This window comes from Girardinichthys multiradiatus, chromosome 4 (genome assembly GCF_021462225.1).
Source record: "Girardinichthys multiradiatus isolate DD_20200921_A chromosome 4, DD_fGirMul_XY1, whole genome shotgun sequence".
Classification (NCBI taxonomy): domain Eukaryota; kingdom Metazoa; phylum Chordata; class Actinopteri; order Cyprinodontiformes; family Goodeidae; genus Girardinichthys; species Girardinichthys multiradiatus.
Genome location: NC_061797.1, coordinates 5,752,857 through 5,897,035, shown reverse-complemented (window position 1 = coordinate 5,897,035; position 144,179 = coordinate 5,752,857). Strand labels below are relative to the sequence as shown.

Here is a 144,179-nt window from a genome sequence, read left to right as displayed (position 1 = left end):
AGCTCCTTAGAACCCCCTCCTGATTAGTCCTCATGAGCAACGCCTGTGGAGCTGCACCTAACAGTAGCACCCTGTAGAGAGTGAGGGAGGGAGAACAACACAGCATACACACACACCAACCTGCACACTACCCAGACGGCATGACAGAGACACAACAAACCAGAAGAAACACAAGGACATTGGATGTCCTGGGATCAATGCAGAGGTACAGACGTAGGAAGCTTCAACTGTATATCCGGAACTATTGCATTCTATAAGGCTATTTGCTGAAATAATTATTTGCTTTGGTATCAATGTTATAGAGAAGTTGTTATTAGCTACCATCGGCTTTACTGTCTGTGTCTGATCTCAGTGGCCCTCTTTGGTAACTAATCCTGATATATATGGCTCTCTATTTCACATTTCCTGTCGCCATCATGCACTCCAGCTGTCAGTAGTTTTCTGAAGCCTGCAGCTCCATATAGGCCTTAACTAGCTTTACTGCTGTGAAATTTTACAGTGGGTATCTCCCAATAACTGGATTTGTTGAAAATGAAAGTCCAAAGTTTCCTACGAGCTAACTGCTTCTTTCTTGGCTATTATTTGTAAAGCTCTCTTTTTTTACACTTCCTGTTTCTGGCAGGTTTTGAGAAATGGTATTTTGACAGTCGATTGCTTATTTGTTCTGTTTAAATCCCGGACAACATTAACAGTTTTTCTTGTTAAACATCTTTCAAAATTTCTCAGCAGCATGGTTCTCACAGAAAAAGTAAAAAAAAAATGTTAAAAGTACACTTAAACATTTAATTTGTTCTTATGTGGGACTTTTTAAAGTTTTTTTTTTTGAAAAAGCCAAATCAAATAAAGTTGTTTCAAAAACTAAAAGTTAATCTCATTACAAAATATGGCTTTAGCTCCATTCCATCCTTGAATTGATGTTTTTGTGTGTGTGTATGTGTGTGTGTTCTTGTACTTTTGCTGAGTGAGAACCATTTTTTTTATTTTTATCGCAAAGTGAGGACATTTTGACAAAGTGAGGACATTTTCCTGGTCCTCACTTTTTCAAATTCCGTTCTTGGGACAGGGGTTAGGTTTAGGACTAGGGTATGAATTGAGTTATTGTTAGGGTTAGTGTTAGGTATTAACTGGTTAGGGTTAGGGTTAGTGTTAGGGTCAGGGTTAGGCACTAAAAATCAAGGAAAATGAATGGAAGTCAATGGAAGTAACTGGAAAGTCCTCATAAAGATAGTAAAACACGGGTGTGTGTGTGTGTGTGTGTGTGTGTGTGTGTGTGTGTGTGCGTGCGTGCGTGCGTGCACGCGCATAGTTTTTATTCCTGTAAGTTTCTATCCATGGTGTACCCCAAGGTGTATTAACTTTTGACATCCACTAACTACAACATGAAGACATCGACATACCTTTCAACTTCAGGTGAGATTTTGATTGCTTATACTGTTTAATACAACTCTATTTAAACATTTGTAAACTATCCCTTTAAGGAGAGTATAGGAATGCACATGAAAAGCCCTACACAATGCAACACTATGCCACTGTTCCTCTCCAAGCTAGATAACAAAGAAACATTTGCTTTTCATTGTGTCTAATCTACCTGCCTGGCTAGCATCATTGATAGAAAGCAGAAGTGGGTGGATGGGGGAGCAGGGTGCAGTCGCTGATATACATGCTGTGCCCTTAAAGAGATGACGGCCCTGTCACAAGGCAGAGGGCCCTGCGACATGCCAGGATATAAATCTACACTGGAGATAAAGAAAGTACATGATGAATTAAGCCGGTGCGTATAAATTCTTAAGAGCCTCCATTTTAATGCTGGTCATTATTCAACAAATTTTTCTAAGAAATGCCACATGAGCAGGGACAAGTAATTAGGTGGAGAAAAGTGAAACTGTCAACTGTAATGGTTTACTCCGCCACCTTACCTTAGTAGGAAAGGGGGGAAAGAGGGACTGAGAGGCACAGGGGAGACCTCCACGGGGCCATACTGTAGCTACCAGCTACGTTTGGGCCAATTCCGAAAACTAAGTGTTAAGGAGTTGGTAATCTGCCCACAGCCTCATTCCTGCTCTGAAAATAGGTGATACTGTTACATACCAAATCCCGTTTCACCCTCTCTTTTTTGCCCCTCTAAAATCAGCTAAGACCTCAAAGGGCCACAAGGGATATTGTTAGCGTTGGCCAAAGTACTATTAAAATAAAGAAAAATTTATGGATGACACTTTGTAACAGTTAATCAGGAAATGTTGATTAATAAGTTAGTTGGATATTCTCTTGAAACCAAAGGAGGCTTCACCATGTTGTCAGGCTGATCATTTTATTCATTATTTTTGATTAATGTACCCAAATACCCTGACTCAAAGAAAAGAGAAAAAGCAGAAAAAAGTGTGCGTATGTGTGTGCGCAAGAGTGTGTGGTGGTGGAGTTAGTGGAGGGGGAGGGGGTGCAGTTATCATCTATGCAAAATCATAAATAGTGAATGAATGTGTGGATGGGTATAACCTTGGCCATGGCAGCAAGATTTGAGGGGAATGTGGGTGGGATGTGGGAGGGAAGTGGGGAGGGAATGTGCACAATCAGCAACTAAACTAAGTGAGGATTAGGATACAAAATAGGCTGAGTGCAGTTGAGGTGGGGGCGGGGGGGTGATGAACATCACCTCTCTGGACCTGTCCGTCTTTGCTGGACGCCCATGATTAATTAGTTTGTTTAGTTACTCAATTAGCCCAGCCATGCAAAAAAAGGCAAGAAAAAGAATGTGTGTGAGAAAGAGGATGAATAGATGAAGGTTTATTTGGGGGTGGGGCGTGAGGGGGTGAGGGTTTTAATGAAATCGAATAAAAATAAAGAAAAAAAGCAGCAAAAGTGGCTAAAAAAGAAAGTATTGAAACCTCAGGGGAATGATTTACAAACTTTAACAAACACAGGATGCTCAAACTGGTTACTTGTCTTGAACCACCAATATAACAGAATAGGTCACCATTGTTACTAGGAAATATTAAGTGTGTAAGACAGTTAATTCTGAAATACAATTATTTCTTTGGACTGCACTTAAAATTCAGAATCCTCTAGTTAACAATAACAGAACCAGTTTCTAATGTTTATGTCTGGATGTTTGAGTTTCAATGAATATGACCCTTGGAAAGCAACATAATAAAGATTTAACTTCAAGTTATCAGAATAATTATAATCGATCATAAACAAATTTAAGCATCATCACCAGATGTATAACTGCCAACGATCATCTCACTGTATGTTTATAAAAGGGTAGTAGTTAAACAGAGAGATTTACCACACTGGCTGCTGATACCATGTTATGAGTTTAATCTTGTAATAAGATGGCTGCTCTAACTAAAACAATTTGACATGTCAAGATAGTGGATCTGGTGGATCACGAGTTTCATGTAAGCCCATGAGATCTGTATCCATTGGTGGTGCAAGGCTTTTGTCCGGTTTCTGTCTTGGTTGACAGCAATTTCCTGACTCACGTGGAAATAACTTTCAGAAAACTTAGACAATGTTTTAAATAAGTTTAATACAATTCCTCAGATGATGTTCGTCTTGATGTGATCTTAGATTCTAAAAGAAAGAAGAAGCATGAGAACAATGTTAACCGGAAATAGTGAACTGTCAGGAGGAGAGCTTAATGGTTTATAATGGCTTATAATTTTAAAAGAGAAGTTCCTTTTGGAGCTGGTAATTGGGGTACCAGGATTGCTGCCAGTCCATGAATTAAGACTGCAGACTCCTAGTGGTGAGGTTTTCGCAGGAGAATTTACAAATAGGTGCAAGGCTGAGAGTTGGAGTGTGGAGTGTGAGATGGTTAGCTGGTTGCTGGAAGGAGCTTCTGAGCAGATGTGGAGGTAGGTTTCCAGTTAGGTTTCTTGGTCTGTCTGCATGGAAGGACATTGACTTATTAGTAGTTTTGTTGAAGTAACTGATACATCCCCTTTCCACACCCTGATGATAACTCCATGCTCTGATGATGCAGATCAAAATTGTACAAATTTTATAAAGGACGTTACAGCTAAAAGACAAGCATGTTATGCTTTTTTACACCGTGTTTTACATAATCGTATGATGCTAGTCTGATGCCTGCTTTTCACTGGCTGGATGGTGCACTTTTCAAAATAAAGTTAACTCATTTTTGAATAACACAATTAACCTGTTCAAGAGTAGTAGCAGAGGGGACAGGGGTGCTCTTCTGCTGAAGCAAAAGGTTTCGATAAAAAAATATTTTGTGAAGAGGCGGCGCATGTTGTAGAGGAGAAGCTTGTGCACAGTGTGCGGAAGCTATGAGTCCTCAGCGCAGCCCTCTGGGGTTCGATTCCTGACCCTGGGACATTTCTTGCATGTCTTTCCCCTTCTCTCTGCCCATTTTCTGTCTGTATGCTGCAAAATAAAGACCACTAGTGCCACAAAATAAAAAATGTGTTTTTTTGGCAGATTATAAAGCATAGCAAAGGCCACACAATTTAAGAAATTACAGTCTAAGAAACCCTAAAAAGATCTTTAAATATCATAAGGCCTTTTTAAACCAGATTTGACCAGTGTTGGTCAAACTTGAACAAAAGTATGGTTAAATATGCTGTTGGTATAGTTAGATTACTGATTAGCAAGGGTTGGTAGGGTGTTGGTACTGTCACAATGTGAAGTACTTTGGGTTTGCGTTGTCTCTTCTGGTTTTGTCAGTTTATATTAGCTTAGTATTTTTATTGACTACTGTGTTTTTGTATTTCCAGTCAATTTGGTTTTTAGTTATGTAGTTTGACTTTATGCCTGGGGTTTACCTTGTGTGAATACCAGGTGTTTTTCACCTGGTATTCACCTTCCCAACTACATGCAGTTAAGGCCATAATTATTCATACCTATGGCAGAATAGGTTTAAAGTAGTTAATTTTTCATTTCTACCATCATGTTTCTTTTGCCTGGAAATAATAATAATGATGTTTTGGAATTTCCTAGCCACAATCCTGACTTGAAACTGACAGAGAATCTTTGGAGTGAGCTAAAGATTAGGGTGATGGCCAGGATGCCTACCAACCTCAAAGCATCAAGCAGTTCACCAAAGAAAAATCATCAAATTACCAGTTGAAACATACAAAAAGGTGGACGGCAATTAGAAGAAGGGTTTGATTACTGTAATGCTATTGGGAAATGAGAAGGCTAACTGCTGACAAGCCCATTTAAGTAAACTGTAAATATAAGCAGAGGTTTTGTGTTTTTAACTGATACTTATTTTACATTCTTTTGTTATCTTTTGTGAAATGCTTGCCTGATTTCCTGTCAGAAACAAACTTCCAGGGTAAATGAAAACCATTTTAAATCTAAATCAGGTTTTATTCATTGTTTGTCAAGAATTCCACTAGCACACCATGTTTTCTCCACTGTTTTTATGCCTGTGTGGTACACCAAATACACCAGCATCAAGTTCGTATTTTTCTTTGAAAATTGGGTTTTCATTTGTATTAAATATTTGGTTACTCTCACTTGCATTTAGGAAAATGTGCACAAGCATACTTGCACATGTAAAAAGAAATATAATTATTTTTAGATTGACAGCAATGCAAATAAAGTCATTAACTCAATCCACAGATGAGTACAGCTTTAAAATTCAACTTTAAAATAATTAATTACACATCTTAAATCGTAAATTATAATCAGGAACGCTGTTAAACATTATTCATGGACTTTGCTTTTCTCTGGCATAACAAGTTGGCCACAAACATGAACAAAGTTGAAATGAACTGAAACAAGTGTTAAGAATTAATACAGTTTAGGTTCTTACAAACCATTCATCACATGCTGCTTCTCTGAATGGCAATGTTACAATAGTTATGCACAAAAGCCTGGGACTGATTAGTTTTTTGTTTTTAACAAACAGTCCTCGTGCACACACCCATGTCCATGGATGATTTCAAGGATATGTTTAGTCAACTGCAATATGGTGCCAAGAAGCCTTCGCTTCTCTTTGTCACATTAAAATTGTTAAAAAACTGTTAAAACACTCCAGTTCTCTCTGATTGTCTCTTTTACTTTTTTTGCCTCTTCGGCTTCCTTCTCATCCACTCACTGCAAGCTGGGACAAATGGCTGCTTTGGGACAGTGTGTGCTCCTGTGTGTGTGTTTTGTAAGAATGATGTCTCATTGTGTTATGTGTGATAAAATGCTGTGACAGCAGAAATGTTTGTGTGACAGGGACTCTGCAGTTAGAGTCCATTAGCTGCCTCTTTTCAGTCTCCTTGCCATGTTATCACTTTCATACAAACATGCTTACACACTCACAAACACACACATACACGGAAACGTTCCTATACACATATACAGTACACTAACAAGACAGCTTGGAACCACATTAAATCTCATGTTCTAACAGAATGTGTCTTAGGCCCATTTGTATTTTTCCTGTGCAGACATGTGTAATAATAAGTTAGTTATTGCAAATGAGAAAGCACCAGCAGCTGTGATATCTGGCAAAGAATTAGTAAAACAATTGCACTCCATATTTCAACAAATAAATAATGGCAACTGTGCTTGGTGCAGAAATGTTCTAGAGAAATTAATGCTCACAGTTACCAGGATGAAGTCTGTACCCCATTTCAAAACAGAAATTGCAAAATAAAGACAATTGTAAATAACTGGGGAAAATATGGGGCAACTGTGATGCTAAAGCTGAATATTTTTCCATAATTATTTCAGAGCATGATAGTAACATAAAAGTAGCAGCAAAAAGTTGTGTTGTGTACAGGTTTAACACATGACTTCCATCTCCTTTATGCTTTGTGTGCCTGGATGGAGCAATTGGGTAAAAAGAAAGAGCCAGGGTCAGGCTAAAATCTCCCAAAACCTTATGGAAAAATGTGGTATGGTCTAAAGAAAGTAAAACCTGAGGCCACAATTTTCAGTCACATTACCAAAAAAGCACCATACAGACAGCCCGGGTTGGCCATTTGGGTGCCCTAAGCGCAAATGCTTTGCGGTAACCCCACCGACAAATCCCAACCACCCACCAAACACCCTCCGTCCCCCACCCCCCACTACCTGACAAATAAACAATAATACAGTATTTTTCAGTGTGTTTCTCTCAATTTCCAAAATACCTTCTCTTCAATATTATGACATCTGGTATTCCAGGTTTGTCCATAGTTAACTTATGATTGAAAATAAATCGCAGATTATTCTCAATTTACCTTAACAGAACATTTTTTGTGTTTATAATATTCATTTAAGCATTAGGGTGGACAAATATACTTCTTTTGTGAAAAAGTATGTTTATTATAATTGCAACAATACCAAGGATGACAATTGTCAAGAATATTATACTGAAAAATCTATAAAATTACCTTCACTAAATCATTTGCCAGAAGTACTTTAATGCATATACTTCCACACAAGATAACTGTTTCTTATCTCTCATGGAAGAAAATGAACAAAAACAACAGATTTTAAAATGAGAAAACAATAAAGTAAAAGGAATGAAATGCAACAATAGGGAGTGTAATACAGAACTAGGACTCATCCTATAAAGTATTGTTAGAATATTGTTAGACTTATTTTTATGCTGTTTTCACATGTTGTATTTGTTTGATTCAAACACCTAAAAACATCAAAAAGGTCTGACTTTACAGAGCAAACTGACCATTATCATCATGACAAGTTTGGTTTTTGTGAGGAAGATTTATTAGAGAAACAGTTGATACAGAAAACGTTTAATCTACAGCGTGATAAGGCCCAAAGAGTACGAAAGTATGTGCATTAATCGCGCATTATAATAAATTAACGGCGACTTTTGGCGTGAGGCATAATGGAACAGACCACTGGGAGGTGGGGGAGGGGTGCATCATGGGAGAGACTGTAGAGAGGTCTATCTTTTTCCTTAGCAAATATTTTTGTTTTGTATAGCTTATATCTAATAGCATGATTTACACATTTTTATTTGAAATATGTCATTATTATTATTACTATAGTTAAGATGATTTTCCCAGGCCTGATATGTTTGGTGCCACCCGGGTACTTGGTGCTCTACACGCACTGCGTGATGATGCACGTGGGCAGAGGGCAAGCACTGCTGAGAGTGAAATATGGTGGTGGCAGCATCATGCTCTGGGGTTACTTTTCCTAAGATGGAACAAAACTCTTTACAAACAACACACTCATCTTATAAATCAAAATTCCTCATGAACAGTAGTTTTAGCTGAAAACTATTCCAGTGCTTTAGTCATAGATTTTAATCTGTCTGATGTTTATTCAAGAGGCTGTTTAAAGCTGTAGGAGAAGTATTTCTTTTATACCTGATTCTCCTCTTTTTGCACTGTCAATCAGTAAGTCCACGTGTCTCTGTATGTAAGCCAATTGGACGTGTCACCTGAGTAACTGGGGGTGGTCGGTGATTGCAAGATTAAAAGTTGAAAAAGTATGTCATTCACTTAAATGAGTTGAATCTACCACTTTCTTTTCCCAAATGATTTAATGCTGATGTGCCCTTTTTCCACATGTAACTACACAGAACACATGTCAAACAGTGATAAAGCAAATGGTTTGGGTCTTTCTCATGAATTGTTCGATCCCAGCAAATTTGTTGGTTAAAGATGGTTTAAAAAGTTAAAAATAAATTCATGTTTTATTGGAATAACATAATCTCAAGCTGAACAATTTTAGTGTCACAGTTGTTGGCATCGCCGTTATCAATACTTTGTACAACCCTGTTTAATTTTGTGTCTGTTGAACCAGTTCTGTGTTCATTCAGCCATGTGTTTTGTACCATTGTCCTGTTCACGATGCCATGCCCTCTATCAAGTTCCCAGAACCTTTAGAAAAGAAACAGACCACCAGCATCACAGATCTTCCACTATATTTAGCTGCGGACTTGAGGTCTTTTTCCAAATATTCATCCTTTGTTTTATAACAGACCTCATTGGAATGTTTGTTGCTGAGGGGTTCAGTCTTAGTCTGATCAGACCACAGCATGAGATTCCAGTGGACATCAAAACACCATTTAGGAAAGCCTACACGTTTGTGATCGTAGGACAGGAAACGATTTGTCCCGGCATGGCTCTTCAACAACCAGTTAGCTAATACGCTATGTTGTCAAAGGTATTTGTCTGTCTACTTTTACATGTTCATTAACTTAAACAGCGGCCACTTAGGGAATCTAAAATATAAAACATATTTAAAGTTTTTTTTTTTTTACAGTTTTTTGTTTGCTACATAATTGCATATGTCATCATTCACTGTTTTGGTGCCTTCAGTGAGAATCTACAGGGGTTGGACAATGAAACTGAAACACCTGTCATTTTAGTGTGGGAGGTTTCATGACTAAATTGGACCAGCCTGGTAGCCAGTCTTCATTGATTGCACATTGCACCAGTAAGAGCAGAGTGTGAAGGTTCAATTATCAGGGTAAGAGCACAGTTTTGCTCAAAATATTGAAATGCACACAACATTAAGGGTGACAAACCAGAGTTCAAAAGAGGAAAAATTGTTGGTGCACGTCTTGCTGACGAATCTGTGACCAAGACAGCAAGTCTTTGTGATGTATCAAGAGCCACGGTATCCAGGGTAATGTCAGCATACCACCAAGAAGGACGAACCACATCCAACAGGATTAACTGTGGACGCAAGAGAAAGCTGTCTGAAAGGGATGTTCGGGTGCTAACCCGGATTGTATCCAAAAAACATAAAACCACGGCTGCCCAAATCACGGAAGAATTAAATGCGCAGCTCAACTCTCTTGTTTCCACCAGAACTGTCCGTCAGGAGCTCCACAGGGTCAATATACACGGCCGGGCTGCTATAGCCAAACCTTTGGTCACTCATGCCAATGCCAAACATCGGTTTCAATGGTGCAAGGAGCGCAAATCTTGGGCTGTGGACATTGTGAAACATGTATTGTTCTCTGATGAGTCCACCTTTACTGTTTTCCCCACATCCGAGAGAGTTATGGTGTGGAGAAGCCCCAAAGAAGCGTACCACCCAGACTGTTGCATGCCCAGAGTGAAGCATGGGGGTGGATCAGTGATGGTTTGAGCTGCCATATCATGGCATTTCCGTGGCCCAATACTTGTGCTAGATGGGCGCGTCACTGCCAAGGACTACCGAACCATTCTTGAGGACCATGTGCATCCAATGGTTCAAACATTGTATCCTGAAGGCGGTGCCGTGTATCAGGATGACAATGCACCAATTCACACAGCAAGACTGGTGAAAGATTGGTTTGATGAACATGAAAGTGAAGTTGAAATATAAAAATGTTAAATGTTAAGACATTACATAGTTTTTTTACAACAATCACTTGGTACTGAGATGTACAGACATGTTTGCACACATTGTGTTGGTAATAATATGCTTTCATTGTCAGAAACAACAGAAAACACTCCATCTTGTTCTGGAGGTTTTGTGTATTTCACAACACAAAAATACTTTTTACACGTTCGAGTACTGACACAATTACAGTATGGAGTAGAGTTAACTGGTAAATGGCCTGCATTGGAATAACACTTTATCAAATCCGAGGACTTAAAGTGCTTTACACTACAATCAGTCATCCACCCATTCATACACACATTCACACACTGACTGTAGTAGGCTACTTTGTAGCCACAGCTGCCCTGGGGCAGACTGACAGAAGTGAGCCTGTCATACAATTAGCGCCACTGGGCCTTCCGATCACTATCAGCAGGCAGGGTGGGTGAAGAGTCTTGCCCAAGGACACAACAGCTGAGATGGATATATCTTGGGTTCAAACCGGTAACCCACCAGTTACAGGTATGGATAGTTGAATTTTGCAAACCCCGTTATGAATGGTGCATAGAAAACCATATTTGTCATGGTAAAGTGCAGATGTAAAGAAGAGTTATTATTATTCCATTTACACAGTAATTGTTATAAACAAGACAAGACCCCAGCTGTTAACCTGCTAGGTAACAGTTCATGAATGAATAAGAGAACAGACTTACCTGTTCTCAGGTTATCAGGTTCTGGAGAAGAGCCCTCAGCTGCAATTTATCTGTGTTGTCCTAACAGCAAACTTGCAGAAGGAAAGCTTTGTCATCCATTACTCTTTTATTAACAAAGTGAACACACATTCCAAGAATCCCCTTTTTTTTAAGAATCACAAAGTTTGGACCTTAATCCTCAGTATTTCTTCATCTCTTGGTCGCTGATGAGAATCAAATGGAGCTCCACAGAAACACAATGCACAATATAGTATACATATACTGTATTTACTAAAATAGGTTTACAAAGATTGGTTTTCTTTCTTAGTGGATAATGCGAAGTCTTTTCACAGAGAACCCTTGTACTAATCAAGGTTAAAGTGGACATGTGCAAAATCCACTTTTTTTAGCCTTTCAATATATTTTGTTGTGTACTTGGAGTCTGTAGGAGTGCAGAAAACTTTAATTTACTCTCTCTAGGTGTTGCATATATATCTTAATATTTTGTTTGGGTCATATTTTTCAGTCCCTTCAGTTTTCTTTATCATCTGTTACATTTTTCCAAATGTTACTTATTTATTTACATAGATTTTGTAGACCAAGCTTAAGTATGCCTACGCTGCAAGAGGATAAGTCTAACTGTTCGGTTGTTGGGTGTATTAACCCACACAATTTATTATACCATCACCCAGCATCAGAATATCTTCAAAGTGCCAGGTTACATTTTATTTTTCATGGAAATGTCCCCACATAAGTGGGGAAATCCCTATTTCCAAACTTCAAGGATGAGTACCTTCATCAACCTCCACCAGTATCAAGAATGAATTGCTGAAAGACTTCATCTGATTAAGGGGTCAGTTCCTTTTGTCTATGGAAATGATGGACACAGCAAAGGGGTAAGCTGCAAATTCAATCTAAAAAGACTCACAAAGAGAGGGTTGGCAATTAGAAAAGTTTTAATGATGTGAAATTACATTATTATATCTTTGGCGCTCGGACCTGGGAGGAAGACATGAATGCTGTGAATGAAATGAGCTAAGATGAACATTTATTATTATTACATAAAAAGTTTTGCATTGTTTTCACAGTTCTTGTCTTGTTTCTGAGGCACTAGATAGTTGTTCAAACTACAAAAATGGCAGAACGGGTCAAAGCAGAGAGCTGTTAGACCTGGAAGGAGGCGGGGTGTGAAGTGCCTTAAGAGTATTTAAAGAGACAGCACCAAAACGAGTTGCTCTCAGATGCACCTCAGAACAAGGGTAAAAGAGGAGCCTGTAGGGCTAATATTACAAGGAATTTAGACCAAAGCACTGCAGTTCCACTTTATAGACCACAACTGAATGATTTAAAAGTGAAAAGGAAGAATTTGACAGACAGACCGACAGACAGAGGCCTAATTCCCGTTGAACCAGTAATATGCTTGTTCTGCTGCTGACTGGTGTTTAGCCAAGCCTCACATTTCCAAAACGGTCTAACCTAAAGGGACCCCACTACATCCCCAACCCCCTACCACCCCCAATGTTTGCCCATGTGCACAAACACATACAGATACAGACATTTCCAAAGCAAGAAGGTTGAATAATTGATGTCTATCCGTTTGATGCATTTGTTAAACTTCACAAGTCAGACAAGGACTGACAGAATGTGTGGCTTGACTGGTCTCTGTGTGTGTATGTGTCAGACATACACACACAGAGACATACACAAAGTGTATGTCTTCCAAAATCCTGCCCCCAATGCCTCTCTTCTATCATCCCTGAAAACAAGTACCATCTCTGACATCCATCACGAATGCGACATGTTGTCCTTCGCCCATTTCTCCGCGTTCTCACCGTCTTTGTCTTTTCAATTTCTCAGAGTCTCAGAGACACAAACCTGACAAACACACAAACTATTTCTGTTGTGAAACTGTAGACCAGAGAAGCTTTTAGACCTCTTGCACTGACAGTTGAGGGAATAGACTGTAGATGTCTGTGGTTGTTGTAGTTAGTGGGGGGAAGGAGGGGCATGCAAGTTTAAACATACAATAAGGAGAGAAGGGTCTTTGTTAAAGAGGGAAAGATGTGTTGACAGATGGAATGGGTAGAATAAAGGCAGAAGAGAGCCTGAGAACCACTGAGTTCACTTTGTGTATTTCCAAGTGAAAAGCTTCAACTGTTTGCCTCTGTGGTGGTAAAACTGTGTTTGTAGCGTGGCGCCATGTCCTTTGTTTCTTCTTTGATGAAGAGGGCTGTCATAGCTCAGAGATATAAATCAGGATTTTTTTAAAAACCGAGCATGTTCTTAAAAATGTGTATTTGCCCTTTAACAGATATTTGAATGAAATAAAATTTGAAGTTTCATTAAAAATAATGTATATCTAGGTAGTCTGTGCTGTGTAAGTGATTATGTGAGATTAATTGTGACCTCAGCTACTTGCTGTGTCTCCTCCAAGAAGCTGGGGAAAGTGACATCAGAAAGACAAGAAGAAGAAAAGGCAATAACAAACATTCATCAAAACTACAGATAGGATGATGCTATTCATTCTAGAGGCAGGAAAGAGAAATATCATCAATATTTGACATTGTTTTATGGAGAAGCCACTTGATTTCGTCCCAGGTCCTGTGCGGGTGACCAGCAGCGATCAATTACCGCTGACAAGATTTGTGTACATGGAAGACCTCGGCACTTTGTTTTGCTCTGGCCTGCCTCTGTGAAGTTGCCTCCTCAGAGATCACAAAGCAAGTCCTTAGTGAGTGCTCCATCTTTCTGACTGCCTGGCATTGTTACTTTCAGCCTACAAGCATAAAGAGAATACTGGTGCTTGGTTAATGGAGTTCAAAATACAACAGGGCCTGGAAATTTTTGTCCCCAAGAAGTACATTCAGGGTAAGGAAATGAATTTAAAATATTTAGAAATATTTAAACAGCATAATCATAATATAGAAAATGCAGAGATATTGAAAGTAAGAAACATACATTAGTCACAATCTGAGTTTCCATTGCTTTTCAAAGGAGCCATGTAATTTTCAAACACACAAATAATGTGCTTTCAGTGATTTAAAGGTATATATGAAAATCAAACCAATTTAGCTGAATTATATTGTATTTTTAATGCTGTTTTTGTTTGGTTAAGTGGAGCCGACAAGGCAGACCAATATGCTGGAATATGTAATCAAAATACTGATATGTGTAACTCATCATTTTCTTCTATTCAAAGATGAAGGGACTGCTAATACTATCTTTCCATTAAGAATGTAAAAGTTGACATTCCTGCTTCTTACCAGTATTTGCTCCACAATAAACTGTTTTTTTTTCATAAAAAAATGCCGGTCTGGAACTTGCCACCAGATTTAATGCAATTCATCACAAGATCTAGAAATAAGGTGGATAAAAGAGGGACAGATACGCTTAAAAAACGAAAATCATTCAGCCATCATCACTTTGCATCAAAATGGCCTCACATGGAACTAAGGATTTTGCAGCTCACAAAACAGTTCTGAGAAGTATCAAGAACTTCAAGGTTGACGGTTGCACAGACAGATGCTGTGTCGGACATGTACCACAACCATCTTCACCAAAGGAATGTGCAACAGACTCATGCTTGCTTGCAGAGCTTGCTGAGTATTACAGCAGGTGAGTGCATCTGCGCATACAGTGCAAAATGTTTGGACAATTTTGGACAATTTGCCCCCATTAATGTTTTTCCGATTGTGTGGGACACTTGGAAAAAACTTATTCAGAGTTAAGTGGAAGATTAGTGTAACGAACAAGACAGAAGAACCCAAAATTTCAGCGTGAGACACAAAGCAGCGTTAAAGGTTTATTCAAAGTTCTGAAGCCGGAACACAGGAGACCACCCACCCGTAACCAGGAATCACTTCTCAGAATCCAAATAGATCAGGGATCCAGTAGTAGTTCCTGAGCCAGGTGATGGTTCAGCAGGAGCCGATCAGGGCTGATAATGCGGCAGGCACCCTTGCAACAGTCGGATTGCCGACAGGGGGAAGATCCAAAACTTGGTGGTCAGGGGGCAGAAACTGAGTCAGAAACCAGGGAGGCAGGCTCAGGCAGACAGATCCAGGGGCAAGGCACAAGGCTTAGGTCGAGAGACAGAAACAAAGTTGTAACCCAGAAGCGAGAGACATCCAATGGGAACCAGGCAAGACAGGGAAATCCAAGAGGCAAAAAGTGGTCAAAAACGTGGTCAGGTAATGAAGGAATGCTGGATATCTATTCACAGTGGGCTTTCAAAAATCTGGCACGGGGCGAGGCACAATGTAAGGCTTGACCCGGGACACGTGGAACGTGGGATGGATCCTCATAGTCCGGGGTAACTGCAGTTGGCATGCCACTGAGTTAACAACTTTGGAAATGGGGAAAGGGCTGATGAAATGGGACACCAACCTCCGGGTCTCGTAGAGGGAGATCCTTTGAGGACAACCAGACCTTCTGGCTCACCTGGTAGTTAGGTACAGGGCGACGATGGCGATTGGCAGCCCTAGACTGTACCTCCGACATCCTGATCATGGATGTCCTGGCCCTTCTCCATACGCGTTGACACCTCAAGGCAGTGGCGTGAGCAGAGGGGACTGTAGCTTCCTTTTCTTGAACCTTGAACACCGGTGGCTGAAAACCATAAACATAGAAGGGGGACAGACCATTAGTACAGGAAGGGAGTGCGTTGATAGCATGTTCCACCCACAGCAGGTTGTGGGACCATTTAGTCGGGTCAGACTCACAAAGAATGTGAAGCTTGGTCTCCACCTCCTAGTTGGCCCTCTCGGTCTGCCCATCTGATTGAGGATGAAATCCAGTGGACAGGCTGACGTTTATGCCCAGCAGGGAACCGAACTCCTTCCAAAACTGGGAGACAAACTGTAGCCCTCTTTCCGAAACAATATCAGCGGGGAGTCCGTGGAGACAAAAAACCTCTTGTGCCAGCACCTCCACCATCTCCTTAGCAGAAGGCAGTTTCTTGAGAGGAACTAGGTGGACCATTTTGGAGAACCTGTCAATAATAGTCAACATGACTGTGAAATTGTTAGAAGAGGGCAAACCTGTGACGAAATCCATGGCTATGTGAGATCAGGGGCGTGAGGGAATAGGAAGAGGTCGCCACCACCCCGAGGGAGGGCAGCGGGACAACTTTGCTTGGCAACATTGCCGACAGGCAGTGACAAAATTCTTTACATCTTTGGTCAGTGATGACCACCAGAACTGAGACTGGACCACCTGAAGCTTTCTGCTGATTCCAGGATGACAAAAAAGACGAGACTTATGGCAAAAATCAAGTACCTTGGGGTAAGTGTGGTCCTTTGACTAAGGACCACACTTACCCCGTGGCTAGAGGCATCGACTTCCACAATGAATTGTGTCTCTGGGTCCAGGGACCGAAGAACTGGCACAGAGGTGAAGAGGGTCTTGAGCTTGGAAAAGGCCTCCTCCACTTGCTCATTCCAGCCAAATCTGACCTTTGGAAGATGTGATAGCATGAAGAGGGGCAGCGACCAAACTGTAATTTTGAATGAAACGACGGTAGAATTTGGCAAACCCCAGAAACCTTTGTAGCTGCTTGCGGTCAGAGGGCATGGGCCATTCCAAAACTGCCTTCACTTTGGAGGGATCCACCATAATCTTATCGGGAGAGATGATAAACCCAAGGAAGGAAGTGTTGGTGGTGAAAATCTCACATTTTTCAGCCTTGACAAAAAGGTGGTTCTGTAGCAGGCGGAAAAGACCAGACCGGACATGGCTTTTATGGGTCTCCAGATCCTGGGAGTAGATCAGGATGTCGTCCAGATATACAAAAACAAAATGTCCCACCATGTCCCTCAGAACGTAATTGACTAGAGCTTGAAACACTGCAGGTGCATTAGTTAAACCAAAAGGCATGACTAGATACTCATAATGACCAGTGGGTGTGTTGAAGACAGTCTTCCACTCGTCACTCTCTCTGATGCGAATCAAGTGATAACCATTCCTCAAATCTAACTTGGTGAACCATTTAGCTCTCTGGATCTGTTCAAAGGCAAAATTCATGAGGGGGAGAGGGTAACGATTCTTGACAGTGATATCATTTAAACCCCTGTAATCGATGCATGGTCTTAGGGAGCCGTCTTTCTTACCCACAAAGAAGAACCTGGCCCCAGCAGGCGAGGAGGATGGTCAATTTATCCCGGCCATAAGGGAATCCTCCACACACTTTTTCATGGCCTGTGACGCCGGCCCAGATAAAGATTACAGACGTCCCCTAGGAGGCGACGTGTACTGGGAGGAGTTCAATAGCAGAATCTTAAGGCCTATGAGGAGGGAGTGCAGTGGCCAGGGACTTATTAAAATAAAAACCTCGTTAAGGTCATGATATTCAGGAGGCACTTTAGATAGGTCCGGATAAGTCTCCTCGATGGCATTGTCAGGAACAGAAACGGTACTGGCAGAGGACAGACAGGCAGCTCAACAGGCCCTAGACCAGCCTAAAATTTCATTGGTCTGCCAGACAATGTGGTGATTATGTTTCCTGAGCCGTGAGGCTCCCAGAACAATGGGTAACTAAGGGAAGTTGATGACAATAAATGAATCCTCCTCCTGATGATTTCCCCCGAGTCAGGCTCACCTTTTCTGTACTAGACGGGAGCTGTTGATTTGGTGTCCATCCAGGTCTAAGACATTATGAGAGTCTTGTGTCGGGAGGAGTTCGATGCAATGACTCTTAGCAAAAGACTGGTTCATAAATTCGGTGTCTGCCCCAGAGTCAATAAAAACGGACACCTGGTGGGAAACAGAGGAAACCAAGATGTTAGCGGGGAATGAAAATGAGGAGATAGACATTGAACTATGGCTAAGTAGAGTTCTCCTCACCTCTACTGAGCCTGGCCTTTTAACGGGCACTTAGCAGCCATGTGACCCTGGCCTCCACAGTAAAAGCATAGATTGAGTTGTCTACGGCGAGAACACTCCAAAGAAATCCTAGTCCTCCCCAACTGCATAGGCTCTGGGTCCGGTGTTTGAAAGACAGGAGGAGGAGAACTTATAGGTTCGGGACGGGATGCAGAGCAAGGCCAAGGCCGTCCGACACTCTCTTTGATGCCTCTCCATCTTTCTTTCACTCAAATGGAGATCACGCGTCGCCAAATCCTCTAATTCCATGAGCGAGGTTGGGTAATCTTGTGTAGTGAGTTCATCTTTTATGTTCTCATTAAGTCCTTGCATAAACGCATTCATTAATGCCTCCTGATTCCAGCAACTGTCAGCAGCGAGCAGATGGAAGTCAATGATGTATGCATTAACACTTATCTCCTTGTTTTAAGGATAACAAGCCTCTGGCCGCCTCCTGATTAGGAAGAACAGGGTCCAACACCCTAATGAGCTCCTTGGAGAAAGCAGAATAGGACGAACAGGACACCGACCGATTCAGCCACTCCGCTAAGCCCCATTGTTTAGTCTTGCCAGCCTAAAGTGAAATAACAAACGCCACCCTGGAGCGTTCTGTGGGGAAGGAGGATGGCTATAATTCAAAATGAATTTCACACTGGGTCATAAAAGCTCGACACTGGTCCGGATCTCCTTTAAATAATTCTGGGGGGGGGGGTTAGCCGAGGTCCCTTTATCATGACAGGCAAGGCAGAAGGGCTTATGGTAGCTCACTGTGTTGGTGCCTGAGTAGAAGCCAGAGACATGATGCATAGCATGGAGATAATTTCATTCATCCCTGAATCAAGGTTATTGAATTATCCACACTGGCACGCCACTGCTGAGCAGGCGAGGGGTCCATTTTTGGCCAGAGTTTTCTGTAACGAACAAGACAGAAGGACCCAAAATTTCAGCCTGAGACACAAAGCAGCATTAAAGGTTTATTCAAAGCTCTGAAGCCGGAACACAGGAGACAACCCTCCGGGAACCAGGAATCACCTTTCAGAATCCGAATAGATCAGGGATCCAGTAGTAGTTCCTGAGCCAGGTGATGGTTCAGCAGGAGCCGATCAGGGTTGATAATGCAGCAGGCACACTTGCAACAGTCGGATTTCCGACAGGGGGAAGATCCAAAACTCGGTGGTCGAGGGGCAGAAACTGAGTCAGAAACCAGGGAGGCAGGCTCAGGCAGACAGATCCAGGGGCAAGGCACAAGGCTTAGGTCGAGAGACAGAAACAAGGTTGTAACCCAGAGGCGAGAGACATCCAATGGGAACCAGGCAAGACAGGGAAATCCAAGAGGCAAAAAGTGGTCAAAAACGTGGTCAGGTAATGAAGGAATGCTGGATATCTACTCACAGTGGGCTTTCAAAAATCTGGCACCTTCTGCATGCCAGAGAGCTGCATATAACTGCTGGGAAACAGGTGAGAGGCATGAAGCTTATGAGCTGCAGGGCAGCAACAAACAGGTGGAGCAGATGAGCTTGATTGCTGGCAGGGAGAGCAGATGAGGAAAACATCATGGAGACGGGCCAGATTTATCACAGATTATTGTGTGCTGCCAACACTATCATGATCCTCACAATTCTGCCCCACAACATTATAATGAATAGAGACAATCTAGGGACAGTTTGGTAAAGATCAGTTAATTTTTCAGCATAATGGAGGAAAAAGTGATAACAAGGAGGATCAAAGATCATACAGTTCAAATCTTAGACTTGAGGCCTGTTATGATTCTGGCACGTCTGCTCTACCCTATTTCTCTGGCTGCAATCAGCAGATTAGATGCACCTGGTGGCTGCTGCAGTGTAGTGCAATCTGTGGCATGCAAAGCACCTGTGTCTTCCCTGATATATACTGACTCTGACGGTGCCAGATTTCTGAAAGCCATCGTGTTAGTAGATATCCAGCGTTCCTTCCTGTCTGATCATTGTTCTTGACCTTGCCTTGCCTTTTGGATTAATGCCTCTGCCTGCTCCCTGTCGGACTATTTGGATTTTGGTTGTCGACCTTGTTTCCTGCATCTGGTTTATGCCTCTGCCTGCCCCTTGCCTGACGCCTCTTGTTCCGATCGTTGACCCTGTTTCTGTCCTTGGATTATTGAGCCTGCCTAGCCCTCGGATTATTCAACCTGGAGTCACTTCTTACCTGTGCTGTGGAGATCACCGCCTGCCGCCCACTGAGGTTTCCCCTCTGGGTTTCAAGTTCCACTCAAGACAAAAGCAGGTTAGTGGCTTTTCTGATCCCTGCAAAATCTGGAGAGACTACAAGTCACTAATCCCTCTTTCTGCCTCAGTGATTCCTGGAAGCTGTGAGGAGTGTTACCTGTGTGACCTTTTCCTGTGGCTGAATAAACCTTTTAAACTTTCAGTACTGTGTCTGGCTGAATCTGGGGTCCGCCTTTTTCTGATTCATAGCAAGGCCAGGATACTCCCCATATCTTAATCCCATTAGTTCAAACCCTTTATTTTATAGATGTTTTAAGGATCATGTACATTTCTCGAATAAATATCCTCTAAACCTTTGCAAAGGTTTTATTTTACCTCATGTAAGTATTAGAAATATATTAAAAATGAATCCAAAAATGTTAAAATACAACATTTGCATCACTTCCAAAACTTTGGTCTGAACTTGAAAGGTGTGTTGTCAATTTTGCTGGAAAATGTGATAAAAACAAAAACTGGGTGTTATTGTTGAAGTGTTGAAGCATGTGATTTCATTTGCATTGACCATTAGCCTGGTCCTGTCAGAGATGTTGAATATTTGAGAGAACTACTGATTTATTTAAATCAGTAGCTGATTCAGTTTAGTGAAAGTCTTACTAATGAATCACCTATGACCTGAATTAGCTAATTGGAAAACTGATTTTCATCCAGGAGAGTTAAAGAGCTTTCCACTGAACTGAAAACAAAACATCTATATGCATGATTTTCAGGTAAATGTTGTTTCACTCTACTACAGTGTGGTGAACACTATTTATAAGTGGGACCAAAAAATTGTTACTTAACATAGCATAAATAAAACGTCTTAGAAGTGAGGCTTGTAGTATTGCTTGATGTAGAGTTTAACTTTGCTCTCTGACTCCATACATTACAAGGTTCCTCAATGATAAGTGCACAAGTATCAGCTTAGTAATATTTCATTATTTTTCATATGTAAATTGCGGAAACAAATTGTGGCGTGCATTTGCATTTACCCTCCTGAGTAAATATTTGTTGAACAGCATATACCGGCAACCAAAACTGCAATTATTTTGGAGTATGTCTTTACCGGCATTCTACATTTTAAGATTAAAATTTTTGCCCATTCTTTACAAAATGGCTCAAGTTCAGACAGACTGCAAGAAGATCTGCTAACAGCAGTTGTCAAGTATCTCCACAAATTCTTTAATAGATTTAGGTCAGAACTTCGATTGGGCGAGTCAAATAAGCATATATGCACTACTACGCATAAAAATAAATTATTGAAATGGCTGTATATACACATAAATGTACATATTTTGTTTTTATCTTTTAATTTATTTCCTCTAAAGTACATATGTATATATATATTTAAAATTTGTACACTGTGCAAACATGAAACCGAGTCAAATTCCTTGTTTGTGCACACAATCTTTGTTAGTAAAGCTGATTCTGATTATAACAGATGAATATGCTTTGACCCAAACCATTTTGTTGAAGCTTTAACTTTATACTTTGCTGTCCCGCTGGAAATTAACCTCTGCTTTAGTCTAAAATCTTTTACTACTTAGTTGACTTTGAAAAGGAATTGAGTTCTCTGGATTTTATTTATGTTATCAGAGTAAAGGAGGGCTCAATGAAAATTAATTGCTTGGTTCTCAGCATTGTAAAGCATTTCTACAACCATTTATAATTTTTCTTCCTCAGCACAGTTATGTGTTATGATCATTTTTTATGTTCTTTTGAGTGTCTGTTTTCATTATTTTCCCTGTTGTTTATTATGTTCTATAAGGTCTTGCCATAGCCTGCAGCTTTGAGAGAATTGAGAATCAATGACCATTCAAATGTTTTGGGGAGATTCACAAGGCCTGGACTGTAGCTGGTGTCAGAGCTTCAAGAGCCATCACACTCAGGCGTAACCAGAATGTGGTCTACAACTGTCATATTCCTTGCATGAAGCTATTTCTGAACAAGAGACAACATCAGATATGTTGTATCTGGTCTAAGGAGAAAAAGTACTGTACTGCTGCTCAGTGGGCCAAAGTCCTCTTTTCAGATGAAAGTCAGTTTTGCATTTGATTTGCAAATCAAGGTCCCAGGGCCTGGAGGAATAAAGGAGAGCCATGGAATCCAAGTTTCCACATTCACTGATGCTAATTTGTACTGTTGCCACTAGAACTTAAAAACATTTAGATATGGCTTTGTAACCCATTCCTGAGAGCAGCCACAATGTGCAGCCGCAGGTCTTCACTGATATCTTTTGTTTTTGTCTTTGCAGCTAGCTTCCCAGCAACCCGCTGGAAAGAGCTCGTGCTTTCTCACCTGTTTAGTGATGAAAACAACCGTTTCCAAAATAATCAGGATACTTTAGAACCTCATGGACGGTAAAAACAATTTCTTCCAAATTGCATTGGCTGTAAGAACTTTTGGACAAGTCAAACAAAGTGTTTTTTTTTTTTATGGTAAATTCTAAAATCATCTATTGACAGATCTATAGCCATATTGATCAGGTTAAACAATTAGGTTAAATTAAGATTTTTTTATATTTAGTTACATAGTTGAATTAGTTTGTCTTTTAAAGTGCTTTCAGGTGACATTTGTTGAGAATTGTCTCAATAGAAATTCACTGAATTGAATACATCTACAACGGCTCCTTGAAGAAACCTTCATAATGAGCTACAACAACATTTAATTTCCCTTTGGGATTAATAAAGTATTTTTCAATTGAATTGAATTGAATATGTACTTTGTACATTAAAGTATTCATTACATAGACATAGCAAAAGTAGATCCCCTTAGATAAATGAAAATAAGATGACGCTACATGGATTGTAATCTCATCAAACAAATTGTGTTTTCTTTATTATTAACATTTATTTTTGGTTGGGTGTTTTTGTATTATAAGTGTGTAGAACAGTGAGTTCATCTCAACGTTTGCTGTGGACCTTCCTTAACCCTCAGACCATGTACTACTCCCATATGTGACATGTGGAAAGTGTGTCATATGTTGGTAGTATCGTTATTATTACTATATAAATCATGTTATAAAATGATGTAATAATCAGAATCAGAATAGCTTTATTGTCATCATACATCTCATAGCAAAATTGCAGCAGCTGCCTCTTAACAGGAATTAAGAGAAAAAAAAACACAGTTATATAAACTAAAAATAGATTTACAAATAGAATAGAAGGAATACAAATATTATTAAGGTAATAGGATATTAACATGTTCATTAACGTAGTAATATACAATAAAAAACAAATATATGCAAGTAAACAATGAGTGTGCATTTGTAAACTGAATGAAACGATGGTTATTACACAGGAGTACCAGATATTGCACAAAATAAATATTTCACCTTAAAAACCAGATTGCACTGAATGTCGTGGTATTGCAAATATAAGCATATATAAACCCTGATGTTTAGTGATGCAGGGCTGGGGCCAGGACTCCAACACCCCACGGATAAAAGCTGTTAGTCAGTCTGTTAATCCTGCTTTTAATAGACCTAAATCGCCTTACCTGATCATAGAAGGTTATGATAAAGATAATGATATAACAGCTTCAAAATAAAAAGTCTTCAAAGCAATAGCAACTAATCTGAAAAACTAAGCTAGCATCCATGTCCTTTTCCTTGATGTATTATGTTGCAGTAACAGCTCATATAAGACTGTTCACTCTAACTAACAGTAATACTGGATGTATAGAAAGCACTTTTGCATTGCTATATAACTCACTCATAATGGCTGCATGAATGGATGGTCACTTTAGTGTGGTAAAATAGCGCGAGTAACACTGGCCCCTCACTGGTAGCAGGTGATTTGTAGCACTGGGAGACTAATGAAGTGGTTGCTCTGCCACCCGGCTTCTTTTGCAAAATCAATTCGGCGTCAGGGCCCGTACGGCGGCCATGCTTTATGAATGATGGAAACCTCCTTAGGCCATCCATATACCTGAATTCTCAGCATCACTATGCACCCCCCTGCTCCCCCTCTTCGGGCTGCCGTGCTCAAGGAGGCAGGGATTCTGCAATCTTTCTTGTTTGGAAAAAAATATATTACTAGTGGCCTCCGCAGTTCGCCGGCCTTTGCCAAGTACTCATGCACACATATCATCAGTTTATACTCCCCAAAGCTTGAATAAGTGGCTGCAAAGGTAAAAGTAAAAAAAACTAATTTACTAGCTGAAGGTACAGTGCTATGAAAAATGATATGCCTTCTTAAAAATGTCTTCTATTTTGGCTTTTTTGGTATGGCTAAATGTTTCAGATAATCTCACAAATTTATCCTGTGTAAATACAGAAAGCAGTTTTTAATGAAAGATGTCAATTATTAAGGGAATAATTTATCCAAACCCATCTAGTGATAAGGAAATCAACCCCTTAACCTAATAAACTGCAAAAAACTGCGGCAGCAACTGCTGCTAATCACTTGTTGTGATAACCTGCAATCAGTCTTTTACATTGCTACAGAAGGACATTTGCCCACTCTTCTTCTGGAAGGTTTTAGAAGATGTTAAGGTCATGCCACAATGTCCCAACTGCATTCAAGTCCAGATTTTAACTGTGCTACCCTTTTTTCAATGTTTAACACTGCCCTTCAGAATTTTCTGTTAGCAGCAAAACTTCATGGTTCCATCAAGCAAGTTGCAGGTTGTCCAGGTTGAGGAGAAGCAAAGCAGTCCCAGACCATCACACTGCCACCACCATGGTTTTGTTCTGAAATGATGTGATAGTTTCATGTCAGATGTTCTGGGAGGCACACCTTCCAAAACGTTCCACTTTGGTCTTGCTACTACACAGAATATTTTCCCAAAAGTCATCAACATGTTTAGGGCAATGTGAGACAGGCTTTAGTGTTATTGTTTGTCGACAATGATTTTGGCCTCGAGACTCTCACTGATACAAAGTTTTCCCAGTTTTTATTTTTGAATGATGAACATAGACCTTGTCTGAAGCAGGTGAGGTCTGTAGTCCTACCTCTAGTCTACTTTATTCTGTCAGGTAGGTTCTGCTTAAATGATTTCTTGATTCTACAGGTCTAGCAGCAATCCTTCAGCAGCATTTTATTCATTTTTTAAGTCAATCATTCAATCTTTCCTGATTGAATAAAGGGGTTGGGTATTTTTAACACGGGTTTGTTCTGAATAGTTGTTTTCTCTCCCTTAAATAAAATTAGCATTTCATTTTTGGATTTACTCAGGTTATTGTTGTTTGATGTTAAAAATACTTTCATAATATGAACCCTTTCAGTGTGACAAATAGCAAAAACAAAAATGTGTAACGGGTAGTTTCTTATAGCACGGTATGAGTATGTTGATTCTCACATGCAAGCATACTTCCCTGCACTTGGAGAGACTCACCTTCTTTTGTCACCAAACTCACTGCCAGGGCTGCTGTCATTAGTGCAAATGATTTCACTGAATCAATTTTAGGCTTTCTGCTTGGCTGTAGTCTCTTTCCCAAAACTAAAAAAATAAAAAATCAAGTGGTCAGGAAAAAAGAAGAGCTTTTAAACTGTTAATGCATGAGACGATAGTGGATGATAATGAAAACGAGGTAAAGCTGTGAGGAAGCGAGCCAGTCGTTCTCTCTCCTCCGCTGGCCTTTAATCCCATCCAGTCTGGCTTTTAAAGCATCTGCTTCTGTAATTAGGGAGAGTTTACCACAGCTGATGCAGATTTAGGAAGCAAATTCTAACGTTAATGGTGTATTTGTCCAGGTGATTAAGAGCTATGCAGTGTTCCTTTGTGACTGTGTTATTACACACCGTGAAACAAGTTGTGTGAAAGGAAGAAAAAAGTATTTATTGTTAGTTATAGCATCCTAAAATAATTAGCTTTTTTCCAAAAATGGTAGCTTAATACTGGGTGTCTCAAAAGAGTGCCGAATTTCTAATTCAACTGTCTAGAAAGTGTTCATATTGGAAGATTACAGTGCAGTGCATCTTTGTGTGTCTGTGGCATATTGCTGAGGACCCCAGAGGAGAAGTTGATAGGGAAAATTAAAGTGACAGTGAATGATTCCAAGGGATTTCTGCGAAAGCAATACAATTTCATTTTTTGCACCAAATTCCTTTTTCTTTTCACCAAATTCAGATTAAAGTGTACAAATATCCCCCTACTGCCGTTCAGTGTAGAATACTCTAAATCATGTCTTCTCACCTCCCAACATCAGTTTAATTCATGATGTATTTCCCTGAAAAAGCATTCCGTAAACATTACCACATTACCACAACTGGTGAAGTTATTCTCCATTTTTGTTGAAGTCAAAGGTCATAGATCTTCATGTGGGGTGATGCACGTGGAAGAGAGGGTGGTGTGTCAGGGTGTATACATAATTGATTTCTAATTACACTGAAGTTTTCTGAATCCCAATTTGATTTATACATCTAAATAAAATCTTTTGCAATATTAATGGGAACATATAATGCTTTCAAATCCTTCCTTTTCATATTTAAATCATTCAGATGTGGTCTTTATAAAGTGGAACTGCAATGCTTTGGTTTGAATTTGTCGTTATTGTAGCTCCTCAGGCGTTCATTTCATTCATGTTTCAAGCTTCCCTTTTGACCGCCACGACATGCTGCGGTCTCTTTAAATGCAAATGAGGCACTTCACACCACTTTATTTGCCCTTGATAAATATCAACAAATGTCTAAAAAACAAGAAGTACATACAAAATCATTGCACCAACAATGTGCTACATTTACTAATGCATGAGAACAACAGCACTAAAACTAATCTTGTAGCTGTAAGCTATCAAATCCAACAAACAACAGCGATGGTTGATTAACTGGCTTTTGCTGAGCTGCAATCATCTAAATCAGGTGTGTTAAAGCAGGGAAACATCAGGACCTCGCGAGGAATGACTTTGAACACCCCTGCCGTAGTAGGCTACATTAAAAATGTAAAGTCTTAAACAATAGCAGAGAAAAGTTAAGGAATTCATAGTAGGAACAAAAGCTGTAATCCCATTACTAATGTTACTGACAATATTTTTACACAAACTACATGTAAAATGTACCTTTTAAATTGTTAATGCTACAACAAATTGAATAAACACAACTTTTAACCAAGATGCCAACACAGTTAACGAGTTAGCTAACGCTAGCATCAAGAACATCACTGAATGCATTTGGATCATGTGTTTCCCAAAGCAAAAAGGACTACCAAACAGATTGCAAAACTGTTTGTTTAACATTGTTATTCAAAACACACAATAAGGTGATGTCCTTAAGGAGCTAAAAGCGAGCGCACAGCGTTAACGTTAGCAGGAGGCACGAAGCTGTGCTATCAGGACAACAGCCAGTAAGTTATATCAGCACCTCAACAATCAAGCTTGTTGTCATTTTATTATTATCTGCAGATTAACTTCTTTGCTCTGTCCGTCGCTTCTATCGACAGAAGGAACTGACCCCTCAGACAGACAGTCTTTTGGCTAATCCTCCTTCATACTGGCCGAGGTTGCTGAAACACTCCTCCCTGAAGTGCTTCGCGCAAACAAAGAGGACTTTCCCCACTGATGTCGGCACGGTTCCATGAAAAATTAAATTTAACCAGGCACTCCGAAGAGGTTCTGATCCTGGGGGACGGTGTAATGACTGGTGTGGGTTCATACACCTGACAACAGAACGTTTAGATTTTTCCGCTTGCTGCTTCGGCATCCTTCAACTTGAACTATAAGAATACTGCGAGAAAAAAATTGTGGATTCGCTGGATTGGTTAGCTGGAAGTCCATGACCATCTTTAGAAGTTCCACAGAAAATACTGTGACGTAACAGAGAACAAAACAAAAATGGAAAAATCTGAACAGACTGACCAAATATGAAATATTTAAATATCTAAATATATCATCGCATGATCTGAAGTGACTAAATTCACATTTTCTAGACTTTCAGAGATTCTCAATACACAAAAAATGTCTTTAAGAACTAGATAAGTGTATTTTGCATGATATGTCCCCTTTAAAGGTCACCTGCAGGGAATTCCAAAATTATTCATATTTCTGACAGATTGAGATTTATAGTTATTTTCATTTGAGCACAAAGTTTTTTTCTGAAACCGCTGACCAGCTTTTTGCAGGTTTCCACTGGTTTATTATCTTGGATAATGAGCTCAAACTCTTTGAGGTTGGAAGGCCTCCTTGCCATCACCCTAATCTTGAGCTCACTCCAAATTCAGATTCAAATCAAGACTCTGCCAAGGCTATGAATAATTTGGGGCTTAACTGTAATTAGTAAATAAAGTACACTTGAGTGTGATTTAATGTCAAAATAAATGCTGCTGTACCTGGAAGGCCTCATGTTAGAGAACATTAGTGAACTTTCTTGTCTGCACACTGAAAACACTACCCACACTGTGAAACAGTAGTGGCAGCATCATGCTGTGGGCATACTGTTTTCAGCAGGGACAAGCTGGTCAGAGCAGACGGGAAGATGACTGGAGTTAAATGTAAGGCAACCATTGACAAAAAGCTGTAAGGAACCCCAAAGACTTGAGTCTAGGGCAGAGGTTACTTTCCAGCAGAACAATGACCCTAAATATATGACCAGAGACACAGAGCATACATGTAACCTCAACATTTAACACTGTTTGCTTTAATTAGAATATACAAATTGAAATTATCCTGATAGCCGGCAGATCCATATATCTCTTAGACATCTTTTACATTTCTCCCATCGCACCCTCTAATCTTACTGAGGACAAGAAGAATGATGAATACTGTAGAATGATTTATAGAGAACTTTACATGTTAAATCTGACAAGAAATTGGCCTTTCCACAAGAGCTACAACTAACAAATGTTATCAGCTTTTTTGCAACTTTTTAATATGACTGAATTTATTTCATCTACCAAATCATCTCATCATTCCAGTCTCCAACCTCTCAGAGAGGAACACATGTTTTCTCTTCATAGATGTTTTTCTCTGTAGTATTGCATTGAAGGTCTTGCAGATCTGGTAGGATTCTCCACCATTAAGAAACAACAGAGCTATTTGTTAACTTAAGTTTGATTTAATTTTCATTTGGAAGATAGGGGCCTTACATGTTGTCAGTAATTATGTTACTAAGTTAAGGTTTGACAAAACCTAAAAACTTGTGCTAGCTTTGCACAACATACATCAAAAAGTTAAAATTTGAGTCTCATCTGACCAGAGGACGTCTTTCCTACATTTTTCAACCTCCTGCAACCAATGGTCTGCATGATGCTGTTTGTCTGTTAATGTCCTCTAACAATCCTTTGAGGCCTTTACAGAACTTTTTACTAAATACTTGATTTCTGAAGGGAATAATTTCCACTTTATTTAGAAGCATGAGAATAAGGGGAGTTGATTTGAAATACATCCCACATTTTTCAGGTTTTTATTGAAAATCTTTTAAACTCTATGTATCATTTTCCTTCTTCACAATTATGCACTACTTTGTCTTAGTCTATCCCATGCGATTCTAAGAAATTACAAATAAAATCTGTGCTTGTAACAAAATGTGTAAAAGGTAAAAAGGTGTAGTTTTAACATCTTCCATAGCCATATAAAAAACTCCATCTGCTGTGACTCTACATAAGGTTTCCTCAGTGAAGATAAACTCACGATCCTCCGGAGTATTTGAGGATAAGATTGACAAGCAGATACAGTATCTGTGTATCAAATGCAGCTGAAGCAACAGCACCGAAGTGCTCCACTTATTTCCCCTGAGTGTTTTACATTTATTTTTCCTTTATATATTATTCAAGTTCAAGTAATTAATTCAGGATATCAAATCAAGATGTAGGAAATCAATCAAAGAGCCTTTTTCAATCTGCCTTTCATTACAGAGAACCCCTGATTCTGGCTGAGCCTGCAGCGGAGCTGGCCTGGACTTCTATGGAGACAGCCTGAAACATTTACGTGGCATCCCGTCTTCTGGAGAAGATGACTGCTCCGCTTCACATGGCCATGTTGAAGTACTTACACTGTATCCGATTGGGTGGTTGGAATTAGTTTTGTTTGGTGCTGATATAAAAATGAACCACATGGCAGGATGAGATCTAATGGTCCGGTCTGATAAGGACATTACTTTTTTTTTTTTGTTACATCCCTTTCCACCCTTTAGTTGTTTTTCTTCTGTTTTTTAAAATACATAATTTGCTACAGAAAATGCTAACATGTCACAAAGAATACTCTTAAAGGTCCTTTAAATGAAACTCACTACTTTTGATTTCAAATTATTTTAAAAACTTGCAGTCAGTGAAAACTAAACACAGCAAATTAAACACATGCTCATTTCTTTTTCTGCCTGGAGTTCCCAACTCTCCCTGTTTTGTTCCAGCTCATATCTTTAAGAATCTTGGACAAGTGACACGAAGGGTTAGCTTCATCTCATTCCCTTTAAGGCAGATCCTGAGGCACACACAATAATATTGTGGTTAAAACGTCACTCAAAGAGCTGCGAGTGTGAGAGAGGACAGCAGCAGGCAGGTAATGAGTCAACTGTGTGAGATTATAGGTGTGTATATGTGTGAGTGGGGCTGTGGAGTGCCAGTGGTTGGTGGGAAGTAATTTATTGAGGGAAATGTATCTATATTCTCGCAGAGCCACTGCAAAAGCCGAGATCTCCATTGCGGTGATAATTTGCGGTTGTTAAAGTGACACACTGTTGGTAGGCTGTTTGGGGCAAGGAATGTGGGGGCCAGACCTGACAATTAGAGCTCCGTATATCACACTGGCTCTCAAAGGAGGGATGGCAGGGAGACGGGCAGTGGAGGTCAAACACATACACACACACACACTCTTAGGAACACAAGCTTCGCAGGACTGCAGTGCAACACGGCTAACGTACTCTAAATACGACACTTAGACTGCAACATATCATGATGCGCATACACTCAGATGACCATACAGGCAAGTGGATAGAACAGGTTTATTTGATTTCCATCAAATGTACATATGTGTGTGTGTATCACACCCATCTGGATGACAAAACGAAATTTTGTCTGGCATGTCTTCACAGTAATATAATGTAAGTGAACAACAGAGGGACAAAAAGCATTGTCCACCTCATAATAAACAGTGCAGGTAAAAATCTATCTACACACACACACACACACACACACACACACACTCCTATTGCTCTCACTTCATTCTTTAATTGAGCCTTTTGGGTGCGTCATCAGACAACCCAAGTAGAGACCAAAAATAAAAAGAAAACAGTCAATATGTGTCCGTGATATGGGCTTGAATAATTGTTATAATTAACGACCTTTGGGTATTAACCGGGACCTTATGATGGACCTCTGAGGCTAATTTTGCAACCACATCTATCTGCTTTTGAAACCATTCTTCATATTAAAAGATCTCATAACATCAGTTGGAAGACGTTTCCTGCACTCGTGTGTGTGGGTGTTTGTTTGCCCCTGTGAATTGTAACCGGTGTCCGCCCCTCGCTCTGCTCCTCTCTGTGAAATAAACTCAAAAGAGTCTGAGCTAAGTCTCTGAAAGAGAGAAAAGCCATTCAAATGCTATAACTTTTACTGCTCTTCTTCTGCAGTCATCAGTGCAAGGTGAGTGTGCACATGTGCAAAAATGGGTGTAAAAGTGTGTGTCTTACTGGAAAGATGAAGAAAAGAAAATCTGCACAAAAGCAACGGCACTTGCAACACGACCGTAGCAAACACAGGCAGATATGCATATTCCATGGGTCTTCTTTTTCTTTTATTTGCTGTAATTGAAAAATAATTCAGGCGACGTCAGGAAGAATCGATAAAGAATTAATGAAAAAGGAGAAGGAGTCATTAAAAGCAATAAAAAGGGAGAGGTTATGATGAAGATGGCATCATGGAGAGACACAGAGGAGACAAGCACTGCTAATGTATTGTGGCAGAGTGTAGGAATGAAATAGGAAGCAAAGGCACAGATTATTATTTTTATATCATGTGATAATTTGCAGTGTCAGTGTTTTGCTGGGAAGAAAAATATTAGCTAAATTAGACCTAAACAGGTTTATTGATTTTCTTTCTTGAAAATGCTTCAGAATGTGAAAAGAGAACACGCCGAAGCCTTTCGCTTTCATTTTAGACATTTTAAAGATACATTTTTTTTTTTTATAAAATACTTGTTTTAAATTTTTAACAAATTTTAGGTCTTTGTTTTCATTTAAGAGCACATAAACATTTTTAATATTCTGTCTTCGAGTTAAACGATTCCCGTTCTACAATTTTACCACCATGCCGAACATTACCGTCAATCATTTAAAAGTGTAATTATGTGACACTTCTCCAGTAAAATACCTGCAGTCTCTTAATAGGATCTGAGCCATCAAGATCCAACCTTAAGCTTCTTCCCGGCCCTACCAGTCATCTGAGTGCCATAAAGCTGCCAGAGGAAACAATACTGCCTCTCGCCTCGCTGCTGAGGTTAATGGCAAATGGGGCTGTGGCTGCCGGTGATATTGTTGGATAAATGATTATTGATTAGGCAAAGGTTGAGCTAATCATTAGGCTTCATCCATTTTACAGACTCTGTCTGTGACCTTTCTGTTCAGCCCTCTTGGATCACCAGGATTTCTCAGCGCGATGTTTTGATCATGGATGTGTTGAGTGGAGGAGGAAAAGTCAGGAAAGACAGCACACAATGGGAGGAATGCATCTTATACCCTTGATAAAAAGTATGGAGACTCTCAACATTGAGAAAAAAGGAATTACCCTGCGATTTGCATTCCTAAAACAAATACCTGGTTCCCAGAAAATTCGGACTTTGCACATGCATCTTAAATGTTTGTGGAACCCAAACAGCTGTTTTTTTGTGGACTGTGAACTACAAATTGTAAACCTAAATTTTAGGACTTTAAATTAAAATCCGTTGGAGGATTCGAACCTCATAGACCTGGAGCTGATCACCAAAGAAAAATATCAGTGGAAAAATGCCAACACCTGGTCAGCAATTATAATACAGTTTGGTTGCTGTAATGCCAATTAGGATCTTTCCACTGATTATTGAGAAGGGTGTAAATAATTTTCAACATGTTATTTTTTGATAAAATGTAAAGAAAAACAGATAAATTGTTTTTCTTAAAATGTATCCTCCCTTTGTTATATTAGCTTGCGAGAGATGCTGTCTCTTGCCTCTTTCCCATTCATTGCTGGAGACGGACGGACGGACGGATGGATGAAAAACATCCAGGTAGACATCGAACATCAAAACATCAGGACAGAAAACAAAAAATTAGAAACAAAAATTTGTATGACTTAAAAATAGAAAATACCCAACAGAAGAAACAAAACACAAACGGACAAAAACCGGAGTCTGTGTTTTTTAGCAAACCTTAAAGTTGGCTGAAGGAAGTGGAACTTAGATACATTTCAGTGATGATATGAACCTGGTCAGGTACATGGCAGGGCAGATGGTTGCAGCACCTCTGTAAAAAATGTTAAACACATTTCTCTTTTTATCAAAGTTGGTCTGATTATGATAAAGTCATTTTCCTGGTTTATGATGTGTCTGTCTAATAAGCAAAACATTTTTAAACATTTTGTTTTAGAAACTGAACCCTGTAATATGGCCAGCAATCGGTACAAATTTCAATCTAATGAAAAGAAAATTGATTGAAATAGGAAAAAAATGGATCATAACAAGGCTCATTCCTTTCAAAGCCGATCTGTCAGCAATTATAGCGGAATGCTGGAACCTGACCGATTAAGAATGTTGTTATTTTTATTTTTTAAGGAGGGGGGGGGGGGGGGGGGGGATAAGCAGCACTGGGGACTAACATCCACCTCACATGGGGCACTATGCCACCATACCACGCCCCAACAATACATCAGTGAAGTCCATGCCTCAGTGATTCAGAACAGCCAGAGAAGCTGCAGCTAAGTTCAAATGTAATATTTTTGGTTCATGATTCCATATTTATTTCCTCTAAATTTAGTAATTCTGTAATTTTTTTCAAGCTTGACCCAAGAAAGACTGCAATTCTTTATAGTAATGTGATAATTTTTTTAAGTATTAGTTTCTAGATTCCAGATTTTTCCATAGATCGCGGTGGCATTTAGGAAACGTGGGCATGTATGAACTGCGATGCCTTTATTCTGCTTTGCTAAATTTATTTAAATGAAAACATTTAAATTTATTCTTATATATAACACAGTTACATTTTCTACATCCATTATCACCTAAATCCAGCAAAGAAATGTAAGCTAAATTCACATAAAGATATAAATAAACATGTTACTGACAACTGGCTTCTTCTCTTTAAAAATCATGTACACAGAACACCAAAATATAAATATTTTTTGAAGCAAAAGTCCAAATTGAATTTCAAAAAACAACTATACAGCACCCACATTTATTTAGAAACCATTTTAAAATATCTTGTCTCTTTTCCAGTTTCTGACTTCGAAGTGAAATCTGTGCATGTGAAACTTCCGATCGGAAACGTTGACATGGTGATGAGGAAATGTCTCGCTTCTAACAGCTCTATTTATTGAAGTGTAGCAAATATTTGTGGCAGTGGGACTTTAACCAAACCCAGACCGGAGCTCACATCTGCTCCCAATCACAGGAGAAAACCTCTCTGTTCCTTCTCTGTTTCATTTATTCCCAAAGCCTGGCGCTGGGAAACACACTGTTTATTTGAAGTAATACCTTTCTCCCTACTACTGGATGGCAGAATTAGTCCATTCAGGCATTAAGTGTTTTGTAGTTGTGCTTATACACTTCTGTGCAAAAGTTTTAAACCAACCCCAGTTTCTTATTTTCATTTTCCTTAGAGGCTACTGTGGGACCTTGATAAATAATTCTGACCATACCGCAAATAAAAAGATGGCGGGCAAGAGGAGAATAAAAAAATTGTGAAAGCAATCTGAGGAAGATGAAAATTTTTTTAATATGATCTCTTAAATACTGAAAAAATAATCCAGCTAAGATCAGACACAGGGCCTGAGAGAAACACCATTTATCTACTGCAACACCATAACCTTTTAGCTTTTAGCCCTTAGAAATCTTGTTGGAGCTGCAGTCCTATTTTCTGACTGCCAAACTGTGTTGTCTTTGCAATTTTGCATAGATTCAGCTAGAGAAATTGGAAAGGAATGATTTTGACAAATAAACTTGATCTAAAAGATCTGCAAGTTGTCTATTATGTGGAGACAGAAAAATGGTTTATCAATTTAGGCATCTTTCTTTAACTTTGGAGTTAAATGAATCAGCAAAAACCTAGTCCCTGCCAAGACACTGCTATTTTTACTCATATTTGTCAAATCTTTTTATGATATTATTTACATTTTATTTTATTCTACTAAATATTTGTGAAAAATTCACACACTTATCATGTGTATTTTAATGTGCTCTACAATTTCCATATGCAGTCATGGCTTACTGTAATTAAATCACAACACATAATCTTTTTTTTTTTTTTTTCTGAGCCCAGTTGTATTAGAAAATAGTTAAGATTTAACTTATTTAGTAAGAAAAATTTAAAAGTGGTTAGAATGTACCAAATTTATTTGAGGTCTTTTAGCTGTTTATTTATACAATTTCTACTCAGAAATATTGGTGATATGTACCCAACTAAAATGTATACAAATTGTTACACCAGTTTGATTGGTTTAATTCTAGCAGTTTGTTTTACAAGTGTGACAACGTGTCATGTGATTGGCTTAAATAAATAGGGTTGTATCAACGTCATTGACATTATATTTCTAATGTGCAACTTAGCACCTGTTAAACCTTTTTTAATTTGATTTACTACATATAAAACATTGATGTTTCCATATGTTTTTGACTAATATTGAATATTTATTTATTCAACTCATTTCCACAGAGTTTTCAAAATGCAAATCTCAAAACAGGACGTGTAAAATGCAACATTGCCAAGAACTAAAATTTATATAGTTTAAAACAATTTGTAAGGATTTTCTAATTTTTTTTTAAAGATATTTTTTCAGCACTAGTGGCCTTTATTTTTCCATTTTTTGACAGCAGGTAGACATGAAAGAGGGGGAGATATTTGGTAAATGTCGCCAGGTCTGGGACTCGAACCCAGACAGCCGCCATTTGAGGACTGCAGCCTCTGTATATGGTCGCGCACTTTCGCCCCTACACCACCAGCACCGCCAGGATTTTCTCAATTTAAAATACCTTAACTTAAAAGAACCTTCCATCCTCTACTCCAGGGTGGGGTATAAGAGATATAAGACAGAACATATTCAAGGGGTAAATCCTTTAATATCAAATATTGTAATGGCATTTTTTTAAAGTGAGGATCTCTGAAGTTATTAATGTTAATAGTTCCTTTACCTGTAGTCTAAAAATGTCATATCACTGTCAGATTGTTGGAATATTAAGTACATCCTTTGAGTTGTGGTGTCAATATGACTCATCAGCTGATTTGATGAATCACCTGAATGTGAGTCTGTTGGGATATTATTTAATTCAAACAACTTTGAGACCTTAAAAACACATGAAAGTGCCATTTTTGATGCTGCTGCACAATTAACATAAAATCCAAATGTTGTCTCTATTCTTTTTAGAGCTACTGTATGTACAGAAAGGCGAGTCCTTTATTTATCAGGCTGATTCAGTTGGCTCACCTGATTCGGTTGGCTCAACCAGGCTAACTCCACATGGAAACAGAGATACTGTTTGGTTAAACAACAACACACCAAAGGCAACAAAGTTCTCTTTTAAAATTGTAGACTGTTCATACCTGCTAACATTACATTAGCAGATCTGAACATTTTCCATTTATCTTAATTCAAATGGCTAAACTAAGATAAAACAGGCGATGTACATATACCTAGCTGTTAGCTTCCACCAATCCAATGAATTATTTATTTTAAAAGGTCACAGTGATATGACATCTTTATACAACAGGTAAGTGTAATAATAACTTTACAGAACCATATTTCAAAAAATCCAAACTAACTCTTAGATTAGAGTTAGGGCTATATTTAGCAGGGGGAATTTACAGCTGATATTTTAGCTTCTCATTATACCAGTGCTACAGTATTTAAAACATATTTTACTGTTAAATGTTAACAAGCAGAAAAATTGCTAATTGCATAAAACATACATGCCAACAAAACTTCAGCCCATAAGTGTGACAGTGTTAGCCTTAGTATGTGCTGTTTCAAGGATAAACTTGTAGAGATACAAATGTTCCCTTGTCATTTAACTTAGAAATTAAAATGTCTGAGTTCCAAGTAGGGCATATAGATTAGAACACCCGCAATTAATGGTCTGTACGTCAATAAATCAGATGCAGATAGTATTGCACATCTATTTGTGAACATGTTCCTTAACAATATGTAATCTCACAGATTTTCAATGTTGCAACTGGAAAACAGTTACACTGGGAGGGATATCATTCCAAGGTAAATGAAACACAGCAAAAGGCTCCCATTGGAATTACCAGGTCTTTTTTAGGACCAAGATCATTTGGCTGAGCTCAAGAGCTAGGCTGTATGATTTAGCCAGTTCTGCCCTCATCACACACTTGCCAAATCTGCCTTTAATTTCAATGGCATTGCAAGATATGCTGTCATGGCTAATTAATGCCCAAGCATCATCTTCCTACACATCCAATGTTTCAGTCTGCGCAATTTTATCACCAAAGAAGTCAGACTGACATGGATATTTTGAAACAGCAAAAAATTTAAATCTTTTGACTGATTGTTACATCTCTGAGACACCATATATACCACACACAGGCATCACTTCTTTGAATGTACAATTGCACTCAAATGTTGCAGTAATGATGTGCTACTGTTTGATCTAATTAAATCTCATACTGTGCTATACAGACAGTTGATTTGTGCTGGCTTGACCTCCACATATTGAATGCATGGAGTGGCTCTAACTGATGGCAGGCTGGGCTGCTTTCTGATTAACTAAGAATGTTTGACCACTTGGGGACGCTCACAGACCTTAAAGCTTTCATTGCCAGATTGTCTGTTGATCTTTAAAGATAAAAAAAAGTGGTCAGATGCCTGAGTCACTGTAAAAGTAACATACCTTGTCATCACACTGTGAATTTTACACATCCCTCATTCCTATACACACACACTATTCAAAACGGAAGCACATCAAATGTGAGTCACATATTTCAAACTTGCAAATTATTTGTCCGTCAAGAAGCTATTTATTTCTTGATGTTTAGACTGACGTAACATGTCTTTCAATATGCCAATACAGCCAGCAAGATAGGAAACAGTGTGACATTTAAAACGCTTCTGACATTATCTTTGGGTCAGAAGTGGCCTTACACCATTAATTTAACAGTTACAACTCAAATGAATATGTCTGTGTGAGGTGGTTCTTGAAGCACCAACTCCTGCCACAGTCCACACCTGGTGAATCTTCCCCAAATTCTTGAAGGTGCTTTCCTTTATAATGCTATCATAGCTGTAGTTGTCCCTGCTGCTTATGCATGCTTTTTTATTATGTAATACTTTTCTTAGAAAAATAATGTTGTGCCTTGATTTGGGGTCAGCTACAATAATAACAATTAAAAGAGAGAACAGCTTGAAATACATCTCTCTGTGTGTAACAATTGCATATTTGAATTTCACATTTCGAATTAAATTACCCATATTCAATGATATTCCAATCTACCAAAATGCTTTCCATTTGTTCTTTTCTTTTCCAGTTTTTATTTTACTTTGTTGTATTTCATTACATTTTTAATCCCAATGTCTTGCAGCGTCCGCAGTTTGCCAAGTGTCACCTACATCTCAAGGCCCGACATTAAAATGAAGCATGAAAGTCATTTTTAAAGGCATGTGTGTGAGATAGCAAGACATGGAAAGAGAAAAGAACAGGGTCGGCAAGGGAAGAGATGGTGGCTCGTGCCGAGTCTGAGACGTCAGGTGGTGATGAGAACTGAAAAGGTGGAAAAGACAGAGGAGTGATAACTAATGTACTTCCTGTGTACTTCTTCTCATCCCCTGTCAAGCACTCTCACTCCCAGCAGCACCTTTTCTCCCTCAGCCTAAAAGATAACATTGATGTGGGATCATTTTAAATGTGTGTGAATCTGAGGTAATCTGATGTGAGATGTAAGAAAGTTGGTCTCTGCATGAGTATGAAGACATACATTTATATGTCTGTCAGACAAAGTGATGGTTGATGTAGCGTAAAATGTGAGTGCGTGAGGCAGACTGGCTGAATTTTGTGGAAGTAGAGGAGTAAAACTTTTACTTAATGTGCGGAGGTGCAGTGTTTGGCCTGTTGAAAAAGTGAGTTGTAACTGTGTGTGTCTCACACCCCAGCACCAGGTTGCTTTCAGCTTATGTCCAAATGAGCTGTTTCATACAGCTTTGCATCAGCCTGAAAAACACAGAGGACAGGGAAAAAATAAGGCAAGAAACCAGGTTGTGACCACACACTTCCACTCAGAGTCACCTGGAAAACACTGCATCTTGTTGTAGATGGAACTATAGTTGTGAAAACATGATGACAAACACCATTTGGCTTTTAACACATTTCATCCCGCATTGTCAGGTAGCTCAGACCCCAAAGTGTGTGCTGCCACATGTTACAACACCACACACTACATTATAATACTTCTAGAACCTTAAAATCACATCAGCCTAACATCTTTATGTTCCTGCAGAAAGAATGGCCTCATCCCAAGTGTAAATAAAAGTCCCACTTCTGTTGCTGGGATATGTTGATGGGCTTAGCTTAGAATCTTTTATAAATCAAGAAGAATTCTTAAATTAATCTGTAATACAAAGCCACACCTTTTACACCTACAAATTGTAAATTTTATATGATAGTATGGGTTGATGGTGTTCTACATTTTTTCACATGAATTCCAAAAAACTCCATGTATTTTATAGATGTGACCGATCAACACAAACTAGCGTGCCACTGTAATGTGGAAGGAAAAAATATATATGTATTGTTTTCAAATGTTTTTTATAAAACATTCTGAAAAGTGAGCAGTGCATTTGCCCCTAAATAAATTCCAATGAGTGTGTGTGGTTGTTTGTGTGTTGCCCTGTGATGGACTGGTGACCTGTCCAGGGTGTACCCTGCCTCTCACCCATAGACTGCTGGAGATAGGCACCAGCTCCCCTGTGACCCACTATGGAATAAGCGGTAGAAAATGACTGACATTTTGAAAAATAAATCTCAAATGTCTTTTTCTTTTTCATTTTAATTAAGTGAAAGAATGAGCAGTCTGGAAGAAGAAAATTAAAATGCAAATAGGATTATTGATTACTAATTTCATTAATGAGTCAAACAATGCAGCCACATTCTTAAAATGAAAAAGCATTTCTGAAAATGCTTTTTCATTTGAAATACGGTAACGATTTGCTTCCATAGTCCGCTGCCCCAGCAGCCGGCTCGCCTCGCCAGCTGTCAGCTGACTGGGTGGTTGAGGTGCGCTAAACCCCAAGAAAACAGCTGACTCCCGGCACATTGTTTTCAAACTTCCGCTGGGTTTCCCCAGGGCAAGAGAAGCGCAGACCGACGTAAAACTGGCGGCACACTATGCTAATCTGGCATGTTTAGCTAATAGCTACAGATAGCATAAGTGTTACTGTTTGACCATCATTTGTTTAAATGACGCTTCTTCTAGATGCTCATTTGACTTGGTGATTGACATCCGCCAAGCTCATAAATGCTGCACTGCTCCAGCTCAACATGCCATAAAGGAAGTTTAACCTGATGTGAAACGTAAATCGATGAATCTGTGTTTGATTAATCTGTGGCTATCCTCAAGGACCCGGATATGTGACACAAAAAAAACTGAATTTTGGAACTGAAATTGAATTACAGACCTGAAAGTGAAAGTAATCAAACTGAATTTTTAATACAACGAAGTACATTTTAAAAGCAAATGAATTCAGTTTCAAACCATAAAATTATGTTTCAGTTTAGTGAAATTCCTTTTCAAACCAATGCATTTCATTTCAAATTACACACATATAAATTCAGTCAGGGCAATTCAAATTCAGTTTCTGATGGCACAAGTTTCTTCCCATTCATATTTCTCTGAACGGCCATGAGCTGTGTCTGCTCTGTGCATATTGCACAGACTTGATGCTTCTGCAAGTGCCTTTGCTTTGTATCATATTACCCCTCTGAAAAACAGGGCTGTAATACTGCTAGGGTGACTTCAACCCTCGCAATCTGTGTGGGGACCTTTCAGTTGATTACAAGGGTTAAAGAATATGTGTAAATCACAGAAAGAAAGGATCCTCTGTTTTGATCATCCATTCATCCAGGATTGTGGGGAGAGATGTGTGCCTATATCCAGCGGTAAATAGGTGAGTACCCAGTGAAAACCCATGCATGCACAGGGAAAACAAGCAAACACTATGTAGAAATGCCCAGACCACGGAACTCTGGAGCTTCTTGCTGCACGGCCAGATTAGATCAGAGCACAATTTATGAAAATAGGGATTATTACAAAAATTTCAGTCAATAATAAACAAAACATTAGTTACACATAAAAGTTAGGCATTTTTAAAACACTCCATATTTTATAAAAATACCTACCTAGAACAAGGAAGGGCACAACATGGTTTAAATAAATGAGTATGAAATGGAACTAGAAAGAAACAAAACGGCTAAGTGTGGGTGCCAAATGGGGATGCAAAGTGGCAAAAGGATGAATTACCCCATACCAAGTGATTATTAAATAGTTTTTTCTGACTCTGTTTTTGTGACCATTTTTCTTGTCTATATAATAATACAAAGGAACATGAAAAGAATGGCATTTGTTTCTGTTTGCTGTTATTCTGAATGTGTACAGAACAATGATGTTAAGACCAATGTACACACTGAACCTTGATTTATAAATAATGTTTTACCCCTAGCTATAGCTACTGTAGTCTTAGAGGCTTTAGAACTGATGACACTTGGCAAGTGGGTCAATTCAGAACAACCACAGTAAACTACAGTAAACAAAATCGAACAAGAGTTATTAGGCCTATAAAATTGTAATAGTAACACAGAAGGAGAGGCTCCTCCATGAAATTATCTCATACAGCTGGCCAATACAAATACAGATTTTGTAATGTGCCCCTTGTGTCTCCCTTTCTTTCATCCGTACTAATATTTAGAGAAAAACGTGTAAGAACCCATGTGATCCAGTTGCCCGGCTGCTCACTGACCCTCTATATGTGTGTTTGACCATTAAACTTTGTGCTTCCCCCCAGAGGGGAAAGGCCCAGCTCCTCTGATGTAGCTCTGGAGATCCCTGACATACACAAACACACACACAGCTAACCTTTGAGTGTGTGGATTTAGCTTTGTGGGTAGTCTTCGGTCAGGCTTGTGGTCAACCTCAGTAATAGATAGAGGGGATATATCACTGCCTCAATCCCTAAAACCACAAGTATGGGTTGTGGGAAACACACACACACACACACACACACACACACACACACGCACACACACACACACACACACACACACACACACACACACACACACACGCACATGGAGACACTGAGCTCCTGATTCCTGAGCTTAGCACTTGATCCTCTCTCTGGGAGGTTGACACTTCAGAGAGAAAGCCTTTCCAAACTCTTTCAGACTACACTCACACACACACAGACACACACGCACACATACACGCACTATAAACCTAAGATGAAACACACAGTGCCCCAAAGCCTCGGAGGCCTGATGATGGTGATCTGCTGGTTAGCATCTGTTTACTGTCAGGTCGGGCAAAGCACTTTGCATTTCTTTGACCATCCGTCACCTACAGCCCAGATGAAACCTCACGTCTCTGTATTTGAGAAGCAGAAGACATATTGAAAAACTCATCTGTGTCACTAAATGTCCTAAAGCCACGACTACTCACTTTTTGGAGAAGTAGAAAATCATTTGAACGTATTGACCTCCTCTTCCTGCCTCCCTTGAGGTAGAGCACACTGCTGTCCGCTTTACCCCCCGGAGCGCATTGCTAATTCAGACAGACGTGAAGCAGACAGGATTCCAACATGGATGTCAACTCGGTGGACATCTTTGCAAGGCTCATGGTCAAGGAGCTGCCAGTATGTAAGGGGGAAACTGTAGCTTCTGCATCCCATGGTGCCTGCATTTAACACCCTAACCTATCTATTGTTTGGACAGAGGTATGGACAAGCCCATGAATACTGGCTCAGTGTGATGTCGACATGGGTTTATGCTGGCATGTGGCTAAAAAAGCAGACATACACACACAGCTCAGATCGTGTAACACTTCAGTATTCAATAGCTTTTTTTAATTGCTTTATTGTATGTAGAAAATTGAACATTTTTCTGCACTGGGACTGCTCATTTGATCTGTTTCATATAAATTTTTGGATAAAGACGGGCAAAGTCATTTTTGAAAATTATTAATATTTTGGTAAATTATCAGTGGCCAAATTGATACACTTAAATCTATAATTCAAAAAGTTTTCATGTCTAAAGTAGAGCTGCCACTAATGATTACCTTTATAATAATTACTCTTTTAAATGATATAATTCACAAGTCTAAGTGTTTCAAGAACATCATCAAGTCCATCACAGGTTATTTCACCGTGGTCTTAGTGTTGGGGTTACGATGCATTGTTTCCAGAGGAAATAACGTATTGTGAGGCATTTGGGTTAAACACAGTGTCTTCTTTTATATGTATTAATCGTCACATGGGTCCTATTTTTCTTTTCTTTTGGGGGTTGTTTTTTTTTCAGTCTTCTTTTTTACTCTCACAATAGCTCAACCATTTTACTTTTAAAGTTGTTTTGAAAATAAGAAGTTTTTTCATGTAATGAAGTTCATATTTGACTATTTCTGAGCAGTTATTCAAACAATCCTTATTTAGAGGGTTTACTTATTTTTTACTGCTCATAATGTGGAAAAAAAACACATTTTTCCACTCACTACAGATTTATTGAAAGGCTTATAAACACATATGTCGGATGATAAATTTTCCATATTCCACTGGGACTTGCTGTGCTTAAATTATAATACGATTTTTGTTTTTGGCAGAAATAGTTTTTTAATCAAAAAGTTATTCTAATTAAGATGCAAATCACTATGATCCTGCCTTACCGTAATTTATTTTATGACATTTAATAAAATGTATGTTATGTAGTTGAATCAAAACATATGGAACATATGAGTCTGGATCTAAATAGTTTCAATGTGTTTTCTGCTCATGTATCTTTATTGTCTCAGATTGTCTTTTGTGTATACATATATATAACATATCTGCAATAAAACAGAGGTAGCCAACTCCAATACATAAATACAAAATATATAAACAGAATTGCATGGTAAATTAGAGCATAGTTAGAATATGTGTTCCGATGAGGCCCGTTTGTAAGATTAAAATTACCTTTTGAAAATAATAACCTTGAAGCAGGTATGAAACATACTTTTTTTAAGTCGAAATTTCTGTATGAAAAATATTTTTTTATTGGTCGAATGTAGTATTCTAATCATAGACGTAGTGTTAGCTGTGAGCAGAAAATCATCATAATTAACAGAAATAACATCAGTCTGTGTGTAATAAATCTACATGTGTTTCACTTAATGAAGTTACTGAAATAAATGTAGTTTTCAATAATTTTATAATTTATTGAATATGAATTTAAATTTCAGCCATATTTTTAAAAAACATAGAATCTTATTCTCTGTTTTCAAACAGTACCTTAAAGGCTTGACCAGTCAGTACATTATTTTCATACTTGTGTTAATCTCAGGTGGTCATAATGCCAGTAAAACATTGAAAATTATATTTTTTATTACAAATAGAATTAATAGAATATCATAAATCTCAACTCAGTCTCAATTTATTATTTTATTTATTTTAAACTAGCAATCATCAAATGTACTCTAGATTTGTTGAAATGCTTTTAACCCATAGTCAAAAATGACACGTTGAGGTTGTTTTCCTGCAATCTCTTTTTAACAAAGGTTATCATTTCATATTCCAGTTATTCCCCCAGAAATGTGTCATTTATAATTTCAACTTTTCATACATTTTACAAAATAAATTCTTTTGGAAAGTGGTTCAAAAATGACCCACATTAATTTCCAATAGAATCTAATGGGAATGTTTGATTCTGACCATCTGTGACTGACAGCAATGTACAATATATCTACATATGAGATGCCAACTGTATCATGTGTGACCTCCAGATATTATTTTACACAGCAACATCATATATACTTGAGTATTTTCTTCAGTATTATCTTATGTTCAAGGGAAGGTACAAGTTTCTACAGTACAAGCTAAACTTGCCCGCCAAGTATGGCCTAAATGTATTCTGCGTTTGTGATGCAAGTATCCCCTATGCCATAGCTTAAATGGGAGACAAGCAGGGAAAGAAATTCTGAAGGATCCGGGAGAAAACATTGTCCAGAAGTTGTGCAGTCTTCACAAGTGTGTCTCCCGGAGAAGGATGTTACTATTGTGGGGACTCAGATAAAGGCCTCCAAATCCAGGGAGGTTTACAGCAAAGACTTTGGATATAATGGCAGTTTCACCATAGTCAGCTCGTCCGGAAAAAAGGAGTGGCTGTCGTGCTCCTGAGCACAATGCATCACAGCAAAGTGGTGGATAAAAATAGCAGAAAGAACAACAAAACAGAAGTCATCACGTACAGCAATAAGAGTATTTTAATAGTGGTATCACCAATGCATGACAGATATTTCTCACTGTGTTCTCTAAGGAGCTCATCACACCACACATGAGAAGATAACCAGAAACCTGTCCCCCAACTGGAAACCCCAATTGTTGAAGCAATGAGAAGGTATGGGGGGACAAGCCAAAAATCAACCATGGGAAAGACACAAACACGGCCAACCAAAGAGAAAGAGGTACCCGATCTGCCCAAATAACAAAGAGGTCAGTAGTTGGTGTGGTATGTACCCGTGTGCATTGATGACACCCAGAAACAAGTAGTCTGCCACAACATTCAGCCAGGGTACAAAACAAATACACACATTCAAATATTGTTCCACATACACATTCATGCACACACAGACAGACAAAATAGATATTCATATTGTTCTATTACTGTTGTGTCATTTTCTTCTCAAGTTTTTAAAAATTTTTCAAGGATTTGAAAGACTTGTAAAAATGCAATTATTTCAAACATGAAATCATTCTTGTGTGGCCACAATTATAATAGAAAAATATTTAACTATATTTAACCATAACCAAAATATACAGGAATAGCACAAAAACACATTGATTCTAGCACAGGTCAATTTTGATCCACTTATGGAAGCATGTAGGGTCCTGTCACTCGCGCAGGGACTCCTGATTCTGTATTCTTTTCCAAAGGGTTTTAGTTGCCAGAAATGATCAAAAGCAAAAAAATGAAAAGGATTGCTTTTGAAGTTACTCTTTATTACAATACTTTCTCCCTTCATGATCATGAATACAGTCAATAAAAGCACGGAATATTGGTATTGGGTCATCCTAATTAAAATCCTTACATCCCTGCATGATTTGAAACTCAAAGGAGAAATATATGAAGTAAACATGCTACTGCATATGACTCACTCTGCTAATGATCTACATGATCTTTTCTCAGTTACTGTGTCACAGTGGAGCCTCTTAAAAATCAGGCTTAACCATCATCTCAGATGTCAAATGTCAGATTTTTCCCATTGTACTTTCTTTCTTACTATCAAGGCTCTCTTTTTCCATTTCTCATATATACCTCACAGAACGGAAGGCAGGAGGTGGGTGGTGAGTGGAGAAAAGGGGCTTCAGAATAAAAGAACTAGGTGCAGCTGTAGTGTCTTCAAGCAGGTGTGACAGAAGAATCAGCTTTTGTATCCAGTCCACTCCAGCCCTCAAAGTGGAGTGCTTTCCACATATTCAGTTTTCATCCAAATAAAGCAAATAATTTTATAACATATGACAGCTTGAAGTTGGGGGTATTCAGACTGACCTTATTTACAATTCTCTCTTTTGTCCATTATTTCTGTATCAACTCAAGACAGCGTAAGTATATGCAACAATGAGCTGAAAGAAGAAAAGTTAGAGAGTTTGCGATGAGTTTCGGATTATGTTTCTGCAGTTTCCAGGTATGTAAAAGGTTTGTAAAGGATTGGATCTAAGCAAAAATATTTTTTATTTGTAGTCAAAGGGTGTATTTAAAATCCAAATACTATTTTGTTCCTACAATAAGAAACTATATATTTCTCTTAGAACTTTTGTTTATCTGTTATTTATTCAGATTATAGCCTCGTCACAATATATTGTTTGCATTTCAGGATAATTGGAAGATATGCAGCTTCAGGTGAATGATGCTCTAGCATTTCCTTCCTATCTATCTGGACGTGCCAAATAATTCTATGGCCTGGGCGTTACAACTCTGAGACACCACACAATGTCAACCATTCCTACAGAATTAATGTAAATGCTACCCAGAAATGTCACAGCAATCTCTGACATTTATGAAGATTCAATTACCTTCACATGCAGAATCTCAAGATAGATGGTTTGATTCTTGCCCTTGGAAAGAATAAACTAAATCTAGATGGTCACATCACTTTAAAACTAACTTAACTCATCCTTACACAGCAGAAGCCTGGGAATTTCACACCATTCAACCCATTGCATTCTATAAAAAAGCTGAAAAATAGAAACATCCAAGACAAGGCAGTGCATGACGTTCCACACAATCCACTTCATTTCCTCACATTTAGTCACATGTGATGATTATTCTATGATACACCAATTTGCATAGCAAGGTAGAAAATATAATGACAGTAGATTTAAGAACTCAGTAAAAGCTCAAACATTATTGTGATAGTCTATGGGTTTCTAAGTAGTGTGTTTTGTTAAGCTGATCTGATTTTTGGCTGAGCTGAGCTTTGTATGCTACTGTAAGCTTTTCTCAACTCAACAGGCTATTCTTTTTTTAGTCCTGGAGCCAAGAGGCGGATAATACGATGGCCATTGTTCAGATGAGGCAAGTCAATAAAAAGACAAGCACCTCAACATCTAACATCAGTGGTACTCACTCAAACTACCAGGCAGTTGAGCTAGTAACTGGTATTATGTTGTTAGGGTCAGGTTTTTTAAAAAGGGTTTAGGTGTCTAAGGGCCTGTGGTCTATTTTTGATGGAGGCCTTGGCTCACAGATTCAGTAGGTATGGCTACATTTCAGAACTGGCACTATTTAGGCTACGCAGCTCCATTCCATTTGGTCTTGCTCTACTACTGCTGCACGGAACCTGTAGTGTTTCCATGGACTCACTGACAGCTGGAGCTATGGCTTGAAGCCCTGCCGCCAGCCGTCAGTGTAGTGCGCTGTGCCATTATTAACGTTATTGTGTGACACTGTCACATTAAAGTAATTTTTGTGAAAATATAAAAAAAAAATAATAATAATTAAAGCTGCAAGCAGCCTTGAAGGCCCTGGCACCTCAGCGCAACTCGGCCTGTGCAGTGACTGCGGGAGCCTGGCATCGCCTCCTACATGCCACACACCGCTTCACTCCAACACGTCGCCAGTAGGTGGTACTGTGAGCAACATGTCATATGATCTTCGGTCATGCAGAGTTTCAGTCTGGCAAAAAGCATTCAAAATTTTTAAGTAAATTGGACCTTCCAGATGGAAGCTGCACTCAATTGTTTATTTGGCTAAATCGACATCATCAATTGACTGTGTCAACATGTCCATCATTAAGTCATGATCATGCGTACTACATTTCAAGTGGAACCAATGATGTATGAGGGAGATACAGCCCTTGAAGTGTCCTAGGAGGTGCTATTGATCCAAATTTCAATGTAATCCCATAGAGCTTTTTAGGGGCTGACAAAGATCAACCATATTTATTTTGGAGTGAATCGGACTATCCATGTGTAATTTAGAGCCAAAACGTATGGCCGTGGCGTAACATCAGAACATCAGAATTTGCCTTGCCATCATAGCCACACTCTGCAAACGAAGTTAGACCCACTAGTTATCTGTCTTCTGACACACTTGCAAGTTGATTGGGTCAAGAGGGTCAGAGAGGCACCTTTCCAAGTGAAAAAAGGGACTTCCGGTTCTCAGGGGTCGTGGCTTTGATGATGTCAGCATATGACCCCATAGGATCGTCGGGAACACGAAGGTCCACCTTCATGCCAACTTTGGTGTGGTCTGGCATTTCTTTGGGAAAGTTATTGCATTTTTTCACTTTGAGCGTGAACGCCAAGTTCGTGTCCCGGCCACGCCCCCTAAACATGGCCAAAAACTCAGGGTTTTGATAACTTTTAATCCCCCATGCCTTAACTGCATGTTGCCAAAAATATGAAGCCAATAGCTCAAAATCCCTAGGAGGAGTTCGTTAAAGTTCGAGGTGAGTAAAATGGGAAAAAATCGGCCTTTGACCCAAAATGGCTGATTTCCTACGCGTTTTAGGGCATACCCCCAAGAGACTTTTTCTCTTGGTTTGAGGAGCTCTAGCAGTGTGCCAAATTTCAGATCTCTACAACTTACGGTTTGTTCTAACTCACGTTTGGGAGCGTGGCCAAGGGGTTTGGCCACGCCCACTGACAACAACATTAAGGAACAAGAATTTTACGCTAAAATTTGGTGAGTTTTGGTGCATGGCAAAGTCCCCTAATTGCCCCGCAAAGACACAATGGAAAAAACAAAAAAATAAAGAATAAGAATTCTTGCAATAACAATAGGCCCTTGCAGTTTTCCTTCTCGGGCCTAAATTGAAAATAAAAACAAAACTAAACAAAATACAAACCATGTTTGTTTTAATGTATATGCAAGAATGTCTTATATATGTTTTCTTCATGTATAAAATGATCCACTGGGTTAATTATCTGAAACACATCCCAGCCATAACTGATAAAATAAGGCACAGCAGGGGGTTTTGGCAGATGCAGAGAGGAGAGACACTACTGTCAGGACTGGTGAAGCTCCAAAATTTGCCAAAGGAAGTTACAACTTTGGTCTTTATGAGGAAGTTTTTGTCTCAACCATGGCAATAAGGTGGCTGATGACTTTAAAGCAGAAAACCACAGACTTTTGAACAGGGTGAAGTAAGTTTTAGGTTGGATATTGGATATTTTTGCTTTGCAGATTCAGCCCGAACTTCCTAATGTTTGACCTTATGTAGGCAGTCTGTTTACAGGCAACCGCTCTCTGCCTCCTTCACATAAGAATCGTCAATATATTTTAAGAACCAAACAGTGGTATTGTTTTGTGTGCTTTGGGGGAAAGGTTTGTGCATCTGAACGACTAATTTTATGTGTTATCAACTGATTTAGAAAGTTAATAAATACAGAGTGGCCCTGCATGTTCAGTGCCTTGCGAAAGTACTCGGCCCCCTTGAACTGGTCTTGCCATATTTCAGGCTTCAAACATAAAGATATAACATTCTAGTTTTTTGTGAAGAATCAACAAGTGGGACACAATCGTGAAGTGGAATGAAATCTATTGGATGTGTCAAACTTTTTTAACAAATAAAAAACTGAAAAGTGGGGCATGCAATATTATTCGGCCCCTTTACTTTCAGTGCAGCAAACTCACTCCAGAAGTTCAGTGAGGATCTCTGAATAATCCAATGTTGTCCCAAATGACTGATGATGATAAATAGAATCCACCTGTGTGTAATCAAGTGTCCGTATAAATGCACCTGCTCTGTGATAGTCTCAGGGTTCTGTTCAAAGTGCAGAGAGCATCATGAAGACCAAGGAACACACCAGGCAGGTCCGAGATACTGTTGTGGAGAGGTTTAAAGCTGGATTTGGATACAAAAAGATTTCCCAAGCTTTAAACATCCCAAGGAGCACTGTGCAAGCAATCATATTGAAATGGAAGGAGTATCAGACCACTGCAAATCTACCAAGACCCGGCCGTTCCTCTAAACTATAATCTCGAACAAGGAGAAGACTGATCAGAGATGCAGGCAAGAGGCCCATGATCACTCTGGATGAACTGCTGAGATCTACAATTGAGGTGGGAGAGTCTGTCCATAGGACAACAATTAGTCGTACACTGCACAAATCTGGCCTTTATGGAAGAGTGGCAAGAAGAAAGCCATTTCTCAAAGATATCCATAAAAGGTCTCGTTTAAAGTTTGCCACAATCCACCTGGGAGACACACGAAACATGTGGAAGAAGGTGCTCTGGTCAGATGAAACCAAAATCGAACTGTTAGGCCACAATGCAAAACGATATGTTTGGCGTAAAAGCAACACAGCTCATCACCCTGAACACACCATTCCCACTGTCAAACATGGTGGTGGCAACATCATGGTTTGGGTCTGCTTTTCGTCAGCAGGGACAGGGAAGATGGTCAAAATTGATGGGAAGATGGATGGGGCCAAATACAGGACCATTCTGGAAGAAAATCTGTTGGAGTCTCCAAGAGACCTGAGACTGGGACAGAGATTTATCTTCCAACAAGACAATGATCCAAAACATAAAGCCAAATTTACAATGGAATTGTTCACAAATAAACGTATCCAGGTGTTGGAATGGTCAAGTCAAAGTCCAGACCTGAATCCAATCGAGAATCTGTGGAAAGAGCGGAAAACTGCTGTTCACGAACGCTCTCCATCCAACCTCACTGAGCTCGAGCTGTTTTGCAAGGAAGAATGGGCAAGGATTTTAGTCTCTTGATCTGCAAAACTGATAGAGACATACCCCAAGTGACTTGCAGCTGTAATTGCAGCAAAGGGTGGCACTACAAAATATTAACTTAAGGGGGCTGAATAATATTGCATGCCCCACTTTTCAGTTTTTTATTTGTTAAAAAAGTTTGACACATCCAATAAATTTCATTCCACTTCACGATTGTGTCCCACTTGTTGATTCTTCACAAACAATTTGAATTTTATATCTTTATGTGTGAAGCCTGAAATGTGGCAAGAGGTTGACCAGTTCAAGGGGCCGAGTACTTACGCAAGGCACTGTAATTCAGAAAGCTGATGTGTCTTTTTTATCACCAGATGCTCTCGGCAGCAGGGGCCCCTCGGGGTGATCAAATCCTGAGGTTAGTCCTGTAGCCAAGGTGGTGATTTGGTGATATATTGTTTTATGTTCTAGAAAATGGGTCAAGCTAATGGTGTAGATCGCAAGGTCTGGCAAGGACTTTTTTTTTTTTGCTGTTTTAAAGGAAGCTTCCAATTGTTTGAAAGGTAAAAACTATGGGTAAAATAAAGCTTGTCTTTTGACGAGTTCTGCAAATAGATCCAGTTGCATCCATGCTAGCCTCTAAAGTGGATAGTGAATGTTAATTTAGAAAAAAATGTTTTGGGGTCAGATTTGGTTGTATTTAGTGTAGAATGTGCTGGTGTTTGGATTAGGCTATTCCTCATAGAAGACTGGGTTGCTTTTAAGACTCCTGAGTCACCCTTCCCATGTGCTGTTCCTCTAGGCAGAACCTGGGAGGGTAGATACTAACCCTGACCCTATTTTGTTAGGGTTAGGGCATAGAAATGAATGGAAGTCAGTGCAAAGTCCTTGTAAAGATATATAGAAAGACTTAATGTGTGTGTGTGTGTGTGTGTGTGTGTGTTTGTTTGGGTGGTTGGGTGAGTTACTGTATGTGTAGAAATAAGTGTGTTTATGTTCAGTGAGTGTACATAAGCGAGTCTGAGGTCTTCCTGTTAAACAGGTGTTTTCCTTTCCACTGTTGCTACATGCATCCTTGTTATGACGGAGTGCTGCAATGTCAACGACACAAAGCAAGCGTCTGTCCACTGTCACTACATGCTCATCCAGGAGAAGTGAATGCTTCAAGTCACTGACTCGATGCAATCTGCTGGGTTTCCTTAGAAAGAAAACTTTTTAACCTGTTTGAATATTACACTGAATTTGACTGTTTGATAACTATGTTTAATTGGAATATATGCACTTGACTTGGAATCTGTATGATTCGACTGAAGTGACTTTGTAAAGTGCCTTGAGATGACATCTGTTGTGAATTGGTGCTATATAAACAAACTTAATTCAATTGTCCTTTATTTTAGTCTTCAACCAGGGTTTATGATTTCTAAATGGTAAAATTACAATACGTTTGACCTGCCATTGTGGTCCATATTATTATTGTAGTCGCTCTTGGCTACAGACACAACAGCCCATTGAGTCTGTGGCAATATCTGGTGATTTTAACCATGCTTCACTCTTTGCTACACTTCCAACGTTTCAATAGTTTGTCAGCTGCTCTACCAGAGAGAACAAAACATTGGATTTGTTTTATGCAAATGTCAAGGACTCATACATCTCTAAAGCAAGACCTCCTCTAGGCAAATCAGATCACAATCTTGTTTTTATGAGTTCCGAAAATAAACCCCTGTTCAGAGGCAATCTGTAATAAAGAGAACTGTGAGAAGATGGTCACAGGAAGCTGAAGAAGCCCTGTGAGGTTGCTTTGAGGCTACAGACTGGGATGCACTGTGCCAGCCACATGGAGAGGACATCAATAACATGACTGAGTGTGTGACCGACTATATAAACTTCTGTGTGGATACCACCATCCCCACCAGAACGGCAAGATGCTTCCCTAATAACAAGCCCTGGATGACCAGTGACCTGAAAGATCTGCTTAACAAGAAAAAAAGAGCCTTCAGAGAGGGAGACAGAGAATTATTGAGGAGTATATAGAAGCAACTTAAAGTCAAGATACGAGACAGCAAGGAGGTGTACGAGAAGAAGCTGGAGAGCAAGCTCCAGCAAAACAATATCAGAGATGTGTGGTCAGGGATGAAGATCACAGGCTTCAAGCAGAAGGATGATCAGACCGATGGCTGTCTGGACAGAGCCAATGAATTAAACACATTCTTCAATAGGTTCAGTTCAGATACAAGCTCAGCATCCTCCTCTCCTGCTCACATCCAAACAGACATCCCACCCTCCTTGACCCACAGCTGTCCAGTAACACCTCAAATGTTTTATCTTCCACCTCAGCCATGGACCCTTCTGCTTCTACATGTTTGCCTTCAACCAAATTAGAAGATACTGACACTTCCTTTACCTACCCCTTTCAAATGTGTGTGTCAAGAAGTCAGGTGAAGTGACAATTGGTGAGACTGAACCGGAATAAGGCTACAGGTCCAGATGGTGTCAGCCCTAGAGTCCTGAAGGCCTGTGCAGAGCGGCTCCGTGGGATTCTGCAGCACATCTTCAAGATTAGCCTGACCCAAGAGAAGGTTCCAGTGTTGTGGAACACCTCCTGTCTCGTTCCAGTACCAAAGAAAACTCACCCATCAGTCCTCAATGACTATAGACCTGTTGCCTTGACATCCCACATAATGAAGGTCTTCCTGTTGGCCCACCTGAGTAAGCAAATAATAAACTATAAAGACCCCTTCAGTTTGCTTATTGCTGTGGAGTTGGAGTTGAAGATGCTATCATACACCTGCTTTAACAAACCCACTGTCATCTGTGAGGATCATGTTCTTGGATTTCTCCAGTGCATTTAACACAATTCAGTCTCATTTGCTTTGCCAGAAACTCCAGAAGACTCAGCTGGAGGCCTCAACATTAACCTGAATCAAAAATGATCTGACAAACAGACCACAGTTTGTGAAACTGAAGAGCTATTTATCTAACTAGGTAGTCAGCAGCACATGAGCACCACAGGGAACTGTAATCTCACCATTCCTTTTCACTCTGTACACCTCAGACTTCCAGTACAAGACAGACTCCTGTCATCTGCAGAAATACTCAGATGATTCTGCCGTTGTGGGGTGGATCAGAGATGGACAAGAAGCTGAGTACAGGAAGGTGGTGGACCGCTTTGTGGCATGGTGTGGAAACAATCATCTCATTTTGAACGTGACAAAAACAAAGGAGATGATTGTAGATTTTAAGAGAAACAGGAATAAGTCAAAAACTGTTTCCATCATAGGGGAAAAAGTGGAGGTGGTGGAGGAGTATAAATACCTTGGTGTTCACCTGGACAACAGAATGGAGTGGAGATGCAACTGTGAAGCCATCTACAAGAAGGAACAGAGCAGACTGTACTTCTTGAGGAAGCTTACGTCCTTCAGTGTTTCCATCAAGATGCTGCATATCTTCTATAAGTCTGTCGTGGAGAGTGTGATCTCTTCTGTGATCATCTGCTGGGGTAGCAGCATCAGAGCCAGGGACTTAAAGAAGCTCAAGGAGCTGATAAAGAAGAATGGCTCTGTTCTGGGGACTCAACTGTAACCTCTGGAGATCATAGAGCAAAGAACGAATCTTTGCACGTATATCTCCAGATGGATTATTTTCATCTTCAGATGATTAGTTTTGCACAATCATCCTTCTTCCAAACCTGAAAATCTGATTTGGGAGAAGAACATATTATTGCACTGAATTATAAACATAAGATCTCTACCTCACAAAGACTATTCTATTTCATTCCTGCTTCAGCCTTTTTGTTTTTAGGATATTGTAACTATAATTCTTATAGTTTTGTTAGGGACAAGGAAAAAAACACAAGGTAAGATTTATGTACCAAAATAATCTGATTCAACAGGTGGTTTTGTTTGCAACCTAACACTTTATTTTAAGCATTGTTCAGTTCCATTAATTTGGGGATAATCAATAGTCAAAAATAATTTGACTTGATCTTTGATGCTCAAGCTTTTTGTTTTATGTGGCAATAATCTCAACACATTTAACACTTTTAGCAAATTTCAGATACCTCACATTAGTTTTAAGTTGTGCTATATCACTGCGTTGGCATAAAAGGTTAAATCCAAAATACTTTCAAGCTTTCTGGTTCCTGTTCCGGAGGGGTTCGAGGACGAGCTGCCTCCACTTCCCGTTGTTGCTCCCGAGGAGCCCAATGATGGGCTGCGTCCACTCCTGATACCTGTTCTGGGGGGGTTATGAGGGCGAACCACCTCCACTTCCTGTTCTTGTTCCGGAGGAGCTCGAGAGCGAGCTGCCTTCACTTCCTGTTTCTGCCCCGGACGAGCTGCCTCCACTTCCCGTTGTTGCTCCCGAGGAGCCCGATGATGGGCTGCGTCCACTCCTGATTCCTATTCTGGGGGAAGGTTGGAGGATGAACCGCGTCCATTTCCTGTTCCTGTCCTGGAGGAACTCGAGAGCGAGGTTCCTTCACTTCCTGTTCCTGTCCCCGGAGGAGCTGCTTCCATTTTTGGTTTTGGTTCGGGAGGAGATCGAGAACGAGCTGCTCCCATCTCTTGAGCCTGAACGGATCCGCCGCAGATCTACAGGGCTCCATTGCAGACCTACAGGGCTCCATCGCTAATCTGCTTGGTTCCGTCACAGATCTACAGAGTTCTGCCGTAGATCTCCAAGGCTTCATCGAGGGCTCCTGCGGTTCCTGCACTGCCTTCCAGGGCTCCATCGGGGCTCATAGTCCCCTGAGTTCCATCACAGGCCGCCGGACTGGGACCTCAGAGGGTCCGCTGCTCCGTTCGGCCAACCTTCTGATTGTCTAATTAATCAGCGTTGTTAGGCTTTGTTGTGGGGATGTCTGGCTCGACCTCCGGATCTTCGGAGCTCTCGTTGCTGGCCTCCAGTTCAGCAGATCCATTGTGGCCGGCCTCCAAAACTTTGTCTTTGCCTTCGTCGCTGGCCTCCTAGATTTCTTGAGGGTTCCCACGTATCTCCTGGGTCACCCGCCTGAACTCTGTTTTGTTTTGGTGTTTTTTTGGTCTGTCCCAGGCCCTGTCCGCTCACTCTGATGGGAATGTTTTTGGTTTTGTTTTCTGGCCGATTTTGGGTAGTTTTGTGTTTCTGGTCCTGTTTCGACTACCCTTTTTTTGTTTTCTCCCCTCCTTCTGTGGCCTCCTCCGCCCACCCTGGTCAGGTGTTTTCGTTCTTTGGACTCTTGGGGAGTCTGTGAGCCGCCTTTGAGGGGGAGGGAATGTCAGGATCTGTCTGTGCATTAGTTTGTGTTTTGTTTAAACCTGGTTTGGCTTTTGTTTACCTTCTGTGTTTATTATGTTTATTGGTCTCATTCCTTCTGTCTCCCTGCAGTCTACTCCACACCTGTTCTGGGTTTCTCCTAATTACCTGGTCTCATTGTTCATTGGTTCCCCGTGCTGTTCTGTTTGTATTTAAACCCTGATGTTTCTATAGTTCCCGGCTCTGTCCTTGTCATTCCTATCCTGGTATTGAGAAGTCATCGATCCTATCAGAGTTCTGTGAGTACGAACTCTTAAATGCAACTTACCTTCATTTGTCTGACTCCTGGCTATTCCTTACAAGTTGGTCCTACCTAAGAAACCAAACCAAATTATGACAGCAGGTGCCAAATCCTGCTGAAAAATTTAATTAGCATCTGCATAATGCTTGTCAGCAGAAGGAAGCATGAAGTGCTCTAAAATCTTCTGATAGATGGCAACATTGACTGTGGAGCTTTCAAAACATTTGGACCAACATCAGCAGATGGATACAGCACTCTGTGAACAACAAGATATTTAGCAATGTCCCTTTGTGGCTTGACAGTCTTCCTGACATCTGTCCAGTCAGTTGTCTTACCCATGATTGTGTAGCCTACCGACCCAGACTGAAATGCCATTCAGAGGTTCAGGGAACCTTTGCATGTGTTTTGGGTTAATTAGCTGATTATGGTGTGAAACTATGAGTTTCCAATATTTAACTGTTTCACATTCATAGAACCTTTTCAGAATGTTGAATACAGTTTTCTTAGTTTTTGAAGATTCTGTACATCTCTCTTGATATATTTGGTTGATCACTGTTATCAGTAATGCTTGATGTTTTTCGTTTGTTTTTATCTTATGATATTTCTGGTCCAAAACAGACCAAAATAATTAATTACTTCTTGCAAAACTAGGGAAATGCACATGGATGGGGACCTCTGTATTGTTATCAGAAAACATTTCAAATCAGTGAATGGTCATGTTTTTTCTTACTGAATATAAAGATGTGTGTTTGCGATTGTGTGTGTGTGTGGGGGGGGGGGGGAGGGGGGGGTGTTTGGGTGGGTGAGTTAATGTATATGTAGCTCTGGTGGTCTCTGAACTTGACTTTACCACTGTTTTCCAACAGTGTAACCAATGAAGTGCAGTAGTGGAGTGTACTGGCCTATGTAGCTATGGAGTCTTTCCTAATGACTCCAGCACATGTGCGTCTGGCTTTAAGCCCTCTCTTTAACATTACTGGACACTGTATACTTTGTGACTGTGTGTGCGTGTGTGTGTTTGCCATGACAGCAAAGCTTAGGGCACTCCGGTGATCTCATCTGCCCTTAAGAGTGCTCCCCCTCTGGCTCTGGAAGGGTCTGTGTCTTCACACTCACGCAGACACACACACACACACACACACACACACACACACACACTTAAAGGACGTATGTGTTCTGGATGTTGAATCTAAAGGAAGTCGCTGGGCGACTGCAGAGACGTAATGCATTTCCCTTCCTCATTATAAAAGCTTCCGTTTTGCCTCTTTTTTTTTTTTTTTTTTACTTAATGCTCAGAGAATGTTTGTTTCATTTTAGTTTCAGGTACAGATGTTGTAGCTCCAAGTTGGGGCCGTGTGTTTGCGTGTGTGTTTGCATGTGTGTGTGATAAACAGACTGGTTTGCTCTGTGGAAGAAGGAATTTCCCCCAGCAGTCCCCATCAGTAATAGTGCCTGTAATGAGCTGCAGCTGTCAGCGTGGCTTCCTCACACACACATTCACATAAACACACACATGCATGCATACACACTTGCATCAAGGAGGAAGCAGTGACTCACCCAGCAGAGTGCCGTCATACTATACTCCGATAAACAGGGCAGCTCATCAGACTCCTCATCAGACATGAGACATAAAAAAATCTGTGCTCCTGAAAAAATCTCGGTCTGTAAATTTACTTTGTAGTTAGTGGTTTTATGTTGTTTTACAGTTTGAAAGCTTGCTGAGCAACATTTGTGTTACCGCTGGTGTTTGCTCATTTCTTCTTTTCCCAAGGAAATCCTGTTTTTTCTTCTTTTTTATTCAAAAAATGCCCATTTTGTATTTTTGCTTAATTTTGAAAGCTAATTCTCTGTTCTGGATTTAGTAGATGCTCTGGGCACAGAGCTCCGGCTAAACATGGCTTGAACTGATTATGTGCTGCAGGATGTCTGAAACATTGTTTGGATCTGAGGCATCCAACTGTAAAATCAGGTTAAATATGAGACACTTTCACATGTTCCGTGTCTATGATTGGTATTGGTGTGTCACGGCCTTGTGGAATAACGTCATGACTTATAAACCACCATGTCTGACTGCATTCAATCTTACAGCCAACCTTAAGTTGGCTCCTCAGGGCTCCCACGCAAGAACATAGAAGAAATACAGATCTTGAAACTTCCTCTTTGTTTATCAAGAATGTGCCTAATTTTAAATGTGCTCTGTGCAAAAGCTTTAAAATTGTCGAATGCTAAATTTATTTTACATTTAAATGCACTGACAAAGGTACTAGTTGTAATAATAAATGAAAATTTCCGTAGCTTGACATTTAACAGGTGGTTTGAGCAACAGTAGTGGGTCTTGCATAAATCGCACACAGGGTTAAGCCCCTTGCTTCATCCTTCCTTGAAACCAATCAAAATTAGGAAATCATCTGAGACTGTGGGGTGGGATGAAATACAGTGAAGATCCACACAATGCAAGGAACCTATTCAAGCAGGGCGTGCGTGCTTACCACATATGGATGCAGACTCCCTGTTGACTGAACATGTATAAAAGCAATAGAAAACTTGTCAGGGCACAGCTGACAGATAAGTTATATGTTTTTTATCTGTTGCTTGCGCGCTCTCCTTTCTACTGCTGAAATAATATAGAAAATAGTGCTGTACACCTCTGGCAGCTAATTGGTGACTGATTGACAGCTCATAATTTGGTTCGATATTAAATAGCTATTCTGTGTTTTTAATTAGTCTGGACTGTTAACACCTAATTCTACGCTTCTTAAATTCCGATTTGAGATTAATAACACTTTTTTTCTGTTTGTGAAAACACTGAAAAAATGTTGGTTTTAAAAGTTTCTTGGCATTCATGCCATTGCAGATTGAGTCAAGTGTGGAAAACCCATATGGAGCAGCTCAAAGTTGGTCACAGTTATTCTACAGTGATTCAAAAATGTTTTAAAATAGCCATTTGGGCTTAAGTGGAAGGGGGCCACACTCAGTTTGTGCTTAAGGCCCTATACAACCATGGGACAGTTTTGTTCAGTTTTAACAAACACAAATATCTATAAATGAAAATAAAAATTGCTAACCAGTGCTTCCAGGTTACATTTTGCTCCACTAATTAAACTTTCTTTCCACTGAAATTAAACATGATCCCCAATACTGTGCAAAACAAAGAAAAACAGAGTATTAAAATCAGCTACTTCTTTTCTCCCAGCTGGCTGGAGTTTTGCCTCTGTGACCTTTGCCAGTTTTTATCTCATTTCAGTCCAACTTTGTAGATCAGACCTTAATTTTGAAGGCTGGATCACAGGACAGTGATGAATAGGCTGCATCAAGGAGGGCTTAAATTACCCCTCTCCCTGGTGGCAACACTGACCACAAGGAAAGGTGTGTGCGTGTGTGTGTGTGTGTGTGTGTGTCATGACCTAGTAAGAGCACACAGAGAGAGAAAGAGGGCTGGTCAGCACTTGCCCTCTCAACCCTGCTTGCTCCGCAGCAGAGGGAGGAAGGAGAGAGAGATAAAGGGAGATGCACTGGATTTCTTTCTGGATTCTCTCTTGCATCATCTGGTTTTTGGTGTGAGTCTGTAAGTTTTAAGGTTATTTAAGGAGAGCTGAACCCTGAAATGTAGACCTAATTTTTTTCATCCTTTTTCCAAATAGTTGTTTCGGAAGGGATCTTTTGGGTTGTCCTCCTTGCCCATCATTCTTAGCCCTCAACCATTAGCACTTTAAAGGGGTAGGCCATTCCAACTGTTTCTGCAGAGTAAAGGGAGGACTAAAGGAAATGGCTGTGTAGATCTTCTAATTAGGGGCACACTTGGAACTGATGGGGTAAAAACCCTGTTTGTCACAATTCTCAATATTTTTTCACTTGATTTTTATTAATGGCACAATAACCCCTGTAACGTCAAGCTCGAAGTGTTCCAATGGCATACGTTTAGTCAAGTATTTAAAAAATCTATAAATCGTTTACTATAACAGCAGCCATTAGAATACATATTTTGATCCATTCCAAAGCTTTTTGTTTGATATTGTTTCAGTTCTTCTCAACAAGCAAAAATAGAAAGAAATGGCAAAGTTTTTATCTGGCTAAAATGTATTGTCACAACAAAAATATATGTATTTTTATGAATAATTCTAATGAAAAATGTATGTGTAGATAACATATAATATTTTTACATATTTAAGAAAGTTTACAATTAGACTTAATATCCTTCAACTATGTCTGAAGATTAATCTGCTGTTTTAGAACAGCTATAAGCATAATATAATTTTTTTTTTACATTTTTTGATGATGTATTGTCCATATGTTAATACATTTTAAATACATTTGAGTAGATTCATGAGCTTCTTAAAGGAGTGTCCCCACCTACATTAGCTGCCAGGAGATGGAGGAGTAAGGGTAATTTGGAGAAATGTGATCCAGCCCTTGAGGTCCTTCAGATGAATAAATCCTTGCTTTCAATAAACGATTAGTCTACATGAAAAGGAAAAGTCCTGGGTTAAGATGAGAAACATAAATATTCTTCTAATAAAAGCTAGCAAAAACTAAACCACGGCTTTGTTGTGTGTGTGTGTGTGTGTGTTTGTGTGTGTGAGTATGGGTGTGTGTCAGTGTAAAGGCGCTCCGCAACGCGACCTTTCTGCATTCACCGATTGCATTCTAAAGTGAAGAAAATGAGAAAAACAAACTTTAGGAAAAGTTAATTTTATGCATATTTTCACATAAAACCAGATCTTTGTGCTGACGCAACATAGCTCTGAAACTTTTACATTTACTACTTATTTACTTTTATTTATTGAGGCGCGCGCGGCTCATAACGCGCGTGTGTCGAGTCACACTGTGTTTGGATGCGGTACCTTCAGACCTACGCTCTTTCTCGACATGCGTCCCCGGAGATCCATTTGGGGCACCGATTGCGTCTGAGCCGATTTTCTTCCCTACAGCCTTCCATTAACACACACATATACACACGCACACACCACAAGGAGAGCGAGCGCAAGCACCGTGGAGCTTTAAGGGAGTGCAGACTAAAAGCTCACTTTCGTTCTTTAGTTGCGGGTGGAATCAATGATCAAACGAACTGCATGTGCGCTCTTTCCAGTATGACTCAAACGCACGCACACACACACACACACGCACACACACACACAGAGAGATCTATTTCTGTCATCTTATTGCAGCCTTGTTTTGCAGCACATGCTTACTGCTGTGAGAAAATCTGCTCACATCATCAGTGCGACGTAATTATCAACATTTAGAATACCAGATTACAATCTGAGAGGATGTAGGAGACATTCTGAGATTAAAGCGACACTTTACGCACGGGCCTCCAGGATACGTTACTCAGCAGCGCAGTTTTCTCAGAACGTAACAACCCGTTAAATGGTTAGAAAAAGAACCGCGTCCCGTAGTGAAACTTCGAATATCAGGGTTGTGCTTCTTTTAAACAGTTTCTGGACTCAAAGGAGGGAAAAGATCACTTCCGTTTATTTGGCAGCAATAAAAGTAATCCCGGTCATTGAAGTGATAAAAGAGATAAATAATGGAGAAAAAAGTTGTAAAACGGGGTAGAATTACAACTGATGAGTTCGAACGTTGGATCCAGATGCGCGCAGGACAGAGTCTGTTCTGGAAGTTTTTAATAGGCGGTCCCGCTGCCGTGTCTCTGTCTAATACATCCTAACAACCTGTTTGACGTCACAAGTCGTTTCTTTTTGCTTTTAGTAGGCCTTCTTCAACGCATTTGGGATGTAACGTACTTTTCTTCTACTGTTCTCTCCTCCCCACGACACACACACACACACACACACACACACACACACGGTAAAACCTTTGCCTTATTTGCTCAAGATTTTATTTCCAAGATAATTAAAATAACTGAAGTGAAGATGATCAACCAATATGAGCCAAACCCTCCGCCTTTTTATGACTAATGAAGTTTACCAGAATATTTTCTTTTTTTAGCCTACACTAATATGATGAACATGACTTTTTAGGTGATATAGTCAGCACATTTAGACATCATTTAGAGACATGTAAACGCCTCTTTTTTGAACGTCTTTCCATCTTTCACTATTCCAGACGGAATTGCATGTTTTAGACGAAAGACGGATTTAGACGTCTTTTCTACGTCTACTCAACAAAAGTTTGACTGAAGCAATTAAAGGATCACGGTGTACTTTTACATTTCCTCTTACTCTGCTGTGCCAGCAGGGGTTCTATCAGATTTGGGTTGGCAATAAGTTTTTTTGTTGACCTGCCGATCATCGTGGATTCGATTCTCACTGTTCCACTGTAAAGAAGTAAGAAGTGATTATGTTTTGAATTGTTCGTGCACACCTCCTCTTCCTCTTCTCCGAAGACCTGGCCCTGCATGGTTGCCTACAGATTTTTACATTCCCAACAAGGAATAAATGTCCAGTCAATTAAGAGAAATATCTCTTAAAGTGTCACATAAAAAGACCAAATAGATAAAACTCAAAAATATTTTTAAAATGTACAATTTTTTTGTATAACCCATTCTAATAAAATAAACTTTTATTTGGCATATTTAATAATTTTACGATTTCGAGAAGTTTAGTATTTTACAACTATATTTAGTAGCTGAAGGAAATCGTATTATGTTTTCACATTTACCCATTTTAATTTATTAAGTACAACAAGAAAATTATGGGAGGATTGTCAGAGCTAAAATGCACTCTTTCTATTTGCCGGCACATTTTAAAGTAAACGCTTATAGTTCTTATTTTGACCTTATTACATGACCGAGAAGAACTTTAAGGTTGTCCTGAGATGCGCAGCTTAAGCTTTAATAACTAAGTAATGCCTCAACTTTTGTTCTCATAATCCTGTCTGTAGATGTGAGCGCATGCAGTGCGAAAAGATTCAAATTATCATCAAACGTCATGAACAAAACGCGGACAGAACCTGAAGTAACGTTAGTCCGCCGGATGAGAGCCCGCGTGCGCGTGCGAGTCGTTCATGAGTGGCACGTTATCCTCAGGGAGGGGTGCTGTAGTATCGCAAGGAAAGCTCACATGGCTCTCGTGTGTGTGTGTGTGTGTGTGTGTGTGTGTGTGTGAGAGACACTGATGGATGCACCAATGGAAAGACGGACAGATGCTTGGGTGGATCTAACGGCAGGCGGCGGAGGAGCGGCGCGCACAGTCGCGGCGAGATTTCTGGCGGAAACATCGTCGGTTTGCGGACAGAGCGGAGGTCGACGAGCTGCGTTATTCGGTGCGAGCGGAGGCGCAACAGAGGGACTCCTCGGTTTGAACGGACCACCGATCCCCTCTCACCCCTCCTCAGCCCGGCTGTTTTTGACCGAGAGTGAGAAGCGAGACGGCGCGGCGGCACACCTGGCTCAGAGGAAGACAGGAAGAGAAGAGGGTGAGAGGGAGAAAGAGGAAGGGAGGAGGCAGAGACGGCTCCTGGCAACTCATCCTTACCTTCCTTGTTCCTCTGTAACCTCCACAAAAAACTTAGATCCATTGTTACTCCGAAGACTGCCTAAAACACAAGAGAAGACCCCACTCAAAAAACTTTTCTTCATCAACAAGGTGAAACCAGAAAAAATCTGAACTATCTACATCTGAACTGAGAAAAGTTTTGAGCTTACCTGTAAATAACTATAATCATAATAATAAAAAAAAACTTTTCTCCGTCTCATTTAAGTCAGGAACGTTTTGCGCCTCTTCGGTCATTTTGAGAGCGCAGCGCACCGCTGGGGGAGACGCGTCTGATTCGCTGCGTAGCTGATTTAAACAGCTCATGTCTGCCTACGTAAAGGAAGAAAAAAAGACGGAGAGAAAAGAAAAGCAGCACCGGCAGCCAGCAAAGTGTTTGGCGCGGATGCTCGGCTGATCCGAGCGCTGCCTGGAAGCAGCCTGATCCTCCTCCACCGCCTCCTCCTCCTCATGTACATTATTACAAACAAGGGAGACCCAATCAAGCGCGTATCTCATCGATTCACGCACGCGCGGATAAACACTCACGTGTAGTGGTGAACGGCGCGCTGTGTCACGCGTGCGCGCCCATGCTGACTGAATGACTTGCTCCTCAGCAGATGTTTCAAAGCGCTTTCGGACAAAATCGCGGAGCAGCTTCCACCGCCACCTCCTCTGTCCTCTGAAACAGAAAAAAAAAAGCTTTATGTGTCTCGTTTTTTTTTTTTTTGATTTTTGTCTGAATGAATGGATCCGTATGTGATGCTGTCAGGCATGCTTCAGCTGCTGACTTTCAACTGCGCTTGATTGTACCTGAGAAAACCCGTGGATGGTGAGGCAGAGGATCAGCCTGTAAAGTAAGTGTGGATCTCCGTTATCTCGGTGTGTGTTTTATGAATAAAACTGCATCCTTGTTTCTTGTATTCTTACACTCTTCTCGGTGAGCATGTCCGAGGGGGGCTTGAGGAATGAAGCGGAGGCTAGAATAAGACAAGAGATGTCAGAAAGAGAGTGAGAGGGGTAGAGCCTACTGAAGACAGCGAGCTGGAGAGGCAGAGGGAGTGAGAGACGGAGAACTGCCTATCAGCGGCGGAGGGGCGCAGCGTTTCAGTTGTGTCAGCGCTTGATGTGTGTAGCTACTCTTGTTTGCGGACTCTTGACTGACGCAATCATCTGTTGTTTTTATCCCATCAAGCTCGCCTGTTGCAGCCTCCGACACAGAGTAACCCAGAGGATCACAGGGAGCGCTGATCACCCGAGTCTGTTATTCTGTTCCTACCGTGGAGGTTCCACCGCTCCAGCCCCCTTCGTCAGGTCCATCAGAGCCGGAGCAGGGCAGAGCAGGCGGGGAGGGGAGCGCGACCGAGCGACCGCCTCTCCCAGCGCTTCTCCTGGCTCTTTCTCATCCTGTCTTTATTTCTCGAAAACTGCCTCTCCTTGAACACGCTCCTACCTCGACCTATGTGGGATCCCTGAGAGCGCAGCCAGGCGGGGGAGAAACTGGATCAAAGCTCCCTCGGATAATCTCCCCCATCCACACCTTCACGCACGCAGCCTCGTTTCACCGTGGCAAGAGACCACTTTCCTGCCGGGGCCCCGAAACCGACATGCCGCGGAGGAAGCAGCAGGCGCCGCGGCGCGCCGCAGGTACGCGCTGCTTTTGTTTCGCATGTTTTACAACTATTATCTACATTTTCCCTCCACTCCCTCCTCTGGACTTCACCTTTTTTGGTGATATTGAAACAATTGATAATTGCGTTGCTGTTTTAGCAAGTAACACTTTAGAAATATTGGCACAAAATAGCAATACTGCATCTTTTTACTAGTTTATAAAAAAAGAGGCAGATTTCTTTCTGTTAAGTGTCAAACGCATTTGCCAAATAATATGTATTTTTATTATTATTATTATTTTGCCTAAAACCTGTTAATTGGACTTGGTGAGATATTCCAGAATGTCACCTGATGCTGAGGGATTATTATTTTTATTTCAATATTTCCTGTTTTATAATGTTTTAAGGCACAGATTTGAACAAAATATTAATCAGTATAGTACAGATGTTTACTAATTTTTACATATTCGGATCCAGAAATCATGAGTTGTTTACAGGGCAGAACTGTTAATTAATAAGCAGTCATCCCATTGCTTCTCCTAAAAGGTCACAGGTCACCTGGGAGCATGTGTCCTTTCAAAATTCCCAGTGTGTTGGAAGTATTTTCAGAAAAGTCTTTTTTTTCTCTCTTCCCACAGAAAGTGGGATTCATTTACTAGTTCAGGTTGTTTTCTTCCCTAAAGCTCCACTTTTGTCCTAGCTTCCTTCTCATCTGCTTGTCGATATTGACTTTGCAATGAAGGATCTACATTGGAGCGGTTTGCTGAATCCCTTGGCTGAATGAAAAAAAGACTTTAATGCTTGGATTTCTTTTAAGATGATGGTTATTGCACAAAAATTTGTATTTTTGCTTCATCGTTTGCTTTTTAACTATTTTTTAACGGAAATCTTCTAATGTATTGTAAGACCATAAATTTATTTTATATTTAATCACCACATTTTTCTTAACTCCTAATTGAATCTGAAATTGTACTGATCATTTCAGCATCTTTGCTGTTATTCAGGTTTCTTCATCTCCCTTTTGATTCCATTTCTGAGAACGGCTTTTTTAATCCAGTAAAGATTATTTCCCACCCCAGGGTGGGAGAGTAAACTGGGAGAGGCCTTTAATGGACAGTTGCCACCTTTGACTTGATGCCTGATTGATCACCTATCATCTGTCTGTGCCTTTGATCTGTTCGGTCCCAATAAGTGTTAACAAATAAGCCCCTGCTCCTCGCTCCTCCCTGTCCCTTCGTAAACTCCCTCCGGCAGGAAAGCAGGGCCTGCTCAAGTCATATCCTGTCACTCTCTTCCACTTTAGCACATCTTTTTAATTTAGTTTTATTTTTATCTACTTTAAGCATACCCCCGGCCCACCTGTGCCATACACATTTGGAGGATTCTTGTGCTATGTAGGCCACTATACAACGACAGGCACTCAGACCGGTACTTAAATGTAACTATTAGCGTCAATGGAAATAGCAGGACTGCTTTGCTCTATCAGAGGAGCCATCAGAGCGACTTTGGTTCATATTTGATTTAATTGTCTGCTCTCTGACAGCCACATTCATCAGTGGCTCTAATGGTCAATCAGACATTGGCACAGAGACACACACACTGAGGGAGTCTTATGTATTGTCAGTCTGGAGACTTGCTTGATCAAAATGTTTTAGCCCTAATGGACACAGTAGGTGGGGGTGGAGGGGGAAGGAATGGCTGAAAGGATGAATGCATGGATGGATGGATGGATTTTCACCTGGAAGATTGCTGCACTGAGAAGTTAGCGAGTGAGTTTTCAGCAGTAAGAGCGAGACAGAAAATGAGAGGATTTCTTTAATGAGCAAATAAGGAAAACACGAGACAAAGGAGGAGTTTCATTTAAAGCATTTTTACCCTTCCTTTCTCTTTTTGCACATCCCTAACTCCTTGTCTCCCTTCCTCCCTTCCTTTTTCACTCCAGCTGCAAGCTTGTGCCACACAAAGAAGTGATGACAAACTGATTGCGCTTCAGTAATGGCGATAGTTATAAGAGGAATGCAAATGATAGGTCTTGATTAGGATTTTTATTTTTGGGGAAGAAAAAATCCCCTGGTTTCACTCTTCTCCTGCTCACTTATGTGAGGGTTCTGCAGACTTAGATCTTACTACATGTGGTGTGCTGGACCTCCTCACCACCACACACACTTCCCGCCCTGGTGTCGGCGCGCACTCAGCCAACTAAAAAGAGGAGTTGTTTTGCCAGCTTCATTAGCGTTCCCCTAATTAGCTGAACATCTGATGGATCTCTGACAGGCCTAATGATTGGAGATGACAAACTCCGCACTCTTGTCACGCTCACCAATTAAGTCTACACCGTGCTTCAATGTAATCAACTGGATCCTAAGTCCCCCTAATTTGGCCTTTGCTCTGCCCCCTCCGACAAAGTTGAGGGTTTAGACTAAAGTTTGGGGTTCCTACACAATCGTGAAAAGTCTGGAAAAGAGTTACCTTTGCTTTTGTTATTTCCCAAGTCTGAATAAATTTAAATTGAGAAAGATTTTATTTATTTTTTTATTCTAGATTTTATTAATTGTTCAGTTTCATTAAAAATTAAAACCTGGAAATATTTTTTCATTAATTTATGTTTAAATTACATTGTTTACCTTTTAGAACTTCTAAATAGTGTGTTTTGTCTTTGAGTACTCTATTTAAAAATTCAAAAAAGGATAATTTCACCCTTTTGAGCTCTAGTCCTCTTAAAATGAGGATGTTCAACTGAACCTTTGGTTGTTAAGCTAAGCGTGACTTAAGGTGGCAGAAAAGAGCAGAGCATTTAACAGCTATATTGTTTTTTACTTCATAAACAGAATAAAGTTGAAACAATCAAAAACAGTGCTTAAGTGCATGAGTTTTGGTGATTTGAGGAGTCTGAGCTTCATAGTGTAACTAATCTATATTCGTTTAGATGCCAAATAGTGGATCTGCTTCTAAGCAAACTGCGGCAGCAGAAGCTGACTTTAGTGTTGTGTTCGTGGAACATAAAGACAATAAAACCTTACCACCATGTGAGCATTTCAGGCTAAGTATGTTGTATTCAAATATTCAAAATGGTTTAAAAAACATAACAAAATATCAGACATCTGAGTTCCAAAAAGTTTGGAATTTTGACTGAGAAAATGTGTAGGAACTGGGGCTGCATAATTTTTCAGGAAAATGCAATGACGATATTGATTAAGATTGACCTGTACTTCTTTTTTTACTGTTACACAATATTCGTACACCTTTCCGCGAGCCTTATTATCTGAGCCACTAAACTAAACATCAGGTGTGGGCTTTAGTGGAAGTTAGAGTCTATCCAGCTGGTCATATACGTTACCAATATACTGAGTGTGAATTTATGACACTTGGAATATTGTAAGCAGCCCTTTTCAAATGCAATATTGTCCACACCAAGATGATTGGGATTTGAAATATTGTGCACCTCTAGTTGGAATACTTAAAGCTGTACAATGTATCAATATTTTAAATGACTGTTCTGATGCAATATTTGGTTGACTATTATTACTGAAGTGCAGTTCATTGAGTGTCTGTACACCATTGCTACATCAAGCCTGTTTGATAGAGTTTGCTTGCCCTTGATGTCCACACCTGATATAGACTTACTGACTCAGAGAGTTCTTTTTTCATCTTTTACAAAATAAAAATAAAAAATTTGTATTTAGGGTTTTGCAATAAGTCAGAGTGTTACATATTTTAATACAGCTCACCTAAGTTAGTCCAGATGCCAAAAAAACAGGGAAATGGTCCTTTACCACAATGTTAAGGTTGAGGCCTGCATTATAGAACAGATAGTAGAACTCAACTAGCATTTGTAGTCAAATCCTCAGAATGTAAAAAAGTAAAAATAAATGCTGGGAAATGTTTGATATTTGAGTCTGGAAAATGATGGAATTTGTGATATGGATATATTACAAGTGGATATTTTCCTAGTAGCATGCAACCCTAGTTTAGACAACGGTTCCAGGAAGAGTGGTGCTAGCTGCTTAGAGGCAATACAGTTTTGGTTGGACCTTGTTCTGGTTTTGAACTGGCATGTTTTTCAGTCACGGTTATTCTTACAGAAATGTATTCTCTGTTCCCAAACACTGTTTCATAAGAAGGAATATTTATTGTTTCAGTGGTCCTCACAGAAAAAGAAAAAAGCTTGAGCACCAGTGAACGTTTGTCCTTGGGCTTCAAAGACAAGCTAGACCAAATATGACTCCATTGTTATCTGAGAGGAAGTTTGAACATCAAATATCCAGTACAGTCTATTGCAGGAATCCTGCACTGAGGTTTTTCAGATGAAGAATGTTTAGCAATAGATTGTCTTCCCACGTCGCCACCGTGTTCAATTCTTCCACAGACCCACCACAGATTGATGACGTTGACATGGGTCATTATTAGCTGCTCAATGACACTTCCCCCTATGTTGAGGATTTTTCACCCAGGTTGATTTTCCAGAAACACCTATCATCAGCATGGTGTCCAGAAGGGCTAAGCATGATTTATGTAAATATTAACATCAAGACAGATTTGCTTCTGTCCAACAGGAGATAGATGGCAGCTAAGAGGGGAAAGCAGCTGATTTCTGTGATTTCTCTGCCTCTGAGTATGTGTTTGTGTGTGTGTGCATACATTTACAAGTGTGTTTGATTGATTGCAGATGAGAGCGGGAGATTAATCATGCTTGATGTGTTGACGTTGCACTAGCGGTGGATCTAAGTCGAGATGCAGTGGCCCATTTAAATATACTGCCTCACACAGATTCACGGAAGGGAGCGGGCACGCTGGCACACATGGAGGCTCGCGTATTTTCACCTTGTTCGTCAGGGAGCAGGACACATTCCTAACAGGGATAAAGTACAGGAGATCCTTTCTGTTTGCCATAAAAATGATGTTGTACAATAAAATCTTCCGAGGATGCTGGCACTTTGCTTCAGAGTTGTTGTTTGGTAACATAAATGGAACGGAAGCCTAATGAAACATGTAAGGAAGTTTAGGATTTTTCGGTTATTTAAAACAGTTTTATTAAGCAAGGTAGAAAATATGTTTCAGATGATGCTTTAAATATGTGCAAAGTATTAACCATAACATAACCAAAAATATTTGTTGTATTAGAATAGTAAGATGGTAAGGAGCAATCTGCTTCCTGTGAAAATGCTGTGTTTGCTTCCAAAAACATATCTCTCCTGAATTTAGTCTTTTATATCTCACATTAAAGCTAGGGAAATAATTTATGAATATAAATTACTCAGTCTCTAAAACTGTAAAATAAGTTAGCCTTATTCAGAATACAGTTTTCAATCAGAGAAAAATGTTGGCACCTATGATTTGTTTCTTTCGTGGCTCCTCAACATTTCAAAGAAATGACCTTTAAAGCACGGCAGTAGAAGTTCGTCGCAGAGTAATGAAATTCAGAGGTTACTCATCCCTGAAAAGAACGGCATGTACTGCAGATTCTAATGAAGTGGATACGTTTGAGGAGCCTGCAAAGTAAAGCTGATACAAAGTATAAAAATATATATAAATAAAAAAATTCTCATTCTTTGTGGATTCATAGTTCTGTTTACAACAATAGCTGCAGGATGATAGTGGGATTATCTTCATTTTCTCTGTTGAAACTAACAAAATTCTTAAAAAAGATTTAAAAGCCATGTGAGATACGTTGTGATTTGATGAAAAAAAATGATTTCTGTATGGGTGCGCATTGATAAAATACCCTTTACACACCTTTATATTAGATGGACCATGTTAGGCTTACTTGTCATGTTAAACTGGTTAAACAAAGAGAAAATGTTATTTTCTATTTTCAGCTCAATAGTGCAATGGGATGCTGATTGGAAGATTTCATAGATGCTAAGTGTTTGTAGCATGGTTGTTGAGATTTTGTATTTTTTACTTTAAAATGTTGTAGTGCTAAACTCCTAGTTGGGATGTGTTTAGTTTTATGTTTTAGTTTAAAGCCAATGTTACCAGTTTTGCCAGCTTATATGTATTGGGATCAAATGCTTTAAAGATTTGTTCTTTTCTGTAATGAAATATATGGAAAACACAATATTAAAAGGGAAAACATTATCTTTTCTTTAAAACTAAAAGGTACCAACTACTACAGCTACTAAGATATTGTATAAATGCATATTATTCATTCATATCATTCATTATTATGGCCATAAAAATATTATACTATATTTAAGGAACTTACTTGACTTTTTGTAACAGCACAGAGACACGCTAAAATTATAGTCGACATCATACTACTCATAAGACTATTTTTAAATATCTGTCACTTCAATTCACTTCAATTTCAATCCAAAGACTGGTGAAACAGCTGAGAGAAAACAGGTTGTTTTATACATTGTGGTGTTTTTTTACCAGACGTACACAGTGGCAAAAGACCTAAAAGAAGGATAAAAACCTGGTAAGGTTAGTAATAATCTTTAAGAAACGTAATTATTGCTCAGAGTATTATGTTTTTTCTTTCATTTTGCTCTTTTTAAAGTGAGTGAACACTGTTTCTCTGACAAGCTAGTGTTAGCTAGTAAATATCCATCTTATGAGCTTATAACAGGTTGCTTTAAATTTAGTTATAACAGCAATGACTATATTATGCAAAACTTATTTAACAGTTACCTATAATATTTACTTAGTTTTGTTTTAAAGGTACAGAGACTTGTACAGTGACAAAGCACAGGTGATCGTGCTGACATTCACCTCTAAAATTGTAGCCTGTGTCCTACTACTCACAAGACTTATTTTAAAATAAGTTTTACCTATAAATATTTGGAACAACAAGGTTAAAGATTGAATTTAGTCAAAAAAAAAAAGAATAGATCTATAGGAAGAATTAAGTTAAAACGCCAGAGAGCCAGATGTACCCGAAGTAGAAGATCAAAATAATAAAATGAATTAAAAGTTCATCAGTTTAATCTGTTAATAATAATAAACATGCTTATTGCTCAGAATATAACATCTGTTCCTCTCATCTTTGTTTGGGGAGTAAACACCACAAGTCTTGCAAGCTAACGTTGGCTATGATTATCCATCTTATCTGCTCCTGCATCCATGCGTTAGCTGACGCTGTGCAGAGCAACAAGTCGGGGTAGATGAAGCGCAACATACAGTTTATAGACGACTCTCGATGAAAAGGAATTGTAACACAACAACATGACAGACATTTTCAGCAGATTTTAAACCGAAACTTTTATAATCCTCAGGTTAACCTATTACTGAAACCGGGCCCCTGTTTGTTCTAATGGTAAACCGCCTCTTGCTGCCTGCTGTATTGGGCTACAACACCATTCAAATTAACATCTTTTGAGGAAGATTGTAAAATATATACAACTTAATTTCCAGTCTTCCTCTGTTGCTTACTAAAAATCAGCGTATTTAATTATAGTTTTGCATAGATCTTTAGTTAAAAACAGCCTCTGTTCTATACCGTCTCTGTGTGCCAGCATCTGTCCTTCTCCCAGCCTTACTTTGTGCGGAGTGAGTTTTTTCCCAGGCAGCAAACTGACATGGTGATTTGTTATGCCCCTCTTCTTCTTTTTTTCAGCGCTCCTGCTCCACTATGCCACATTGAACCAAAAGACAGAGAGAGGAGATATGAAGTGGGAGAACTCTAGCATGGTTGAATATTCTATCATCGGAAAAGACAGAATGGGAATGAGATTGTAAAAAAGATTATGGGCATGGGCAAAAGTAGAAATGAATGAAAAAGCAGACAAACGACAATCATTGAGAGGGGGAGAGAGAGAGCAAGAGGGAGAGGCTCTGAAGCTCCCTCATATCTTCCCCCTTCCCCTCCATTTCTTGAGGATAAGTGGCTGATGGTTTATAAACAGTGTTTCTTTTCCTCCCTCTCCCAGAATCTTCCGTCATGGCTCCCATTAGGTTGACAGCTGTCAATTAGAGCTCCCTTGGTCTGGCGCACTGCACTTTATTGCAGGCAGTTGATGCTGTCATTTCGCTCCCAGTTTCGCCTTGAGCGTTATCACGAGTGCTCAAACAGTCAATAGCTGATGCATCAGCAGTTATTTCTTAAATTGGCTCACAAGGCTGCATCCTTTTCTCAATCCCCCACCCCATTCACCCCCAATTCTTTTCCTCTGTCAGTCTCCTCCCTGTTCTCCTTTTCCTCCCCAAAGATTATTTTTGAGGAGAGAGATTGTGCCTGTACCTGGAGAGAGCAAATAATTCTGTTAAATATTTGTTTTGCCATTGGGTTATAGAAAATGACTAACACAAGATACAATTAAATTTGTTTTTGTTAACTATGTCCTTCTGTTCAAATTGATGGAATTATATTTGATGAAAGGTGGCACAACTCAGTATGTCTTTGAATGTGAAGAATCACACGAGCTACATTAGCTTTCCCTGAGAGGTTCAAATATGCTTGAAGTCTGTGCTAACTGTCTGGGGTTTAAAACACTGCAGGAAATGACCAAAAGTACCTTCCTGTCTAGGCATGAATGAGTTACTGGCATACAGATTTTTAAAAGTTAAGCTTAGAAAACTTGATTTTTTATTATAATGTTCTTGTTGTTTACAGTCCTCTGAATGATTCAGATTGCACTGCCCCTCCCCCAGCTGATGCAGTGCACTGCTGGCCAGCTGGTTGAGAAATGTCTCATACACTTTCTTCTTGTTTACTAGAAAGAATAATTCGGCTGTTTTGAAATGCTTCTTGTCATGAAAAGCGCAAACAGTAATGGTTTGAAAACTAAAGGAGCAGCATCTTTCACCTCTCTGAAGGTAAAACTGGTTTAGAAAAACAGTAGAAAAGCTACGAGCAACATGTCTGTTCAGCTGCCGACTACAGACTGGCCACCAGAACAATAGCCCAACTAATTATCCTGCAAATATCAGTTTTATACTTCTAGTGTTACATAAAAAAGAGAAAAGCAAAATGTGGCAATAATCTTTGTGATAAGTACTTGAAAACCTTTTACTAAAGCTACTGCATAATCTTGTTTTCTTTTTTGTTAAACACTGTATACTATATATATTATTGAAATACTGTGACACTGTGGAAATTTTACCCAATGTTATCTTTCTATGATAATCTAATATCAGCTCTCGCCTTTCATTGTTGAGAACAAAAGGGCTGCACAAAACAAAGGACAAAACTACAATATGTAGAAGGGACTAAACTCACTTTTCTTTCTCTTCTTAGCCTTTATGACAGTAAAAAGATATGATATAGATGTCAATGTCAAATATTTACTGTATAATACCTTGAAATTCATCATAATTTTCTGAATTCCATGTTTTAAATTGTCACCCTTAAAAGAGCCAAATCAGTCTTATTCTTTAACAACCTTATTCCTGTCAGTAATAACAAAACATAGAAAACAGATTTTATTTTTTAATTTTAAGGACAAATGTTTAACCTCTATGTTTTCATCTAAACTGGTGGACCTGAGCCCAAGCTGTGCAAATCGACTGACAGGAAGCCGCACCGACCCATACAGTCTCTCTTTTCACTGTGAATGTCATAGTCTAGCTTGAAGATTCCTTAGATTATTATGGAAAACCCAGATTTTTTTATGGATTAGATCATGAGACCACATAGAAGCCCCTATATTAACAGATTAGGTTAATATAGGCACATGGCATTGGAACTAGACTACTATAAAACTAGATATGCCTGTTCTCACTGTATAACTTGCTGCAAAAATTATGGCTCTAATAATTTCTAGAAATGGGACATGTTTTTGGTGGGCCTCCAAGTAGCCAGCTCTAACTCTTAAGAAGACAAAAGACTTCTGCTTAAGGCAGAACATAGTCAGGCATACTGTGAGCAACACGCACTCTTGCACGGCCTCTGGATGCACTGTCCGCGGACCTTTTCAGGTTTCACAATTGAGCGTACCAATTTCCTACATTTCTGGTGACAAATTCCTACATTTCACACACTTACTGCCATGACTTCATCGAATGGGGAGGCAAAGTTAATTTGCGATCTAGCTTTTCAAAAACAAAAAGAAAGAAGATGGTACTAAAGGTTATGAAACGACACTAGGGACGAAGAAGGAGAATACACCTGTCATTGCAGTGCAGAGAGTGGCAGTGGCACTGCACATACTTGAGACTGGTTCCTTGGAGCAGTGTGTCACATATAAAACAGTTTGATGTGGAAACCTTTTCCCGCATAGCAGTTTATTGTATGACACTGGGTACACAGCCGTAAAAATTGAGCTTTCTACTTTTATTATGCATGGAGTCCGCGTGTACGTCCACAGAGTCAAGTACGCCCGACTATGTTTTGCCTTATGGTTAACTCTGGTCTATTCCATATACTTCCTGTCATGTTCAGTAGAGAGGGATTATATGCCTGTGTCGCCCTGTGTTCAGAGGGGGCTCATGAACACTAAGAAACAGCAGTCTTGGTTGGAGGATGAGTTTTTGTAAAGTGTGAGTGTGTTTGCGTGTGTGTGTGTGAGAAAGAGTGAGTGTGTGTATCTTTTGAGTGTCATCTGGGCTTGGCTCCAGGTCTTGGTTTTTCTTCTTACCCTCAGTAGGGGTTGCCTTTATGTCTGCAGAGCGTGCACGTGTATCTGTGCACACTCTCAGACAATCAGAAGCTTTTACCTCACTTTCCCACGGAGGATTTAGTGGAACCCAGACAAGACTGGCAGCCATCAGTCTTGTTTGTGTGTGTGTGTTTGTGTAACAGTGGTTATGATGAAAGGCAGGGGAGCCAACGAGGACTCATATGAGACCCTGGTAATCAGGGGCGGCGAGAGCTGACATCCTTCTAAGACTGACAGCTCCTTCCTCCTCTCTCTCCACACACACACAAACACACACACTGACAAACACACTCACTCACTCACTCACATACACGCACACACACACAGCTCTAAACGTATTATATACTTTATACTTCATCATCATTATTATTATACTTTTTAAATATTATTATTGTTAGGTAGTCATTTTTATCCCCTTTGTGTAGAATAGTGCTTGTTAGGTAGGGGAAGGTTTTTGGACCAGAGTAGTAATTATATCAGGGCTTTATATATATATATATATATATATATATATATATATATATATATATATATATATATATATGTAAATATGCCTGATATCTCATGTCTTAGTACCTGCTGTAGGACAGAGATCCATATGGCGGCTCTTTTCCTTGTCCTTGCGTCATATTTTGGGAATCTTCTCACCCTGTGTATCACTGTGACCGTGTGTGTGTTTCACATCCCATGGTGTTTGAAATGTTTTGGTCTTTGCTATGAAATGTGTGTTTGTGGCAGCTTGCTTACTTCTGCAGGTGGATTTCTGCCTGCTTTGAGTTCCCAGAGAGGGGCAAGAGCAGGTAGGCAGGTGATAGAGAGAGGAAAAGAGTCAACCAACAAGAAAAAAAGTGTGAGAGATGAGAGGAGAGGGGAAGAAGGCTGTTTTATTTTATACTGTGAGGGCCTGTTGCTAATTAATGTTTCTTGGTCTGTTTCTGTCGGAGCTGAGTAATGTTTTTGATCTTTATGCCTGATAACTGCATACCTAATGAGATTTCAAAGCTGGTGGAGATGGGAGTTGCTGCTCCCTGCAATTATTGACAGATGCCTTTTCTCCGCCACTGGCTGCCGCGCCATAAATCCTTCCTCAGTAATGAGCTTGAGAAGTGCCACCCTGCCAGTGAGCTAATGAAACTGAGCAAGGGGGGGCGTCTGTGTGTGTGTCTGTATGTGTGTGTGTGTGTGTGTGTGCATGCCTGCAAAAGAGTGCATCACACTCCTCTGACACATTTTTTTCTCTGTAAATGCACTCTGCAGATGTCAGCCACCTCGCCTGGTAGCGACAAAGAAAGAAAAAGAGGCAGGAGAAAGATAGGCAGCGAGTAAATGTGTGTGTTGGGGTTGTGGGGGGCCCTGTTTCTTCACTTTATGAGTAGTTTCAGGTTGGGAAGGGGGGCTCAGGTTACAGCCTGTGAGGTTTTATTTGAAATACTAGTAACTTTGTTGCTAAATGAGTCTGTGAGTAATATTTTTTGCATCCACTGTTTTTTTCTACTTTTCTGAGCTGTTTCATTTTTCTTTCATGAACTCCTGTGTAACTCAGCAAGCGAGAGCAAAGGTTGTGAAATAAAAGGAGGAAAGAGGCATTTGGAGCCATACAGAGCAGAGAAAAAGAGAAACAACCGTGATGTGAAATTGCAGCATCCTTGCTGACTCGCCACAGCAAGATCTCCCTCAGTGTCTGTCGTGGATTTGAACACAGCTTAGACTCCTCGTTGGCGTAGTGTGTGTGTTTCTGGATGTTCCTGTTTGTTGCATGTGTTCTGAGTTTTCCAGAAACCAGAGGAGGAGGGCAGTCTGTGGACGAGCAGCGTCTCCCTGCCAAACACTCGATTTCCCCCTTTCATCGTCGGCACCATACATCACAGACTCACCCTTCTCTTCTGACACGGTGACGCGTGTCATTTATCAAACAGGGCCTTGCCAGGGCCTCACATGTGTGTGTGTGTGTGTGTGCGGGTGCGTGTGCGTGTGTGTGTGTGGGGAGGGGGGGGGGGCATTGGTGTGTGTGTGTTTGTGCACACAAGCACATATGTGTGCCTTAGCTGTCTTCCCTTCTGCCTCTGAGGTCCTCCAAGGAAGGAGTGAGGAATGAAAAGTGAGGAGGAGAGAAGGAAACAGAGAGGAAGAGGGTGATTATTGGTTGAATGCGTAACAGTATGAGAAGCGAAGGAGGAGAGGAAAGAATCAGTTACACATTTTTCACAGAACTGATTTGCCATGTCGCCTGTGGGTGATCCGAGAGGAGAATAAAAGAAAGCTTTTATGTGTTTATGTGCACGACAGAAGGCTATCAAGAATGTTTAGAAAGTTATGGTTTCAAAATCGTCATGCTGTTCCAGTAGTTAAAAGTCCTTTTAAAGAGATGCTTGAAAAAGGGTCAGTGCAATGGGCCTTTTCTCCTGTTGCTTTGAGCAGAGAAACACACCTTGCCCCTTGCTCATGTTTTAATGTGCACTCCTGGCCAGCTGGCTGAAAGAAGACAGCTACTTACACCCCGTCCTTACAATCAGGACAAATATAAAGGAATGTAGGGAAAAAAATCTGGTTGCAGAAAGCACAAAAACAAATCCATCTGTCCATATGTCCGTCTGTCTTTCAGCAGCTTGGTCTGCTTCTATTTATTTGTGGGGGTTTTCTCAGTACCTTTGATTTATACTTCATCAAAAAACTGACAAATAAATGTCAAAGATAAAATTATCACAATTGTAATAATTATGTTATATAACGTTAGCAGCAAAAACCGACTAATAACAAGATCAAATTGATTGTGTTATTCAATTTTTGTTTTACACTTTTAAAACTAAAATGAATGTGGCATTTTTACTGAAGAGTAACATACATTGAGAATCTCATACCGGCACTATAAATAAGTGTGTGATTGCGATACAGAAACTTTAAATACTCCCACTCATATTTCATATGAGAAATAAGCATTCCGGATCATGGCTCCAATAATCTATTTGATTTGAGTGCACTTGTACACATGTCAATAACATCTTTGTGTCTCAAGGGTTGTTTGCAGGCATGCATTAGTCATGACGTCTTATGTAACACACAAACTCACTACTGCCTGTTCAAGTCTCCCACTATAGGTTGGAAAAACATGCAGTCTCTCGCTTTCTTTTCTCTTTGATTCAAACAGAACCCTAACAGAAGATGGATGCTCCTTAAAAACAACAGTTGATGGATATGAGTCTGGCCCCACCATTCATCACAGCTGTGTTATTTAGACTGGATAGCTACACAACTGTAACCTGAGCCACCGCAATGATCATGTGTGTATGTGTGCTATGCGTGTGTGGAAGAGGCAGGAGATGTGAGAGGGATAAGGTTGGTGTCTTAGAAAACAGAGAGGGGTGAAAGAACTTGTGTGGAAAAATGAAATATGAAAAACAGACATTTGCAAACTAGAGTATGTATGTATACATAAGATTAAGCAGGCAGAAGAATCGGTCTGATTTGTTCAAAAGTTGGTTCATATCCACATTAGTGATGGGTAGGTAAAGATTTGCATATCTACAACAGACATCAAGGCATCATGAGTGGAGCAATGTATTCTAGGCTGTGTATCTGACAGTGAGTCAAAAGAGTCACCAGACACCGCCTTGTAGATGCATTTGATGGCATTACCAGTGCTTGATAGACTTAGATAGTGCTTACATTTTGGATTTACCTGAGGCTGGATGGTCTCCTACTGCTTGACAGTGCAGTTTGTGAATCAAGAATCAAAATTTTGTGAAAGTTGTAGAAATCAAACTCTGTCTTTAAATAAATCTCTGTTTAGATTAGAATCATCCAGTTTGACTGTTTGAATGATCAAGTACTTGTACTTTAGATTTAAAAGCCTGGCCTGCAACTGAATAGCACTTTGCAAGACATACTTCATATCAGCAACAAAAATGGCTATTTATTATCACAAGATCTGGTGCCTTATTACAGCCTAGAAGGAAGCAATGAGTATATTAATGGGTCTCCCACACATACAATTATCCATACAATTAAACAACACCATGACATCTATGCACACTTTGGAAACACAGATATTATTCTCTTTAAAGCATGTTGCATGATTAAAAGAGGTGTCAACATTTTTACCACTCCAGTCCTACATGCCTACAGGTTCCTGTCTGTAGAATATTGTGACATAAAATATGTATCTAAAACCTTCAGTTTCTTTGTTTATTTGCCAAAGCAATGCAACTTTTTACTACTTTCTAAATTTTTTGGTCAACCAAATGCATCTGAATCATGATTACTTTTCAATTATTAAGGATTGTACTTGGATGCACATTCTTAGTAATTCTTTGTAAGTTTGGACTAAGGATGACTCCAAAAGGGCATTTTATACAATGTATTTGAAATCCAGTAGTTATATTTGAACTATATTTTGAAGATAATATACTCTGTTATATTTCAAAGTAGCTTTAATGTTCATTTAACTATGCAAATTGTATTTGCTCAACTTTGGGCATTTATATAAAAATAAAATTAACTTTTTTCACTAAAATTATCAGGTTGCGTCAGGCAATGTTTGGCAACGTCTTTGATTTCTAGTCATGAAAATTCTTAATCCACTTTATAATGCCTTTACAATTTTGATACATGGTTTCACCAAAACCCTAATCGATTCTTGATTAAATAATGGGGTAGGATCATATTAAATGAAGGGAATACAGAGCTTTTACCACCAAAACAAACAGCATGTAACTGTTTTGAAATGAAAACATTTTGGACTCCCATATTTGCTCCCACCTTCCAGTCTTTGGCTTCTTCCCTTCCATCCGCTTCACTCTTCCCAGATTTCTATAGCACACAGGCAGACGTGGTGATTTATTGTGGCCATCCATCTCTTCCACTCATCCATCACCAGCCGGTTGCTAGGCAATCATGGCAGCAGCTGTTTGCTTTTGAGTTCGACGGAGGGGCCGTCAGTCAGAGGCGGCAGGTGAATAGTATTACCAACACATCGTTGTCACGCCGAAAAATTAATTAAAGACTGGAAAGATAATTAAAAAAGATATGACCCTTGCTGACACTTGGTCATTGGTTTGCCTAGAAAAAACGGGGTGGGGGGATTCCTTACCCCCCCCCCCCCAAAAGGATTGTCACATTTTTACAATATTATGTTGAAATTTGTTCTAGTTTCTTTAAGAGCTTTGCCAAACACAATCTTGTATTTGACTTTTCTATCCTTCATGTGGGGATAAGTGAGTGCTGTTAAAAGTGGCACACATTTAATTAATTAGAAGGAGATGGGCAGAGAAAAAAATAAGAGAAATGATTAAAAAGAAGGCTTGGAGGAGCTCTTCAAACTGATGTGGATTCATCCGTCACCCCCATGTGCACTTACACAGCAAAATTCAAAAACTAGACAGAGAAAATCACCTGCCCTGTTTTATTTTTTGGTATATTAAGTTTTTCTTTGTCATTTTATCCCTCAGACGTTAAAAGGAGGACAGAGCATTATATGACAAAGTCTCTGTCTGTCTCATGTAGATAAAACATTAAGCATCAGTATTCACATGTCAGTTTTGACTGGCTCCCGTTCTGAATAGCGTGTGTATTCACAGTGTTCAGCTGCATCAGAATGCGGTATGTTACTTTTGCCATGTCTTTTCATCACAGTCCACTGATAGGCTGAGATGCTTTGTCAGTACTCTGGCTGCCCCAAAGTGGTCAGATAATTAGCTAAATTAATCAGAAACTAAGGTATGCTGTCAGTTTCACCCATCCTGCATGTCGAAATTGAGCAAAGACACTTCATAGTGAAGCATGAGAATAATTAATTATTATTTGGTCAGTGATGCAATATTTAAGTTGCAGTTGTGTGGATTCTGTAGCAGTGGTGCATATGTATGGTATATGTGGCATGTGAAACTCCATCGTTCTTGTGGCAGAATTTTCTTGACATTTTCATAATATGCTGCCTTTCTCATCTGATGATTAAATTGTGTATGCTACGGTGGGAAAGTTTTAGTTATGTAAAGATGGATCATTATTTTTATGGATTCCTATCTTATGCCATTTAAATGAAAGGGGGATATGTAATAGCTCCCTTTCATTTAAATGGAAGGAAGCACCTGGTTAAGCACAAGATTTTTCTCAAGGCTGAAGAATACACAATTTTCATCAGGCTCAGATCTACGGCTACAACTCCTGCATTCAGCACAGTTAGCACGCCTGCATCCGTCAGCGCCTCGCCGTCTGCAGCCGGCGACATGGCTGAGCTTCAATTTGTGCATTATTAAGAAAAAACATTGCACAGTCAGTTAAGGGTTTTTCATAAGAAATGTTTGAAACAACTGAGATGTTACAATACAAACAGCTGGATGTTGTTTTGATACAATCATTAAAGTTTATATATTGAGAAATAAATATGTAAAATATTTATTTTTTTTATATTTTATTATTAAACGAATTAACATTTATTACCACATAAACACACACAAACGTACCGAAAACTGGTACTGTTGAGTGCCAGTATCGATTCCCAGGTACTGGGTATCGGAACCGTATCGGTTCAATTGTGAATAGGTACCCATCTCTAGTTTCAACCTCATTTAGACATCAATAGGCAATAATACAAAGAATAATGAAACTATGTATTGTTTCATCTGTTGATAGTATTTAGTATTTACATACTAAAAGACTTTGGATCTTTCTGTTCTTGTGTAGAACAGAAAATCTGGATGTTTGACTCACACATTCGTACAGAGCCTCCTGTGTTCTCTGTGCTACAGATCTTCTCAGCAAGGTTCCAGTGTGTTTTCACATCCCTAATTTTAACATCATCATTTGCAATGTTTGTAAAATTTATACAGAACATTTTGTTTATAAAGTTTATACAGAACATTTCTCTCAGTGTGCACAGAACACTACAGAATACTACAGTACTGTGCAAAAGTTTTAGACAGGTGTGAAAAAAGTCTGTAAAGAAAGAATGCTCTCAGAAATATAAATGATGATTGATTATTTTTATCACTTTACAAAATGCTAAGTGAGCGAACCCAAACATACAGCAAAAGTCATTAAGAACTAATCTTCAGCGTAAAGAAGAACAAGACTTACTGGAAGTGATGGTCTGGCCCCACAGAGCCCTGATCTCAGCATCATGGGGTGTGTCTGGGATTACATGAAGAGACAGAAGGATGTGAGAAATCGTATATCCACAAAAGATCTGTGGTTAGTTCTCCAAGATGTTTGGAACAACCTACCAGCTGAGTTCCTTCAAACACTGCGTGCAAATGTACCTAGAAGAATTGATGCTGTTTTGAAGGCAAAGGGTGGTCACACCAAATATTGGTTTGATTTAAATGTATCTTTTGTTCATTCACTTTATTTTGTTGATGAAAACAAATGATTACACTTCCATTTTTGAAAGCATTCTTTGTTTACAGTATTTTTTCACACCTGCCTAAATCTTTTGCATAATACTGTACATGGATAAGAAATTGATAAGGAAATAGAAATTAGTTAGAAATATTGAAATGCATTATTGTAGTTCTTGTATCAGAATCATTAAAGGATATCGGAGACAGTGTTGTATCCTGGTTTCTCAATTTACTTATTGTTTTATTCATCTTAACCTTAGAAAACTCTGCCTACTGCAAGGTAATTTGCCTCAGAGGTCCTTTGGGTCATGGCTTTTTAGATTTACATAATGTTGCATTACAACAAGAAAGTCTGTCAAATTTGACCTGGGCCTTTTCTGTGTGGAGTTTGCATGTGAACCTTGTGCACAAAGGGCTACAAAGCTTATGTGTTAGAGGAAGCACAGATTCTAAATACAACTTAGAAATCAGTGTGTGGCCTGGTGATATGTTCCAGGTGTACTCAGACTTTCACCTTCTAACCCCTTAAAAGGAATGTATAAATAAAATGGATAGTTGTTTTTTGGTGGGTTGTACTATATTGCTACTGCACTCATGAAGGAATTGTGCCTTCTTTCCTCTTTACACACAGTGCAACTGTCAAAACCATGCATGTCAATCAGAGGTTTATTTTAATGTGAACAGAACATTTGTTTATATTCCAGATTAGTAATGTTATAAAAGTGTTTGCTTTACAGCTTACTGTGATAAAAAGTGGTAAAATATAGCAGCAACAGACAAAAGTACAGCTGGAGTGAAAAGTAATCGGTCTTGTTTAGTGAGAGATGTGTGTAGCTATCAAAAGCCCCTTTTTCACTGGCTATTAAATAGCTGGAGATATGATTTGAAGCCCCGCCTCCAGCCATCAGTGTAGTGAGTGTGCTGTTTGGCTTTTAACATTACTGTGTGACATTGTCTCATTAAAGTAATCTGCATAAAATGATAAAAATAAATAAACCGATAATAAAAACATGAATTAAATACAAATAATGTTTGTATTCTTGTATATTCAAAAATGTCTGTCTATTTTTTTCATGTATAAAATAATCCACTGGGATAATTATCCGGAACACAGCCAGCCAGAACTTATAAAATAAGGGTTTTAAAGTGATGGGGGTGGCAGGAGAAGTGGAGAGGAGAGACACTCCTGTTTGAACTGGTGAAGCTCCAAAGTTTTCCTGAAGAAGTTACAATTTTGGGCTTTATGATGAAGTTTTTGTCTCAGCCATGGCAATAACAAAGACAAGCACTAAAGCACAAAACCGCTGACTTTTGACCGCGGTGAAGTTAGTTTCAGGTTGGATATTCGTTCTCGGCAGATTCAGTGTGGTCTTCCTCCTATTCGATCTGATGCAGGCAGTCTGATTATGGGCAGCTGCTCTCTGCCTGCTCCCTCCTCCAGCAGTTTGCTTAGGGACCTTCAATAAATTTCCGAACCAATCATGCCGTGTCATTGTGGTTGTTTTGTTTAGTGTGTTTTGGAGGAAATGTTTGTGCATCTGAACAGTTGATTTTATGTGTGATTAGCTGATTTAAGATATTATTAAATAAGGCGTGCGCCGGCTGCATGTAATTCAGAAATCTGCACTTCCTCATTGAAAACATTCTCATTTCTCCTCATCCTATGGCTAATCAGTAAACAGCAGTCTGTTCACGTTACATGTAGTACTACTCAGGCCTGGTTGTAACTGCTCAGAAGCAGGAACCAAAAAAGTAGGTACTGAAAAAACAGTAATGGGAACACTCGCAAAGTGGGTAGAATGAAGTGTAGCCAAGCCAAATCGAGCCAGCGGAAAAGGGGCATAGGTCTTTCCAAGGAAAATATATACAGTTCCATTTTTACTGATAATTCTTTGTTTCACAAAAAAACACAATTGATCGGATAGCTATATGCAGACCTTCATGTGTCCACAAACAAAAAAGAGTGTTGTTGTTGCAGTGTTTCGTTCCAAACACAAATCATTACATTAGTTTTAGTTAGAGTTAGGTGACACCATACTGACTGAAGAGGCCACTCCTGCAGCAGCGTTGTTGCACATGAAGTAGTGTGAAAGAATTTAATGATCAGTGCAAATCTAAATCTTACTGGTCTTAAGTTGCTGTCACAGTGTGCTTTACAATTTCTGTTAACAAATCCAAAATATGTTATGTGGGTCTAAACATAAGGAAATACATAGGACATTGTAGAACATCAGGTCCTGTCTCTCAAGGGAATTATGTGTGTGACTTAGCACCTGTTTTATATTGTGCTTGTGTGTTTGGATGGAATTCAGTGTTCTACCTTGTCAGCATGGTGCAATTTATGTTTCCTGTGATGATTCCTTGTGTTTTAAATAATTTTTTCATATTTAAGGATCAACTGACCATGTAAGGGTGAAAGATCAAGGCTCTCTGATCAGCTCCAAGTAGTCAATTAATTATTAGTTGAATTAATCAGAAAGTAGGTCAGGCTGCCATTAGTTGGAGCCGTTTCAAACATTCTGTGTGCAAAGGTGAGCAAATCTTCACTGGTGCAGAGAGACTGCATACTATAGCACAAGATAAAATCGTTTCAATATGTGACATTAGAGTAGCACAATTCCAGATGGTCAAATTGTGTATAATGCAGTATCATAGGCCTGGGAAGGCAATGCAAGGGGCACTTACCTAAGGCATTGTGTCTTCCTTCGCCACAGAAAAGAAAGGCAGATGATTCAAATAAATAAAATAATACTAGGTTTGTAATGCACAACTTTTAAAATCTGTTTCTACTTTTAGAAGAAGAACTTCACTTTGGGCATAAACACAGCCTTTAATAAGAAGATAATTCCTTACTTTACTTAAATGGGAACAAGAGTGGAACTAATACTCAAGAAGGCAAAATTATTTCATACAAAACACCTATAAAAGATCTTGCAGTGAAGAAACAGATTGGAAGTCACGTATAAAGATATAGAGGCTGTGAAGAAGGCTCCAGATATACCTGACAGATACTTCCTGAGGAAGTATGAACGTGCATAACTGTAGAAACAGAAATAGCCTTGGAGAAGGATTCAGCAGACAGAGTATCAGTAAGCATTTAACATTTTGCTTTCTACATTTTCTGTCACTCTTCCAGGAATGATTCAGCCTCAAGCTTTGCCCCAGGTTATATTCAGTCTCACTGAACGATTCTCATCACCCAACACACACATTCACACACACAGAGGGAAGCACACATGCACTTTTTTATGTTGTTGCCATAATGCAACGCACAGTTCTCATCACCCAACACACACATTAAACACACAGTGGAAAGCACACATGCACTTTTACATGTTGTAGCCATAATGCAATGCACAGACTCAGAACTGAAATATTTTGTTAAAAGGCCAACATGATCAGCATCACTGTAAAACATCAGAACAGATAGAGGAGGTCGGCCTGTGTCGGTGTGTATGCGTCAGAGCCTTTCATTATCACTTATAGCCCAGTCAATACAAACTTGATTGCTCAACATGTAGCTATTGATTCATTGACCAATATAGGCTTGAATGTTAAGAGGTTTTCCCTGTACACAGCTACAACGATCACTGTGAAATCTATATTGAATTGCCTACCAGTTACGTCTGAATGTCTGTAAACGGAGCAGTTTACAGTAATGTTTCCTTTTTTCTCTCTTTTCTCTGAAATGTCTGCCACCAGAGAGGTCAAACCCCAAATGACACTCTATCCTACTTTACAAAGACCCAGCTTTGGAATCCAAAATAAGCTGATATTTCTGAGGTATCCATAATTTTTATTTCATTTAAGAATTCTTATCAGTCATAAAAAAAAAAAAAAAAGGACAAATCAATAATGCATATTAAATATCTATCCTCATCTCACCTGGGCTTCATTTCACTTGCCTTCCCTGTCATCCCATCACAAGGTCCATATTAGGCATTCCCTAATCAAAGAATACCAAGTTTTTAATAAGTTATGCTTTTAAAACTGTTGGAATGTTACATCTCTTACCTCTGCTTTGCCATTTTGTCCCTTTTTACTTCTTTACATCTTACTTTTTTCAAGAAACTATTACAAAGCTTTATACTTGAAACATTTTATATCAATTTATTCCTCTTCTTAGTTATGTTTGATTAGATATCAAGATAAATAATACTAAAAAAGCTCAAGATCAATATAACTTACAACAATATAACTACTGTATTGTATTTTCCAAAAACACCCTATTTCACATTTTTTTTAGTTCTTACTGCTGTTTGGAAAATTAACATTTAATAAATATGGACCTATTGAGACGCCTAATTAAACCAAAATACCTCTAAGCAGCATTTTCCTAGTAGACATTTTATTGGAGTCACATAGCCACATTTCCTTACAGTAGACTATCAGTAGATTACAAAATGGTAAAATCATTGGTTGTCGAAGCCAGTACAAATGTCCAATGGAAGAAGGCATCATTAAGAACCCGAACAAGCCAAATGTACAAAGGCAAGAAAAGCAAAAGGGTGAAATGATAAGTTTTTGCAGCCACATGCAGACTGACTACCCCGTCAGATGGCCAGAGTAAATAACCAGTAAACACCACCTTGTGTGCTGTATGTGTCTAATAAGTAATAAGTGCTTGTTCTTAGCAAATGTTTTTGCAAAGTTTTTACTTCAGTTTGTGTATCAAAATACACATCATTAAATGTTAGAGATAACATTATTAGAACAGTATTTGGGGTAAGGGCTGGTTACTTAGACAGAAAGAGAAAGCTTGTATCTTACTTTCAGAGAGGAAAAACTGTTAGCCAAAATTCTGACAAAGCACATTGTTTATGGATTCCAAAGACATGTAAGAAACCAGCCCAGCATACACACCACACAAGCAAAAAATGCACCTATGCACAAACACACACACTGGTAGCAGATTTGGAAGGGGGAGGGGGGGTATTGTATGTTGTAAATTGCAGTAATCAATTGTGGCCTGTGTCAACAAGGCATACCAGACATGTCTGTTTTACATTTGGGGGTCGGGGTTCTGGTGTGTTTGTGCATATGTGTGTATAGCCATCGTGATGTCTTTCATCACATGACGGCACCACAGGTCTGATGTTGAATGAAACTTTTGAATTTTCACATGGAGAATCTTTCCATAATGAATCTAAGCATGAATTGCATGATGTTATGGGTTAATTTTAGGTTCTGAATGAGTTGATACATATCTTCAGACATACTGGTGGAGAAACACACCCATTCCCACACTTGACGGGTAAACTTTCAACAAAATTTGCATTACAGAAACTGTTTTTTTTTTTCATACTTTAACATGGTGTCCTCGCCTAATTAAATGATAAAAAATGACACCCTCCTTCTTGACACAAGTCATTAGTGTTTTTGTATGTTTACCTCTCTCCTAGTCAAACACACCCATAGTCAACTCTTTGAAACTGAATACCAGTCATACTCACATACTAAAACACACATGGTGCCTCGTGCCTAAGATGAAAAGTTCTGATGCCTCACAAGAACTGGAAATCTATCATGTATCAAGTCTGCTGTCCTACCAGATGTTACCTTTACACTAACTACATGGTAAAGCCATACAGAATCCTTGTCATTCCATACCTACAGCTATCAGGCTTCATTTTAATTGCACATGTAACATACAGGGGTTGAACAATGAAACTGAAACACCTGGTTTTAGACCACAATAATTTATTAGTATGGTGTAGGGCCTCCTTTTGCGGCCAATACAGCGTCAATTCATCTTGGGAATGACATATACAAGTCCTGCACAGTGGTCAGAGGGATTTTAAACCATTCTTCTTGCAGGATAGTGGCCAGGTCATTACGTGATACTGGTGGAGGAAAACGTTTCCTGACTCGCTCCTCCAAAACACCCCAAAGTGGCTCAATAATATATAGATCTGGTGACTGTGCAGGCCATGGGAGATGTTCAACTTGACTTTCATGTTCATCAAACAAATCTTTCACCAGTCTTGCTGTGTGTATTGGTGCATTGTCATCCTGATACACGGCACTGCCTTCAGGATACAATGTTTGAACCATTGGATGCACATGGTCCTCAAGAATGGTTCGGTAGTCTTTGGCACTGACGCGCCCATCTAGCAGGAGCGTTGGGCCAAGGGAATACCATGATATGGCAGCCCAAACCATCACTGATCCACCCCATGCTTCACTCTGGGCATGCAACAGTCTGATATGTTCAGGGGAGACTCAGACCAATGTCAAGCTTTTCTAACTCAGTGTGAAATTCATTTTGAGCTTCAGCCGTCATCCTTTCCCACTGAACGTTCCAAGGTGGCGTTTGTTATATCTGTGCTGGCAGGAAAGGCAAAACAGTGAGGAACTGCTGAATGGCATAACAGGTCTGCATCTTGTGATCTTTATTAAACTCTTTCCAAGGAACTCATTCGGGTTTTTGACCCGGTCATTCCAAGTCGTGAAGACGCAAGATTATTATTGTCCTTCAAACAGGGTGATCCACCTGTCTCGACCTATATAATTAACTTTCATTTGTTGGCTGCAGAGAGCCGTTGGAAGGAGGCAGCTCAAATGGATGTATTCATGAAAGGATTAAACGAAGACATCAAGGATGAGCTAGCGACCCGTGACTATCCTTCTTCCCTGAAACAACTCAAGGATTTGGCTGCTCGCATTGATATTCGGCTGGCAGAGAAAAGGAAGGAGAAGCGCCATGAGAGGGGTCGCTCATCATTAACTCAGTTTTCTGCACACCGGTATGAGAGAAGGAGTCGGTCACCTCTCACTGAGGAAAATGATAATTGTGAGCCCATGCAATTGGGCAGAATCAAGATTACCCCTGAGGAGAAAGATTGTCGGAGAAGATTCAAGCTCTGTTTTTATTGTGGAGAGAAGGGACATTTAGCACTCAGGTGTCCACTAAAAGGACAGGCTCAGCAGAGGAAGGGAGGTCTCTACTGAGCCGAAGTCAACTATCTGCCTCCTCCTTCTTGTTTCCTGCCCATTTTCAAACCTCTTCTTTGTCTCTCCAGGGGGCCGTGTTTATTGATTCAGGAGCAGATACTGAATTCATGGACGAAACATTTGCAAATAAGAACGGCATAAATCTTATTCCGTCAGCTGACACAAGAAACGTGCTAGCTTTGGATGGTCACAACATGAACAATTCACATCTCAGGACGGAGGAGATTACCTTAACAGTTGGAGGTAATCATCAAGAAAAAGTAACTTTCATGATTATTAATTCACCTGAACTTCCTATAGTCCTAGGGGCCTCCTGGTTGCAGAAACACAACCCTCACATCGACTGGAAGAAAAAAGAAGTTCTGGGTTGGTCTGGGTCATGTTCCGCTGACTGTCTTTTGTCTGCTGCTACGGAGGTCAGTGTGGAGAATGAGGTTGAGGAGACCTATCCGGATTTATCCAAGGTACTACAAGAATACCATGATTTAAAGGAGGTTTTTAATAAAATCAAGGCAACAGCTCTGCCACCCCATAGACCTTATGATTGTGCTATTGATTTGCTTCCTGGCACATCACCCCCTAAAGGCAAAACCTATTCATTGTCTGGTCCAGAGCACAGTGCCATGAAGAGTTATGTTGACGAGGCATTAAAGGCAGGGCACATTCCGAATCAGAGAAGGAGATGAGTGGAAAACGGCTTTCAACACACCTACGGGCCATTATGAATACAAGGTCATGCCATTTGGACTTACTAACGCTCCTGCAGTTTTTCATTCATTGGTCAATGACGTTCTAAGAGACATGGTGGGTCAATTCGTATTTGTTTATCTTGATGACATACTGATTTATTCTCAAGATCTGGAAACCCACAGAAAACATGTCAGAGCTGTTCTCTTGCGTCTTCTCCAAAACCAGTTGTTCGTCAAGGCAGATAAATGTGAGTTCCACATAACTACCACTTCCTTTTTGGGCTTCATCATTTCCCGAGATCAAGTGCTTGTCGACCCCTCCAAGGTTAAGGCCGTATTGGAATGGCCTGTTCCAACTGATCGCAAGCAGCTTCAAAGATTTCTAGGCTTCACAAACTTCTATAAGAGGTTTATTAGAAATTACAGCCTGGTTGCTACTCCCCTAAACGCTCTTACCTCTTCCAAGGTGAAATTTGTGTGGAATAAGGATGCAGAGAAGGCCTTCAATAGGTTAAAGCAACTCTTCACGTCAGCTCCAGTGTTACGGTCTCCTGACCCAGAGAGACAGTTTATCGTGGAGGTGGATGCCTCAAGCACTGGGGTCGGAGCTGTATTAAGCCAAAGAGGTGAGGATGATTGTGTTCACCCATGTGCCTTCTTTTCAAGGACTCTGTAACAGGCTGAGCGGAATTACAACGTGGGAGACAGAGAGTTATTGGCTGTCAAGTTGGCGTTGACAGAGTGGAGACATTGGCTGGAGGGGACTAAGGAGCCATTTATGGTGTGGACTGACCATAAGAACTTGGAGTTCCTGAAATCAGCAAAACGGCTAAACCCCAGACAGGCTAGGTGGGCTTTGTTTTTTAGTCGTTTTAATTTCTCCCTATCTTACAGGCCAGGGAGTAAAAATGGCAAACCCGACGCCCTATCCCGGATTCAAGAGCCTGAAGAATCTCAGTCTGCGGGTGAAGAGGAGTTTATCCTTCCTGAAATTGTCAGGTTGTCTTTGTCCTGAGTGGAGGTGAAAAGGGACGTCCAGGAAGCCATTAGAGATCCACCATCATGTCCACCTGACCGCTGTTTTGTCCCTGAACGCCTTGTGCCCAAGGTACTGGAGTCTTGTCATTGCTCTCGTTTAGTTTGTCATCCAGGAATCAGCAGAACCATTCAGACAGTTCGAACTCAGTTTTTGTGGCCATCGGTGGTCAAGGATGTCAAAGACTTTGTTGCTGAATGCACTCAATGTTGTCGAGCCAAGCCTTCTCGTTGCCCCCCTGCGGGGTTGTTGCACCCTTTGCCAATTCCCCCTTGCCCATGGTCACATATTGCAATGAATTTTGTGACAGGTCTACCGGTTTCTAATGGTCACTCTGTACTACTAACCATAATTGACAGATTTTCAAAAATGGTTCATCTGGTGCCCTTGGAGAAGCTTCCATCTGCTAAGGAGATGGGTGAGATATTGACCTGAGAAGTTTTCAGGCTCCATGGAATTCCAAATGACATTGTTTCCGATAGAGGACCCCAATTTGTGTCACGTTTCTGGAAGGAGTTTTGTTAGTTGTTGGAAATTTCTGTTAGTCTTTCCTCAGGGTTTCATCCTCAATCTGATGGCCAAACCGAGAGAGCCAACCAAGAAGCTGAAACCAAACTTCGTATATTATGTGAGTCTGACCCGACCAAGTGGTCACAAAATTTGCCCTGGGTTGAATACACCATGAACTCTATGCAATCAAGTGCCACTGGTTTGTCTCCTTTTCATGTTGTGTTTGGTTTCCAGCCACCCATGTTTTCAGTTCAGGAGAGAGAAGCTAATGTTCCGTCCACCCAAGCGGCTGCCCTAAGGTGCCAAAGAATATGGAGAAAAGCCAGGAGGTCGATGATCAGAATGTCACTGGTTCAGTCAAGAACAGCCAACTGGAGACGGATCACTGCGCCTAAGTACCAGGTGGGGCAGAAAGTTTGGCTCTCCGCCAAGGACCTCCCATTAAGGGTAGAAACCCGGAAATTGGCACCCCGATTTGTTGGACCTTTCCCAATCTCCAAGATCATCAACCCTGTCGCTGTACGACTGAGATTACCCAACTCCATGAGGATTCACCCCACGTTCCACATTTCTCAGGTCAAGCCCTTCGTGGAGCCCCAACTTTATGCCTCTGCCTGCTCCCTGTCGGACTATTTGGATTTTGGTTGTCGACCTTGTTTCCTGCATCTGGTTTATGCCTCTGCCTGCCCCTTGCCTGACGCCTCTTGTTCCAATCGTTGACCCTGTTTCTGTCCTTGGATTATTGAGCCAGCCTAGCCCTCGGATTATTCAGCCTGGAGTCACTTCTTACCTGTACTGTGGAGATCACCGCCTGCCGCCCACTGAGGTTTACCCTCTGGGTTTCAAGTTCCACTCAAGACAAAAGCAGGTTAGTGGCTTTTCTGATCCCTGCAAAATCTGGAGAGACTACAAGTCACTAATCCCTCTTTCTGCCTCAGTGATTCCTGGAAGCTGTGATGAGTGTTACCCGTGTGACGTTTTCCTGTGGCTGAATAAACCTTTTAAACTTTCAGTACTGTGTCTGGCTGAATCTTGGGTCCGCCTTTTTCAGATTCATAGCATTCACATTGTCCACAGCCCAAGATTTGCGCTCTTTGCACCATTGAAATCGACGTTTGGCATTGGCATGAGTGACCAAAGGTTTGGCTATAGCAGTCCGGCCGTGTATATTGAGTTGAGGTGCACATTTAATTCTGCCGTGATTTGGGCAGCCGTGATTTTATGTTTTTTGGATACAATCCGGGTTAGCACCCAGTTTATAAAATGTCCGACCAGAGAGGACAACATTCTGGATCACTGTTACACCACCATAAGAGACGCTTATCACGCCGTCCCACGTGCTGCACTGGGCCAATCCGACCACATCATGGTCCACCTGATTCCTGCATACAGGCAGAAACTAAAGCTCTGCAAACCTGTTGTGAGGACGAGAAGGAAGTGGAGCAGTGAGGCTGTGGAGAATCTCCAGGCGTGTTTAGGCTGTACAGACTGGGATGTGTTCAGGACTACTACCAACAGTCTGGACGAGTACACAGAGGCTGTGACTTCCTACATCAGCTTCTGTGAGGACAGCTGTGTACCATCATGCACCAGGGTGAGTTACAACAACGACAAACCCTGGTTCACAGCTAAACTCAGAAGGTTAAGACTGGATAAGGAAGAGGCCTTCAGGAGTGGGGACAAAGACATATACAGAGAGGCAAAGTACAAGTTTGGCAAGGCAGTGAAAGAGGCCAAACGACTGTACTCTGAGAAGCTCCAAAACCAGTTCTCAGCCAACGACTCTGCGTCTGCTTGGAAAGGGCTCAAGCAAATCACCAACTACAAGCCGAAAGCCCCCCACTCCATCAACGACCGACGCCTCGCCAACGACCTGAACGAGTTCTACTGCCGCTTTGAAAGACAAAGGGACAGTCCTGCAACCATCCCCCACGACACCCCCCAACAGCTGCAGCCACAATCCACCACCCCCATCTCTCCAACCTCAAGAGGGGCCTTGGCACCTCCAACCCCCACCCTGAAGTTCCCCCCCACCAGCCCCCTACCCACGCCGAGGACGGCTCTTTCCATCCAGGAGAGGGACGTAAACAAACTCTTCAGGAGACAGAACCCCCGGAAAGCTGCTGGTCCGGATTCTGTCTCACCAGCCAGCCTGAAGCACTGCGCTGATCAGCTGTCTCCAGTCTTCACAGACATTTTTAATACCTCACTGGAGACATGTCATGTGCCAGCCTGCTTCAAGTCCTCCACCATCGTCCCTGTTCCCAAGAAGCCAAGGACCACAGGGCTTAATGACTTCAGACCCGTCGCCCTGACCTCTGTGGTGATGAAGTCCTTTGTGCGCCTTGTGCTCTCATACCTAAAAGACATCACCGACCCCCTCCTGGACCCCCTGCAGTTTGCCTACAGAGCCAACAGGTCTGTAGATGATGCAGTCAACCTAGCCCTTCACTTCATCCTCCGGCACCTGGACTCCACAAGAACCTATGCCAGGATCCTGTTTGTGGATTTCAGCTCTGCCTTCAACACCATCGTCCCAGTTCTGCTACAGGAGAAGCTCTCCCAGCTGAGTGTGCCCGACTCCACCTGCAGGTGGATCACTAACTTCCTGTCTGACAGGAAGCAGCGCGTGAGGCTGGGGAAGCACGTCTCTGACTCCCTGACCATCAGCACCGGTTCCCCCCAAGGCTGTGTTCTCTCTCCTCTGCTCTTCTCCCTGTACACCAACAGCTGCACCTCCAGTCACCAGTCTGTCAAGCTTCTGAAGTTTGCGGACGACACCACCCTGATCGGACTCATCTCTGATGGTGACGAGTCCGCGTACAGATGGGAGGTGGACCATCTGTTGGACTGGTGCAGCCAGAACAACCTTGAGCTCAACGCTCTAAAGACAGTGGAGATGGTTGTGGACTTCAGGCAGAACCCAGTCCCACCTGCCCCCATCACCCTCTGTGACTCCACAATTGACACTGTGGAATCTTTCCGCTTCCTGGGAACCATCATCTCCCAGGATCTCAAGTGGGAGCCAAACATCAGCTCCCTCATCAAGAAAGCCCAGCAGAGGATGTTCTTCCTGCGGCAGCTGAAGAAATTCAACCTGCCAAAGACTATGATGGTGCACTTCTACACAGCCATCATTGAGTCCATCCTCACCTCCTCCATCACCATCTGGTACGCCGCTGCTACAGCCAAGGATAAGGGCAGGCTGCAGCGTGTCATTCGGTCTGCTGAGAAGGTGATTGGCTGCAGTCTACTGTCGCTCCAGGAACTGTACACCTCCAGGACCCTGAAGCGGGCAGGGAAGATTCTGGCTGATCCCTCCCACCCCGGTCACAGACTCTTTGAGACTCTCCCCTCTGGCAGGAGGCTGCGGTCCATCCGGACCAAAACCTCACGCCACAAGAACAGTTTTTTCCCATCTGCCACCAGCCTGGTTAACAAAGCCCGGAAACCACCTTGACATTCTCCCTCCTCCCCCCCCACCCCCCTTTTTTTTGCTGACAGGACACCTGTAACCTGTAACTCTATGTGTTACATTAACGCTCAGCTTGGACTCCTGCTTTACTTGCACTGCCATACTTGCACAATGATCACCTGCACTGTTATATTGCTCTTGCATCTTATACTGCTCTATACTTACTCTCACTCACTTAAAACTGTGCACATATATTTATATAATATTGTAGATATGTTTATACTGTTTAATTTGTATTGTATTGCACCAACTACGCCAAAACAAATTCCTTGTATGTCCAAAAACGCACTTGGCAATAAAGCTTTTCTGATTCTGATTCTGATTCTGAACATCCCTGTCAGACAGCTTCCTCTTGCGTCCATAGTTAATCCTGCTTGATGTGGTTTGTCCTTCTTGGTGGTATGCTGACATTACTCTGGATACCGTGGCTCTTGATACATCACAAAGACTTGCTGTCTTGGTCACAGATGCGCCAGCAAGACACGCACCAACAATTTGTCCTCTTTTGAACTCTGGTATGTCACCCATAATGTTGTGTTCATTTCAATATGTTGAGCAAAACTGTGCTCTTACTCTGCTAATTGAACCTTCACACTCTGCTCTTACTGGTGCAATATGCAATCAATGAAGACTGGCTACCAGGCTGGTCCAATTTAGCCATGAAACTTCTCACACTAAAATGACAGGTGTTTCAGTTTCATTGTCCAACCCCTGTACATTATAGTGAGACACAGAAGGCTAAATTCCATAGATGTATCTATACACTTGTGCCCAGGCTTACTATCTTTTTTTGGTACTTGGGACATGGGATATTTCTTTAGCAAGTGGTTATAAGTTGTCAGGGCTTTGAATGAGAACAGATCCATCAACAGGGTTATATATGTCTTCTAAACAGCTATCAAGAAAGCAGCAGTGGCTGATATAAAATGTTATTCTGATGGTTGTTTAGAAATTTTCTTTACTTTTATCTCAAGAAAACACCTCAGGGTAACTGGGTGTCTAGTGCTTGTCTCCAGTAGGTGAAGAATAAGAATATACCATATATAAGTCGTGAGTCCATTACAGAGCCAACACTGAGACACACAGAGCAGCTGTTCATAGACTCACTTGAGGGCCATTTAGAGTTTTGAATGCACTTGTTGGCACACATGGGCCAGAAAGCCATTTCATCCACATCAAAAACTACCAAGGAGCAGGAGAACATGCTTGTTCAGGTAAAATATACTAGCATATTTAAAGTCACAAATCTAGACGTTGCTGTAGTTTTTAAAACATATATATTTTAACAATGACTTTTCCAATTTTTTTCTGTTTATTGACAAGCATTGACGAAATCAAACAAAGTGCATCGATGTACAACAATCAGTTAACACTTGTGATGGTAAAAGTCTGACGTGAAGCACCATTTTCATAATTTCTTGTTGTTTTGCTATTTTGTATTACTTTGGTGTATTTTGTTTAATATATCTGTTTTCTCAAGAAGCGCAGAAAACAGGAAAAAAAGCACTGTATATACACAAAGATGGTCGGTGGTCATTTCACCCATTTGTTACTTTGTACTTTATCAGTTTTGGTCTTTTCGTACAGATCTTGCTTGGGTAATTGATAAAAAAAACCTAACTAGCAAGACAAATAAACTTATTTGTAAGGGTTTAGTACATTGGTACAGTGTGGTATGTGTATTAGCACAAAGGAAAAGTAGGAACTGATGAAATGATAATGTGTATGTACAAAGTGGGGTATCAATTGGGGAATGGTCAAAAGAAAACATTGTAATGTCTAGTCTGATGTATTATGATTTATAGTGTTTGCTATTGTATTTGTTGATCTTCCTTAGGAAGCATATAAAGATTACATTTTATTAATTCTGCTGCTGGATAAATAAATGGTAAAGATGTAGGCATGTTGACAACACATCTGTTTTCACACTAAAAATTGGCAACATGATGCATGTTGCATCAGCCTCTTCAAGAAATATTGTCAATTGTAGTGTGCTCAATACCACAGAACACAGGGTTATGGCTAATAATGTCCCAGAATAGTTAAAATGGAATTGGGCCATATATAGAAAAGGAGAACATAAGATTTAATTTTGGTGTCGTCAGAAGGCACGATACTGTAGAAAGTAACACTCCCACATTGCCTTATTACTCATTGAACATAGTTATGTATCATATTCACAATTTGTTCATAACTCAGGCTACCATGTATTTTTTGATGTAGGAAAATTCCAGCATGAGTGCATATATGAACCACTGTCCAATGTCACATTAATGACTCAGTATTAACATGAATTAATCTCACAATATACTTTTCAGAAACTTTGCTCACGTCTGGATGCTGTTTGCTTGAAATTGAAAGGAAATTTATGCCATCACCTACTGTTTCAATAAATCAGCTAATAATTATCTAACCAATTAATGGCACTCTTAAAACATTGAAATTTCATCCCCCTTCATCAACATTTAATCCTTTAACAATCATCCATCCAGCCAGCCAGCCATTATCTGTACCAACTTATGTTTACAGGGTCTATCTCCAGTGGTCCTCGGGCGACTGGCCGGGGACACCCTTGACAGATTGCCATTTCACATAAACACATAGACAGGAAAACCACACACTCACTCATAAGGACAATTTAGATAGATGAATTAATCTAAAATGCATGCATTTGGACTGTGAGAGCAAGCCAGAGTACCTGGAGGGAACTCACACATGCCCAGGGAGAACATGTAAATTCCACACAGAAAGTCTCCAGGCTTGGACTCAAACTTTCAGTTAGACAGTATTGCTAACAGCTGTGCCACTGTTCAGACTATCCTTTAACTTGAAAAAAATAAATGGAACAAAATGGTAATGTCATGGAAAGGTAAGATATTTGTAAATGAAGCAGTAGAACAATGTAAATTCTGCACTATTGATCCAGTAAATGCACTCTTTTAGTAACAGTAATGCATCGAGGCAGGATAGGAAAAGTGTGACAGCATCTTAACAATCACGTTAGCATGACACATTTAAATCCTTTAAAATGGAAATGAAGAGCAGTACTAACTTTGTGGTAACATGTGGTAGCTTAAATGAAAGCAATACTTAAGTTATTTGAAAAGAGACCCAACAAAACAGGTTGTGTTTTGTGTGTGTGTCTGTGCATGTGGGTGTGTGTGCGAACATGTGTGTGTTTGTGATTGGGGTGGAGGGGCACATCAAAGGCAGAAAATAAACTGTGCTTCTGTAACTATAAGCCTCATTAAATGAACCTCATACATGGCTTGGTGCTGTAAACATGCTAATAATTCTTAATGACATTCTCCTACATTCATATGCATGTGAACTCTAGACCATTAACCCTTGAAGCCCCATCCTCGTGCTCATCAACACACAGTCGCCAGCACTGCAGGGTACCGGCTCTGTTTATCCATTAATATCTAGAGATTGAAAGTAAGATTAGCCGATAAAGCTAGGGTTAAGCTAACACATATACCATAGATGCAGGAATTAAAGGCTAATATAATCATTCTGCCTTTCATAGGGAAAAACCATCACTCGTCACCGTGCCCACCATTTTGATTTCCGATCTCTGGCACAGCATCGTAGTGCGCAGGCCAGACAGACTGATTTCTCTTTTAAACAAAGAGATGCTTAAGTGATTTTCTCAAAGGGTTTAAACACATACTTTAACCTCGCGCACAAAATGATACACTTCAAAATAAATACACAAAGTATTGATTTCATAGCTCTTAGAAAGGCATTGTGTAGGTGTGTGTGCGCATTAGTGTGTTTTAAAGCACTCCATCCGGCTGGTTATTTTCAGAGCAAGTGGAGAGCACATCAGTTTTTATTAGCTTAATAAATCACCTTTGTTGTCAATCAAGCAGCAGAGAATAATTGGATATGGTTGAAGCCTTGTGTGATGGATTATAAATCATTCAAGATTAAATTAAAAGATAATGCACAAACTTAATGGTTTGTGTTTTGCAGTCTAAATTGCCTCAGAGCAGCCCTGTTTTCCCGCTTTATTGGGAGCTGTTTTTCTTTCCTCCAAAAGCACTCACATTTTACACCTTTTTATAGTCTAGCCAGAGCTGTTCTTTTCTGTTTTCCAAATGCAGCTTTGATTAAAGTCTCTTTTGCTCATCTTAAAACAAACTTTTAGATCAGGATAATTGTGTCTCTGTCCATCTGTATAATCTACACCCATAATAGGTTGGTAGAGATGGACAGTTTATGTCAAGATTTGTTTTTTTTAGAGTTCGTTTAATTAGTTTTTTGCAGATCTACCTGAGGCCCATAGCATTCAAATAGCTCTTAGAACAAGGAGGAAAAAAAAAAGGTCATGTTGCACAAGGAGATGAGGAGCAAAATAAAGCAACAAAAGATGAAGCAAAGAGGCAGACAGCGGGAAAACACAGGAGAAAGAGCTATATCATGTATATTATCCTCCGGCCAGTAAATTTAAGGGTGTCCGTTTGTGTTGCAACAGACCGGGCGTTATCATAATCGCCTGCTGCCTACTTGACAGGACCTTAAAGTGATCCTGTCATTTTATTTACACCCAGACCATGGTGCGATTTACTCCAAGACTCACAACCATACACACACGTACGCAAGCACTCCCCCATTCCTAACTTCCCCAGCGAGCCCAGTTGGGTGGGTTGGATGACATCTTTTGATCAGAGCTGTCCAAAGAGATCAGAGCAGACTGGCAGGTCATAGATACCCTGAAACTAACCAGACAGCATTGCAAGGAGTGTGTGTACTTCCAAAATTGTGTACACGTGTGCGTGAAACAGAATAACACTGAAACACTCTGTTTTTTTATGTATTATGCTTTAAAGCGTTTTCTTGTTTTCACATATGTGTTCACATACAAATTGCATCACATGAAATGTTCTTTATAGGTTCTTCCTTTCTCTTTGGGCAAATCACATCTGCTATCAAGTAGACTGATGAGGAACTGTGATAAAGATCAAGAAACTAAAGACAAATAAAGAAAGACTGTGAAGTCAAAGAGAAGCACAAACTTGTATGAAGCAGATCTGATGACGGCATCAGGAGAATGAATTTGAAAAAACTGGCAGGAAAGAGACAGAATATTACTTTAAAAGAAGCAAATGAGAGATGGTGAAAATGGTAAATGCTCCTCTGCCCTGCTCGGCGAACTCTCCTCACTCTATTGTCCTTTTCTTCTTGCCCAAATATAAACCCAGGCACACACTCACATTCATCCACCCCCAGTGACGAATGCTCATGACCCGAGGTTGCCCTGTGGGCTTTCAGACAGTGACAGCTCTGAGTGAAAGCTATCTGAATAAGAAAGGACATCCAGAGGATAAGTTACTATCATTCACCCACTAATATTGATGTTGCATCTCCAACACACTGTCTGTTTGCTCACATACTAACAAACTTATTGTCATTTCCAAAATTGAACTGAGCCGTTCCAATCTCTGGAGGTTTTGGAAAAAGCCCTCTTATATTGGAACAGTTTGTCTTTTTCTAGGTTACTAGATGGCCTTTCTGTGGGTGTGTCTGAAAATATGCCCTTTGTGTAACATGATTCTTAAGGGAACATTAGTTTTTTTTATAGACCGCTGCATTGTGGTCCGGTGTTCAGCACTGTTGTTCAGTAGCAAGAATGTATAGTGTTTGAACCCGGCCTTGGTACTTTCTGCATGGAGTTTGCATGTTCTGCCTGTGCATGCATGAGTAACTCCGGCTTCTCCCACACTCCAGAAACATAAAAGTTAGGTCAATTGGTTATGTAAACATAGCTTGTTATGTAAAAATTAATCTATGACAGGCGTTTGAGACACAATGTTTTCTGTGCTAAAGGGCAATACAAATCTGCAGTGTGTAATACCTGTATAAAATACCCATTATTCTTTATTAAACACCCCATAAGGTAGCATCTGGTTGGTAGCCAACATTTCAAGGCATAACATTCAAGGATATTTTTAGAACCTGTTCTAATCTGAAGCTTCAACACTTATTTTCGATTGCTGGATCCTGTGATGTTTACGGCACATCATGAATGTGTATCGTTCATGGGTCGCATAACTTTAGTCGCAGTGGAGTATATGTAGAGTATATAAAAATAAAATAAATAATGACTAACTTTTAGCAGAAAGCACAACCAGCAAGTTTTATGTTCTATGTAACTTCACTGTAAATTCACACACAGGCTAATTGCTGCTGGGCAAAGGAGTGTAAAACAATACAGATTATGAAATAGGTGGCTTGCCGGGTTTGCACTGGAGCTGGCTTCTCTTCATATGGAGCTTCATGTTTCTTAGTCTGCATCTGGCATCTTTACAAAATAGCAACTGTACCAAAAATAAATGCTGTTCTTGTATGAACACACATACATACACACGTACATCAGTATGTCAGGAGCTCTCTAACCTAGACATGCACTCCTGTGTAGGCAATGTAGGGGAGCATGTGAATATGTTGTCAGGAACCCCCAGCTGAGTGGCATTGGGAGATGATTAGCCAGGCTAACATGCCCCCCCATCTCACAGACACACACACATTTGTGGGCAGCATGCTGCAACTGTGTTTCTGAATGCTGTAGCCAGAGACAGACACACTTACTGTTGCCACTCCAAGTCTGAGCTGTTGCTTTGCTGCTAGATGGTCTGCACATGGTAATATTGTTGCTGGTTTTACCACCTTAAAAACAGAACATTTACAGTAAACTAAAGAGACAAATCTCTAGGTTTATAGCAAGTACAATTCAAACAGAAAACAGTTACACATGATAAAACAGCTGAAATCAATCCTCTGTATTATCTCTCGACTTTCTCAAATTTTTTGGTTGCAAAGATAAAAGAAAACCAGCAGCTTTGTGTAATGTTTAAAATGTAAGTGGAACTTAAAAATGATAAGTATGTAAAATATACAATATGTGTTAATATGTATTTATTTATTTGAAATACAAACATAAACATGCAGTCCTCCGGCTATATTTAAAATATGAATAACAAAATCCCACTATGGATGGATCTAGACCGTTTTATTGTTTAGTGAACAAAATCACATTATTGTGTTAAGATGTAGTCATCCTGTGGTAACAACGATAAACTCTAACTGATACCTCTTAATACCCCAAAAACCTGACAGTGTGGCTGTGATTATTACTTTTGCTGTTTTGAAGTAACTCAGCAGATCTGCTGAGCTTCCTTAGACGCAAAACCTTTTAGGCCGTTTGAATAATAAACTGAACTTGACTCCATAGTTTGATAACTATGATCAATTGGAAAGTATGTGCTTGAGCTGGAATCTGTGTGATTTCATTGAATTGTCTTTGTAAAGTCCCTTGAGAAGACATGGGTTGTGAATTGAACTGAATTTCAGTGTTCTGTACATTTGTTAAAAACAACTTAGATTTTCACCTGGGATGGCAGTTAACAGCCATTCCTCTTAGTTACTTATTCTTCTTGTGTCTTTTTATCAAAACACCAATATATAAATGTTATAGATATCATACCCATAATAATATTATTTTTAGCAGCAATAAGGGTGTGTTCTTTAATGAAATCAATAATATCATGTTATCCAAAGTGACAATATGTGAACCATCAAGCTAGTAGACGGTCTTTGAAGTAATTTTACATACTGACAAACATATTGAAAAGGTAGGAAAAATTGTTATTCATGCATGATAATTTAGAAGTAATCAGTTGTGTTTAAATCTTTGACCATTACTAAGATTTGGGAGTTTTTAATTGAAATAAACTAAATATTAGTCTTTTCCTGGCTAATAGGGTTAGGGTTAGGGTCTGAGGCACATTTTTTCTTAGGAAAATAAAAGTGAAAAATATGCTAGAGGTTCTTTGATACAGATAGTTGCATAGAATCAAACCAAAAAAAAAAAAGAACTTACAAGATTATTTCCCTTTTTTACATGGAAACCTATATCACTAACCTTTATCCGTTATTAAACTCATCTTATGCATCACAATACATGCTGTGGGCTGATGTGTTTACAATGTGTTTACAGACCAAAAAAAGTTTTTAGTTTTGATAAATTCAATGACCAGGAAAGAAAAGATCTGATTTTTTTATGTTGGACCTGCCTATCACTGATCATAGCTGATTAAGGGAAAAGTGACAGATTCTGTTCTCCGGCTGATTGATTTGTACATCTCTAAAACAAAAACTCCATGGTATAGAGTTTGTGGTCGTATGGTCCAAGAGTGGTAAACGAATTATTGTGCTGAACTCCAGTGATGCTAAAACTGTCTTAAAGTTTAAAAAGTCATGTTCAAAGAAGCGATTCAGTTCATCAGCCATTAGGGTTGATGCAACACCTCTCAGTCTGCAGCACACCTCATCAGTCCTACAGCACTCGTTTCATCAAGCTGTACACACATGCACACACATTCACCCATTAAGTCCCCCAACTAATATGTCTGCGCATGTCAAATCACCATAATTAAGCATTATTGATCTCAGATTCAATTAACTTTATTAACGTGGGTTGCACTGATGATTAGAGAGGGATGAGGAAGTGAGGTTGGAGATTAGAAGATCTCATCAGGTTGAATGTTGCAGAGAACTGGAAGCATAGAACACTTAGATGTATTGAAAAAGGTTGTGAGAAAATTTGTCTCAGGGCTACTGGAATGCTGTGGGCTTTGTCTCAAGAAAAAAAGATGAGAGTGATGTTTCCTCACCTGCCCCCCTCCCTTTTCTCTTCTATGGAACGCACCCTCTCTGAGAGAAACAGCTCGATCTAAGCTGAAGTGTAAGCAGACAGCGCTGACGTGCCTGTGTGTTTGATAGGGCTGTTAAGTGGTTATATAAGCATGATAAACTGTTTCCTAACATCATAACATCTGCAGAATGCTAAAAGATTTCCACCCTTTATGGGCAGACAGGAACAAAAAGAGGGTATTCAGTTTCCTTATGTTTAAAGTATTTTTGATATCATTGTAATTCCAAATGCTCCACTCCCTTTAAGTTTTGGTTCTGAATCATAGAATTAGCAGCTTCATCATAGATGTTAACTTTGTTGCAAGGTGTAGAAATTGGTCAAACCCATGCAGATTTTAAAGAGATGTTCTAGTGTTTTCTTTTTTTTTTTACCTTCTCTTTTGCTTTGCTGAGCCTGACACTCCTGAACTTGAGATCCAACTTCCATCCTCTCTCCTGCTGACAGTTCATCAGGAATTCACTCCATCTCTCTTTACACTAATTAAAAGAGCACCTGCATACATGGTGTGTTTGGTCTGCTCTCCCACTGTTTGTGCGCAGTGTGCTTCTCCATGTTTATCACAGGATTGTGGGTCATGGTGTGAACTTCTCAGTCTGGGCCAGTGCATGTGTGTGTGTGTGTGTGGGGGGGGGGTATTGTGACTTCTTTCCAAGTTCTAGTGCTCTCCTCAACCTCCTCCTCCTTCAGTCTTAACATGTATCCATTACTCTGACCTCTCCTTCTTTGCTTTGAGGTCCGACCTGCTGACTTTGATCTTGGCCAATTCCAGTTTTCTTTATTATGAATATGGAGCCTGGAGAAACTGTTGGATGGATGGATGAATGGATGTTTTTATTTGATTGGACATAGAATAAAGGCTGAAAATAGATTTTTTTTTTTCAGAAATATTCAGACTTTATAATACTTCAATCAAATTTCTTACTTTTCCAGTCTTTTCAAGACTGCATAAGAAGTCTAGGAAGTGACAGAACATTATAAAAACATTCATCCCTAATCTTTTTTCCTAATTTCTACTAAACTCACACCATATTGAATCAGAGAATATACTGTTTGTTGATGTGTGAATTAAACTCTGGTGATTTGAAGAGAAACAGGAGAAAATAAATCTTGTTATGATCCTTGGGTGTTTGCTTTTTGGTTTTTATGTGTCTGTATTTTTGATCACAGTTCTTTATTATTGTTGTTATGGTTTTGCCATACTTAGTTTATTTCTACAGGTCCTTCTCAAAATATTAGCATATTGTGATGAAGTTCATTATTTTCCATAATGTAATGATGAAAATTTAACATTCATATATTTTAGATTCATTGCACACTAACTGAAATATTTCAGGTCTTTTATTGTCTTAATACGGATGATTTTGGCATACAGCTCATGAAAACCCAAAATTCCTATCTCACAAAATTAGCATATCATTAAAAGGGTCTCTAAACGAGCTATGAACCTAATCATCTGAATCAACGAGTTAACTCTAAACACCTGCAAAAGATTCCTGAGGCCTTTAAAACTCCCAGCCTGGTTCATCACTCAAAACCCCAATCATGGGTAAGACTGCCGACCTGACTGCTGTCCAGAAGGCCACTATTGACACCCTCAAGCAAGAGGGTAAGACACAGAAAGAAATTTCTGAACGAATAGGCTGTTCCCAGAGTGCTGTATCAAGGCACCTCAGTGGGAAGTCTGTGGGAAGGAAAAAGTGTGGCAGAAAACGCTGCACAACGAGAAGAGGTGACCGGACCCTGAGGAAGATTGTGGAGAAGGGCCGATTCCAGACCTTAGGGGACCTGCGGAAGCAGTGGACTGAGTCTGGAGTAGAAACATCCAGAGCCACCGTGCACAGGTGTGTGCAGGAAATGGGCTACAGGTGCCGCATTCCCCAGGTCAAGCCACTTTTGAACCAGAAACAGCAGCAGAAGCGCCTGACCTGGGCTACAGAGAAGCAGCACTGGACTGTTGCTCAGTGGTCCAAAGTACTTTTTTCGGATGAAAGCAAATTCTGCATGTCATTCGGAAATCAAGGTGCCAGAGTCTGGAGGAAGACTGGGCAGAAGGAAATGCCAAAATGCCAGAAGTCCAGTGTCAAGTACCCACAGTCAGTGATGGTCTGGGGTGCCGTGTCAGCTGCTGGTGTTGGTCCACTGTGTTTTATCAAGGGCAGGGTCAATGCAGCTAGCTATCAGGAGATTGTGGAGCACTTCATGCTTCCATCTGCTGAAAAGCTTTATGGAGATGAAGATTTCATTTTTCAGCACGACCTGGCACCTGCTCACAGTGCCAAAACCACTGGTAAATGGTTTACTGACCATGGTATCACTGTGCTCAATTGACCTGCCAACTCTCCTGACCTGAACCCCATAGAGAATCTGTGGGATATTGTGAAGAGAACGTTGAGAGACTCAAGACCCAACACTCTGGATGAACTAAAGGCCGCTATCGAAGCATCCTGGGCCTCCATAAGACCTCAGCAGTGCCACAGGCTGATTGCCTCCATGCCACGCCGCATTGAAGCAGTCATTTCTGCAAAAGGATTCCCGACCAAGTATTGAGTGCATAACTGTACATGATTATTTGAAGGTTGACGTTTTTTGTATAAAAAACACTTTTCTTTTATTGGTCGGATGAAATATGCTAATTTTGTGAGATAGGAATTTTGGGTTTTCATGAGCTGTATGCCAAAATCATCCGTATTAAGACAATAAAAGACCTGAAATATTTCAGTTAGTGTGCAATGAATCTAAAATATATGAATGTTAAATTTTCATCATTACATTATGGAAAATAATGAACTTTATCACAATATGCTAATATTTTGAGAAGGACCTGTATGTGTTCATTAGTGTCAGTAAGGCCTTTTCATATTAGTCCATTCCTTTGCAATCAGTTTCTTGTGTTCTGACTGTCTGTTAGTTCATCTCTCTTAGTCTTGTCCCCTGGGTTTGGTATTTTCTTTGTGTCTTTGTTCAGCCCCCTTCATGTTAATTAGTCTCCCTCCCTCAGTTTCCCATGCTTTCATTCTGTCTCAGCTGGTCCACATTATCCCCTAATTAACTCATCTGCATTCAATGTCATTCTCCACTCTTCATATAACCTCAATGGTTTAATATGTGTTGCTTTTGTCTAGTTAAATGTCACAGATTAGTAAAATAATTATCACCTATTTTGATATTACATTTGTTTTAAATGATAATTTTAGCAGCTCAGTTTATTTGATCAAAGACCACACTCAGTCAGTGCTACAAATAATGGTTCCCCTGTACGTACTGTAGGCGTCACTTCTAGCCACCAACTAATTTGCAGGTCTGGTCCCTGTTAGGATTTTTCAATTAAAAGGTATATAAACTGCACTTCCAACAGATCCATTGCAGCAGAAATGGATCATTGCTGTTTGAATTAAGCTGTATTTCAATGCAAGAAAAAAGAAAATTTACATAAATGCATTGAGGGCTTTACATTAAAACAAACAAAGCTGAAAGAAACAAAATAACAATCAATCAATTTATTTTATCTTCTTTTCAAGGGTTATAAAAATTGAAAATCACTGAGACCTCTGTTCATGGCCTTTATGTGCCATACGAGGATTGTCCTCCGATGTTGTTGCAGTGGTTCAGAGAGGCTCAGCAAAAGCCACACATACCTAATAAATGTCTGCTGGGGTAATTTCACTAATTATGACAGTACCTCTGGTTTCTTGAAAAGAGGTAGTGTTTATTAAAAATAAATTTTTTTTAAATCAGGATTTTATAATAATTTTTCCATAAAGGCTAAGGTTTACATGAGCTTGATTTGCATGGTGTATAGAGTTTATTTTGAGAGGCTTTGCTTAATTTCAAATTCTTTTATTACATTTTACATATTTTCATCCCTTAAAATAAAAACAAAAATAAAATCATGTTGACACTGCTACTGTATTTCCATAAATGTATCTTTACAGGTATGTCATCCAGAAGTTCACTTGTTTTCTGTCAGTCCATGTTATGTCTGTTAGATGAATAAAACTCAGCCTTCTTTCTTTACTCTTCAGGATTTTCCCCAAATGACACAATACATTATGTTGTGTCTGTGGGGCCAATGCTTTTGTCCAAAGGGACTTACAAAAAAGAAAGACGTTTGGGCTTCTGGATCACGCTAAAGACCTACCACATTTAAACTCAGGAAGAGTGAGGATGGAACCATCTGTCTTTTGATGGAAAAACAATCACTCTGCCTTCACAGCTGTAACTTTTAATTATCTGTGGGATAACAGGATAGAATTCTCCTGATCTTATTTAATAAAAAACAAAATGTTCGAGAGGGCTTCAAATCTCAAATTCCACCATTGTAGAATAATGTATCAAATAACACATGCGTATCTAGGCAAAAGTTAATCATTCTTCAAACTTTCTCCGTGTCTCTTTCTAAATATCACACACTTGCAAGAACACAGATGGGTGCACAAACAAACCAATCCACACAAATCTAGCTCATTTGAGCTGCGCTGTGTGCTTTAAAGGTGATTCCACATTGATGTTTGGCTTCAACTGGAGCACCGAGCTGCTGTGTTCAACTGTTTCCTCAGTCACAGCATTATTCTCTTAAACAGCTGTCGTTTTGGCTGATGCAGAACAGATGGCATGTTCATGAGGGTCTCCTCAGCTGCACGTATGTGCAGGCGGTGGATGTGTCTCTGAGACAGAAGGGAAAAGAGAGAGAGAGAAGAGAGAGAGAGCTTTAAAACAGGGTGAAGCATAAAAAGCACAGTAATCTGTGTATTGTCTACAACAATGTTGGAAATGCTGCAAAAATGGATCATTGCTGTTTGAAGTAAACTGTATTTCAATGGAAGGAAAGAAAATTCACACAAATGCATTGAGCTGAAATGTGTCATGTGACCCTGCAACTTTTAAACTGCACCTAGCAGCATGTTTAACGCCTTTCAGATGGATCCTCATTGTGAGACTGAATGCTGGAACAGATTGCATGTTCAAGAGAGAAGCCCAAATACTTGCCTGAAGGCAAAAAGTTGTTACAGTAAAGCACTTATCGTACAACTGGTGTGTGTGTGTGTGTGTGTGTGTGTGTGTGTTTGTGTGTGTGTGTGAAAGAGAGACATGTAAAGGGCTCTGGGATATCTGTGTCTCTATGCATCTGTTTATCTCACAGCACTGTTGTATCATCGCCGATGGCAACGGAGGGCCTGACAATGACAAAGACTCCTCTCTGTTTTGCTGCTCATGCAGTACGAGCACATGTTCAACCTCGCACACATGCGCACAACCTGAAGAGTTCACTGAGAGATGCTAGCTAGCAGGTTCCACATTACATGTAGACACACCACCGTACAGTGTATTCATAAACTGTGGGCTTAGCATGGGCTAATATGACATTCTGTCTGTATGATAACTCTGAGTAAAGTATCATGTTATCCATAGAAAAATGTAAAACATGAGTCTATGCCTTGAGAATGGCATTATCTTATTGTTCTTTCCATTTACTTTATTTCTGCGATGGATTCATACAGCAGAATGGTCTAAATACATGCAAATGTGAAAATGTGCATCAAGCCCAGCATATGTGAGCAAGATACTGTATGCCTATTTTTGCATCAAGTCATAGTTGTCCTCTTTCCAGCCACAAACATGTCGAACAGAAAGAAGGATCAAAGAAGAATTTCTTTCATTAATATTATTTTTAATTATTTATTTACCCACACTCATAAAACATTAAGAATATCTAACTGGAAGAATCACATCACAAATCAATAAGTGATGCTACAGATTGTAAAACAGTGGAATTAGGGCTGCAACTAATGATTATTTTGCTAATCGATTATTCTGTCAGTTATAATAATCGGATAGCAAAAGGTGCTAAAACTATGCCACTTGAGTTCTGGACAAAGCATATTTACTGACGAAAGTTTTTCATCTTAAATGGAAAACATGTATATATTGTTCTTTGAGCAAATGGCATGTTTTAGAGTCTGTATACTCCAGTTACTGATTATGCGATTAATGAATTAGTTGATGATTATTTCATCATGATTAATCAGTTTAATTGTTTCAGCCATACGTGCAATTTGTAAGTGATTCATTGTGAATAAACAAACATTAAGGGAAACAAATGTGAGATTATAAAATTGTAACATGTAATCTATATAAATATACTGTAATAACTTGTAATTATCTGAGAATAAACAAAGAAACAATTTTTGAAAAAAGTCAGGCAAACCAAGATGGGATAAATTCTAACATTTGTAAGGCATTCTAAATTCTAAGGCCAGCAGTGCAGTAGGTTGGTGTTTTTTCTCCTTTTTCGTTCTTCTGTATCAGTATTTGTATCTGCTTCTATAAAAGCATATGTAATTGTTTACCATTCATTTTGTATAACGCAAACATCTCTTGACTTTGGCAAGCAATTGGCTCTGGCTGTAATTTAAATTAATATAAATGAATATGGCAAGGCTTTTTACTAACTCCCATGCATAGAGCTTCTGGTGAATGTGGGTAAACTGCGCCAACGCAGGGAGATGCTACCTTTTTGATTAAGTTATGTTAGGAGCTGATAAGTACACATTTAACACCATTGTAAAAGCGCCCCTCATGTTTTCAGACATGGTTAGATACATGATGAAACTTTTACAGGACACAGTGGTGGTCACAAGACCACTGACGTTTAGCCATGGATGTGCCTGTGTATTTTTGCTCTTTACTTTTTCAAAAATCCAAGCAAACTGCAAAGCATGGACATAAGTTCTTTCTCATCTGACACTGTTTATGGCTATTATAGACTCAGCAACAAAAGTAAACATTTCAAGATTTACAAAGAGAAAAGACTGTTTTTTTTATCTTAAATATTTTTCTCTGTATGATTTCTATTGCAATATTTTTAAACTAGAGGGATTTGAATATAAATTGAAAGCTTCAAGCCCTCTCCCCAAAGCTAAACTGTAAATAATAACCTCAAGTTTTTTTTTCTAATCTTTGGTAATTGAAGCAAATGGGTTTTACAGGGAGAGATTTGTCTTAGGCAAACATACATACACTTTTTTTATTTACGAGGAGGCGAAGGCTGTGCAGTGTAATGAGGGAAAATGCATGCTTAATTTAAATGGCGAGTGTGTCTGTTAGGGAATGCATTAGACTGCAGAAGAAGCGTAAGACATATTAATTGACAGACAGGAACCGCTGTCTCCGAGGTTGATACAAGTAATTTATTACTTCAGAAACGAATGCCACCGCCAGAATGTGCTTCATTAATTTCAAATTTAGTTTTAATTTCAAGCTGTTGCCCCTTGAGAAGAATAAGGTGGCAAGTTCTATTTGGGGAGACAATTTGTCCCTCTCTTACATTTTATCGTTCTTTCTCCATCCCTTAGTTTCTCTATCTTTATTCTTATCTTACTGGTTTATTTTATGCAGTACAGAATGTAGTGGTTGGAAATGGAAGGACAGAAGAGTGAAATTTGAATTTATTGGAATATAATGTCAGTGTAAGAGAGAAATGTGAGGATAATGGCACTGTTTAGCAAAGTAAATACTTGGAAAATGTTACATGTTTCAGTAAGATCCTAACAATGTTTTGTGTTCATTTTATTCTCTTTGTCTCAATAGCTTATGTCCCTGATGATGAGAAGGAAGTAGCCTTGTTGGATGAAGACCTTGATGGAGAAGACTCTGCTCAAGAAGGGGAAGAGCCTGCAAACAAGCTCCTTTGTCAGGACAAGGATTTTCTTTTCAAGGACAGATCAGAATCTGCTGGCATCCATGACTCCCCCAATGCAGTCGATATTTCTGGTCAGGATCTGGACAGCGAGTCTCACCTGAGTGAATCATCTGACAGAATGTCTGATTTTGAAAGCTCCTCACTGAAAAATGAGGATGATATCCTCCTTTCTAAAGACCTTTCAAATGAACTGTCCCCCTCCTCCTCTTCAGCCATGATGGTTGCAACCAATGCTGCTGCCACAGTAAGTGGAGATGAGGCCATAATGGCTGCAACAAGTTCTGTGGCTGACAGCCTTGAGAAAATGAAGGCAATTTACACTTCCTTTCTGAGCAATTCCTATTGGTCGACACTAAATCTGAACCTGACTCAGCCACCTGCAGAAAAACCCCCTCGCAGTCATAGTAGCAGCAGTAGTAGCAGCAGCAGCAGTAGCTGTGGTAGTGGAGGTTATGACTGGCATCAGTCCGCAGTGGCTAAAAGTCTCCAGCAGGCTTCCCAAAACCACCACAACAGACTGAGTTTAGTGCAACACCCCACAGTAGCTGTAACAACAGCTTCTACAGAGCCCAACCTCTTTAGCACTGTTCAGCTTTATCGGCAAAGCTCTAAGCTTTACGGCTCTATATTCACTGGAGCCAGCAAATTTCGTTGTAAGGACTGCAGCGCTGCGTACGACACTCTAGTGGAGCTTACTGTACACATGAATGAAACAGGCCACTATCGAGATGATAACCATGAGACAGATAGTGAGGGAGCTAAACGCTGGTCAAAACCCAGGAAACGCTCCTTACTTGAGATGGAAGGGAAGGAAGATGCACAAAAAGTACTCAAGTGTATGTACTGTGGACACTCCTTTGAATCCCTCCAGGATCTCAGTGTTCACATGATCAAAACAAAACACTACCAGAAAGTGCCTCTGAAAGAACCTGTTACACCAGTAGCTGCCAAGATTATCTCCTCTGCTCGAAAAAGAGTCCCAGTTGACCTGGACCTTCCCAGTTCACCTGACTCAAATGGAGGCACCACACCTAAGACCACCTCCTTCAATGACACGAATGACATACTGCAAAAGATTAGCAACCCCTACATTACACCTAACAATCGCTATGGACACCAAAATGGTGCCAGCTATGCCTGGCAGTTTGAATCCAGGAAGTCACAAATCCTCAAATGCATGGAGTGTGGCAGCTCTCATGATTCACTGCAGGAACTAACTGCTCATATGATGGTGACAGGGCACTTTATTAAAGTTACCAATTCTGCTATAAAGAAGGGCAAACCAATTATAGAGTCCCAGGCCCCCACATCCAACTCAACAGTTGAAGAAAAGGTGCAGTCAGTTCCCCTGGCTGCCACAACTTTCTCCTCTCCACCTGCCCCTGTGCCTCCTCCAACTAGCATCTCACCCATGGCAATGGTTGTGGAAATAAAAAAGGAGGAGAAGGAAGAAGAATATACTCAAGAGTCCAGTATTAACAATGCCAATAACCACAACAAAGATAACAGAAGGAGAACAGAAGCGGAAGAGGAAGCTGAAGAGAAGTTTGATATTTCTTCAAAATACACCTATTTGACTGAAGAGGATCTGGATGAAAGTCCAAAGGGGGGTCTTGACATCCTCAAGTCCTTAGAGAACACAGTGACCTCAGCAATCAACAAAGCCCAGAATGGGGCTCCAAGCTGGGGTGGATACCCCAGCATCCATGCAGCCTACCAGCTCCCAAACATAATGAAGCTCTCCCTTGGCAACTCTGGAAAGAGCTCACCCCTTAAATATATGTTTCCTGGAGGGGAGATTCTCTCTCCTACAAGTAAGAGTCAACCATTGATTTCCCCACCCAGCTGTCAAACTTCTCCAATGCCTAAAAACAACTTTCAAGCAATGGAAGAGCTAGTTAAAAAAGTGACAGAGAAAGTAGCAAAGGTAGAGGAGAAAATGAGAGACCCCAGTATGATTGTGAGTGATTTACCTCTGAGGCGAACCACACCCTCACCTTGCACCAGCGAGACAGAAGACCTAACCCGAGGAGATTCACCCAAAAGAAGCGTAGCAGGAGACTGTAAAACTCCTGAAAATGCAAGTGTTGGGGAAACAGTATCAGATGGAAATGGAACAAATCAAAAAGATTCCAGTAGTAATATTTCCACAAAGGAGTCTGGGGAGAATGGAGTGCAGTCCACTTCTGTAACACCCCCACTGCCTGCCTCTTTCTGTGGCAGCACAGCCATTATCACAGATCATCCACCTCCCGAACAGCCGTTTGTGAACCCTCTTAGTGCTTTGCAGTCAGTAATGAACGTTCACCTGGGGAAGGCAGCTAAGCCCGCCCTGCCCACACTTGACCCCATGAGCATGTTGTTCAAGATGAGCAACAGCCTAGCAGAAAAAGCAGCTGTGGCTTCCTCCACCCCACCAGCACACACCAAAAAGGCTAATAATGACCATTTTGATCGCTGCTTCTACCAGCAACATCTAAACAATGACCAACCTATAGATCTCACCAAAGGTAAAAATGCTGATAAGGGCAGTAATGTTGGTTCTTTGGGTTCAACTACAATTTCTTCTACCAACTCCACCCCATCAATTTCCCCCTCTTCTGCTGTCACTATGACAAAAGCCTCCGCTACAGTGGCTTCCTTCCTTTCTACCTCGCCTTTGAGAGAAAATGCCCTGTCAGATATCTCCGACATGCTAAGAAACCTGACAGAAAGCCAAGCTCTGTCCAAGTCCTCGACGCCGACCAGTCTGTCTGAACGCTCCGACATTGAAGGTGCCACACAAGAAGAAATCGAAGATGTTTCACCTGCTCAGAAGCGCAAAGGTCGCCAGTCCAACTGGAACCCTCAACACCTCCTTATATTACAAGCCCAGTTTGCTTCCAGTTTAAGACAAACAAATGATGGCAAATACATGATGTCTGACCTGAGCCCACAGGACAGAATGCACATCTCCCGTTTCACAGGCTTGTCAATGACTACAATATCTCACTGGCTGGCTAATGTTAAGTATCAGTTGAGAAGAACTGGTGGCACCAAGTTCTTAAAAAACTTGGATTCAGGCCACCCAGTGTTCTTCTGCAGTGACTGTGCTTCGCAGATTCGCTCACCATCCACCTATGTCAGCCACCTGGAGTCCCATTTAGGCTTTCGTCTTCGAGACCTGGCTAAACTTTCCGGGGAGCAGTTGCTCAGTCAGATATCGCAACATCATCATCGCCACACTAAAGGACTTTCCGAAAAACTGTTCTCTAATCTTCACCCATCCACCAACCTGCTATCATCTTTCCTTCCAACCTCCATACCAGCATCATTACCAATCTCACTCTCCTCTTCCTTAACAACTTCTCTGCCATCAACTGAATCTCCATCTTCCTCTCCTGATGATGATGATAGTGGCGCAGTCCACCAGTGCAAGCTCTGCAACCGGACATTTGCGAGTAAGCATGCGGTTAAACTTCATCTGAGCAAGACGCATGGAAAATCCCCCGAGGACCATCTGATGTATGTCTGTGAGCTGGAGAAACAGTAGCACTGAACAATGCAAGACTTTTATAATACAGCTGACTTTCCTGCTGTGCCACTCTTTAGCCTTTGACAGACATTAAAAAGGATTATAAAGAGAAAACCCTGATGAAACTGCACAAAGATGCCATTAAACTACTGCTAAGAGTGTTGGCACATTGTTTTTAACTTGTGTTTGAGCTTTTTTGTTATTTGGTTTTTTATAGTTACATGTGAGGAAGACCTATTTCAGGCAAAATCTATTGATTTTAACAGTCTTCTCTGACTAAAGTAGATTCATACTTGAAGCATTTTTTTTAATTAAAAAGATAAAGTTAAATGAAGGTATAAAGGAAATTCTAAAATAGTGTGATGAGTTTCTCTGTTTAATAGAAATTAGGGTTACTGATATTTTGGCTAAGCTGCATGCATATCAATAGACAATTTTGTTAATATTTTATAAAAACATCTGGTGCAATTTCTATGCTTTGTTTTTTCACACCTGATTGCTTCATTTATCCATTACTCAGCATTTAAAATGTTACCTTATGGGTACTTCTAAGCATAAAAATTACTGTACATTGTTTTTGCATTGCTTTTTTTCTGCTGTGGTGAGTCTAATCCCAAACATAAAAGCATAATGAAAAGGTTCTTGTATAAGTGCAGGAACATCACCCTGAGCTTCATGTTTTGACTGGAAAATGTTCACAGGTCTTAACACAAACATTGTATGGAGAAAAAAGAAAATTTTATATTTTCCTTTGATTGATCAGGGACCTATATTATTCAGGTCTGTGTAAATATAGTAAATAAAAACATCCAATTATTTCCTGTTTAAATTATGCATCATTTCTATATTTTTTAAGTTAAAATGATTATGACTATTTGCTGGTGCACACTATATGAAGACATAAACTTGTTTTGCACAATAGTTTTATAAATGTGTTATGTAACTGAAAATACAAAAAAGGGAGGTAAAAGTGCAAATCTTTTTATTCTGGGCTGATGCTCAGTTAAAAAATTTCTTTTAAAAAATCTGAATCTGCTCCACACATGCCCCTTTATGAACACTCAAAATATAAAAGGTTGTACAAAAAGATGTTACGTTATGAATATATTTCCTGTGTAACCTGTTATTTAAAAGCACTATTGGTCGTTTCATATTGTTGAATGCCTATTTGATTGGTCCTATTTTTATTTTTATTTTTTGTTCTGTCTAATTATTCTGCTGTGATTCCACACTGCAGCCTTATCATTTTGGGAAATGAAAGGTAACTATGGTTACACTAACCTCTTGACTGACAAGTTCTGCTACATTTTTGGCAGTTCATTTGCTGAAGTAACTGACATCTGCCAGATAAATAATAATAATAATATAAAAAAAGTACTTATGTGTAAAATATCGGCATGTAAACAGCACAGACACTGTAATGCATTCTGTGCTGTTTGTCTTTTTTTCATTTCATTTAATGGTTTTCTGTTGTTGTTGTTCTTGACAATGAATCCCCATTATATGACTTCGTATAACCTTGTTTTTTACTGCAGCATTAAAAAACGAAACAGTTTTTTGCAATAATGTGCATGTGTACATTCTGTGTGTCATGGCTATCAATTAGGTGCGTGCTGTGCAGTCCCTAATGAGCACATTAGACTGGGAGTGTGTCAGTGTCTGTCTGTGACGAGCTGCAGACCAGTTTACAGTGAGTGGCAGCAGCAGGGCCGTGTGGGAGACAAACACACACACACAGGCACACACTTATAGTCAAACATGCAAACAGAAACCATGATTCTTGACTTGCCTGTAGCTTTTCTATTGTGTTAGTGCCTTAGAGTAGTTGGTGCCACATTGTCAAACTCAGCTTCATAAACAGCTAAAGTCTTACCGTTGCATAGATAGATAGCTAGATAGATAGATAGATAGATAGATAGATAGATAGATAGATAGATAGATAGATAGATAGATAGATAGATAGATAGATAGATAGATAGATAGATAGATAGATAGATAGATAGATAGATAGATAGATAGATAGATAGATAGATAGATAGATAGATAATCAACACACCAACTGAAAGTAAATAAAAAAATCTTAATTGGTCAATATGAGTCATCTATCTGTCTATCTATTGGGGATCCTCCACACCAAACCACTGCAAAAATGGATCGAGATGATGATTCACACAGGAACACCAATCTGCTTCCTTTTAATCAGCAGAGGGAAAAAATGTATCAGGTCTGCTCAGTGTCCACAGCAGTGGAGAGCGAGTGGTGCTGTCTTTTAAACCTTGTGTTCAAACAGTGCCAAACCCTAACCCATGTTCAAAATGTCACAGTTTTTTTGAAGTTTCAAACTGGAAGACGTTTTTCAAGTCTATATTACCTTACTAGCATGGGATAAGGTAAAGATATCATAAACAGTGTTTTATTGCAAGAATGGTACCTTTCAGTGTCAGCCTAAATTCCAACATTTCATTTGACATACAGTACAACAGTGACCTGTAGGCAATACGACACTGTTTAGTTCAAACAGAATGGAAACTATTTAATTTTAGTTATAAAGTGAAAGTACTACTTAGGCAATTTGCAGTTTATTAGGTGTGCATGACAAGTATCCTTTCACTTTATTGTCAGATCAAAAATAACTAATTATTTAACTAGATTACATGACAAAGACATTTAAATTTTCTAAAGCCATAAAAATCAGTATCTTTTTAATAGATAGATGAGCAGAATAGAGATAAAAATGTGTGTTCTGTAGTGCTTGTGGAGTACAGTCCATTCTCTTTCTCTTCTGCAGGTTAACACATCCTGAGGAAAAAACTATGAACATTACATAGGCAAACAACATCAACAGCACCCTATCTACAGGTCTGAAAATCTCCATACATGTACACTTAGGAGACAAGGAAGGCACACACACACACTTTTGTCAACAGCCAGGTACAGGGACTTCATTCACAGTGACAAGGTGCCACTGTGTGTGAAAATGTCAGCCTTCAACAGTTCCGCCTAAAGTCTGGCACCGTATTTAAGGCTCTCATTAGCTTCAAAGAAAATATGCATGAGACTGAAGTGTAAAAAAGCCATTTTCTCTCTTCCTGTTCTCACACCCAGTGAGCAAAGGCAAGAACTTATTAAGGTAAGAAACCTGCATGCTGGAAACAGTCGGTACCACCACTGGGTTGAGCGTACAAGTAATAACTAAACTGTGAATCATATTTTCATCATATTCACGATATGGCCTAAACCTTATTGTCAAGTAAACAGACAGAAATGACGTTAAAATATTTTGTATTTGATATGTTAGAAAAAGAGGGTTACTAATGCTATATTGTTTTAGCATAGACATTTTGATTAGCATATGAACAATGGTCAAATCACAGCACAAGTAATCTTTGGTTTGCCATATAAATTCACTCTCATGCTTAATTTTAAGAAATTGTTTTTTAAAAATAATTTAAGTTTAAAAATAAATATTACCTTTGAGGGCTGTAATGCACCATGTATGCTTTAATGCTGATAAGAACATAGCGTTAAATATACTCTGAGTTAAAATAATGTTATTTCTTCAGTATCAATTTAGGTTAAACATTCGGTGGGTTACGGGGCTGGGTGGAGCTGCTGGGGCCTGCTGTTTCTGGTGCTCCTAGGTGTCCTCTTTCCTTGCGGACGGCAGTGGCTCTACTACATTTTCAACAAAGATGATGCACCCTCTGTCGCCAAGGCTGAATCAGGCCACCCAGAAGAGTAGGCTTATTTCAGCTGCGTCTTTCCTTGACCTTGTTCTTTGGGTCTTGATCCATACCTCACGACCATAGGTGAGGGTTGGAACATGTATGGGCCGGTAAATTACGAGCTTAGCTTTTTAATTCAAGTCTTTTGTCACAATGACAGACCTGAGCGATTCCTGCATAACTGCAGGCCCCTATCCATCTTAACATCACATGAAAATTTGTGACCAAGACATGTGAACTCTTCCAATTGATCAAGAGCACCAGACAGATGGAGCAATCCCACTTTGTACCGGTAAAGACCCACTGTCTCAGACTTAGAGTAGCTGACTCTCATCAGTGATGATCCATTCCAGGGGACACTAAAGGTCATGGTTTAAAGACGCCAAATTAACCACATCCACAAAAAGCAAAGATGAGACCATGAGGTTCCCAAAGCTCAAACCCTCCCTTCCATGACTATGCTTTAAGATCTGGTCCCTAAATAATAGGAACAGTATTAATAACAAGAGGCAACCCTGGTGGAGTTCAACCTGAAATGGGAACAAGCTTCAAATATATTTTCAGAAGTACCTTGCTGTATGAAATGTTGAGCAAAGTAAAACTAAAACATTCAGGTTGCTTTCAAAGATTCAATAAGACTTAATTGCTGAAAGCTGACTATGCCAATGAACATTGGTGTTATAATCTGAGTTTAGGAGATGGTTCAGTTTGCTAACTTAACACATCTTCATTGTAGCTCACACAATACAACCATCAGAATCTCAGAGGGACACAGTGAGAAACTCCACCACAGTAAGCTGCTTACAGACATTTGCAGAAGGTGTGCCACTGATTCAAATAGCTTTATCTAAAATTGAACTGGTGGGAGGGTGGGAATACAAGCTCAGTGGATCCACTCCTCACAATGGAATCACAAAGCATAACACAAATAAAGCCAGGGTACAAGCAAACACACTCCTTCCACAAACACACATGAGAAGAATGCCCTGTCCATCTGAGTTCCTCTTGATTTCTTTTTTTAATCATGTTTCCTTTCCTTCCATTCTTTTCTTTATATGAGAACACAATGCAACCATCACAGAAACAGTGCTTACCTATTGACACAGAAGGCTCACTTCTTCACATAGTAATTACTCATTGATTCACTAAACATACTATAGTCTATTGCTAGTATTACCAATTAAGATTTTAACTCCATTTAGCGTAAGAAGACTTGGTATGCTAATACCTCTCTTGAAAATATTATTTTGAAACTGTTCATATCCCATTTCCAGGTTTGGCAATAATACGTAACTAATGAAAAACAGCTTCTTATTTAAAATAGAGATACAAAACAATACATTAAAGGAAACTATTTTTAGTACAATTCATACAATAAATTTATTACTTAAAAGAACATAAGACATGGAAAGCTGTTCTCGAAAGACAGCGGTGCCTTGTCTTAAGGTGACAAATCTCACCAGCATTTGGTGATGCCCTAAACAGTGTTGAGTAAGTGCACACTTAGTGAGAAGGATTTCAAAGGTTATTTTAAACAAATAAAACTCAATTAATTGCAGGTCATAGATAAACATTATAATATCTCAGTGTGATTCTTCCCTTCTACATAAATTAAGTTTATTCTTAATTATTTGTTTTATTAATTTTTGTTTTGTATTAGTTTATAATTATTGCTCTGAGATGTATAACAATATAAGTATATTCATTATATCACTCGGTTGTGTTTGTCTTTTTTTCTGTTTTTTACATCAGTTTGTCCTGTATTAAGGGCCAAATTCCCCTAATTTGCTGTTTTGGTCTTAAAAAAAATCTAAATAGTTATCAATTAAACCTACAGTCAAAGGCCTTAGGGATGAAAGTGTATTTTGCTTCTGCTTAAGGATACAGTAAATCCACATTCAATTAGAATATTGATCAGAGTGACTGAGCAATCTCATTTATTGTATTCATTATTAAGAGCTTTATTGCCTTCAAAACATTTGAACTAAACCAAATCTCACATATTTCTGACCTGCTACTCAGGCACAGCTTGCCATATGCTTTATATTTTGACAGCCAAGTCCTAAGCTTTTAAGTTTAAAGTAATCTGGCATTGGAATACTAATAGGTACCAAGATAGGAGTATACTGTGCAGATGTGTGTAAGATCCAGACTATGCAGTGCGCAGGGTGGGGCACACTACACACACCTTGATCCTGTCCTAAAGGGGGGGAAATACTGCTTACTGTTTTCTGTTTGAGGTTGATATAAAGTTGTTGAGCAGCAGCATTTAAATGTCATTAAAGTAAAAAAAGTGCTAGCTAAAAGAAATCCTAGAAAAATGAATGCACCTCATAAACACATTTTAACGCATGTGTGTACAATACTGCCCCTAGTGTCAAACCTCAGGTCAAATCTTTTCACTTTTTTTTTCTTTTGCAGAGTGCTGGAAGAACACGTGGTCTCACTGCAGTTCCTGTCAGGCTAAAAAATATTAACACATGACCTATTAGTGCATGAGTCTGAAGCAGAAAAGTGAGTACAGTACCTTTTATACCAAGTAAAGTAAGAGACCCAAAAATCATACGGCGAAACAAAACAAAGGGCAAATAGACATAGGTAATAATCCAGAGAAGTGACCAAGTCATATATTAATAAACTTGTGCACACTAAAAGCTAATGAAATGTTACAAAGAACTGAATATGGTGCACTAGTCCTGCATGCTAGAGTAATCAGGGTTACATACCCTAACAGGGTATGTAAACTCTGGTAAAAACACAGTGGCTTAAAGTATTGGAATCTAAAATAAGAGTTCACCCAATTACCAAAATAAAACAGGAAGTAAACTCAACAAACCAAAAAACATGTAAAGGAATAAAGGCAAGGCTAATTCAAATGATAGTCATGTATGTCCAGAATGTTGCTAGCAGAGACCCAGGATGTTACTGTCCACACTATTTTCCAAAAACAATTCAAGGTGTGGAATGGGTTTGGAAATTTTAATTCATCCTTGTATCCATTCCGCTTTCTGACTTTCTGACACCCAAGAATCAGTATTGAGACTTTTTTTGGGAAAGCTGGACCATAATGTTCCCCTCAGAAGGGTACAGCTTTCGTATTGTCTAATAAAATGATGACAAAGCTCAGGTCTGATGACTGTCTATTTAAAAAAGAAGAAGAAAAAAAACACAAATTCCTCATGAGGGATTTGACACTGTTGTTTGTACTGGTGGTCACAGACGGAAAACTGTCCAGTAGTGGATCATAGAAAATACAGGTCCTTCTCAAAATATTAGCATATTGTGATAAAGTTCATTAATGTCATGATGACAATTTAACATTCATATATTTTAGATTCATTGCACACTAACTGAAATATTTCAGGTATTTTATTGTCTTAATACGGATGATTGTGGCATACAGCTCATGAAAACCCAAAATTGCTATCTCACAAAATTAGCCTATTTCATCCGACCAATAAAAGAAAAGTGTTTTTAATACAAAAAACGTCAACCTTCAAATAATCATGTACAGTTATGCACTCAATACTTGGTCGGGAATCCTTTTGCAGAAATGACTGCTTCAATGCGGCGTGGCATGGAGGCAATCAGCCTGTGGCACTGCTGAGGTCTTATGGAGGCCCAGGATGCTTCGATAGCGGCCTTTAGCTCATCCAGAGTGTTGGGTCTTGAGTCTCTCAACGTTCTCTTCACAATATCCCACAGATTCTCTATGGGGTTCAGGTCAGGAGAGTTGGCAGGCCAATTGAGCACAGTGATACCATGGTCAGTAAACCATTTACCAGTGGTTTTGGCACTGTGAGCAGGTGCCAGGTCGTGCTGAAAAATGAAATCTTCATCTCCATAAAGCTTTTCAGCAGATGGAAGCATGAAGTGCTCAAAAATCTCCTAATAGTTAGCTGCATTGACCCTGCCCTTGATAAAATACAGTGGACCAACACCAGCAGCTGACACGGCACCCCAGACCATCACTGACTGTGGGTACTTGACACTGGACTTCTGGCATTTTGGCATTTCCTTCTCCCCAGTCTTCCTCCAGACTCTGGCACCTTGATTTCCGAATGACATGCAGAATTTGCTTTCATCCGAAAAAAGTACTTTGGACCACTGAGCAACAGTCCAGTGCTGCTTCTCTGTAGCCCAGGTCAGGCGCTTCTGCTGCTGTTTCTGGTTCAAAAGTGGCTTGACCTGGGGAATGCGCCACCTGTAGCCCATTTCCTGCACACGCCTGTGCACGGTGGCTCTGGATGTTTCTACTCCAGACTCAGTTCACTGCTTCCGCAGGTCCCCTAAGGTCTGGAATCGGCCCTTCTCCACAATCTTCCTCAGGGTCCGGTCACCTCTTCTTGTTGTGCAGCGTTTTCTGCCACACTTTTTCCTTCCCACAGACTTCCCACTGAGGTGCCTTTATACAGCACTCTGGGAACAGCCTATTCATTCAGAAATTTCTTTCTGTGTCTTACCCTCTTGCTTGAGGGTGTCAATAGTGGCCTTCTGGACAGCAGTCAGGTCGTCAGTCTTACCCATGATAGGGGTTTTGAGTGATGAACCAGGCTGGGAGTTTTAAAGGCCTCAGGAATCTTTTGCAGGTGTTTAGAGTTAACTCGTTGATTCAGATGATTAGGTTCATAGCACGTTTAGAGACCCTTTTAATGATATGCTAATTTTGTGAGATAGGAATTTTGGGTTTTCATGAGCTGTATGCCAAAATCATCCGTATTAAGACAATAAAAGACCTGAAATATTTCAGTTAGTGTGCAATTAATCTAAAATATATGATTGTTAAATTTTCATCATGACATTATGGAAAATAATGAACTTTATCACAATATGATAATATTTTGAGAAGGACCTGTACATTTACAAAGAATATCTTGAAAACATGGCACCTTGTTTATCATTCTCTGCTTGTGGTGTAAGTCTTCTTTGTTGTGCATTCAGCTCCACCTTTTAAATAGTAGTTGAGTTTTTTTTTTTATTGCTGGCACACATATGCCACACTGGAGTCACACATGGAGTCATCTAGTTATGCAGTTGTACGTGTTTATCCCCAAAGTACCTTTTGTTCAACTGGCAAAATGCTAATGTGGAAAAGCTGTTAAAATGGGACCTTATTTCCTCGCAAAGCATATAGCTGATCCGTTTTTAAAATTGCGTACACAGAGCCTGCAGACTATTTAGTTTGCCCATCCACATTCACACATATTCACACACAAAAACTTGACTGACATGCCATTTTTAATCCATAGTGTTTAATTTAATGTCAGCCCATCCTTTGCACCATTAATAGCCTTAGCTCTTCTGGGAAAGCCTTTCCACCAGGTTTAGGAGTGTGATTGTCAGCATTTCTGACCATTCTTTCAGAATTTGTGAGATCACACAATGATGTTGGAGGAGTAGGTCTGGTTCGCAGTCACTCCTCTATATCATCACAAAGGTGTTCTGTTGGGTTTAGGACAGGACTTTGTATACACCAGTCAAATTGCAAACCAAGCCCTGGTGCACATTCATGTTGGATCATGAATAGGCCATCCCCAAATTATTCAAACAAGGAGGACGAAATTGTTTAACATTTTTTGGTATGTTGCTATATGAAGAACTATTTTCAATACAACTATGGGGTTGAGCCAAACTCCTGAATAACAGTCCAGCACTGTAATCTCCTCTGCACCAAACTTTGCAATTGGCACAACACAGTCAGGTAAATGACGTTCTCCTGCAAAGCCTGTCATCTTTTGGATAGCCAGACAGAAATACATAACTCTTTACTAAAGAGAATACATCACCTCTGTTCTAGAGTCCAGTGGCAGCGTGCTTTACACCACTGCACCCAGCGCTTTGCATTGCACATACTGATCTAAGGCTTGGATGTAACTGCTCAGCAATGAAAACTCATTTCAAAATATTTCTACAACTTCATTGGTGAGTTCCTGTCATTAAGAATTGCTTGTTTTTGGCGTAATACCACTAACAACTGAGTGTGGAATATTTAGTGGCAAGCTTGTACCTCTTTTCGTATACCCTCTGAACCCTAACCTGATCTTCCTACTCCAAATCTGAAACTACACATATAAATGTTCAACTACCTTCATCCAGGCTGAAGCTTCCAGCACATGCAACCATACTCACCATGGCATCATTTGTTCCTGTAAGTCAATTTCTGTAAAATAAAAAATGTATACCTTTTAACTGTGTTTTTGTCTTACAGACAAAATACACCATGACAGTTGCTGTCTGTGTGACATTTATCTAAACCTGTATTCCAGTTTGCAGACTTCCCACCACTTTCACAACACACATTTCTGTTGTAAACCTGCAAGACGAGGTGCCTCTGAGCTTCCGCTGGCCATTCATAAACCAAAAATGGGGAAGGCGATATCCAAAACAATCAAGAGCTTTTGGAAATGAAGCTGGCAGTGCAGGATGACAAGAGGTTTGGTTCAACATTGATGTCTAGCACTACACATAAATCTTTGTGAGATGTGCTTTGTTAGTGTAAGTACTCTCTCGCCGGGAATGATTTCTGAGTCTTTTTTTCATCCTGTTTTAAATTCTTCAGCTGGCTGGTCACACATCATCACCTCATTACTCCCTCGACCTGCAAAGCTGACTTGCCCTCATACAAGTCAGCTGATACGGGGCTGTGACTACCTCTTTGGAGAATCAGTTGTTTACCAGAGACAGACTGATTTCTACCTCCTTGATCAATACACAAAAAACATTGAGACAAATGAAATGTGTCTTAATCTTGCTTTGAAATGTTTTGTTAAAAGGGCTTATGTCTGATTCAGGATGCTGCTTGAGCTTGTTGCTGTCATTGTGGGGAGTGAATTTATCCAAATGACATTGTGAACCTATCTAAAGTCGTTACAAATATAGTTTTACTTTACAAACACTCATGAAAAAGTAAATGTATAACAACAGTGTTAAAATTTAATCTAGACTTTTTAAAAATTATTTAGCATTTTTGTTTTATTATTTAGCACGTCTGTCTTTTTTTTATCAATGGACATAACATTTTGTGCACTACTAAATTCTCTGGGGGTGGGGTCCCAGATTTAAAACCATTACTCTAATGGACCCTAATAAGTGAGTTCCAAAGACAAAACACACAACCTCTGCAAATATGATTAAAGCCCAATAGCCTGGGAAAGGGGATGCCACCTGAGGGATGCCACCTGTGCAACAAGTCCAGTTGTGAAATGTCCATGCTCCTAAATATTTCACAGTCAAATGTCAGTGAAAGTGAGTAGTAAGAAAGTGGAAGTGTTCGGGAACAACAGCAACTCAGCCAGGTAGTGCTAGTTAACGTAAACGTATGGAGCGGGGACACTGGATGCTGACGCACATAGCGCACAGAGGTCACCAACTTTCTGCAGAGTCTATCACTACAGACCTCCAAATGTCATGTGGCCTTGAGATTACCTCAAGAACTGTCCGTATGTTTGTCCCTGGCCAACCAGCTTCATCCAAGCCAAATATCACCAAGTGCAATGCATAGTGTCAGATGCAGTGGCGTAAAGCACGCCACAACTGGACTCTAGAGCAGTGGAGGCACGTTCTCTAGAGTGACGAATAGTGCTTCTCCATCTGGCAATCTGATGGAAGAGTCTGGGTTTGGCAGTTGCCAAAAGAACGGTATTTGTCTCAGGTTATTGTGCCAAATGTATGGTTTGGTCGTGGGGGGTTCATGCTGTTTCCATGCTCACAACTTTGTGCGAATAGTTTAGAGATGGCCCCTTTCTCTTCCAACATGACTGTACGTCCGTGCACAAACAAGATCCATGAAGACAAGGATGAGAGAGTTTGGTGTGGATGAGCTTGACATCCCTGTGCAATCCTGACCTCAACCTGATGGAACACCTTAAATTTGAGCAGAGACTGAGAGCCATACATTATCATCCAACATAAGTCTATGACCTTACAAATGTGCTTCTAGAGGAATAGTCAAAGATGAACACGCTCGTAAACCTTGTGGACAGCCTTCCCCGAAGAGTTGAAGCTGGTATAGCTGCAAATGGTGGACCAACGTCATATTGAACCCTATGGAATAAGAATGGGATGTCACTTAAATTCATTTCAGAGTCAAGGCAGGTGAGCAGATAATTTTGGCTATATAGTGTATCTGAACAGACAAGGTGTGTATTAGGACATGGAACAGATGATAAGATTTTGGTGGTGATGCAGAGCATCATCTGGATCCTGGATTTGTTGAAGGATTCTTCTGGTGCAGCAACTTGGAACTCCCACATGTTTCGTCACCGTGTCAGCAACTGACATACAGCGGCTTTGGCCGAGGTCTGCACTCTCTAAATGGTTTTCTAGCTTTATATTTTTACAAAAAAACAACTGTGGATTCAGACAGATGTATATATAACTAAATGAAAATCCATATTTTTTAGGTTTTAGTACTTATTCTATGAGACGTTAAAACTCTTGTTATCCTTCAGTTTTTAATTTTCCTTGAATCAGGTTGAAGGCAGGTGAGTTCATCATAGCTCAATAGAAATGTATAACACAGCAACAGATAATATTGCTTTCATAAGTGCAAATAAACTATGTTAAAATGGAACATCATTTTCCATGGAAGCATATTGGCCAGACTGGACTTACTCATCGGACTTGCAGGTTCTACATTGTTTTAACTTAGTACTCTATGCCAATAATGATAGTTCCTTACAATAAACTGCAGATTGCATGCATCGTTTAAAGGTTTAGGAGAAGTGGATTGGGTTAGAAGAGTTACAATGCGTCTGGCAAAATATATAGTTAGTAGACAGCCAACTGGCTGTCACCCTGGCTCATTAGCTACGTTTAGATGCACAAAATTTCATGATCGGATTAAAATGTATTCGGATTAAAAAACAAAAAATTATTGAATTGTACCGTTAATATGGACGTAAGTAATTGGAATAAAACAGCCGGTCGGACTAAAAATGTGTCATGTAAACTTGCAGATTGGAATATTCTGTTGGCATCTTGCCAGAGTTACTAGCCAGTCAAGGCGGATATACAGGGGTTGGGCAATGAAACTGAAACACCTGGTTTTAGACCACAATAATTTATTAGTATGGTGTAGGGCCTCCTTTTGCGGCCAATACAGCGTCAATTCGTCTTGGGAATGACATATACAAGTCCTGCACAGTGGTCAGAGGGATTTTAAGCCATTCTTCTTGCAGGATAGTGGCCAGGTCACTACGTGATACTGGTGGAGGAAAACGTTTCCTGACTTGCTCCTCCAAAACACCCCAAAGTGGCTCAATAATATTTAGATCTGGTGACTGTGCAGGCCATGGGAGATGTTCAACTTCACTTTCATGTTCATCAAACCAATCTTTCACCAGTCTTGCTGTGTGTATTGGTGCATTGTCATCCTGATACATGGCACCGCCTTCAGGATACAATGTTTGAACCATTGGATGCACATGGTCCTCAAGAATGGTTCGGTAGTCCTTGGCAGTGACGCGCCCATTTAGCACAAGTTTTGGGACAAGGGAATGCGATGATATGGCAGCCCAAACCATCACTGATCCACCCCCATGCTTCACTCTGGGCATGCAACAGTCTGGGTGGTACGCTTCTTTGGGGCTTCTCCACACCGTAACTCTCCCGGATGTGGGGAAAACAGTAAAGGTGGACTCATCAGAGAACAATACATGTTTCACATTGTCCACAGCCCAAGATTTACGCTCCTTGCACCATTGAAACAGACATTTGGCATTGGCATGAGTGACCAAAGGTTTGGCAATAGCAGCCCGGCCGTGTATATTGACCCTGTGGAGCTCCCGACGGACAGTTCTGGTGGAAACAGGAGAGTTGAGGTGCACATTTAATTCTGCCGTGATTTGGGCAGCCGTGGTTTTATGTTTTTTGGATACAATCCGGATAAGCACCCGAACATCCCTTTCAGACAGCTTCCTCTTGCGTCCACAGTTAATCCTGTTGGATGTGGTTCGTCCTTCTTGGTGGCATGCTGACATTACCCTGGATACCGTGGCTCTTAAAACATCACAAAGACTTGCTGTCTTGGTCACAGATGCGCCAGCAAGACGTGCACCAACAATTTGTCCTCTTTTGAACTCTGGTATGTCACCCATAATGTTGTGTGTATTTCAATATTTTGAGCAAAACTGTGCTCTTACCCTGCTAATTGAACCTTCACACTCTGCTCTTACTGGTGCAATGTGCAATCAATGAAGACTGGCTACCAGTCTGGTCCAATTTAGCCATGAAACATCCCACACTAAAATGACAGGTGTTTCAGTTTCATTGTCCAACCCCTGTACATCACGTTGCTGTGGGACACACATGCCAACTCAGGTCAGTTTGCTTCATTCAAAATAACTTGATCCTGTCAAGCATTTAAATGCATGCCGATCGGATTGTCAGTCGACATAAACCACCCCTCTCAATCGGATTACAATTTCATTCCGATCTTGCCAAATCCGATCACAATATTCTGACTGACATGTTTACATTATACGTTTTTAGATTTTTACATCCACATCATTTGGATTGTTTTGAACAAACGAGTGAAATCGTGCAGACCCCACCTCTCAAATTCTAGGTTTTAAATGATCTGTTGTTGAGACCTTGATACCAGAAAGCAAAGAATACCTTCAGGAGTCTTGTGGAGTCATTGTATTATTGGCCCAGGGGTGTTTAAATAATAAATAAATAAAAACTTACTATCAGGTATATCATCATAACATTTTGCCTTGTCTGTGTAGATTTTGCAAGCTAAAGCAATTTAAAGGTTCCAGTTACTTTGAATATAGTTTTTGTTAAAATTATTTTTATTTTATTTTTCCTCCTTTATCTGCTAAATAGAATATACACGGTTTTCAATAAAGCTAGAATAAAAATTTTTTTACTCCTCATGAAATAATTTCACATTGTGAAGGTATATTTTCTGAAAATTGTGCTGATCAATCTTTTCCAAACATATCACCATGGAAATTAAACCATGAATAGATGAAAACAAAGTTTTTCTGAGGATAGCTTTCTTCTACTTGGCAATTACTGTTCCAGCTTAAGAAAATATTCAGCACTGCCTTTTAAAAAGAGCTGAATATTTATGATAACATACATAATGCCCTACTAGTTTAAGCCCAGACTTACTATTGCCTGGAATGACAGAACAATTTTAGATTCCACCTTTGTTTTAAATTGCATATAAAATCCTTATAGTCTCATAGAAATTGCAACAACTCTCTTGAAATGTAACTGTTTTGGACATCGTATGGAAATCACTATTTTATCTCTGAAAACAACACATGAAAAATACAAATACCTGCTTTGAGGGCATGCTATGTATATGTGTGGATAATGTATAAAAAGTAAATCCCTGTTTATTTAAATAGATGAACAGTAGCCTCTATTTCATAGGCACCAAACGATTTCAGCGTAGTGCTATAATATGATAGTCTACCCTTGTGAGACATCTTTTAAATATTTCATTTAAAAAGGAGATAAATGTCATAATTCTACCTTCCAGTTGCTTCTGATGTAAGACTTTGATGTGTAGGTTCCCAGTCTGAGGCACGTTTCCACCAGTCATCTTAAGGAATCTAGCCCGAGTACTCCAACCAAACACAATTTCCATATATCATTCCCATGATCAGAGACATGAGTGGTTGTACAAATGAATAACTTTTCCACATCAAGATATTAACAAATCAAAGCTCTGGTATTCTATCTGGGAGAGTTTCTCAGGGGATTAACAAGCAAAATCCTTTAAATGAGAATTTATATTTTGGATGCACATTCTTAAAAGACGTATGTGATTTCTATTTTTAAAAATCTGAATATGTTTTATTTGCTTCCTAATCTGTGTGCAATGGCAGGCTTTTGTAGCTGTAAGAAAGAGAGCTTTTTTTTCTCACAAACTACAATAACTATTCTCTTTTTAAATAAATTTCATGGAAACAGGGAACAACTAGCAGCAAATATAATTAATTACACTTTTGGCTATGGGAAACTGCACCATAGTATTGCAAACTTCTGTTACTCATGATGCCAAGTAGGACAAGTATGTCCATATGCCATGCTAGTAATTATCACAAAGAGGCCGAAATAAACTATTTTTCCCCCAAGTGGCAGTTTGTATTTACACCTTTTTTTATGTGAATAAACACAGAATCCCCATTCATTCATATAATTAGAAAGTAGGTCCAGTTACTGCCCCCAAAAAAGTTGAGCTTGTGCAGCCTGGGAATGTGTCTGTTTTGTAAGAGATTGTGGTAGCTTACTCCATGACTAAACCTTAAAAACAATTTTGAGGTCTTGATTTTTGGTTAGCCAGTAAGCTTTCTAAAAGTTAAGCTATAGTTTTTTAGGATTTAGACTTTAGACTTCTTGAATCTGACCGCTGTAAAATTTGCTAAATCAATCATTCAGAAAAACAAAAAACTATAAACAAATTAATTAAAACACAAATGCTAAGGTTCAAATGAAAAGCACTTTACATATTTTTCTGTACTTGTATTGTCCATCAGTTAGCTACTCTGGCTTTATGGAATTAACAGGTTTCATTGTGTAAATGGTCGTTGTTGCAGAACTAAGCTATTAACACTGTTAATAACCTTGGAACTTGTGTGAATAACTACAGTCCCTATGTGACAGACCAACAAAAAAATAACAAATAATTATGAAGAGGAGAGAAAAGGGATAAATGGTTTCAAAAAGGTTTTCAGATGAAAAATCAATATAGTGTGCTGTGCATTTTTATTTAGCTTCCCTGAGTCAGTATTTTACAGAAGCACTTTTCATTTTTAAATTCTCATTTGGATTTAGGTTTGGACTTTGACTGGGCTATTCTAACACACGGAAATGCTTTTATCTAAATCATTCGATTAAAGCTCTGGCTGGATGTTCGGAGTTGCAGGTGAATCAAGGGACAGGCTTCAGGTCTTTTGCAGCCTGTTCTTGCTGTACAAAATTTTGCAAAGCATGACACTGCCACCACCATTTTCCACTGTGTCTATGGTGTGTTCAGGGTTATGTGTGGTGTTACATTTCAGTTTTACACAGTCTTTTGCATGTATGCTAAAATGTTTGCTGTGTTTCTAAAGTTTGCCACAAGTGATGCCAAATGGGATTTCCCATGTGTTTCTTTTAACAGTGGCCTATTTTATTATCACTCTTTAGTAAAGGCCAGATTTGTGGAGTGCTAGACTAATGCCTTAATAGCTAAGCAGTTTCTTTTTCCATCTTCAGAGGATGTATTAACAGAGCTCTGTAAAACATTCACAGCTTTGGATATGGACCTAACTCTGCTTTAAACTTCTTCACAACTTCACCTTGACAAACTGTCTGGTGTATTCTTTGGTCTTCAGGATGCCATTTTGTTGTTCTCTAACAACCCTCTAAGGCCTTCACAGAACAGCTGAATCTATATTGTGATAGAATTACAGTCAGGAGGGCTTTGTTGACAGATCAAGTCAATTCTCAACATAAGATGTTACACAAGAATTTTATTTAGTGGTAGTAAATAAACAGTGGATGACCAAAAATGCACTCCAGACCTAAATATTATTTTGTTAAATATATTGAAAACAATCCATCCTTTTTCTTCCCTTTCACATTTATGCCCTTCTTTGTGATAGTCATAATAATATACAATGAGGTATGTTATTGTAAAAAAAAGACATTTTAATATAAATAAATCCTGTTGGAAAGTTTTGTAACTGCAGTTCTGTTTCTGTGGAACCTCAGTTTTCAATCAGGTCAGAACTTGGCATGTTTGACAATGACAAGTCTTTGACTTCTGTATCATACAAAAAAAGGCCCTATAACTTTTCCAAGATCTTTAATGTGGTAATGTGTACACAGCTTCAGGGGAACTCTACATATGTGGAGAGGAACCTTGCTTTAAGTACAGGGACACCAACATATTCTGACCTTAAGATTGATTTTCAGATGGTGGCTTAATTTCTCATTTGATGATTAGTTTAAATCACTTACATTATGGAAATTTAATACAGCAAGCTTTAGTGCTGCAGTTTTAAAAAAAAGTATTTATATCATTGAATATCACTTAATAACTTTTTTTCCCCCTTTAGGACCATTTTAAGTCTCCTGAAGGAGGACTAGGATTTTTCCTATTCTGTTTTCTTGATATTTCTGAGATCACACCCCTCTAACTGCTTCTCTTTAAACTCATTATCACAGTTAAATTATTTCCTCCTGCAAGAAAGTTAATTAACACACATGTCCAGACTATGTCTGGCTACACAAATTGATTACAACATAAGAGGCGTTGTGTGCGTCTGCAGCAACAAAAGGCAATCAGCCCTCAGTGGGGCCTGGAGGGCTCTAATGGTAGCAGAAACATTACATATGCCATGCAATGTAAGGTTTTGATCCTGGTGCATCTAAAATAAGGAGCATGTCCCTTTATTGCACGTGCTGATGAGAGAAGAGGGTAAACAAACACATGCGGATAAAGAAATTGGGGTTTTGTGTTAATCAAGCCAAAAAGGCAGAAACAACACACGCAAACATACACGCACACACACACATATGAAAACAGTTGTTAATTGAAGATAGAAATCTTGTCAATATGAGAGAGCTTGGCAGCAGTAGCAAATTTTAAGCATAATTTCAATCCTGAAGGGGTTAATTAAAGGCTGCGAGAGGAGACCTGCATTAATTATCTCGTGCCTTAAAATAAAAAGTAATTGAAGACGAGAGAGAACAGTGGTGATGTTTTCTTATATCTGCATCAGTTATGTGTGGACCATTGCTTTATCTATGAATAAGGTATTTAAGTTTATGGGACAAGGCTGATAATAATCTTGTTTTGTGGGGGTTATATTTGTCATGGCTCGGTGGATTTTGTTTGGACTCTAACTACAGAAGAAAAGTGAAATGATTAAATGATTTGTTGTGAAGAATGAATGTTTCTTTAGAGTGAGCAGAAACAGAACAGTTTACCAGAAGAGTGGCTCTGTGGAGAGGCAATTTAGCGAAGGTAAATGGAAATAAGTTGCATCTTCAGAAATGGTTAACTGGTGTGGGTTTACTTGTTAGTTGAGATTTTGAAAACTAGAATATGGTCTCTGGGTCAGGATTGGACTGAGTGATGAGTAAAGAAGAGAGTATTACCATTTCATATAGTCAAGCAGAGGATTATTTTACTCCCATCAATAGCAGTAAATAGATGGTTGTGTGTTACACAGAGGGCAGCAGGACCATAAGAAGCAGGGTAGATACACAGGGACAGTGCTGTCAAAAAGCATTTGTTCCCTTGCAGAATCAGAATCAGCTTTATTGCCAAGTTTATACAGACAAACAAGGAATTTGACTCCGGTACACTTTGCTCTCAAAGATAAAGAGTATTTAAATGTACATATATACAAAATTTATTTTACAATAGGATGTAATGTGAGACCAGTTAAAGTGTGCTTGGTGTTGTTCTGGAACTCTGACTGTCAAATGTTCATCAGAGAAACAGCCTGGGGGAAGAAACTGTCTCTGTGGTGGCTGGTTTTAGCAGATAGCACTCTGTAGTGCCGACCTGAAGGTAAAAACCTAAACAGTTCAGGTGCAGGGTGTGTGGGGGCGCTGCTTTGATCTCCTTGGTCAGTTTTTTCCCGGCCTGCTTATACAGGGCCCAGTCCCCACTGCTTGGAGCCTCTTCCTTATCCATTTGCAGCTGCCTCAGATGAGAAGTGAACCAAGGTTTATGCCTGCTTTGACTCATCAGTCCGCTTCTTAACAGGTTTGGAAGCTTTTAATTTCTGCCTGTAGGTTGGGATAAGGTGGACCACAGTGTGGTCAGAAAGTCCCAAAGCAGCCCTGGAGACAACATGATATGCATCCTTTAAAGCTGTATAGCAGTGGTTTTTATTCCTGGTGGGACACTTAATGTGCTGTCGGTATTTGGGAAATTCATTGGAGAGGTTTGCACTGTTAAAATCCCCAAGAGCAATGATGAGAGAGTCTGGATGTTTTTTCTCCACATCTGTTATCAGCTCAGCAAATTGTTTTTTAGCATTTGAAGTGGAGCCTTGAGGTGGTATTTAAGTACAAACGAGGAGAACTCCCATGGTGAATAAAGTGGTTTACAATTTATGAGAAACTACTCCAGGTCAGAACTACAGGTCTTCATCAACAGATTACTCGCTTTATCCCTGATAAGTGGAGATGTGGTCCGCTCTGAACAGCTGAAAGCCCGGTATCAGAAGTGCGCAAACCAGGGTTTTCTCACTCAGCCAGGTTTCAGTAAAGCAGAGGCGGCAGATCCGCAGAGGTCCGTGTTTTTACAGGTGAGGAGAAGCAGTTGGTCCATCTTGTTGGCCAGGTAACGCATATTTCCCTCTCCACCGTCTCCGGTGGTGTAGTCTATAGAGATCCGCCACTCTGCTGGCTAGGATCTCCGTGAAGCTTTTGTCAATGAATGATGGTGAAAAAACGCCAAGAGAGGATCGTCTGACGTTTAAAAGTTCCTCCCTGCTGAAAGAGACCAGCGAATCGTGGCAGGAGGTACCACAAAAACACGCAGAAAACGAGAGAGCAAAGCTCTGAGGCTGCCATCAGCAGTGCCATCTTGGATCTACAGGACTTTTCAAACATTATATGATAATATTGTACTTCTGCGCTCATCATGGATTGTCCATAACTAACACCATTTTCAAGCATAAGGGTGTCCATATGTGCACTTGGCACCAGGACACCCTAGGCCACAATTTAACGATCGGCTTTGTTGTCGTGTCATCTGATCTGCGGCTGCATGTCTTGGACACTCGGGTGAAGAGGGAGCAGAGCTTTCCACTGACCACTACCTGGTGGTGAGCTGGCTCCGATGGTGGGTGAGGAGGCCGGTCAGACCTGGCAGACCCAAACAAATCTTGAGGGTCTGCTGGGAACGCCTGGTGGAGTCTCCCGTGAGGCGGAGCTTCAACTCCCACCTCTGGGAGAGCTTCAAACACATTCCGGGGGAGGTGGGGGACATTGAGTCTGAGTGAGCCATGTTCCGTGCCTCCATTGTTGAGGTGGCTTACCGAAGCTATGGTCGCAAGGTTGTTGGTGCCTGTCGCAGTGGCAATCCTCGGACCCGCTGGTGGACACCGGTGAGGGATGCTGTCAGGCTGAAGAAGGAGTCCTATTGGGTCTTTTTGGCCTGTGGGACTCCAGAAGCAGCTGATGGGTACCGGCAGTCCAAGCGGCATGCGGCTCGGGTGGTTGCTGAGGCAAAAACGTAGGCATGGGAGCAGTTCGGAGAGGCCATGGAAAACAACGTCCGTACGGCTTTGAGGCGATTCTGGTCCACCATCCGGCGTCTTGGGAGGAAAGACGTACACCACCAACAGTGTTTACAGTGGGGAGGGTGTTCTGTTGACCTCATCTTGGGACATTGTGGGTCGGTGGACAGAGTACTTCGAAGACCTCCTCAATCTTTCACTGAGGAAGCGGAGCCTCAGGACCTTTGGGCGGGCTCTCCAATCTCTGGTGCTGAGGTCACCAAGGGTCCTGGAGGGTGCATGGGAGTTCGCCCAACCAGCCTACATGTGGTTTGTGAACTTGGAGAAGGCGTTCAATAGTGTCCCTTGGGGAATCCTGTGGGTGGTACTCCGGGAGTGTGGGGTACCAGGACCTTTGATACGGCTTTCCCCGTATGACCAGTGTCAGCTTGGTCCGCGTTGCCGGCAGTAAGTCGGACTTGTGTCCTGTGAGGGTTGGACTCCGCCAAGGTTGCCCTTTGTCACACATTCTGTTCATAACTTTTATGGACAGAATTTCTACGTGCAGCCTAGGTGTTGAGGGGATCCGTTTTGGTGGCCTTAGGATTGCGTCTCTTTTTTTTGCGGATGATGTGGTCCTATTAGTTTCATTAGCTCGTGATCTACAGCTCTCACTTGAGCAGTTCGCAGCCGAGTGTGAAGCGGCTGAGATGACAATCTCAGTGCCTCCAAGTCCTAGCCCATGGCCTTGAGCCAGAAAAGGGTAAAGTGCCTTCTGTGGGTTGGGGGTGAGGTCCTGCCTCAAGTGGAGGAAGTCAAGTATCTTGGGGTCTTGGTCACGAATGAGGGAAAAATGGAGCGGGAGATCGAGAGATGGATTGGTGCTGCGTCAGCAGTGATGCGGGCGCTGTACTGGTCTGTCGTGGTAAAGAGAGAGCTGAGTCAAAACGCGAAGCTCTCAATTTACCGGTCGATCTATGTTCCTACCATCATCTACGGCGATGAGCTTTGGGTCATGACCGAAAGAACGAGATTGTGGACACAAGCAGCTGAAATGAGTTTCCTCCGCGTGGGTGTCTGGGCTCTCCCTTAGAGATATGGTGTTGTGATTGGGAATATGAATATGTTATTTAATATTTAATATTAATACTTAATATTTTACTAAATAATATTTTGGTCTGTTAAGGGTTGTCCTGTGAATACCAGCCTAATAAGGTGGTGGTATTAGGACAAAATTGAAAGGGATGAGACAAGCACTGACATTATTGAACAGCAAAACTCTGCACACACATGGAACGAATTCACACAATTTCTTAAAATACAAGAATTTATTAACAAAAATAGGTCAACTCAAAGTGAAACATATTTCAGCAACAAACTCTTTACTATGCTAAAACAATCCAACTAAACTACCAAACAAAATGGAAAAATAAGGAAGATTAATGGGCTTAATTGTGTTACTTAGTTATCAAGTTTAGTAAAATAATATTTAGGGTAATATTATTTTACTAGATTGAAAGCTAACAACCTTTTTGGGTAAATGCTCTTTAGCAGGCAAGCACATGTTCTTAGCTGTTAGCGGTTAAAGCTAACAAAAGTAGCTTATAGCTTATCATCAGAATCCAAAACATACCTTTAAAATACCACTAATAAAAGGGTTGAAATGCATAAGCGTGGATGGTGCGTTATGGCCGATCTTCTGTGTTTAAAGAAACACCCTTTAAATAAAGTTTGTCTTAACTTAAAAAAAACAAAAAACAAACACAGAGCACACAAACTGAGCACATGTGCCGAGCAGATAATCTGCTAGCACTAAGATGGCTGAGTTTTCAACATAAACAAAATCAAATGTCATAAAACGAAAAATGTTTAGATTATTTCATTCTAAACTACTTCTCTCTGCCCAAAACACAACCTCTGACGTGAACTGTGCTGAGGAAAAGTTGTCTGGGGCGACGAAGTTGAAGAAAGCATCCACAGTGAACAAAGGGTTAACTTGCTAACCTCCGTAGCTGTGGGGTGGGGCGGTTTGCTCTGTTGGGCTGGCCAAACTGCATGTTACTGCTGTAACCACGGTGATGCGGTCCCGTTGTCCTTCCTTCAGACCGGGAAAACTGGTGTCGTAGAGACAGGGTCTCTGCTGGGAACTCTCTGGAACACAGTTTGCTTCTGTAGACCTCAGAGAGAAAAGTCAAACCACGCTTGTACCTTAATTACCCCCGTTCATGAATGAATACCGGACACACAAACAGCAATTAATTCCTACTTAACTTAGTGCATATGGTCGCATGATCGTATGACGCTCTTGGATCCAGTTTGAAGAGTTATGTCTGTTTGCCAGCAAAGAGACATCAGCACACTGTGTCTCTCCTTCCAGTTCCTCTGGGGACCTGCATGGAAGAGGTCAGTTTGTTGCAAAAGCGGGGTTTTTATTCGGACAGTGACATCATGGGAAGTCCGCTGTTACCCCTTTTCCTGGCTGTGCTGGAAGTAGGTTAATGCAATTTATTTTGACAGTTGCAGAAACGTTCGTACAGGCCTTTCATTTTGTACCCATGGCTGAGGTCCCAACAAGGGTGAGAAGCTTGCTCATCCGGGAGGGACTCAGAGTAGAGCCGCTGCTTCTCCATGTCGAGAGGAGCCAGTTGAGGTGGCTCTGGAATCTGGTTAGGATGTCTCCTGGACACCTCCCTGGTGAGGTGTTCCAGGAACGTCCCACCGGGAATAGGCCCAGAAGAAGACCCAGGACACACTGGAGGGACTATGTTTCTTGGCTGGCCTGGGAACGCCTTGGGATTCCCCTGGACGAGCTGCCCCAAGTGGCTTTGGAGAGGGAAGTCTGGGTCCCCAGATAAGTGGAAGACAATGGATGAATGGATGGGATTAAGTCAAGTCAAGTCAAGTCAAGTTTATTTATGTAGCGCTTGTCAGCAACAAGGCACTCAAAGCACTGTACATGAGGAAAAACATTACAATGATACAGAAAATTAAACACAGAAATACCGTGACAAATGACATTAATAATCCTTGGGAGTTTACTGGTAAGAGCTGGTTCTAATCCAATCTTTCTAATAAAGATAATTAGCTCATTAAGTCCTCTGTGGTAAGGAATTCATCCTGTGCTAGAAGAAAAATTATAATATTAATCCTTGAGGTCGCTGGTATGAGGCAGTTGTGGTCCCGTCATTCAAATAGTAACAGTCATGGGCAATCACTGAAGTCTAAGTAGAGAAGCTGGGTCACTGGTAGGTCCAAACTTTTTAAATACTAATAATGTTTGACTTTCATTGGTATGAAATTATTGTAATACAATCCTTCTAAGAAATCTAAAAATCTCTGGTCATTGGTGTAAAAACAGCTGTAGTCAAATTCTCAAATACTAATAATATTTGGCTTTTGCTGGTAATCCTTCTGAAAAATCTGAAAATCTATGAAAAGTAATGAAATCACACATTTAGGTAAAGTAAGAGAGGAGGAAAAAGAAATTGTATTTCCGATTCTATTCTGAGCAGAATACAGTCTGAAGTAGTACAAAAAATAACCTCAGCAGGGGTAAGCAACAACACACATAAGTAAAGATTAAGCAAGGGTATGGTGGAATCTTGAAGGTGCGAATGTATAAGTCTGAGTGTGTTTGCAAGAATTAGACTGTCAACACAGATAGAAGCGCCAGAAGGTCAGAGTTTAACATTCAACAGTAAGAAAGAGACTGGCACTCATAGGATGCATAGCTCAGTGAAAACCACTGAGCAAAAAGAAAACAAAGTCTATTTTCCAAAATAAAAGAATTATAACATTTAGGAAAATATTGTGTGGATAGACAAATGTAGAACTTTTTGGAACCTGTGAATCCTATTACATCTGGTGTAAAATTAACACATTTCAGAAAACAATATCATACAAACAGTCAAACATGATAGTAGTAGTGTGATGATGTTGGGCTGCTTTGCTGCTATAGGGACCTGGGTGACTTGGCATAACCAATTAAATCACAGGTCTGCTTTCTTGCAAAAAATCCTGAAGGAGAATGTACAGCCATCAGTTTGTGACAATAAGCATAAATACACTTTGGTTATGCAGCAGAACGATGATCCAAACACACAATGTCAATGTGAATTTATTTATATAGCACATTTAAAACAAATGAGATGACCAAAGTGCTTCACAATTCGGTCAAGCAAAACAGTTAAAACAGCATAAGCAATAAAACAAAAGTTGCAACGAACAAATAAAGTAGAACAAATTCCAAACACTTAGGACTATCAGGTCTAATTGGATCTCATATTCTGCTTCAGTCAAGCACCAAGGAGAAAAGATGAGTTTTAAGCATAGATTTTAAAGTTGCGATGACAAAGGACCAGTTAACTTTACATTTCAATTTAGATTATGAAGCATAGAGAAGCTGGTTGGTTGATCAGAGATCTCTCAGCAGAGTGTTGATGTTCTAAAGATCGCATATATATGGCAGGGCCAAAGAATATCAGACTTTAAAAGTAGTCAGTAGAAGCTTAAAATCAGTTCTAAAATGGAACGGGAGCCAGTGGGGATAACACAGAATTGGTGAGGTGTTCATGTATTTTAGTACCTACTAAAAGATGGGTTGCTGCGTTCTGGAAAATTTGTAGGTGATGCAGAGATGATCAAAGCCAACATAAAAGGCATTACAATAGTCCAAACAAGTGGTGCTAAAAGCATGAATTAGCTTTTCAACTTCTTTGATAAGGTGATATGGTTTTATTATTGCATTTAGTTATAATTGGAAAAAGATTGATTTAGCAACTGCAGAGCTGTTTGTCTAGTTTCAACATTAAATCAATAATCCTAACAGCAGAGAGACTGTAAAGAGCCAAGGGGCAGACTGAGCATGTTACATTTTCTCAAAAGTGATGATTTCTGTTTTATTTTCATTGAGATTGAGAATGTTTTAATATAACCAGGTTTTTGTGTCATTTCGAGAATTTCAAAGTGACTGTACTTTTTGGGTTAATAGACATGTAAACCTGGATATCATCAGCAGAACAGTGTAAATGGATGTTATGTTTCCTAAAAACAGAAGCCAAAGGCAGCACATACAGATTAAAAATAAGTGGACCAAAGATGGACTTCTGAGGGACTCCGCTGGTCAGAGGAGCTGTAAGAGAGGAGAATTTACCCATAAAAACAAATAATAACAAACTTCTATTGGTCAGAAAGGAATGGAACCAGGATAAAACTGTGCCTCCAACACCAACAAACTACTGAAGGCATGATAACAGAACATAATGGTCTACATAATCTAAAGGGTCTAAAACAGCAAAATTTCCAGATGCAATAATGAAGAGAATGCCATTTAAAACTCTTACAATGGCTGTTTGTGTGCTATGGGATTCAACAAAAGACTGAAATTTTCCACAGATGTTCCCACAAATGTTGGTAGTTGGTATCTCTGTAGCTGATTAAAAACAATGTGCAAACTAATAAGTTTATCCTCAAAAACCCTGCCATTAAGAGTGATCAAAGTTCATTATGTGCAATGATAACATATAAATATTACTGCAAGGGATTATCTTGACATTTATGCATCGCCTGGAATTGATCATATTCTACTTTTCATTTATTTTATGAATTATTTAGACCATTTTTATTTTTTATTATCAGTCACACAGTGAATGTCGACACCCACTGCTCTGCCTTATAGATCTGAATGGGGCACCTTTTGAAATGGTTTGCAAAATGCACCTTCCTGACAAACTGATTTCCTCATTGGGCTAGAAATATTATGCAGTCATGATATGGTTTCTACTAAAACAGTTTTAGTGATTAACCAGGGCTGAACTTAGATCCAGTCCCTCACTGTTTTTTTTTTTTTTTCATTGGTTTCGTATTCCAAAGGCAAAGAACCAGTTCTGAACCACTTCATTGATATCATCACTAACACCATCTCTTCCAGTATGTGTGATTTCCCCTTTATTGTGTTATGAATTTTTGTGAGGATCACAGTGCAGGGAAGCTGTTAACCTAATCACCCTATTTATCGCTGACTCCTGCAGTTGAAGTTTCCTATTAGTTTGAATGGTACTGCTGGTACATGTCTAGGTCATATCCCGGTGCTCAGGTATAAAAGGTATTTTATAAGGGTATATATTTTATAAAGGTATAAAAGCATTTCACTCAGTGTACGCATTAGTAGTGAGTTAGGAGTTGAAATTGTGAGCATTGATCATTGCATTTTATCCTTGTTACCTGTGGTGGACCAGACTTAAGCAAAGACAAATGTTCAAAAATTGGAAAAACTTCAATTTAATACTGTAAAAAATGGTTAACCAAAGGTCAACTTCAATACAAAAATAACTCAGATAATAAATGACATGAGTTTGGGCCCAACTCAGCTGAGGTCAACTGAACAGCAACAAAACTGACCTCCAGACCAAAAAAAAAAAACTACTTAAATAGGGGTGGAATAACCTAGACTCACCAAATGGGGAAGGCACAACATAAGAAGAACAACAAATGGAAAAAAAATACATACAAACTAATTAACAAACATAAATGACACAAATTAATTGTTAACTTAACACAAATAAGTGAATACTAAAGTGACAAAATAACTAACAACTTTAACAAGTTAAGAAGTTAAGTCCCCCCCTCAGTCTTTTGAAATAATGGTATGTTCCTGGTTTCCACCTCCAGCTGGTCTGCATTTGCAGAACACTTTGTGGTGGTGGTAAAAGCATCC

General features: G+C 39.9%; 1 protein-coding gene and 1 long non-coding RNA gene across 4 annotated transcripts; one reads left to right on the top strand and one right to left on the bottom strand.

Moving 5' to 3' along the window:
* Nucleotides 1–38,092: 38,092 nt before the first annotated feature.
* Nucleotides 38,093–65,545, bottom strand: LOC124867191. 2 transcript variants are annotated; one of them, XR_007037998.1, is made up of 5 exons: nucleotides 65,406–65,545; nucleotides 65,289–65,325; nucleotides 64,649–65,157; nucleotides 64,479–64,539; nucleotides 38,093–39,299 (listed from the first exon to the last, which is right to left on the bottom strand). It is a non-coding gene; the product is annotated as an uncharacterized LOC124867191 (long non-coding RNA). The 2 variants fall into 2 exon arrangements; XR_007037997.1 differs by having other exon boundaries at nucleotides 64,649–65,325.
* tshz3b (teashirt zinc finger homeobox 3b) lies at nucleotides 57,020–118,116 on the top strand. Of its 2 annotated transcripts, none has more exons than XM_047363499.1 (3): nucleotides 57,020–57,040; nucleotides 65,671–66,122; nucleotides 112,928–118,116. In XM_047363499.1, exons 2-3 carry the CDS (start codon nucleotides 66,083–66,085, stop codon nucleotides 116,569–116,571), a joined length of 3,684 nt encoding a protein of 1,227 aa, XP_047219455.1. In that variant the 5' UTR covers nucleotides 57,020–57,040; nucleotides 65,671–66,082; the 3' UTR covers nucleotides 116,572–118,116. The 2 variants fall into 2 exon arrangements, with proteins under 2 accessions (XP_047219455.1, XP_047219453.1); XM_047363497.1 differs by lacking the exon at nucleotides 57,020–57,040 and adding an exon at nucleotides 65,205–65,332.
* Nucleotides 118,117–144,179: the final 26,063 nt, after the last annotated feature.

Excerpts from the sequence above, each read along its gene's own strand:
- tshz3b (XM_047363499.1), top strand. The coding sequence starts at position 66,083 with ATGCCGCGGAGGAAGCAGCAGGCGCCGCGGCGCGCCGCAG. Across the intron at positions 66,123-112,927 it reads GGCGCCGCGGCGCGCCGCAG|CTTATGTCCCTGATGATGAG; the intron begins GTACGCGCTGCT and ends TTGTCTCAATAG.